The following is a 144,179-nucleotide window of genomic DNA, read 5'->3' as shown; positions in this document are numbered from 1 at the left end:
ATGCTCAATTCCAGGAGATGATGCTGAGCTTATCCAAGGGGCAGGAAGAACTGAAGGCTCTCTTGCTCGAGAAGAAGAAAGACCCGAAACCTGTGAGTTACATTAACCCGGGAAGAAGGCTTAAAAGACAGGCCGCGAGAGTCAAGTTTGGAATTCCGAATGGTCCAGAAGAGGAGACGGAGAATGATTCGGAGGAGGAGAATGTTGATTCCACCAACCCTGAGGATGACGATGAAGATTATGAAAATGAACAGTACTCTCCAAGAGATGATAAGTACAAATTGCTGGAAGAACGTATGCTAGCCATGGAGGGTCAGAAGGCGCCCGGTCTGGATTTCGAAAGTTTGGGTCTGGTCTCCGATGTGACCATTCCTTGCAAATTCAAAATCCCCACTTTCACTAAGTACGATGGTGCGTCCTGTCCTCAGATGCATCTGAGGTCTTATGTGAGAAAGATTCAGCCGTATACCACTGATAGGAAGCTATGGATCCATTTCTTCCAAGAAAGTCTGTCTGGCACTCAGTTGGAATGGTATTATCAGCTCGAAAGTTCTAACATCCGCACCTGGACTGATTTAGCGACGTCTTTCTACAAGCACTACCAGTATAATTCTGAACTAGCACCTACTCGGCTACAGTTGCAGAATATGACTATGGGATCTAAAGAAAGCTTCAAAGAATATGCTCAGAAATGGAGAGATTTGGATGGCAGAGTCAAACCCCCTATGACTGACCGAGAATTAGTAGACATGTTCATGGGTACACTGACTGGCCCATTCTACAGCCATCTACTGGGAAGTTCTTCATCAGGTTTCACTGAACTTATACTGACAGGTGAACGGGTGGAGAGCGGCATTCGAAGTGGAAAGATACAGGCGGCTACCTCTGCAAGCAGCAAAAGGTCATATCAGGGGAAGAATGAATCGAATGCTGTGTACGGTCAAAGGAATCGTAATAAGAAAAATAGTGACCATGCCGTTGGAGCAGTTACAATTGCAGCCCCGCCAGCTCAAAACTTCCAGCCCAGACAAGACAAGCCAAGAAGGCAGTTTACCAAGATCAATATGACTTTAGCACAAGCACTGCAAAGTATGCTAAAGGCAAACTTAATCACTCTCAGAGGTCCTCCTGCAAATGTCAACACTACTTCGCCTCGTTATAATCCCAATGCCAGGTGTGCATATCACTCTGATAGCCCCGGGCATGATACAAACGATTGTTGGTTGTTGAAGAACAAAATTCAGGATATGATCGACGCTGGGGAAATTGAATTCGAGCCTCCGGAGACTCCTAATGTCATCACTGCACCTATGCCTAATCATGACAAGGCTGTTAATGCTGTCGATGACGATTCTCTCATCACTACTGTAGCGGACTTAACATCTCCTCTCCTGGCCATCAAGAAGAAGTTGTTGCAAACTGGTTTATTTCCAGGTTGTGCTGAAAATTGCGATCTCTGCATATCCCGACCCAAGGATTGCTTGAAGTTGAGAATTGGTATTCAACGGCTGATAGATGATCGTACAATTCTCTTTGAAAGGATTCCTAAGGTGGGAAACACTGTTGAAGAAATATCTGTGATTGCAAGGTCCAAAGTTCCGGTGAGGATTACTACTCCCAGAGTACCTGTGAAGATTACTGCTGAGCCCAAGGTAGCTCCCCTGATCATTACTGCACCTGGCCCAATACCGTATTCCTCAAGCAAAGCCATTCCGTGGAATTATGGAGGTGATGTTTACATCCATGGTGTAAAGCAAGTTGGTAATTCTGCTAATCCTAATGACATTGTTGGGACTAGTAAAGTTACTCGAAGCGGAAGGATCTTCTATCCAGAGATCTCACCTCCAGTTCCCGAAAACCGAGGAAAGGAACCAGTCAACCCTTCTCAGTCAGAAACACCGGTCGAAGTTACTACTGAGGATGTTGCCAAACAAGAAATGGAAGAAGTGCTGAAGATCATCCGCAAGAGTGATTTTGATGTGGTAGAACAGTTGGGGCATACCCCGTCTAAGATCTCGATGTTGTCCTTGTTGTTATCTTCTGAATCTCATGCCAATGCCTTGATAAAATTCTTGAAGACTGCTCATGTACCTCAGGAGACCTCCGTCGATCAGTTCGAGAACTATGTTGCTAACCTGACTGTTGACGATGGCCTAGGTTTTTCCAATGCTGACCTGACACCAGCAGGGAAGAATCACAATAAAGCTCTGCATATCTCCATTGAGTGTAAGGGGATCACCTTGTCTCATGTGTTGATCGATAATGGCTCTTCTTTGAATGTGCTGCCGAAAGCCGTGCTCGATAAACTTGACTGCAAAAGCATTGAACTGAAGCCTAGTGACATTGTGGTGCGTGCTTACGATGGTGCGAAGAGTGTTGTCCATGGTGAAGTGGTTCTCCCTATCAAGATAGGACCTCAAGTCTTCGACACTACCTTTCACATAATGAACATTCGTCCTGCCTATTCCTGCTTGCTGGGGCGCCCTTGGATTCATGGGGCAAGTGTTGTAGCTTCGTCTCTCCATCAAAAGCTGAGATATCCAATAGAGGGTAAGATCGTCACTGTGTGTGGGGAAAAAGAGTACATTGTCAGTAGTGTGCATACCTTCAGATACGTCGAGATGGATGGTGAATTCTTTGAGACTCCGTCTCAGTCATTTGAAGTAGTTCCTCCGGCTAATCCTGTCCTTAAGCCAACTTCCTGTGCGCCCGAGGTTATTCGAGCTCCTCCTGCCATGATTTCTCTGAAAGATGCTCAAGCTGTGGTCGAAAATGGTGGTCGTACTGGTTGGGGTCAACTGATCAACGTACCCTACAAGTCTGATAAATCTGGTCTGGGATTTAACCCTGAAAAGATGGTCAAGGATCAAATCAATGCTGTAGAGGATGCTGATAGCGATTGCGACCTGGATAGCTGGATTTACCCAACAATTGGTAACGGACCCAATAATTGGAAGGCTGAAGACACTATCCCGATTTCCTTTAGTCAGGAGTAATTGTTATTGTCTATTTAGTGTTGCAGATTTTTTTAGTTTTTCAATTGAACTTCTTAAAGCATTGTGTCTATGCCCGGGGCGCAATAGCTAATTTGTTAAGGGTTTGACATTTCATAAGCATATTTCATTCAATAAATCAATGGACATTTTGCATTCAAACATTGCGCTCTTTATCTTTCCTGTCATCTTCCAAACAAGCTATGATTTCTTACACACACTCACGTCACAAATTGCAGATCCGTATCCACTCTGGATCCTATTGATAATAATTCTGCTACTGTTCATTATGACTTTGAAAATCCGATCCACCAAGCCGAGGATGGAAGTGAGGAAGATTGTGAAGTCCCTGGAGAACTTGCCAGACTGGTATTGCAAGAAGAAAGGACTATACAGCCGCACGAGGAGACAATCGAAATTGTAAATCTGGGTACTGAAGTAGACAAGAAAGAAGTCAAAATAGGAGCAGGCTTGGAAAACAGTATCAAAGAAAGATTGATTCAGATGTTACACGACTATGTAGAGATTTTTGCTTGGTCTTATGAAGACATGCCAGGATTGGATACTGACATAGTAGTGCATCGTCTGCCAATGAAAGAAGACTGTCGTCCTGTTAAGCAAAAGGTTCGCCGCATGCGTCCTGAAATGTCTGAGAAAATCAAAGCCGAAGTTATGAAACAATTCAATGCCGGTTTTCTAGCCGTTACTTCTTATCCTCAATGGGTTGCTAATGTGGTACCAGTGCCGAAGAAGGATGGTAAGGTGCGAATGTGCGTAGATTACAGAGATTTGAATAAAGCGAGTCCCAAAGATGACTTTCCACTCCCGCACATCGATGTTCTGGTAGATAACACCGCTCAACACAAAGTATTCTCCTTCATGGATGGATTCTCAGGATATAATCAGATTAAAATGGCACCTGAGGACATGGAGAAAACTACGTTTGTGACGCAATGGGGCACTTTCTGTTACAAAGTAATGCCATTCGGTTTAAAGAACGCCGGGGCAACGTACCAGCGCGCTATGGTGGTTTTGTTCCATGATATGATCCATCATGAGATAGAAGTATATGTGGATGACATGATAGCCAGATCTCATACTGAAGAAGAACATCTCGATCATTTATACAAACTGTTTGAGAGGTTGAAGAAGTACAAGTTGAGATTGAATCCGAACAAATGCACCTTCGGAGTAAGGTCCGGTAAACTCTTGGGCTTTATTGTCAGTGATAAAGGGATTGAGGTTGACCCGGCCAAGGTGAGAGCTATTCAAGAAATGCCGGTTCCTCGTACGGATAAAGAAGTCAGAGGTTTCTTGGGACGGTTGAATTACATTGCCCGATTTATCTCCCATTTAACTGCTACCTGCAAACCCATCTTCAAACTACTGAGGAAGAATCAAGAGATGATATGGAATGATGAATGTCAAGAGGCTTTTGATAAAATCAAGAAGTATCTCCAGGAACCTCCGATCCTGATACCACCAGTCGAAGGAAGACCTCTAATCATGTATTTGACCGTGTTAGATAATTCAATGGGGTGTGTGTTGGGGCAACATGACGAGTCTGGTCGAAAAGAGCATGCCATATACTACCTTAGCAAAAAGTTTACCGACTGTGAAACAAGATACTCACTGCTCGAGAGAACTTGCTGTGCTTTGGCCTGGGCTGCTCGCCGACTAAGACAGTATATGTTGAATCATACCACTTTGTTGATTTCTAAGATGGATCCCATCAAATACATATTCGAGAAACCTGCTCTCTCCGGAAGAATAGCAAGATGGCAGATGATTTTAACAGAATATGATATCTAGTACACTACCCAGAAAGCAATCAAAGGAAGCGTGCTAGCTGATCATTTAGCTCATCAGGCGGTGGATGATTACCAATCTATGAATTTTGAGTTCCCAGATGAGGATGTCATGCTTGTTACCGATTATGAAAAACCTGGACCGGATGAAGGACCTGAACTGGGATCCCGATGGACTATGGTTTTTGATGGATCTTCTAATGCATTGGGCAATGGCGTTGGTGTGGTAATCATTTCTCCCAGGGGTTACCATACACCTCTCACTGCTAGACTATGTTTTCATTGTACCAATAATATGGCTGAGTATGAAGCATGTATTTTGGGACTCAAGGCTGCTATAGACCTGCGAATTAAGTTTTTGAGCGTGTACGGGGACTCAGCATTGGTAATCAGTCAGATCAAAGGAGAATGGGACACTAAACATCCGAATGTCATCCCTTATCGAGAGCGGGTGTTGACGTTAATCCCATACTTTGAAGAGATTACATTCGAACATATTCCACGAGAAGAGAACCAATTGGCAGACGCATTGGCTACCATGTCATCTATGTTCAGAGTCAGATGGGACGGTGAAGCTCCCAGGATCGCTATTGAACGATTAGATGAACCAGCATATTGTCATGAACTTAACACTGAGGGAGCACAGGAGAAACCTTGGTTCCACGAAGTAAAAAGATATTTAGAAGCTCAGGAATACCCTAAAGGGGCATCCATCAATGACAGGAAATTCCTGAGGAAGTTCTCCGCTAAATTCTTTCTGAGTAATGGAGTATTATACAAACGTAATCATGATTCGACTCTGCTTCGCTGTATGGATAAAAAGGAAGCAGAAAAGATTATGGAAGACATGCATGACGATATTTTTGGGACTCATTCTAGTGGACATACGATGGCTAAGAAGATTCTGAGATCAGGGTATTATTGGTCTACCATGGAAGCTGATTGCCACCATCACTCCAGAACCTGTCACAAGTGCCAGATCTATGCGGATAAAGTACATGTGCCTCCTGCTCCATTAAACGTGTTGACAGCCCCTTGGCCCTTTGCAATGTGGGGCATTGATGTGATTGGGGAGATTAAACCTACTGCTTCTAATGGACATCGTTTCATCCTCGTTGCTATTGATTACTTTACAAAGTGGGTAGAAGCAGCCTCATTCGCTTCTGTCACCAAGAATGTGGTGGCACGGTTCATCAAGAATAGTCTTATTTGTCGATATGGCATCCCTGAAAGAATTATCACTGACAATGGTACTAACTTGAACAACAAGATGATTACTGAACTCTGCACGCAGTTCAAAATAAAACACCATAACTCGTCTCCGTACCGGCCAAAGATGAACGGCACCGTGGAGGCTGCTAATAAGAATATCAAGAAGATCATACAAAAGATGACAGTAACGTACAAAGACTGGCACGAGATGTTACCGTTTGCTCTCCATGGTTATCGCAGTTCAGTACGCACTTCGACAGGGGCAACCCCCTTCTCTTTAGTCTACGGAATGGAAGCCGTTTTACCAGTGGAAATTCAGATTCCCTCTCTAAGAATCATGAAAGAGGCGGACTTAGATGAGGATGAATGGATTCAGACTCGACTCGATCAGATAAATTTGATTGATGAGAAGAGACTTGCGGCTGTTTATCATGGGCAGATATATCAGAAGCGCATGACCCAGGCATTTAACAAAAAGGTCAAGAGACAGGTGTACCAAATTGGCGACTTGGTGATCAAGCGTATTGTTCTACCACAAGGTGATCCCAGAGGCAAATGGACCCCCACATACGAAGGGCCATTTGTAGTTAAGAAAGTATTCTCTGGTGGAGCCATGATACTTGCTACAATGGACGGCGAAGACTTCCCGCATCCTGTGAACGCGGACATAGTTAAAAAATACTACGCATAAAAGAGACCCGCTAGGTCGACGTATCTAGGCAAAAGTAAGGGCATCCCGGCGAACCAAAAGGGTTCGGGCAAAAATTAGGGATAAACATATAAAGACGTACACCCGGCAAGTCGAAAACCTGAAAAGGCGGCTTGGGCAAAAAAGGGTATCTTGGTGGACTGAAAACCTGAAAAGGCGGCCCAGGAAAAAATTAGGGATTAAAAGCGTATGGCTATGTCCCGTTCTCAGTCAGCCTTCACCCAAGTCAAAGGGACTGAACAAGCTAATCACTTCCATCCGACAGCATGGGATGAGACGCTTGAAGACATAATGATAGTAGTGGAATTAAAATCAACAGGACTTTTTCCTCATAGCTTTCTCTTTGTTTTCCTGACGATTTCCTCTTACTAGGATTTCTGTCTCCCTGTACACAAATTGCCTGTTTATAGGCCCTCTTTCAAAATCAATACAATTTCAAAAAGATGCTTTTGTTTTTACTTTTTCTATTTTGTTTGCGTAAACGTCCACTGATTTAACTTGAATTGATATATGCATTGGAATATGATCAATGTTTATCAAAATACATGCATAAAATAGCGATGGCAGTTACTAAAAGACTTCAGGATCGAGGATAAGGTCTAACCAGGCTTTCCAACAAGTCCGGTTACAAATCCATTCCCCAGCAAAACCAGCTATTTCCCAGGAGAGGTCGGCATCACCAGACAGACGGGCCATCGCTTCTATCCCCAGCCAGGCTCTGTCGAATGTTTCTACTATCAGACAGAAATCAAATACCCCCAGCTGAGACCGGGTCATCAATACAAATATCTCCGACCAGAAGACTAGATTTATTTCCTCAGTAGAGTCCCCTGGAAGAAAGTTTCAGACGCATAGTGCATCCATTACATCATTTCACATCACATACCTGCATACAATGTTCACATTTATTTCATTCCGCATCATATACATTACATCGTTTCATAGCATGCACATGCATACCATGTTCGCAGACATAAGACATCTCATGCACCATGACATTGCATGAAACTAACTTGATCTTTCAGGTTAATTATCCTCCTGATACAATCAAAACAAAGGTCCATTCAGACGGACATCCTTATCAATTACATTCAGGACTCAACTACATCTTTCAGATATACTCCATGTCAACATTCATCCTGACATTCTCCTAATGATGGCATCTCTAAGCCCATCCCAGACATTTATTGCAAATATAACATATACAAATACTATCAGATATAGCCTAGCGCACGGTTCATTCTGATTCAGCTCAACATATGACTCCTTCAACTCAGATGCGATCTAACGTACGGTCCATTCTGACCTTCAACAACTCCAATACGGTCCAACGTACGACTCAGTTAGACCTTCAAGTCCTCAGATGCTACCTAGTGTACGGTACATTTCTGAAGTGTAGTATAGCATACGACTACCCCTTTTTCGTCATCAGATCCAGCCTAACGGACGGCTCGTTCTACTCAGAGACGGTCTAATGTACGACCCAGTTAGACCTTCATTCCCTCAGATGCTACCTAGTGTACGATACATTTCTGAAGTGTAGTCTAGCATACGATTACCCCTTTTTCGTCATATCCAGCCTAACGGACGGCTCGTTCAACTCCAATGCGGCCTAACATGCGACCCCTTTGGATCTTCAACTCGGATACGATCTAGCGTACGATCCATTCTGACCTTTATATCTCAGACACAGCCTAACAGACGGCTCATTCTGCAACTCAGATACGATCTGGCATACGATCCATTCTGATCTCTCATTCCCAGTGGAGTCACCCGCCTAACAGACGGCTCATTCTGCAACTCAGATACGATCTGGCATACGATCCACTCTGATCTTTCATCCCCAGTGAAGTCATCTGCCTAATGAACAACTCACTCTGCTATTCAGATGCGGTCTAGCGTATGATCCATTCTGATCCCTTATCCCCCAGCAGTATATAACACACTCCGACTCCCCGGCGAAGTCGACAGCCTAATGGGCGACTCACTATACGGTCTAACGTACGACCCGGTATGACACCCATGACACAATCTGAAGCTCTCATCATCAAACTTCCGGGATGGCATCTTTAAGCCCATCTCCATCAAGACTAACCTTTGGTTAACAAGTGCAAATTTTTGGGGCATTCTAGTGTTCAATAATCTTCCACCTCCAGACCACGGACGACATACTTGCCATCCTAACTCTCTCGGTTCAAGAATATTGAACAGGGGCAGCTGTCATACCCCAAAATTTGCCCATTAATATTACGAGGCATTTTTCAAGATACTCCGACTTATTTTGCAAGGCCCTGACATTAAAGGAACAAAAGCCCAGCTCACAACAGGCCCAATCCAGAAAATGGCCCAAACTAGCTTGCTCGCTAGGCGAGCAATTCCTTCGCCTAGCGAACCCTTCGTTATGACACTCGCCCCAGCGAAGCACCAGATCCAGTAAAAGCCCAAACCAGCTTGCTCGCTAGGCGAGCAACTCCTTCGCCTAGCGAAGCTTGCGAATATCAGAATTTCTGGGCTTCATTCTGAGCCCATTAGGTCACAACCAGAGCACTATAAATAGCCAAGCTTCAGTCACGAAAAGACAGAGAAAGACGGACGGAAACCCTGGCAGAGAAACCCTGAAGATCGACTTAGAGAATTCCGAGTAGAGAAACCCTGAAGGCCGCTCTGCCGCACCAAAGTTACCGCCACCCAACTCCATCCGATACCAAGTTCAGTTACAAACAGGTTTGCGTATCACTAATGCTTTATGCTTTTAATCGATAATCTTTACATATGCAAGGCATCATGATTAAGTTTTCGGATATGTAATTTGATTTCATTTAAGTATGCCTGAATATCCTGAATACTTGTCCATGTTGTTCCTATAATTAAATGCCATGAAGTTCAGGGTTCCGGAAATCATGCTGCTGTCAAACTCAAAATCTGTCGCCGCTCGCTAGCACATCGATAAGCGAGCCTGGAGCGAGCCCTCGCTAGGCGAAACAGGGGCGAATGGGACAGTGGCTGTTTCACTTCCTTGCTGTTCTATCTTATGTGTGTCTAATCATGATTTATTATAATTCTGCATCATTTGGCCTGAGTTCATGACTGTTGTGTTTATTTTATGGTGCAACTTTCAATTATACTTTATCTCGATGCTCTAATCTGTGTGTTGAATTGTGTAAAGGCTTACATATTCTCGAAGAAACGGCCGGCTAGGTATTCCACCTTATGTGTGGGATACCCTTATGGAGATTCACTCTGAATTACTCAATTGATTTTAATGTATTAATTCTATGGCGAAGATCCACCCTAATGGCTTAATTGTTCTTAATGTATTGGTTTTAATATGGACCTAATTACCTACTTGATTACGGCTACCTAATTAATTGTAAAACTTTGTCTTTAAATAAGTGATCTCGGACCTCTCTTTGTTACCCTACGATTACTGTATTATGGTCATGTCCCGCGAATGTGGGGATGCACTTAGCAAAGACCCTTCAGTTTAAATCATCATAGTCCCTTGAATGTTGCCTTTGTCCCTCGATGACCCTTCGGTGTAGCCTACGGTTAAATGATGATAGTCCCTTCGAATGCTAAGGTATCCTCACAGCTGTTGCCTTCAATGACCAATCTATGACCCTACGACGACCCTTTTACATCCAAAGGATAAAACTACTTACTTCTCAATAGTAAGGACAGTTTTACCCTCATAAGGATAGGAAATGCCCGGAAAGGCCTCGGACAGGTATAACCCTTAATTGCTCATTCATAACCTAAAACTACTTTTCACACCTTACACCTTTCAAAATCTCCATTAGAAAATCACCACTTAGCATACATCCGCACTAGGATCATTGCCGAGTTATATTTTTCTAACAATTTTCAAAACTAAACGAGATAACCACTTTGTATACATTCATACAAGAATCATTACAAAGTTAAATTCTCCTTTTCAAAACATTTCCTACACATTTCTCAAACACTTTTTCAAAAACATAAATGATTGAGCAATTAAGAGCCCATGGATAACCATGGATACAAAGGGTGCTAACACCTTCCCTTTGTATAATGTACCTCCCGAACCCAAAAATCTAAATTAAGCTCTTTCCTGTTCTTTTCCACATTTCCTTATTGGATAAAAGAAAAGTCGGTGGCGACTCTTGCTGACCGCGACATTTGCTTTCCAAAGCAAAACACCTAAAGTCAGTTCACCGTATGACAATATCTCTTGCGAATATACACAGAAGCGGGGAAGTACTTATTCAAAAATGTTGTCTCCATTTGTTGCCAAGCTGTTATGCTTCCCGCGGGTAAAGAGTAAAACCACTTTTTGGCATCTTTCGACAGTGTAAACGGAAACATTACCAACTTTTTAGCTTCCTTTGAGTGTCCCTCAATTTTTAACGATGTCGTCATGGTCATAAATCTTTGTCAATGCTTGTTGGCATCTTCATTGATTTTTCCGGAAAACGGTCTTCTTTCGAGTTGACGAATCGTTGAAGGGTGTAGCTGAAAGTGATCAACATTTACCGGTTGGTTCACAATTGTTAACCTTCTAGTAGGAGCATTTGCACCTCCATAGTCACCTAGAAGTCTTTCTGCAAGAGGTGGTGGAGCTTCAGCCATTGGTTCAGAAACGGCTTCGGAGTCTTGCGAATGAACTAAAACAACTTCTTCTTTTTCAGACTAAGAAACAATAGGGGTTGCTTCTGAAAGTTCCAGCCTAGCTTTTCATCGTCTTGCACGCAATAATCTTTCTGGTTCTACGTTAAAAATAAATTCAGCTGAGGCCTTACCTCGCATACATAGATTAGACAATTATTAGAATAAACAATAATACCGAAATTTTTTAGCTGCAGAGCAACAAAATTCCAATTGAATTATTTTTCAACTTATACTTTGGCAGTCCCCAGCAACGGCGCCAAAAACTTGATCGATAAAATAACAAGTGTACTATTTGCACCAATGTAGTAATAAAAAGGGAGTTATCCTGAGTATCGATCTCGAGGACTGCGTAGTAAGTATCAATATTTATAATAATTCAATTGAACAAAAGATCATATGGGGTTTGATGATTGTTTTCAAAAATTATAAGAACGAGAAATAAAAATATTAAGCGTGTAAAAACTGTTTAACCGATATTAGAAAGCATGCTATGGTCAAATGTATGAATTGCTTTGTAAAACACTTCTTCCATATCATATAACACCTATGTTGTAATAATTCAAAACCGTTTCTCAAGAATTGTTTTCTCTAATTCCTTAGCCGAAAACCATTAACAGTCAATTTCGATCCTAATTCCTTAGTTATTCAAATTGCTGTTAAGAAATATGTGATTTATCAAGAATTAACGGTACCTACAGTTTAATCCTCATTCCTAAGTGATTAAACGTGGGTTTTATTATACAACAAGCGATAAGGCGGTTTGTCCGACCTAAACCTTAACTAGAGATCAAAATTTCATTTGTCCGATAAAATAAAGCATTAAGAACGTTGTATAATAATTTGAATTAAGAAAACATCGAAGATTATAAGAACATAGATAAAGTATTCATACAGTAGAAATTTAGGGACATCCCCTAGCATTGGGGGGTTTAGCTCCTCATAATATTCAAAGACAGTAAATTACAAATTAAAGACATTACAATTTGCTGTTGATGAATATTGATATTCAATCTCTTCCGATCTTGAAGATCTCTTATCCTCTAAACACTTTGCAAGCTCGCTTCTTCTTTCAGTCTCTTTTCTTTTACGATCAAAAAGTCATTTTCTCTATGCCAAAGTTCAGACTAAATAGCTTCCAAACAACTAAAAACATTGCGAAATACCCAAACTGCCCTCCGGACGTATAAAGGGGTTAAAACATGAAAAATCAGCAAATTGGGCGAACTAGCCAACACGGGCCGTGTCAGGTGACACGGCTGCCCATGTTGGCCTCACTGTAAGTCCAAACTTCATCCCTTGCTGACACGAGCCGTGTCAGCTGACATGGGCACCCGTGCCAGCCCCCTGTTTACTGGGTTCCCTCAACTTGGTTCTGCACATGCTGACACAGGCCGTGTCAGCCCCCTGTTTTCGTTTATTTTTCGCTTTGCATGATGTCTTTGAGCTTCATTCTTCCGATACGTATCTTTCGGACTTGTTATGTGACCTGGAAACCAAACAATACTACACAGAAACGCATAAAATGCGACAAAAAGAGGAGAACTACTAATGCAACATAAAACAAGCGGAAATTCATAAAATGCAATAAACTAAAGAAATCACTAAAATAAAGAGCAAAATGTTACCGATTCTTGAAGATTCAATGTTGGATGAATGATGAAAACTAAGTGTAAATGGTGATCGATCAAGGTTCTTCTATGTTATAGACTTCTATTTTTTTGTTCAGTAGGTTCCGAAAATACATTTTAGGAAACTTTTCAGAAATACATTTCCGAAATAAGTTTATTCATAAAATTGGGATGTGGCTTAAAAACGAATAAAGTGTGTTTGGAGTGCGTCAGGAGATACATCTCCAAAATCTAGAGGGCATTTTAGTATTTTCGTGTGGTGCCTAAGAAACATATATGATGCATTAAGAAATCCTCCAAAGTATTAATATAAAGGGTGGCAAAACGGGTCGTGGCCCGCCAGGCCGGCCCGCACACCCGCCAAAAAATGACGGTTGGGTTGGAATTTTGTCACTGTCTACCCGTTTAGTCCGCCCCACCTTAAGCCTGCCAAAAAAGGGGTGGATTGGTCCTCCAACCCGCCAACCTAGTTATCAAGCACTTAAAATATTTATTTTGCTTGGTTTAAGGTGAATAATTGAACTATAATTTTGGAATTCTTGTTAATGGTTTTATTTTAGGTGAAATTTCTTGATGGCTTTAGACTTTTAGTTGTCATTTTATGCTTTCTAATTGTTGGTTTGATTCTTTCTAATTGAAATATAAAAAAAAATTAATCTATTCAAAAATAAATAAAAACTAGGCAGACGACCCATCATCTTGGCGGAGCGGGCTAGATTTTTAAGCCATTTGCCCCGCTCTTTTTTTGACGGGTTTAAGACGAGGCGGGATAGGCGGTCCGTTTTGTAACCTCAAGTACAAGTAGTTCATCATTTTCCTTTTGTTTTCAATGGAAACATCATAGATGATTTCAAACGTGTCTCACTTCTTTAACAATTTTAGAGTTATAAACATAATTGTACTCTCTAGTGCTTAACACATTTATCATTAAATATTTAACTTTAAAACTTTGTTGCCCTTTTTCTTTATCTTCTAAAGTTCATGAATTTTTTTTTGTCTGTGTACTATTTCATTATTAATATAATGAGTAAGAATTAATTGACTATTTTGAACATAATCACACAAATCAAAATCAACCACATTTAAGAACATTTTCATTTTTTCTTTTCATATGGTAAATTTTTCACCATTAAGCGATGAAAGTTTGTTCATAAAATTTCTTTTGTTAAAAGAAATATTTGAAGTCATTATACTACCTTATGAGATGATTAATCTTATAACATGAATTAGACACCGACACCATTTATTGATTAAGTGACTCCAAACACAATAAGGGGAGAGTGAGTTGTGATGATCGAATTTCCCAAAAATTTGATTTATAATTTTTTTGATATTACAAGATTTATTTTAGAAGAAATAATAAAAAAACAAAGATGAAGCAACAGAAAGATAGAAAAGGTAAAAGATAGAGAAGAAAGCGGGAAAATACTTATAGAAATAAGAAAATAAATAAGCACTGAAAAATAAACAACAAAAATAATGGAGATAATGGATAAAAATATCACACCGAATAAGTATCCTGATTTGACTTGGACCACTTGGCTTACTCCAGTTCTCAAGAGTTTCCCTTTGAGATTTCCATTAAGATCAAATTTTAACTTTTCATATGTTCAAACCAAACAATCCTTCAAAACAACTTGAATTTTTTCACATGATAAACTCAAAAAACTTATACAAACAAACATAGAATTTACACGACCTTAACTCAAAACCTAAACCATAGTTTTTCACAAGTTTAACTCAATAGCCTGCACTATAACTTTTACATATGTTCATCTCAATAACCTACACCTAAGTTTTTAACAGATTAAGCTCAATAACCTTCATCAAAGCTTTTACACAAATTCATCTCAATAACTTACACCCAATATTTTCACAGGTTAAGCTTGTAACCTACACAATTATTACAAAGAAATCACAAAGGATTTATGCCCTTGAATAAACATTTTCAGCATAACACTAGTACAACAATTCTTAGATGAAACTTTTCACTCTTTTGCCACTAAGACAATTCTAATGGAATTTTTTTATAAAAGAATAAGAGAAAGAAAGATAAAATAAGGTTTATATTCAGAAACTAATGTGTTATGAAATGAGGAGAAATGTCTTTTATATAATAATAAAAAATGGCTAAAAAAGGAAATAATATATGTCATTTTGATGAGTTAATCGATTAAGCATATGTACTAATCAATTAACCAAGATAAAATAGAAAAGTTTGAAATTGTATGTCACTTGATTGGTTATTAGCCTTCTTAATCAATTAGGATGCATAACACTTTGATTTAATCAATTAGGTGAACCTCTTATTTTATTGGACAATGTATTTTACCTTCTTAATTGATTAAACAAGCTTTTAATCAATTTAATTAAGAGTTTGTCCTGATATATTTTAAGAAGTTTAATCAAAAGAGAAGAGGTTTGAAAACATTTGTGTGTGTGTGTGAATTGTCTTAGTACCTCAAAAATTACTCTTGTTTATTTTACAGTTAATTTGATCAAAACTAGAAAAAAAACCTAAACATGAGATCAGACGAACTTTCGCACTTTCACATCTTCGAGTCCACAACTTCAAGACTTCAAGATTTCACATCTCTAAATATTACAACTTTAATATCCTTTGCTTGATTCAATATTGAATAGCTCTTTTAATTTGATCTTGACACATTTGACTAATGAGACTTTTAATATCTCTTTCTTGTTTAGATGTCATCATTAGAAACCCTTGGAAAAGTTATTGTGATTAAAACTTTTTGACACATATCACCAACACATCTATTTGACTATTATCATCAACGCATCCATTTGACAATTGTTATAAACACTTGACAATTGTCATACATGTACAACACATAAAACCACGTGCTCTAAAATAAAATAAAAATAAAAAGACAAGTTCTAAATAATAAATTTAGAAAAATGATCAAACAAATGAATCTTAATTGTAAATTCTTTATATTAAGAAGTGTTATTTTTGGTTGTAAATCAATCAATTACTTTATTGTATAACAAAGTTTCTAAAATTTATACGTAATGAGAGTTTCAATCTTTAGATAAATTTGTATTCAATTAACAATAAATTCTAAATTTTATATTAACTTTTTTAAGGTGTGTTTATATAAACTTATAACACTCATTTCCTTAACATGGAAAGTGCTATAAATATTAAATGACAACAAAATATATAATAGTACAATATGATAAGATTGAGACATGAAAAAATTTTAAACTATCAAAATAATTCAAATGTTCATTTATTTTGTGGGGGTTGATCATTACATCCTTAGTGTTTCTCGTAAATCGTGTGAATTTTTAAACACAACCAATATAGTGACTAGTAGGGGTGTTCGCGGTGCGGTTTGGGCGGTTTTGACCATAAAAATCATCCGAACCGCAAGAGAAAAAAGCATGCGGTTTGGTTTGGTTCAGTTGGCTTTTAGAAATAAAACCAAACCAAATCAATGCGGTTTGGATTGGTTCGGTTGGTTCGGTTTTTTACAATATTTTTATTTAGCCATACATACACCTATAGAGAACAACATAACTTTGTGTTTAGCCATTCATACATTAGTAAATAACATCAAAACTCATCATATTTAGAGAAAAACTTCTCATTCAATATACAAAAAATTAGATTAGAAAAAAGTGGAATAAAAAATATATATATAAAATAGTAGCATAAAATAATATCAAAAACATTATAATAAAACACAAAAAATATATGAGAAGAGAGATTAGAGAAGATGAAAAAAAAACATAAGAGATGCGAGATTGAGAAGAAATGTGCGATAAAAATGTAATTAGAAGATAAAACAATAATATAAAATATGAAAAAGAAAGAATATAAGAGAGAACATATTCGAGTAGAAAAGGTGAAATGTACATGGCAAAGAAGACGAAAAGAATGTGCGGTACTACTAGGAGAGATTTAAGAAGATTGAAATTGAAACCCTAAGTGTGAGTAAGAGAAAATCGTTTGTAATTGTAAGGTTAAGACATACTAGGTTTGAGTTTTGGATTGGATGTGGGATAAGTGAAGTTTAGATGGTAACATAATGCGGTTTGGTTTGGTTTAGTTCGGTTTGCAAAATACAAACCGCAAACCAAACCAAACCGTGCGATTTTGTTAAAAAATGACTCAAACGCATCCGAACCAAATGCGGTTTTTTGCGGTTTCGGTTTGGTTTGGTTTGCGGTTTTCTATTGGGTTGGTTTGGTTTTGAACACCCCTAGTGACTAGTGATTTTCATATAGACTCCACCGCAAAATGACTAAATGAGTATGTTTGGTTTTTAATATTCAGACACGCCATCTGGACAGTATAAAAAAGATCTCATAATCTATGGCTCATTGATGATTTATATTCCATATTTACCCTATTAATAAATCACTTGTCTAGCTGATGTGGGACTTAGAGTACTATTGAATTATTACAAAACTTGTTTTATAAAATTGTGAGACTTAGAGTATAAAACTTGCATAACTATATATTAAGTCATCAACTTCACAAGAGACAAACAAAACAAAGATTTGAAAAGCATTTAAGTATAAAAATAAGTTAACCAAAAGCAATTGTGGGGTATATGACTACAAACTACTATCTCATTCATTATGTGTCTATCCATGTATTAATCACAAATAAATTCAATCTCAAACCTTTGTTGAAAACAAATGTTTTGGTGACTTGGCTACTAGCCCACAATATTGAGACCAACTTGACCAATAATTTAACATATGTTGGATTTCCAAAGAAAGGGGAACTCGTGGTTAAAATATGGTGATTGGAATACCTACTCCATATTAAAATTTGATTAGACGAGGAAAAGTATGACGATTAATTGGGAAAAAGTCCCTAAAGCTTATGCGAATCAGAGACAATGATGGGGTCTTAGAGTACATTGCCCCTTCTAAAACTATATAACCATCTTCCCAACAACATTAACTAGATTCCCATTAACAAGTTTGTCTACAACTAGGGACTTCAAACTTGGAAGATTTTGATTTGGAGATACTTGATCCTCTTTCAACATAAGTCATGCTTAAACTCATCTTTAAAAATATGATGCTTTAAAGGATGTCAACCGAAGTAGCCTCCCTTGAAAATCACTTGGCTAACTCCAGAATTCTAGTTCCTCCGGGGTTATTTGGTGATGATAATGTTGGAAACAAAGAGTAGTTATCCTGATGTATTTGTTTTTTTTTCCGGTTTTTCTCCTTCATTTTGTAACCTCTGTTTTTTAATATATGAATTTTATTTTATTGTCCATCTATTTGCTCAAATGTAACATATGTGGTGTATGTGTTGTTTATCTGATTTAGTTGTCGATTTATTTATCCTTTTTCTTCTTGTTCTTTCGCATATTTTGATAATGATAAAAAGGGAGATGTATAGTCTAAAAGGGAGTAAAGTATACTCTTTTTATTTGTGAAATGGAATGAGCTAATCCATTCTTTTCATTTATTGTTTTATGTTCACCATCTCCCCTGAGAGATGCACTGTCAGCATAAAAAATGGTAGTATATGGTTATATGTAATGTGTAGGTTAAAGCTTTATGAGGTTTTGATGATGGCAAAAAAACAAGTAAAAGTTATTCATAAGCATCATTTGACAAAAATCTATCAAAAAACGAAGTTGATCAAGTTCCAATTTTGAGAGCAAAACAAGACAAATAAATTTCAAAGATCAACATTGAAAGGATTTCCAGATGTGAGAGCTCGTCTGGTTTTGCGCTGAAGTGTTTTAGTCTTCTAGTTTTTTTAACGTAAAATAAGTAAGAATAAGTCTTAAAGTACTAAGGCGATGCACACATGCACTAAAACCTATTTAGTCTCTTCGTCTATTTTTCATTTCTTATAAATACCAATCATGGCAAGTGCTTAATCGATTAATAAGTAATCATGACCAATTAGGAAAGCTTAACTTGTTTTATAGTATATTAGAGCTTTCTTCTGATTGATTAAGGAACAATTTCATCTCCTAATCGATTACGGAGCAAACCTGAATTAGGGTTTCCTTTTTTGACTTAGTTAATTGATTATCTTGGCATTTCAAATAGATTAGATAGCGGTTTGGCTCATGGAGTATTGCCTTTCAAAGCTAAATTTTGTCCTATATAAAGGAGTGATGTTATCACTTATAAAGCATGAATTTTCTGAAGTGTCTGCTTTCCTATCTCACACATTATCCTTCTAAAAACAATTTGATTCACTACTGAAGCTAGCGGAAATATACCCGAGTGCATCGCATGCTCGAACATACGATAGAGTCGTCATCGAACTTTATTTATTCCCGAAGAAAAGGGAAAACATCGATAAAACCCAGGGGAAAGAGAATATGGGTAAGGAAGACGGTTATGCAAGGGGAAGGTATTAGCACCCCTAACATCCATGGTACTCCATGGGAACCATTTTGATTGTTCTTGCTCGAATATGTGTGATATCTAAGGTTACTCGCAAAAGAATAATGGAAAAGTAGAGAAATAGATTAAAGTGCTCGGTGAGGATTATAGCCCTCATGCCTACGTATCCTTATAGTGTAATAAGGAATTCTGAGCTCTGTAGTTCATAGAACTAATGGTGGGAGGTGAAAAGAAGTTGTGATAATGGTATGGTATGAACCAAAGAATTATATGATTTAAACTCCAACAAGGGAAGAATTCTAAACCCAAGAGTAAAATTGGCATTGACCAATATGTGAACTAGTCGGAAGCCTCTGCCACGATATGGTATAACCGAAAACAAAGAGAATTAAGTGTTTAGTTTCACAGCACAAACAACTCTTGGTTCACAAGGAGATGCAAGATGGAGCTCAAAGAGATAATGTATTTGACTCAAAGATAGAATTGTATCACATGAAGTGATTGAAGGTAGTAGTATTATGAATGCATTACGGAGATGGATGGGGAGAAATAAATAAATATGTTCACGGAGGATTTGAACCCTCGTGCCTATGTACTCTCATCGTGCAATGAGAAAGTCAGAGCATTTGTAGTTCGTGGAACCATGGGAACAAGGAAAAGATTGATTGGGTTGCCCAGAGGCAAGGCATATTGCTTAACAAGCAAGGATGTGACACTAACCAATGACGGTAATCAACCACATGGTATTAATGAAAGTATGGTTTGAACCAAAGGTGCTACCAGAGTTTATGACTCTACAAGGTAGGAAAGGATATTGCCAAGGTCTGCACCCCACAGGGCAGAATGAGATATAGCCAGAGTTTGAACTTCATAGGGAAAGATAGATGAATGCCGTAGTCTAAACTAAATATCAGGGCAAGGAATAGATTTCTAGAGTTTGTACTCAATAAGGGCAAAGGAATAAGATGCCAAATTCTAAACTTCGAAACAATATCAAAGGTTGCTAGAGTCTGCACTCCATGGGATGGATGAATGAATCCCAAAGTCTGAACTGTAAGGCAAAAGAATATGTCAAAGTATGTAACTGTATAGACAAAATCAGGATGCCCAGAGTATGAACTCAATATGGCAAGGTAACTAAGGTTTGTACCTTATAGGCAAAGAACAAAACGAGAGTTTGTACTCCATAGGCTGAAAGAAGTTGCCAAGGTCTGCACCTTATGGGCAAGAAACAAAGCCAGAGTTTGTACTCCATGGGCTGAATGCCAAGGTCTGTACCTTAAAGGAAGAGAATAAAGATGCCACAATCTGAACTGTATGGGCAAGATGCCAAGGTTTGCACCTTATAGGAAAAGAATAAAGGATACCACAGTCTGAACTATGTGGGCGAGATGCCATGGTCTGTACCTCATAGGTAAAGAATAAAGTCGGAGTTTGTACTTCATAGGTTGAAGGAATTTGCCAAAGTCTGAACTTTATGGGCAAGCAATAAAGTATGACATAGTCTGAGCTGATAGGCAATGCATGAAGCAATTGATTGAGGAATGAGTGTGTAACCCTAAGATGATGATCCCAAAAGATGTATGAACATCAAGGAGGAAATTCTGGTACTTAATCCAAGAGGAGAGTAATTGTGTTTCACTATTGAAGGAGGATTGATGTGCAATGGTGCTTCACTATTGAAGTATTGAATGATTGATGTTTGAAGAAGACTTATCAATTGTATGATTTAAATTGCACTAAAGTCTATGAACAAGGACGAATGCTTTGAATAGCTAGGGCCTACGCCCCGTACACAAAGTCACTTTAGACAAGGGTAGGAGAAACTCCGTCTCATCCTTTCTTATTACTTAAGGCTCATAGTGTGTAAACCTTATCATGATCGACAAATGTTGTTAGGGGATTCTGATTATTGATCTTTATCATGCAATGTTGTTTGTTGTGTTGAGAAGACTTGACAATTATTTGATTTGAATTGTGCTGAAGTCAATGAACAAGGAGAAATGCTTTGAATAGCTAGGGCCTACACCCCGTACACAAAGTCATTCTAGAGAAGGATAGGAGAAACTCCATATCATCATTCCTCATTACTTAAGGCTCATGGCTTACAATTTTAATCACACTTGCCAAGTGTTGATACCTTAGTTGTGCTTAAGAAAAGTCCATTTTTTTAGTTGTGCTTGATTGATGTTGACTTTGAAGTCTTGATCTTGCATTTGAACCTTGAGGTCTTGAGCTATTGAGATTCAACATATCCAAAATAGATTAAGCACAATGGACTTGCCATATTAAGTGATCAAGGGTCTTTTGATCACTTGAATAGGCTTGGGGAGTTACAGCACAATACAAATGACTTGGTTGACCAAAGTGACCTTCGGGGCTAGGGGGTGTAGCGCATGCTAATGGGAGTATGAGCAAAAATGTGTTTGGGCCTTAAGCCCAAATGAAATCCACACTGCTGCATCCAAGGAAATTGGATTTATCCCCAAAGAAATCGAGTCCACGGGAGACACTCACACCGATTCCACTTCGATACTTCATTCGGAGCTTTCTCAAGAAACTCTCGACTTATGCTAAAGATCCCGATCAAGTCGTACATCCTTCACCTACATCTCACCTCGTCGTTCACAGAAGTAAAGACAATGGAGTCTCTTCCGATGCTAACAAACTAGATCTCCCACTCTCATATTGATGTTCTTTCCTTCATCAATGAGGCCTTTTCTGATTCACCGTATTCACGCACAAAGATGGAGAGTAAAATGAGAAGAAAGGCGTTGCCAGAAACAGAGCTTCGGGGCGATGGTTCTGGCGATGTTGCTGACTTCGCAAGCACTTCCTTCTTCTTTGTTGATGCGCTGCAGAGGATGAGAGCCCTCAGGTGGAAGAGGATGCAATCTCAGGCTGAAGGATCTGGAAATCTCCGGTTGTAGGATCTGAAATCAGGTTGAGGATCCCCAATCTCAAGTTGCTGGTAATGCTTTTCCCTTCTTATTCTTCGATCTGAACACTTCTTCTTCTTCGTTCTTCTTCTCTTCTGTATTATGGTTTGATAGGGAAAAGATGGAGAATGTAGAGAGAGAGAGAGAGAATAGAGAGTAGAGATAGGAAGGGAGAATTTCATTTATTCAATAATAGCATACATGGAATGGTTAGTTTCTAACTATTTATAACTGTCAAAAACAGTTATAACAACCCAAACTAACTATATATAACTGTCTAAGCAGTTATAACTAATATATGCATCATATCCCGCCCCTTAAAATCTTCCTTGTCCTCAAGGAACAGCTGTAACATCAAAATAAGGAAACTGGAGTTTGAGTTTGTATAGCAACTCCCAAGTAGCCTCTTCCATAGCCTCTCCTTTCCACTGAATCAAAACCTCAGTAACCGCCCTATTGTGCCTCTGAATGGAGCGCCTCTTCAAAATCTTAAATGGTTCCTTAGGATCATCCAAACTGCCCCACTCCTCAGGAAGTGCAACCACGGGAATGTTCTCATCAGGACACGGTTTCAAAAGAGATACATGGAACGTAGGATGAATCCGCGAAGTAGATGGAAGAATCAAGGTGTATGCAACTTTTCCCACCCTATGCAGCACCTGATAAGGACCATAAAACCGAGGAGAAAGCTTTTCGGAAGCACGATATTGAGCAGAAGCTTGTCTATAGGGCTGTAACTTTAGGAAAACCCAATCTCCTTCCTTAAATTCCCGATCACTGTGATGTTTATCAGCCTGCCGCTTCATACGTGCTTGAGCCCGGACCAAATTACCCTGTAATTTTTGGATCATTTCTTCCTTTACAATGAAGCTTCGATCGACCGCCTCGACCTTGGTACTTTGAGGGTAATAAGGAAGATGCAGTGGTGGTGCTTGGCCATACACAATCTCATAAGGGGTAGCTTGAATAGCGGAATGGTAAGTGGTATTGTACCACCACTCAGCCAACGGTAACCAATTGACCCATTCCTTAGGCCACTGCCATGTCATAGCCCGCAAGTAATGTTCTAAGCAACGGTTCAAGACTTCGCTTTGACCGTCCGATTGAGGATGATAAGTTGTCGTTAAGCTCTGTGAAATGCCCAACTGACCAAGAAAAGAACCCCAAAATTTACTCGTAAATAAGGGATCTCTGTCACTCACGATGTTGGCGGGTGCACCATGTAACTTGTAGATTTCAGCAATGAAAATTTCAGCTAATTTGGATGCAGTAAAAGGGTGAGCAATAGGGATAAAATGGGCATATTTGCTCAGCCTATCGATAACTACCCAAATCGTGTCTTTACCATGAGATTTTTAGGAAGCTTTTCAATGAAGTCCATGGCTATACTTTGCCACACTCCCTCTGGGACTGGCAGGGGTTGAAGTAAACCCGCAACAGCTCTCGGTTCATACTTGCATCGAAGGCAAGTCTCACATTGCTGGATGAACTTTGTGACATCCTTGGCAAGGCCTTTCCAATAAAACATGCTCTTTATCCTTGCTATAGAAGCCCTGATGCCTGAGTGGCCTCCTTGATGTGAAGAATGAAGCCATTGTAGAATCACTAGCCGCACTTGTCCATCATTAGGAATGACCAACTTCTGTTTTCTATATAGCAAATTGTCCAAAACAGAAAAATGGGGATGCAAGGCTGGATTAGAGAGAACCTACAGCTTGAGGCCCTGTAAAGCGGAATCATGCTCATAGCTCTTAAGAAGAGAATCCCATAACTCAGAAGAAATAGAAGAAACAGTCAGTTGTAAAACTTCACCGTGAGAGGCTCTAGATAATGCATCTGCAGCCACATTATCCTTACCCTTCTTATACAGAATTTCATAAGAAAGACCCATGAGCTTAGTGACCCATCTATATTGGGCTGGAGTAGATAGACGTTGCTCCAATAAGTACTTCAAACTGTGCTGGTCAGTAAGGATAGTAAATGTGTTCAGGGAGAGGTATTGGTGCCACTTAGAGACTGCATGAACCAATGCCAATAATTCCCTGTCATAAACTGACAAAAGCCTATTTTTAGGAGATAAAACCTTGCTAATAAAAGCCACAGGGTGCCTGTCTTGCATTAGCACAGCACCAATTCCAGTGCTTGAAGCATCTGTTTCAACCACAAATGGCTTTTGCATATCAGGGATGGCCAACACCGGGGAATTACTCAAAGCATCTTTCAATGTAGTGAAGGCGGTGTGTGCCTCTTCGGGCCAATGGAAAGAATCCCGCTTGAGTAAATCAGTAAGAGGAGAGGAAATAGTACTGTAACCTTTAATGAACCGCCTGTAGTAACCCGTCAATCCCAAAAATCCCCTCAATTGCTTAACTGTTTGAGGTGTCGGCCAAGCTCTCACAGCTTGAACTTTAATTGGATCAGTAGTGACTCCTGTAGGTGTAATGAAATGACCTAAGTATTCGATCCGTGTAGTGAAGAATGCACACTTACTTTTCTTAACATAGAAAGTGTGAGCTTTGAGGATCTGAAACACTTGCCGGAGATGATCCACATGTGCCTCCAAAGATGGGCTGTACACTAATATATCATCAAAGAAAATAAGAACACACTTCCTCAATAATCCCGAAAAAATAGTGTTCATTGTGCCCTGAAAAGTAGCTGGTGCGTTGGACAATCCAAAAGGCATCACCACATATTCATACTGCCCCCCATGCGTTTGAAAAGCTGTCTTAGGTACGTCCTCACTTTTCATCCTTATTTGGTGATATCCAGCCCTAAGATCCAGTTTCGAAAACACCACTGCACCACCTAATTCATCCAATAAATCCTCCACCAAGGGAATTGGAAATTTAGCCTTCACCGTCATTTCATTCAACCTCCTATAATCCACACACATTCGCCAACTCCCATCTTTCTTTTTGACTAACACAACTGGAGAAGCAAAAGGGGAAGAACTTGGTTGAATTACTCCGGAATCCAAGAGCTCCCTAACCATACCATCAATGATATCCTTCTGAGCTGGTGGATATCTATAAGGTCTTAAACTAACTGGGTTAGAACCCTCCTTTAGCACAATTTGATGATCATGAATACCCCTAAAGGGTGGCAGCTCAGTAGGTGTTTCAAAGACCTCCTGGAACTCCTGTAAAACAGATTCTCTATGCGCCGTCATCACCGGATCCTCTAGCTCCTTAGTGGTCACAGAACAACACACTGCCTCTGCTGAACAAGGTAGTAGCTGTAGCATGTAACAGAAGCTATCTTCCACCACTAATTGATGCAATTTAGAAGCAGAAACCACCTTACTTTTATTTTCTTTAACAACCTGCAACTTCACATTCATACCATTCATAGAGAATTCCATAGCCATATTGGTGAAATCCCATTGTATGACACCCCATTGCCTTAACCATTGCATGCCCAATATAACATCACAACTAGACAATGGTATAGCAATAGCATCAGTAAGAAAGTCATACCCTTGAAGCTTTAACCTGATGCCTTCACACCGTCCTGCACCATGTATAAGCCCGCCATCAGCTACAGTTATCCGCAAGGGATGCATCGGTTGTAGAATATTAAGCCCCTCCTTACATAATTTCTGGATAATGAAATTATGAGTGCTGCCAGTGTCTATGAGTACATGAACTCTCTTTTTGCCCAACCAACCAATCAATCTCATCATAGGATGAGAAGAGTCTCCCTGAATGGCATTAAGAGAAACAGTAGGATCAACACTTTGAATAGGCTCATTAGACACTTCCTCAGAAACAGAATCAACTTCAATTGAGTCTAATTGATTTTCCTCCCCAACCTCCATAAGGAAAACTTGCATTTTTTTCCTCTGGGGACAATCATGTCCAGGAAAGAATTTGTCATGACAGAAAAAACACAAGTTTTGAGCCCTATGTTCATCCATTTCTTTAGGGGAAAGTTTCTTCTGAAACGTATATGCCGGCTTTCCCAAAATTCTCTTCTGAGAACCTTCGACAATCCCTTTCTTCTCCTGAGGCATCACTTTCTTGTCAAAGGTGTTAGAAACTGTATTCTTCTTCTCACTCCAAGAACTTTGGGTTCGATTTGCCGGCACCAACCGTTTCTGCAACAAATCCAAGCTCCGTTCTTGCAACTTTGCAATACGAGTAGCTTCCAACACCGTACGCGGGGCGAACATCTTCACACCATTACACAATTCCTGTTGAAGGCCTCCCAAATAGCACTGGAGCTTTTGAGATTCTGTCAGCGCTGTTCTACCCACCAGATTGTCGAACGATTCCTGATATGCTTCCAGCGAACCAGTTTGCACCAATTTCTTGAGTTCTTCCATAGGTGAATCGAACTCGAGGCTAAATCGCATCTTCAATGCCTCGGTGAAATTCGGCCATGTCAATCAACCATTCGATCCCTGTTCTAGACTTTGGAACCAACGAAAAGAGTTATCATCAAGAGCGATACTCGCAACCGAGACCTTGTCCCCTTCTTGCGTTCCATCCAACGAAAAAAAAACGTTCGCATTTCGCGATCCAAGATTCCACATCGTCTCGAGTGAATTTTGGAAAATCCAGACGCGTTAATCGCGTTGCTGGTCGAGTTGCACCGTCGCCGGCGCCGCCATGGCGACGCGCCGCCGTTAACTCCGACATCTGCAATCCAATTCCGCGCATGGCTTCTTGCACATTGGTGAATTGAGTTTCGAAACGATTCTCCAATTCACGAATTTGCCTCGTGATACATGGCTCCATTGTCGCCATGATGCGTTCCTCCGCCTCACGAATGGCGTTCTGCAGTCGCGTCGCTTCTGCCATGAATGGTGTGGCCGAGGTCGACAGGCTCTAGATACCAATGATAGGGAAAAGATGGAGAATGTAGAGAGAGAGAGAGAGAATAGAGAGTAGAGATAGGAAGGGAGAATTTCATTTATTCAATAATAACATACATGGAATGGTTAGTTTCTAACTATTTATAACTGTCAAAAACAGTTATAACAACCCAAACTAACTATATATAACTGTCTAAGCAGTTATAACTAATATATGCATCATGGTTCTTCTCTAATTCTGTGACCTATTTGCATTCCCTGTGAGTTTCGGTGCGTGTGTAAAAATGTGATGAAGAATCATTTTATGGTGTATGCTCTGTGATTTTCGTTCGTCGTGATTTTGTGGAATGGTGAAGAGTGAATGTGATGTGATGGATAATGATTTATTTTCTGCAGAATGATGATGAGCAGTGATGTAAGTAGAAGAATGAGTTTAATAGTGTGAGGGATCTGTTAGATTGGATAGTGCAAGTTAATTACAGATCCAAAACTCTGATAGATGCTCAATTATAGTTAGTTGGTTATGTTATTTTTCTGTTAGTTAATTAGTTATGATGCTCTGTTAAAAATGATTTAAGTTAGTTATATGTTAGTTATACATTGGTCACTCAGTGTAGGATTCATGTTAGGTTAGTCCGTTAGTCAATCGCAATCTAGTTGATTTGCTTCCTGTTAAATTGTTGGTGCGGGTAGCTGGCGTATGCGACTTTTGAGAATGGTATGTGCAAGGACTTTATGGTAACAACTTTCTAATGAAGAAACATGTGTTTTTCAAAATAGTCATTGAGCCATACTGAACTGTTGCACTGCCATGTCAATGGAATTTCCAGCAAGTGAGTCCAATTTTTGTTAAAGGTTAACTAGGTTTAAGTTAGTTGAAATGCTTGTCAATAATTTCCTGTTTGTGCCAAATTATTCACTCCCTGCCATATGGAAAAGATTGTAATCATATTATATGTTAAGCTTAATGAATTGTTTTGTTAGTTGTTAATGGTTCAGACTTGTAAGTCATGTTGGTCCTGTCGCACATTGCTTGGCCTGCTGCCGATTTTGCTGTCATTGTTGTTGATTGCAGAATCTGAGCATTGTTATTGCTTTATTTCAAACGATTCAGAGCCCGTTGGTGTTGTTAGCCATCTAAAAATTAATGTGCACTTTTAGGGATATCAATATGTCATGCATGTAAGAGTGTCATGTGACTTTAATGTGTTTTTTTGGAAGATTGTATGCTAATGATTGTGTGATGTATTTGATGAATGCATGGTTTCCTTTGGAAATTCCCTCAAAGTGAAGCAATGTGCACTTTCATGGAGATGCAAATCATGGTTTAGTTAAAATAAGAGCTTGAGCAATGAGGGACCAAGATGTAACATTAGGGTTGATTGATGATGATGTTCAAGTGAAATGCAATGCTCTTGGAGGCGCACCATGAGGATGGTGATTGCTGCCAATGTAGTAAAATAAACCAAATTTTCCTTTTCAATACTGTGTTTCGATGTAGATGCCAAAAGCCATAATAATGTGATGTAATAGAACTTATATTGTATGTTCAAATGTAATGCAACTTTTGTATCTATTTTGGTAAAAACTCTTGGTTGTCTTGCCAAAATATGTATGAGAGTTCCAAGGATGCAAATTGCGAAAAAGCACAAAGTTTCCATTGATCCTTAAAATGAGAACCTTTGCAAATCCAAGGTTGATAAACCAAACATGAATGACCAATTATCATGTGTGACATATAAATGAAATGAATTAGCATGGTAGATTAATGTTTAGACTTAGGATGGCCAAAGTTGGTCGGTTGACTTTGGTCAACTGGTTGGCTAAAAAGTCAATAGTTAACTGAAAGTCAACTTAGGCAAAAATACAATGAACATGTTATTGAATGGATGTTGCATGTTGAATACTGTTTGAATGAAACATAAGCCTAAATGCCAATGATGAATTTGAATGGATGTACTATGAATGTATGAACAAATAACCAAACAATCAAAGTAAAACCAATCAAGGCTTAAACAAGTACAACCAATATAATGAATAAGACACGGCCTTCCAGCAAGAGATAGAGCATGATGCAATCCAAGCATGGTATACCTCTTGGATTATGGCTTGGGATCAAGGCCTTAGGGTTTGCAAGCTTGCATGGTCAAAATATGACCAGATGATTCACAATGCCTTAAATAAAGGATCACAACAAAATTAGGGTCTTCTATGATCAAGGTGAAGAGTGGGGTGAACAAGGACTAAGGCTTAAGAAACAAGCTCATATCACTTGCCTCTAGCATTAGGGTTTTGAGCCCAAAGCAAGGTCAACAAATGAATCACCCACGATGAGCACCCACAATTAGGGTTTTATGGATCAAAATATTCATCTAGGACAAAAGCCAAGTACATTAGGGTTTAAGCATGAAAAATCAAGACGCAATCCCCCAAGATCGGGCAAGACCACATTATGTTATTCACAGGCTTTAAATTTATGATGTTCGTGAGAATGCATGCATGATGCACATTGTCATACGGTGAACTGGACTTTATCGGATTTGTAATCGCAATGTCGCGGTTAGCAAGAGTCGCCACCGACTTTTCTTTTATCCCCATAAGGAAAGGTGGAAAAGAACAGGAAAGACCTTAATTTTAAATTCTTAGGTTCGGGAGGTACTTTATACGAAGGGAAGGTGTTAGGCACCCTTCGTATCCATGGTTATCCATGGGCTCTTAATTGCTCAATCATTTATGTTTTCTAGGTTTGAAAAAGTGGTTGAGAAATGTGTGAAAAATGTTTTGAAAATGAGAATTTAACTTTGTAATGATTCTTGCATGAATGTATACAAAGTGGTTATCCCTCTTAATTTTGAAAATGGTTTAGAAAAATATAACTTGGCAATGATCCTAGTACGGATGTATGCTAAGTGGTGATTTTCTAAAAAAAGGAATGTTTGAAAGGTGTAAGGTGGGAAAAGTATTTTTTATTATGAATGAGCAATTAAGGTTGCACCTATCCGAGGTCTTTCCGGGCATTTCCCATCCTTATGAGGGTAAAACTGTCCTTACTATTGAGAAGTAAGTAATTTTATCCTTGGGATGTTGAAGGGTCATCGTAGGGTCATCGATCGGTCATTGAAGGCAACAGTTGTGAGGATACCTTAGCATTCGAAGGGACTATCATCATTTAACCGTAGGCTACGCCGAAGGGACATCGAGGGACAAAATCGTATTTTCGAAGGCAACATCCGAGGGACCATGATTTATTTTATGATGATTTAACCGAAGGGTCTTTGCTAAGGGTATCCCCATATTCGCGGGACATGACCGTTTTATACCGTAGTACCGTAAGGCCGCAAAAAGAGGTCCAAGATCACTTATTTAAAGGTCATATTTTAAAGTCAATTAAGTAATTAAGTCCATACTAAAATCAATACATTAAAATTAATACATTGAAATTAAGACATTAAAATTAACACATTAAAATTAATTAGGCCACTTAGGGTGAGTCTCCACAAGGGTATCCCACAAATAAAGTGGAAGACCTAAACAGCAATCTTTTCCTGGGACATATGAACCTTTGCAAAATTCAGCAAACGGGTTAGAATACCAAATCGGGGTGTAATCGAAGATTACACCAAAACAGTAATAGTATCAGGTAAGCAAAGCATAGTTATAGTAAAACAGGTCAGGTGGGCAAGGATCAAAACAGAGCGAAGAAATAGCGGCATCCATTATAACAATTCAAAGTATCCAGGCATACTTAAGTCCACATGCAAACCTCAAATATATTTATGAGTTAAATTATGATATCACACGCGAGTTAAGAACATAAAGCGATATCGCATGCAAATTGAGAAAATGAAGCTGTAATAATAATGCAAACCTGTTTGCAATCGAATTGCACCCTTGAGTTGGCGAGCCGGATTGAATTGGACGGTGGTAGCTTTGCGGCCGCCGGCTTTTCCTTCAGGGTTTCCTTTAGGGTTACCCGGGGTAAGTTAAACAGTAGTCTTGTAAAACACAATGCCTAAGCTGTTGGAAAAGTAAATGCGCAAAAGCGAAAACGGCCACGGAAAAAGGAATGTGAAAAAGTCCCCTTTTTAGGTTTTCAAGGTGGCTATTTATATTAGTGTCATTAGGTCATGCATGCTGCCCAAAAAAAGTCTTCAACGTGCGCATGGATATAGTGGATGCAGGGCCCAACATTCCTCAACGGATCTTCAAGTCTCCGAAGCGTTACCTGCGCCTACAAAGTAGGGGAATGGTGTGACGTTCATCACACCATGTGTGACGCCCGTCACAGGGGTGTGTTGCGTGACGCTCGTCACGCCTTTTGTGACGCCCGTCACAAGGCTGTGTTGCGTGACGCTCGTCACGCCCTCTGTGACGTCCGTCACAGGCACAACATTTGTGTCTTGCGCTTTGGGCTGGGCTTTGCTGTTTGGTTCGTTTTATTTTCTTTTTGCACCCCTTTTCCTCCGCTTCCAAATAAACCACTTTCATATTATCACTGGGTGAGCGTGTAGGCCAGTTTGGGTCATACGCGAGCTGGGCCTTTGTTCCTTTAAGTGTCATAAAATGAGTCGGAGTGCCCTGAAATGTCTTGAAATATTAATGGGCAAATTTTGGGGTATGACAGCTGCCCCTGTTCAATATTCTTGAACCGAGAGAGTAGAATGGTATGTGCCGTTCGTGGTCTGGAGGTGAAAGATTATTGAACACTAGAATGCCCCGAAAATTTGCGCTTGCCAATTGGTCTTGGTGGAGATGGGCTTAAAGATGCCATCCAGGAAATTTGATGAGGGGAGCTTCAGACTGTGTCGTACGTTAGGCCAATTTGAAGACATGGGTGCCACACTGGGTCGTACATTAGACCGAATAATGAGTCATCCATTAGGCTGCCGACTTCGCTGGGGAGTCGGAGTGTGTCATATGCTGTTGGGGATAAAGGATCAGAATGGGTCATACACTGGACCGTATCTGAATACCAGAGTGAGCTGTTCGTTAGGCAGGTGACTTTGATGGGGATGAAAGATCAGAACGGATCGTACGCCAGATCGGTTCTGAGTTGCAGAATGAGCCGTCCGTTAGGCTGAATCTGCTTGAAGAGGGAGTAGTCGTATACTAGACTACCATTCAGGAATGTGCCTGTCCGAAGGTAGCACCTGAGAAAGGGAGTAGTCGTATACTCGACTACCATTCAGGAATGTACCTGTCCAAAGGTAGCACCTGAGAAAGGGAGTAGCCGTATACCAGACTACCATTCAGGAATGTACCTGTCCGAAGGTAGCACCTGAGTAAGGGAGTAGCCGTATACCAGACTACCATTCAGGAATGTACCTGTCCGAAGGTAGCACCTGAGTAAGGGAGTAGCTGTATACCAGACTACCATTCAGGAATGTACCTGTCCGAAGGTAGCACCTGAGTAAGGGAGTAGCCGTATACCAGACTACCATTCAGGAATGTACCTGTCCGAAGGTAGCACCTGAGTAAGGGAGTAGTCGTATACCAGACTACCATTCAGGAATGTACCTGTCCGAAGGTAGCACCTGAGTAAGGGAGTAGCCGTATACCAGACTACCATTCAGGAATGTACCTGTCCGAAGGTAGCACCTGAGTAAGGGAGTAGCCGTATACCAGACTACCATTCAGGAATGTACCTGTCCGAAGGTAGCACCTGAGTAAGGGAGTAGCCGTATACCAGACTACCATTCAGGAATGTACCTGTCCGAAGGTAGCACCTGAGTAAGGGAGTAGCCGTATACCAGACTACCATTCAGGAATGTACCTGTCCGAAGGTAGCACCTGAGCAAGGGGAGTAGCCGTATACCAGACTACCATTCAGGAATGTACCTGTCCGAAGGTAGCACCTGGGAAGATGAAGGTTTAACTTGGTCGTGCATTAGACTGTCTTTGAGTTATTGAAGGTCAGACTGGATCGTACGTTAGATCGTATCTGAGTTGAAAGAGTCATATGTTGAGCTGAATCAGAATGAACCGTATGTTAGGCTGTATCTGTATACGTTGTACTTGCAATAAATGTCTGGGATGGGCTTAAAGATGCCATCGCTAGGAGGATATCGAAGTGTTGTCAGAATGAATGTTCCCATGAATTGCATCTGGAATATGTATCTGAATTTTGTCTGTGATTGATAAAGGCGTCTGCCTGAATGAGCCTTTTACTTTGGCTATATCAGGAGGATAATTAATCTGCAAAGAAAGGTTAGCGCTATGCTATGTCATGATGCGTGAGATGTTTTATGCTTTCGAAAATAAATGCGAATGTTGTATGCATGCGTATGTTGTGAAACGATGTAATGAATGAGTTATGCGTATGAGAAGTTCTGCTTGGGGACTCTACTGGGGAAAATAAATCCCCATCTACTGATTGGAGATATTCGTGTTGAGGACCCTCTCTCGGCTGGGGGTTCTGATTGATGGTAGAGATATTCAACAGAGCCTGGCTGGGGGTGGATGAGATGATCAATCTGTCTGATGATGCCGACCTCTGTTGGGGAATACTGCCAACTTCTTCTGGGGAAAAACAGGCTTGCTGGGGGAAGAGAATTGGTAGTGGATTCATTGGAAGCATGATTAGACCTTTTCCTTGATCCTGAAGTAGGGTAGTAATTGCTATTGCTATTCTATGCATGTATTTTGGTAAACATTGGTCATATTCAAATGCACATATTAATTCAAATTAAATCAATGGACATTTACGCAACCAAAACAGAAAAGTAAAAAACAAAAGCATCTTTTTTTGAAAGAGGGTTGTATTGATTTTTGAAAGAAGGCCTATAAACAGGCAAATTGTGTACAAGGAGACAGAAATCCTAGTAAGAGGAAATTGTCAAAAACAAAGAGAAAGCTATGCAGAAAAAGTCCTATTGATTTTAAGTCTACTACTGCCATTATGTCTTCAAGCATCTCATCCCCTGCTATCGGATAGAAGTGATTGGCTTGTTCAGTCCCTGGAACCGGGTTGAAGGGGCAGAGAACGAGACATAGTCATACGCTTTAATCCCTAATTTTTACCTGGACCGCCTTTTCAGGTTTTCAGTCCACCGGGATACCCCTTTTTGCCCAAGCCGCCTTTTCAGGTTTTCGACTTGCCGGGTATACGTCTTTATATATTTATCCCTAACTTTTGCCCGAACCCTTTTGGCTCGCCGGGATGCCCTTACTTTTGCCCAGGTACGTCGACCTAGCGGGTCTCTTTTATGCGTAGTATTTTTTAACTATGTCCGCGTTCACAGGATGCGGGAAGTCTTCGCCATCCATTGTAGCAAGTATCATGGCTCCACCAGAAAATACCTTCTTAACCACAAATGGCCCTTCGTATGTGGGGGTCCATTTGCCTCTGGGGTCAGTTTGTGGTAGGATGATGCGTTTGATTACCAAGTCGCCAATTTGATACACTTGTCTTTTGACCTTTTTGTTGAATGCCCTGGTCATGCGCTTCTGATATATCTGCCCGTGACATACAGCCGCAAGTCTCTTCTCATCCATCAAATTTATCTGATCGAGTCGAGTCTGAATCCATTCGTCCTCGTCTAAGCCCGCCTCTTTCATGATTCTTAGAGAGGGAATCTGGACTTCCACTGGTAAAACAGCTTCTGCTCCGTAGACTAAAGAGAAAGGAGTTGCCCCTGTCGAAGTGCGTACTGAGGTGCGATAACCATGGAGAGCAAATGGTAACATCTCATGCCAGTCTTTGTATGTTACTGTCATCTTTTGTATGATCTTCTTGATGTTCTTATTGGCAGCCTCCACGGCGCCATTCATCTTTGGCCGGTACGGAGAAGAATTATGATGCTTTATTTTGAACTGCGTGCAGAGTTCAGTAATCATCTTGTTGTTCAAATTAGTACCATTGTCAGTGATAATTCTTTCGGGGATGCCATACCGACAAATAAGACCATTCTTGATGAACCGTGCCACCACATTCTTAGTAACAGAAGCGAAGGAGGCTGCCTCCACCCACTTCGTGAAGTAATCAATAGCGACGAGAATGAAGCGATGTCCATTAGAAGCCGTAGGTTTAATCTCTCCAATCATATCGATGCCCCACATTGCAAAGGGCCAAGGCGCTGTTAGCACGTTCAATGGAGCAGGAGGTACATGTACTTTATCCGCGTAAATCTGACACTTGTGGCAGGTTCTGGAGTGATGGTGGCAATCAGCTTCCATGGTAGACCAATAATACCCTGATCTCAGAATCTTCTTGGCCATTGTATGTCCATTAGAATGAGTCCCAAAAATGCCGTCATGCATGTCTCCCATAATTCTTTCTGCTTCCTTTCTATCCACGCAGCGAAGCAGAGTCGAATCATGATTGCGTTTGTATAACACTCCATTACTCAGAAAGAATTTAGCGGAGAACTTCCTCAGGAATTTTCTGTCCTTGATGGATGCCCCTTCAGGGTATTCCTGAGTTTCTAAATATCTTCTTACGTCGTGGAACCAAGGTTTCTCCTGTACCTCCTCAGTGTCAAGTTCATAGCAGTGTGCTGGTTCATCTAATCGTCCAATGGTAATCATGGGAGCTTCGCTACCCCATCTGACTCTGAACATAGATGACATGGTAGCTAATGCGTCTGCCAACTGATTCTCCTCTCGTGGAATATGTTCAAATGTAATCTTCTCAAAGTATGGGATCAATGTCATCACCCGCTCTCGATAAGGGATGAGATTTGGATGTTTAGTCTCCCAATCTCCGTTGATCTGACTGATTACCAAGGCCGAATCCCCGTACACACTCAAAAACTTGATTCGCCAATCTATAGCAGCTTTGAGTCCAAAGATACATGCTTCATACTCAGCCATATTATTGGTACAATGAAAACATAGTCTAGCAGTGAGAGGCGTATGGTAACCTCCAGGAGAAATGAGTACGACCCCAACACCATGGCCCAATGCATTAGAAGATCCATCAAAGACCATAGTCCATCGGGATCCCCATTCGGGTCCTTCATCTGGTTTAGGTTTTTCATTATCAGTAACAAACATGACATCCTCATCTGGGAACTCAAAATTCATGGATTGGTAATCATCCACCGCTTGATGAGCCAAATGATCAGCCAACACGCTTCCTTTGATTGCTTTCTGGGTAGTATACTGGATATCGTACTCTGTCAAGATCATCTGCCACCTTGCTATTCTTCCGGAGAGGGCAGGCTTTTCGAACATGTATTTGATGGGATCCATCCTAGAAATCAACAAAGTGGTATGGTTCAACATATACTGTCTTAGTCGGCGAGCAGCCCAGGCCAAAGCACAGCAAGTTCTCTCGAGCAGTGAGTATCTTGTTTCACAGTCGGTAAACTTTTTGCTCAGGTAGTATATGGCATGCTCTTTTCGACCAGACTCGTCATGTTGCCCCAATACGCACCCCATTGAATTTTCTAACACGGTCAAATACATGATTAGAGGTCTTCCTTCCACTGGGGGTATCAGAATCGGAGGTTCCTGGAGGTAGTTCTTGATTTTGTCAAAAGCTTCTTGGCATTCGTCATTCCACATCATCTCTTGATTTTTCCTCAGTAATTTGAAGATGGGTTTGCAGGTAGCGGTCAAGTGGGAGATAAATCGAGCAATGTAGTTCAAGCGTCCCAAGAAACCTCTGACCTCTTTCTCCGTACGGGGAACTGGCATTTCCTGAATAGCTCTCACTTTAGCCGGGTCAACCTCAATTCCTTTACCACTGACAATAAAGCCCAAGAGTTTACCGGATCTTACTCCAAAAGTGCATTTATTCGGATTCAATCTCAACTTGTACTTCTTCAACCTCTCGAACAGTTTGTATAAGTGATCGAGATGTTCTTCTTCAGTATGAGATCTAGCTATCATGTCATCCACATATACTTCTATCTCATGATGAATCATATCATGGAACAAAACCACCATAGCACGCTGGTACGTTGCCCCGGCGTTCTTTAGACCGAATGGCATTACTCTGTAACAGAAAGTGCCCCATTGCGTCACAAACGTAGTTTTCTCCATGTCCTCAGGTGCCATCTTAATTTGATTGTAACCTGAGAAACCATCCATGAAGGAGAATACTTTGTGTTGAGCGGTGTTATCTACCAGAACATCAATGTGCGGGAGTGGAAAGTCATCTTTGGGACTCGCTTTATTCAAATCTCTGTAATCTACGCACATTCGCACCTTACCATCTTTCTTTGGCACTGGCACCACATTAGCAACCCATTGCGGATAAGAAGTAACAGCTAAGAAACCGGCATTGAATTGTTTCATAACCTCGGCTTTGATTTTCTCGGACATTTCAGGACGCATGCGGCGAACCTTTTGCTTAACGGGACGACAGTCTTCCTTCATGGGCAGCCGATGCACCACTATATCAGTATCCAACCCGGGCATGTCTTCGTAAGACCAGGCAAAAACCTCTACATAGTCATGTAACATCCGAATCAATCTTTCTTTGACACTGTTTTCCAATCCTGCTCCTATTCTGACTTCTTTTCTTTCCACTTCAGTACCTAGATTTACGACTTCGAGTAACTCTTCATGCGGCCGTATAGTCCTTTCCTCTTGCAGTAACAGTCTGGCAAGCTCTCCAGGGACTTCACAATCTTCCTCACTTCCATCTTCGGCTTGGTAGATCGGATTTTCAAAGTCATAATGAACAGTAGCGGAATTATTGTCAATAGGATCCAGAGTGGATACGGATCTGCGATTTATGACGTGAGTGTGTGTAAGAATGCATAGCTTGTTTGAAAGACGACAGGAAAAATAAAGAGCGCAATATTTGAATGCGGAAAAGTCCATTGATTTATTGAATATGAATATGCTTATGAAATGACAAAACCCTTAACAAATTAGCTATTGTGCCCCGGGCGTAGACACAATGCTTTAAGAGGTTCAATTGAAAAAATAAAGATTTGCAATAATAACAATTACTCCTGACTAAAGGAAATCGGGATAGTGTCTTCAGCCTTCCAATTATTGAGTCCGTCGCCAATTGTTGGGTAGATCCAGCTATCCAGGTCGCAATCATCGTCAGCATCTTCTACAGCATTGATTTGATCTTTGACCATCCTTTCAGAGCTAAATCCCAGACCAGCTTTGTCAGACTTGTACGGTACGTTGATCAGTTGACCCCAGCCAGTACAGCCACCATCTTCGACCACAGCTTGAGCATCTTTCAGAGAAATCATAGCAGGAGGAGCACGAATAACCTTGGGCACACAGGGAGTTGGCTTAAGGACAGGATCGGGCGGAGAAACCACTTCAAATGACTGAGTTGGAGTCTCGAAGAATTCACCATCCATCTCAACGTATCTGAAGGTATGCACACTACTGACAATGTATTCTTCTTCCCCACACACAGTGACAATCTTTCCCTCTATTGGATATCTCAGCTTTTGATGGAGAGACGAAGCTACAGCACCTGCCCCATGAATCCAGGGGCGTCCCAGCAAGCAGGAATAGGCGGGGCGAATGTTCATTACATGAAAGGTAGTGTTGAAGACTTGAGGTCCTATCTTGATAGGGAGAACAACTTCACCGTGGACAACACTCTTTGCACCATCGTAAGCCCGCACCACAATGTCACTAGGCTTCAGTTCAACGCTCTTGCAGTCAAGTTTCTCGAGCACGGTTTTTGGTAACACATTCAAAGAAGAGCCATTATCGATCAGCACATGAGACAGGGTGATCCCTTTACACTCAATGGAGATATGCAGAGCTTTATTGTGGTCTTTTCCTGCTGGTGTCAGGTCAGCATTGGAAAAACCTAGGCCGTCGTCAACAGTCAGGTTAGCAACATAGTTTTCGAACTGATCGACGGAGGTCTCCTGAGGTACATGGGCAGCCTTCAGGAATTTCATCAAAGCATGGGCATGAGATTCAGAGGATAACAACAAGGACAACATCGAGATTTTGGAAGGAGTATGCCCCAACTGTTCTACCACATCGAAATCACTCTTGCGGATGATTTTCAGCATTTCTTCCATTTCTCGTTTGGCAACATCTCCAGTAGTAGCTTTGATCGGTGTCTCTGACTGAGAAGGGTTGACTGGTTCTTTTCCTCGGTTTTCGGGAACCGGAGGTGAGATTTCTGGAGAGAAGATCCTTCCGCTTCGAGTAACTTTACTAGTCCCAACAATATCATTAGGATTAGCAGAATTGCCAACTTGCTTTACACCATGGATGTAAACATCACCTCCATAATTCCACGGAATGGCTTTGCTCGAGGAATATGGTACTGGGCCAGGTGTAGTAATGATCAGGGGAGCTACTCTGGGCTCAGCAATAATCTTCACAGGTATTCTGGGAGCAGTTATCTTCACTGGAATCTTGGACCTCGCAATCACAGATACTTCTTCAATAGGGTTTTCTGCCTTAGAAACCCTTTCAAAGAGGATTGTACGATCGTCCATCAGTCGTTGGATACCATTCTTCAATTCCAAACAGTCTTCGGGCCGGAGCATGCAGAGATTGCAATCTTCAGTACAACCTGGAAATAAACCAGCTTGCAATAAATTCCTCTTTATAATCGGGAGAGGAGATGTTAAATCTGCTACAGTAGTGATGAGAGGATTGTCATCGAGAGCATTAACAACCTTGTCATGATTAGGCATAGGAGCAGTGATGACATTAGGAGTCTCCGGAGGCTCGAACTCAATTTCCCCCGCGTCGATCATATCCTGAATTTTATTTTTTAACAGCCAACAATCGTTTGTATCATGTCCGGGGCTATCAGAGTGATATGCACACCTGGCATTGGGATTATACCGAGGCGAAGCAGTGTTGATATTTGCTGGAGGACCTCTGAGAGTGATTAAGTTTACCTTTAGCATACTTTGCAGTGCTTGTGCTAAGGTCATATTGAGTTTGGTAAACTGCCTTCTTGGTCTGTCTTGTCTTTGCTGGAAGTTTTGAGCTGGCGGGGCTGCGATTGTCACTGCTCCAACGGCGTGGTCACCATTTTTCTTATTATGATTCTTCTGACCATACACAGCATTCGATTCATTCTTCCCATGATAGGACTTCTTACTGCTTGTAGAAGTAGCTGCCTGTAACTTTCCACTTCGAATGCCGCTCTCTACCCGTTCACCTGTCAGTATAAGTTCAGTGAAGCCTGATGAAGAACTCCCCAGTAGGTGGCTGTAGAATGGGCCAGTCAGGGTACCCATGAACAGGTCTACTAATTCTCGGTCAGTCATAGGGGGTTTGACTCTGCCAGCCAAATCTCTCCATTTCTGAGCATACTCTTTGAAGCTTTCTTTAGATCCCATGGCCATGTTTTGCAACTGTAGCCGAGTAGGTGCTAATTCAGAATTGTACTGGTACTGCTTATAGAAAGCCGTTGCTAAATCAGTCCAGGTGCGGATGTCAGAGCTCTCGAGCTGATAATACCATTCCAACTGAGTGCCAGACAGACTTTCTTGGAAGAAGTGGATCCACAGTTTCTTATCAGTGGTATGCGGCTGAATCTTTCTCACATAAGCCCTTAAATGCATCTGAGGACAAGACGCACCATCATACTTAGTGAAAGTGGGGATTTTGAATTTGCGGGGAATGGTCACATCGGAGACCAGACCCAAACTTTCGAAATCCAGACCAGGTGTCTTCTGACCCTCCATGGCTAGCATGCGTTCTTCCAGCAGTTTGTACTTATCATCTCTCGGAGAGTACTGTTCATCTTCATACTCTTCATCTTCATCCTCAGGGTTAGAGAAATCAGGATTCTCCTCCTCTGAATCAATTTCCGCCCCCTCTTCTGGACCATTCGGGATTCCAAATTTGATTCCCGTAGCCTGTCCTTTACGCCTTCTGCCCGGGTTAATGAAGCTCACAGCTTTCTTGTCCTTCTTCTTTTCGGCCAAAAGAGCTTTCAGTTCCTCCTGCCCCTTGGATAAGCTTAGCATCATCTCCTTGAACTGAGCATTCTGAGTCTGGAGATCTTTGACAGTTTGTTCGAGATCCATTTTTCTGTTTAAGAGGCAGACCGTGAGAATATGGTCCTTTAGAACACCTGTTATGCAATGTTATGTTATGCGATGCAATGCATGAAATGTTTTCAAGGACTTTTGGGAATTTAACTTTGCGTAAATCATCTAATAAGAGAGAAATGTTTATTGCTAACTTTTTTCATTACAAAAGGAACAATAATAAAATATAATGAAAGCTCAAATCTCCCAGGGGCGACTTCTTTTTGGGCGAAGATATGCATTGAGCCTTCGTTCCTCGTTAAGCTGACCGGTGAGCTCTAGTACTTTCTTCCTTTCTGCATTGAACTGAGCTTCGAAAGTATCTCTCTCCTCCCTCAACTGGGTCCAGGATCTTTTCAATTCTTCATCATCAGTAGGCATATCTGGATAAGGAATGATCTGGGAAGTACCTCCTTCGACCTCGGATTCAACAATCAATGGTCCGACTGCAAGATATGGCATGACAAGTTCGCGAGCTCTGGCGCGTACCCATCTGAGATAAGGCTCCATAGGAATAGAATTCTTCTTTCCTAAATTGCTTCTTTTCACCATGCCCCAAGCTCGTACAAACCTTTGGCGGAGACCTTGAGAGTCATTGTCATAGTCAAACACTATACCTTGAATAATCATTTCATGTGGACCATCTCTTCGAGCATGCCCAAACTGACGTAGGGCTAAGGCAGGATTATAAGTAATACCTCCCCTTATCCCCATGAGTGGTACATTAGGGAATTCCCCACAACGGTCGATGATGATAACATTTTCTCTGAGGCTAGAACACCACCGGATGTCTGAATGGGAGAGTGCCATTATCCTTTGAGACCACTTCAGATTTTGATTACTCTTCAAGACTGATTGAGGAAGGTGCGAAATAAACCACCTAGACAATAAAGGTATGCAGCCCATGAGAGTCCCTTGCCTTTTCGTAGTACGGGTGTGAAGGGAATGCAAGATGTCTCCAAGCAAGGTAGGCACAGGGTTATGAGTGAGGAATATCTTAATAGCATTCACGTCTATGAATTGGTCCGGATTAGGGAATAGCACCAAACCATAGATTAGCAATGCTAAAACATCTTCAAAAGCATGGACATTCATAACTTTTAGGAATTCTCGGGCCTTACTTATCAGAAATTTGGCAAGTAAACCTTTAATTCCACTTCTTGTTACCCAATTAGTTTCAATGTCGGACTTTGTCATGTGTAAAACTGCGGCAACTTCTTCGGCCTTTGGCATCTTTTCTAAACCACTGAAAGGTATTTGATCCAGGATAGGTATCCCAAGCAGCTTGGAAAACTCTTCCAATGTGGGTACCAACTGATAATCTGGGAAAGTGAAGCAATGATGCTTAGGATCGAAGAACTGGAATAGGACTCTCATCATATCTTCTTTGAAACCAGTGGTAACCAAATTGAGGAGATGACCATGTTTCTTGCTGAACTGAGCATGATCAGGGAGTTCTGACACCAAATCCTTGAGTTGAGGAGAGATTGCTACAAGATTGATCCGGATAGTCTTCCTGGAAGCCATAACCTGTTTAACAGAGCAAAGCTAAATTCCTAAGTCCTTGAAATGGTTAGTATGATGATGTTATGATGTTATGATGTTATGATGTTATGTAAGCACAAGCATGTCACCCAACAATTATTCCTAGATTTTAAGGCTTGCATGAGTTCCATAGGTAAGTACCCTCCCCACTGAAGTTTGGTTGGTTCAACCTGTCCTAGAATAGTAACCGGGTTCTAGAAGGATCTCAGATCATCGACCTTTCTTTAGGTCCACTTCAGTGCAACACCAAGTGGTTGACCGAAGCTTTCCTAAAGTCCAATCTCAAAGAGTGTAGTATCGAGTATCAACCAACCTCAGTCGGAACCGAAGTCAGTTATCTCACTACTTTCTAATGGCTAGGATGAGTCAATTAGGGTTCTAAAGGTCTGGTTAATGCTTTGAAGACACCACGCGGAAGCCAAATTTTTCCTCAAGTAACATGAGGAACATCAGGACAACCAAAGTGTCGCATTAACCGTAGCTATCATTTTAACCATTCCAGTATACGCCGGATAGTCGCGATGATCTATTGCTACTTACCTAAGGTACACTAGATCCGGGTGTAGGATCTTTCACTCAAAGCCCCCCTTAAAAGAAGGAAAACATAAATGATATTTTTTTTTTTTAAGATGGACCTCTCTTTTTAATCCCCAGCAGAGTCGCCAGTTCTGTCATACGGTGAACTGGACTTTATCGGATTTGTAATCGCAATGTCGCGGTTAGCAAGAGTCGCCACCGACTTTTCTTTTATCCCCATAAGGAAAGGTGGAAAAGAACAGGAAAGACCTTAATTTTAAATTCTTAGGTTCGGGAGGTACTTTATACGAAGGGAAGGTGTTAGGCACCCTTCGTATCCATGGTTATCCATGGGCTCTTAATTGCTCAATCATTTATGTTTTCTAGGTTTGAAAAAGTGGTTGAGAAATGTGTGAAAAATGTTTTGAAAATGAGAATTTAACTTTGTAATGATTCTTGCATGAATGTATACAAAATGGTTATCCCTCTTAATTTTGAAAATGGTTTAGAAAAATATAACTTGGCAATGATCCTAGTACGGATGTATGCTAAGTGGTGATTTTCTAAAAAAAGGAATGTTTGAAAGGTGTAAGGTGGGAAAAGTATTTTTTATTATGAATGAGCAATTAAGGTTGCACCTATCCGAGGTCTTTCCGGGCATTTCCCATCCTTATGAGGGTAAAACTGTCCTTACTATTGAGAAGTAAGTAATTTTATCCTTGGGATGTTGAAGGGTCATCGTAGGGTCATCGATCGGTCATTGAAGGCAACAGTTGTGAGGATACCTTAGCATTCGAAGGGACTATCATCATTTAACCGTAGGCTACGCCGAAGGGACATCGAGGGACAAAATCGTATTTTCGAAGGCAACATCCGAGGGACCATGATTTATTTTATGATGATTTAACCGAAGGGTCTTTGCTAAGGGTATCCCCATATTCGCGGGACATGACCGTTTTATACCGTAGTACCGTAAGGCCGCAAAAAGAGGTCCAAGATCACTTATTTAAAGGTCATATTTTAAAGTCAATTAAGTAATTAAGTCCATACTAAAATCAATACATTAAAATTAATACATTGAAATTAAGACATTAAAATTAACACATTAAAATTAATTAGGCCACTTAGGGTGAGTCTCCACAAGGGTATCCCACAAATAAAGTGGAAGACCTAAACAGCAATCTTTTCCTGGGACATATGAACCTTTGCAAAATTCAGCAAACGGGTTAGAATACCAAATCGGGGTGTAATCGAAGATTACACCAAAACAGTAATAGTATCAGGTAAGCAAAGCATAGTTATAGTAAAACAGGTCAGGTGGGCAAGGATCAAAACAGAGCGAAGAAATAGCGGCATCCATTATAACAATTCAAAGTATCCAGGCATACTTAAGTCCACATGCAAACCTCAAATATATTTATGAGTTAAATTATGATATCACACGCGAGTTAAGAACATAAAGCGATATCGCATGCAAATTGAGAAAATGAAGCTGTAATAATAATGCAAACCTGTTTGCAATCGAATTGCACCCTTGAGTTGGCGAGCCGGATTGAATTGGACGGTGGTAGCTTTGCGGCCGCCGGCTTTTCCTTCAGGGTTTCCTTTAGAGTTACCCGGGGTAAGTTAAACAGTAGTCTTGTAAAACACAATGCCTAAGCTGTTGGAAAAGTAAATGCGCAAAAGCGAAAACGGCCACGGAAAAAGGAATGTGAAAAAGTCCCCTTTTTAGGTTTTCAAGGTGGCTATTTATATTAGTGTCATTAGGTCATGCATGCTGCCCAAAAAAAGTCTTCAACGTGCGCATGGATATAGTGGATGCAGGGCCCAACATTCCTCAACGGATCTTCAAGTCTCCGAAGCGTTACCTGCGCCTACAAAGTAGGGGAATGGTGTGACGTTCATCACACCATGTGTGACGCCCGTCACAGGGGTGTGTTGCGTGACGCTCGTCACGCCTTTTGTGACGCCCGTCACAAGGCTGTGTTGCGTGACGCTCGTCACGCCCTCTGTGACGTCCGTCACAGGCACAACATTTGTGTCTTGCGCTTTGGGCTGGGCTTTGCTGTTTGGTTCGTTTTATTTTCTTTTTGCACCCCTTTTCCTCCGCTTCCAAATAAACCACTTTCATATTATCACTGGGTGAGCGTGTAGGCCAGTTTGGGTCATACGCGAGCTGGGCCTTTGTTCCTTTAAGTGTCATAAAATGAGTCGGAGTGCCCTGAAATGTCTTGAAATATTAATGGGCAAATTTTGGGGTATGACATACATGAATGCAAATGAATCTCAAGTCATAGGTTGGATGAAATATAAAAAGAGGAGTGCACATTTTGGGGTACAACAACTGCTCTTATTTAATCTACTTAAACCTGAATGGTTGAACTGCGGGAGCTTTTTGGATATTCAAGGTATGAATGGATTAAATACCAAAGTATCCAAAAAAATCCCATTGAAAAATGGTTATCAGGTGATATAGGTAGGTGGTTTGACTTTTACAGGTTCATCTGCTGGGATTTATTGATGTATTGTGGGGATATTAATGGCAAATAAGAGTTATGATATGCATGATATATGTATGTTTTATTACTTTTATGACACACAAAGCCATGTATGCTAAATAGAAATATTGAAGATATGGTATGGGCCTGGTATGGGAACAGAGAGCCCATAAGTTTAAGCATGAAAGTTCTAGAACATCCTTCCCGACAAGGGGTTTCAAAAAATGAATTCTCATTTCAAGAATTGGGAACAAGGTCAACCACAGAGGTTTTGAAAAAGAAATGTCATCAACCCTGAAGGTTGGAAAAAATTCATCAATCCTGAAGACTAAAAAAAGGTTCATCAACCTCGAAGGTTGGAAAAAGATCCAAAAAAAATCCCATTGAAAAATGGTTATCAGGTGATATATGTAGGTGGTTTGACTTTTACAGGTTCATCTGCTGGGATTTATTGATGTATTGTGGGGATATTAATGGCAAATAAGAGTTATGATATGCATGATATATGTATGTTTTATTACTTTTATGACACACAAAGCCATGTATGCTAAATAGAAATATTAAAGATATGGTATGGGCCTGGTATGGGAACAGAGAGCCCATAAGTTTAAGCATGAAAGTTCTAGAACATCCTTCCCGACAAGGGGTTTCAAAAAATGAATTCTCATTTCAAGAATTGGGAACAAGGTCAACCACAGAGGTTTTGAAAAAGAAATGTCATCAACCCTGAAGGTTGGAAAAAATTCATCAATCCTGAAGACTAAAAAAAGGTTCATCAACCTCGAAGGTTGGAAAAAGATCCATCAACCATGAAGGTTGGATACAAAGGATTACCAACCCCGAGGATTGGAAAAAGGGTCATCAACCATGAAGGTTGGAAACAAAAAGGTTTGTCAACCATGAAGGTGTGAGATAAAAAGTTATCTACCATGAAGGTTGAAAAAGTTTCATCAACCATAAAGGTTGGAAACAAAAGATTATCAACCATGAAGGTTTGAAAAAGGATTCAACAACCACAGAGGTTGAAAAAAAAAGATTATCAACCCTAAAGTTTGGGAAAAGATACCAATCAAACTAGGCTTTTAAAATATGCCAAGCAAGTTGGGTTTAGAAGGTGCCAATAAAATATTGGGCTTTGATTTTTCTGATTTGCACACACGGTTTCATGCTATGCTAGATGAATGATATGCATGAGTGAAGTGACGTGATTAATACATGATGATGATTTATGCAATGGTTAAGCCAAATGCTCATATAGAGGGATGTGGACACCTACTTTAAGTTGAACAATTGTTATCACACCTCTGAACATGATATGAAACATGGAGAGAGCTTGTATCTGTGTAGCCTACCTCTACCCCAATATACTGGGTATTTGCACCAATTGCCCCAGTCACAAGTTATGGAGTAGTCTCATCATTTGAAGATTTCAAAGTGGCTTGCCCCAGCATCTTGAAATTGTATTCTCTTGATTAATCATTACCAGATTGACATACCCCAGTATAAGCCTTGAAGTAACTTTACCCATGTCTGGCTGATTCAGAGAGATTTGTAGGATCTCGATGTGGTTGCCCCAGATTGACTGACTCTTGAAGAGATCTGAGCTATGGGATATTAGAAGAGCTGCTCAATCTCCCCATTATGTAAACTTTCTTGATGTCAAGTGCCTGTTCACAAGTAAAAATGCTCATTTTGAAAATGATAATTGTAATTTCACGCTCATGAAAGTTTTGAAACTCAAGTATGTTCACTAAGATTATGACATATAGTGAATGAATCACTGATTACAATTCCATACCAGTATCAATATAATTGACAAGCAAATCTTTAGGAGTCAGCTTTGACGCGATCTTACCATAGTATGCTTTCGAAATAAATCCTACTTCAATTAGGTCTTTTGAGGGTTGTAACGTGGTCTGGTTCACGGTTTCAAAAAGAAAGGATATAAGGCTCAAAACCTATTCTAACCTACCCATTCTTCAGGATGTTCTCCAGTCCTACGTTCAATTAGCTCAAAACAAGCGTTCATCCTTCAGAAAAGGATTTTGAATATCAGTAATTATGGTTTTGGAACCCACTGAGAGTTTGGAGCGACAATCACTCACCTTCTTCTTTTGTTTGCAGTCATAGAGATTTGCTTTTGCTGAGGATTTTGATATTGATCCTCTTGTTCTTTTGTTTTGCTTTCCCTTATTTTTGCTTGGGCTGATCCTTTGGGTCTGCAACCCACCAGGATGCCCTAACTTTTGCCTAAGACAATCTTGTTTTCAAGCTTTTGACTTAGCAGACTTTTGATTTGCTTTTTATTTTTTTTATTTTTCATTTTCTTTTGTATTAGAGCAAATCCTGTGGTACTTTTGCTTCCTTGATTGGGATTTATTGCAAGGTTTGTGACTGTCTCACTCCTTTTGTAGGTAAGGGATAACCATTTTGAGTTTGTGATTCCATCCTCTTGAAAGGGATATGATATGATTGATCACTTGACGAGATATTATCTTTCTGAAATTTGAATGCAAGGTCAAACTAACGAAGACTACCCTGCCCCTGATTAAACATGAGGGTTTTATGTGTTAAGAAAGAAACTCTTACTTCAAGACCCAAAGAGGTTGACTAGGGATTAACTTCCTTATATCTTTGGTGTTTAGGGATTTGAACAATGCCTTACATCATCATCACGGTCTTATTCAAAAGCATACGGATAATAATCTTGCGCATTTTATTTCATCATTCTCGTTTGATTTTGCTTGAGCAACAGTTTGATACTGATAAATAAAATATGAGTGAACACGAATGGATTTAATCAAAACATGCATGTTTATTTCATTATTATTATCATTTGAAAACCAGACAAGTTTTACAAATGAACAACAATTAAAAAATAAGAAAAGATTACAAATGAGACATGATTGAACAATATGATATTGCTAGCCTTGATACTCTGAAGAGGTAACTGAATTTTAGCAATCTTCATCACTAACTGCATTCACTATCTGCCCATAGTAATTTGGCAATGGGTTGGTTATGACGTTAGGCCCTGCCTCAAAGAAGGACAAGATCTTCTGATCAATCAACTCTTGTACCCTGGCCTTGAAGACCATGCAATCCTATGTAGAATGTCCTATGTATCCGGCGTGGAACGTGCAAGACACATTAGGGTTATACTTGTGATTGTAAGGAAGAGTCACATGCAGAATCTCCTTCGAAAAAATTGCCCTTTACTGGACAAGATACGGTAGCAACTAAGTGTGTGATGCATGGATCTAGTCACGCTGAGGATGCTTCTTATCATAACGTCTTCCCTGACCCTGATTCTGGTTCTTATTATTCTGCAAAGATTGCTGATTCTGGGAACCTGGAACCTATGGAGGCTACTATTATTGAGGTTGGTATGCAGGCGGCTGATATTGGGCAACGACAATGTATGGACAAGGGTAATATGACACAAGAGCCATATGAGCTTGAACTTGAGGGTAGACACTTGCTATCACAACACTAGCCTCAGCCTTTTCTTCTTAGCAAAACCCTGAGATTTCTTGACCATTGTCTGGTTATCAGCACTAGCAATCTTTCCTATTTTCAGCATATTCTCAATTTGTTCTCCAATGGTTACTATGTCGGCAAAGTTGGACGACAAACTACCAACCATCTTCTTATAGTACATACCTTGAAGATTTCTCATGAAGATATCAACCAATTCAACATCTATCAGCGCAGGTCTAACTCGGGAAGCCATTTCATGCCACCTCTAAGCGTATTCATTGAATGTCTCGCTGCTTTTGCATGCTTGATTTTGCAGTTGTAACCTGGTGAGAGCCATGTCCAGGTTATAGTTGTATTGCTTGAGAAAGGCTTCAGACAAGTCCTTCCAAGATCTGACTTTACTACGCTTCAAGCTCATGTACCAGTCTAAGGATGCCCCAGATAAGCTATCTTAAAAGCAATAGATAAGAAGCTCATCATTATCAATATAGGATGTCATCTTCCTACAATACATAATGACATGTATTCTCAGACAACTTAAACCCTTGAATTTTGGTAGGTCTGGCGCTTTGAATTTAAGAGGAAGCACCACATTAGGAACTGAGCATAAATCCTTAGCATCCATACTATAAGTGGAGAAACGTTTAATGGCTTTTATCTTCTCATCTAGTAACCAACAGTCTACCTATTTATTCTGATCTGAACCAAAAGCAATATGATTAGCATAATGAGGATTAATTTGATGATTGGGAAGTTGAACAACGTGAGAGGTTTTCTGAATAATGCCTGGAGGAGAAACAAACTAGGGATACCCTTGAGGATGCATCCATCCTGGATTAACCATCTGACTAATAGTCTGACCATACTGACCCTGATGTGGAGCGTAGGGTGCCCCATGATGCACAAATGGAAGGGCAACAACAGAAGGTGCCCCCGGGTAAGGAGGAGGTATCTGAACACTTTAATTCAAATTCTGAACGGTAGGTTGAGTAGCTCGAGGAGGAAGACGAAAATGAAGGCTAGGGCCTATGTATTCATCTTCGTTATCATTAGGAGTTTCAACAATAACTGGTGCAAAAATTTGAAGAGCCTGTTCTGGGTTGATCTCACGGTTGTCAGTACTAACCATCTAAGGAGAGTGAGTGGTCATGCCCCAAGGATGGGCAATATAGTTATCATTGGCAGGATGTGCAACAAACGGTTGATAAGGCACAAAAGCATTCCCATTAGCAACTTGGGGAGTAAAGTTCAGAGGCAACCCCCATAAATAGGCAACAACATACCTACTAGGACCCGGATGACAAATCGAGTGGCTCATCATAGGTTGAATTACAGTGTCAACAACATCATCAACAAAAGAGGTGACAACAACAACATCCGTGACCATGGTAGTAGCGGGATTGGTAGAAGTAGTAGATGTAGTATCCTTCTAAGATTGAAGATACTCCATTATGGTGTTCATGTTACCTTGGAAGGTATCCATTTTGCCTTGGAACTGAGCCAAGGTTTCCCTATAGGTATCATTCTATTGTTCCATATATGCCATAATTCCGGATTTGTTAGATCTCGTGAAGTACTGGCGTCTAAGAGTCGTCGTCTTTCTGTGTGGGAAAAGGACAATGTGAGCTCTTTCTGGTTGATGGGCATGAGATGCAAATGCATGAATACATATGTTGGGGATGGAATGCAAATGATTATGCAACATCCATAGATTCAAAGCATTGACGGTATAATAACTTGGGTTCAAAATTACGGCATATATACAACAATGCAAAAATGTTTATGCAATAATATATGTTAACAACACAAAATAATATGGATAATCTGCGTATATTGCCTGATGCGGGATCAAAGGTCCGACGTCTGTAAGAATAAAGGTATGTAGAGTCTAGGGTTTCCTGCAGAAAAACCCATATCCTCTCACGTGTAGATTTTATCCTTCAAAGGCAACCTAAAAAGGTTCCTAGAGTCGGGGACTCATTTTGAGATACCATTGCCTTGGATGACTGACCTGTCGGACAATGATGCTCTCAAAAGGATCTACTCTAGGTGTGACGTAACGTGTCAACCATGATTACAAAATAGCTCCATGGAGGTCAAACACGACTCTAGTCACATTATTATCATGTGTCTGTACTCAAGCTCGAGTATAGAGCTTCTCTCTCATGTAACCTAGTTCAACCCAACAGAGAGTATAACATATAATATCCAGTATAAACAATATTTAAAGCAATAAATAATGCGATAAATAAAGCGACTAAAGCATAAAGGTAAACACCCAAACAACTAAGAAGCAATCAAAACTAGGCTCGACTCATTTTAGAGAATAGTAAATACTCCAAGTAAAAGAGCATCTCCAGCAGAGTCGCCAGCTGAAGCTGGGGATTCTCAAGAAAAGATCCCCAACTACAAGCAAACTCCCCACCAGAGTCGCCCGCTGAAGCTGGCAGAAATATACCCGAACACATCGCACACTCGAACATACAACAGAGTCGCCATCAAACTTTATTTATTCCTGAAGGAAAGGGAAAACATCGATAAAACCCGGGGGAAAGAGAATTCAGGTAAGGAAGTCGGTTATGCAATGGGAAGGTATCAGAACGCCTAACATCCATGATACTCCTTGGGAACCATTTTAATTGTTCTTGCTCAAATGGGTGTGATATCTAAGGTTACTCATAAAAGAATGAGAGAAAAGAAGAGAAATAGATAAAGTGCTTAGTGAGGATTAAGGCCCTCATGCCTATGTATCCTTATAGTGCAATAAGGAATTCAAAGCTCCTTAGTTCATAGAACTAATGGTGGGAGGTGAAAAGAAGTTATGATAACTATATGGTTTGAACTAAAGAATTGCATTATTTGAACTCCAACAAGGGAAGAAATTTGAACCCAAGAGTAAAATTGGCGTTGACCAATATGTGAAATAGTCAAAAGCGTCTGCCACGATATGGTATAGCCGAAAACAAAGAGAATTATGTGTTTGGTTTCACAACATAAACAAATCTTGGTTCACAAAGAGATACAAGATGAAGCTCAAAGAGATAGTGTATTTGGCTAAAAGAAAGAAGTGTATCACATGAAGTGAATGAAGGTAGTATTATGAATGTATCATTGAGATGGATGGGGAGAAATAAATGAATATGCTCGCGGAGGATTCGAACCCCCGTGCCTACGTATTCTCATCATGCAATGAGAAAGTAAGAGCATTCATAGTTTGTGGAACCACGATAACAAGGAAAAGATTGATTGGGTTGCCCAGAGGCAAGGCATATTGTTTAACAAGCAAGGACGTGGCACTAACCAATGATGGTAATCAACCACAGGGTATTAATAAAGGCATGATCTAAACCAAAGGTGCTACCATATTTTATGGCTCTACAAGGTAGAAAAGGATATTGATAGGGTCTACACCCTATCGCACCTCGAAAATGATAATGCGATCCCTCGCGATGGAACGCGGAAATATGTTAGCTCGAACAGAGTCGCCACCGAACTTTATTTATCCCAATGAAGGAATAGGAAAATATCGAGAAAACCTTTAGAAATAATAATAATGGTCGTCGCAACCATATTCGGGTTCGGGAGTCGATTACGCAAGGGGAAGGTATTAGCACCCCTCACGCCCGTTGTACTCAACGGGAACCTTTTAGTCTAATTTGCTACTTGAATGTTAATTGACTGTTATTCGCTTGCTTCGAGTAATTAGAATTGATAATAGATATGGATGAAGACTTCATGATAGGAAAAGGGAGGTTTTTTATTAGTGTGCTCGCGAAGATACAACAATCTCCTGCCTACGTATCCTTATGGTGCAATAAGGAAATCAGAGCATTCATAGTTCGGGCTACTACGAATATTTGGTGTGTTTTGTTTTGATGAACGACTGTGTAGGTCGGCGTTCTAACGGCTAAACGCTGACTTGTCTACTCTCGGTGGAGGCTCTAGCACTGGTTTGTTATGCGCATTAGAAAGGATTAACTGGGTTCTTTTTGAGAGAAGGGTTTTGGGCACGCGGGGGTGACAAGTTGAATTGATGTGTTTGGGTGTTTTGGTTTGGTTACGATCGCGCGGGGGCGAGAAGTTAGTTTGATTTGTTGGAGATGTTTTTGAAGAACGACGAAAGATTGAGCAATGTGGTGCACACCAATCGTTCCATTCTTTCGAGGAATAATAAGGCGACCGCCTTCTACTCCTTTTTTCGTTCGAGTTATTTTTGAAAGTTTGTTTGCGGATGTCGAATATGCACGGTAGTGAGGCGTACGCCTCCTACTTGCTTATTCAAAGAATAATGAGGCGTGTGCCACTTATTCCTTTACCCAATATTTATTTAAAGTATTTTAATCGGAAGTCGATAATTTGAGCAATATGGCAAACACTAATTATTCAAATAATCGAGAGATGGTGAGGCGAACGCCTCCTATATCTTATCGTCCGGAGTTTAATTTTTAAAAGATACGTTTTTAGATGTTGTATTTGATATAGGAAAATAATTTGAATTTTGAATTGGTGGGTTTTGAAAAGTCGATGATTTGAGCAATGTGGCATACGCCAATTATTCAAATAATCAAGGAACGGTGAGGCGAACGCCTCCCATTTGCTTCATTTGAAGTTTAATTTGTAAAGTTTGTTTTTGTGAATTTGTGTTTGATCTAAGAGGTGATTTGAATTTACTTGATTGCGTTTGAATTTGACGACGATAATTCGATCAATATGACGTACGCCAATTATTCGAATAATCGAAGGATAGTGAGGCGAACGCCTCCTATCCTTAATTTTTGGAAATCTAGAATTAAAAGAATTTGGAATTTGTAGTTGATTTAAAAGGAATGATTTGAAATGTTATGGTTTGAAAATAATTTGAATTTAGAAATTATAGTTGATTTTGAAAAGTGATTTGAATTTGTTTGATTGTGGTCTTATTTGACGACGAAGATTCGAGCAATGTGGCGTACACCAATTATTCGAATAATCGAAAGATAGTGAGGCGAACGCCTCCCATCCTTAATTATCGGGAATAATTAAAAGAATTTGGGAATTTGTAGTTGATTTGAAATGTTATGGTTTGGTGTTTTAATTAAATGACGAAAATTCGACCAATGTGGCGTACGCAAATTATTCGAATGATCGGAAGATAATGAGGCGAACGCCTCCTATCCTTTTATTATCTGAAAATTTAGAATTAAGTGGTTGTAGAATTTATAGTTAATTTAAAAGAAATGATTTGAACTTGTATAATTATGGTTTTAAAATAATTTGAATTTAGAACTTAGATTTGATTTGAAAAAGTAATTTGAAATTGTATGATTAAGGTTTTAAAATAATTTGAAATTATTTGATTTGGAAAAATAACTAGAATTGGTATTTGGTTAAAGTTTTAATTGGGTGGCAAATATTTGAGCAATATGGCGTACGCCAATCGTTCGAGTAATTGAGAAATAGTGAAGTGAACGCTTCCTATATCCTTTTCATCCAAGTTTAAATTATGAAAGAATGTGAAAAAATAATTTGAATCTGAATCGATGTGAATTTAGTTGAGTTCTACATGGATCACCTAAGGTTTTGTTTATGATAAAGATTCGAAAGAATTTAGTTTGAAAGTGAATTGTGAAATGTTTTGACTTGGTTTCAAAAATGATTTGAAGATTATTGAATCAATGATAAAAAGAAATATTTACTTAATTATGGACAAAAAATAACAGCAAGAAAATTGATCAATGTTTAATAATTTAATCAAACTAATAACTATAATTAAAATAAAACATAAATTATAAAAAAGAGGGGTGCAAGTAAGCACATGGGGTATGGTGAGATAGAAAAAATGACTTTTTATGCATAATCCATTAACACACCCTAATTTGACGAAAGTGAAACAAAGTTGAGAACCAAATAATGCCAGATAATGGTATTAATCACGTTTGACTTTTCAAATGCAAACTTTTCAATTAAAAACAAAATAGAAACATTAAAGCAACGTGATAATAATAATGATGAAGCTGGTAGCGTGAATCTCCTCTTTCCTTCTCTTTATTTGAGATAACACAAAACCAATAACCAAATTAAAACAACTGATGGAGATCCAATTGAAAAAAGAAATCCAAGCCAATATATTGGAGCCGAAATACAGAGAATCTAAGGGAAGAATAGGTCCAACATATTCTCAATTCTCTTACTCAATCAACTAAAATCAACACACATCCAAAAGGTAAAATGGTTCCGAATGATTTAAGATGTTCCTAGAAATTTTCTGCGTTCAGCTTTTGAAAATTAATACACAGAGCTCAGCAAAAAATCAAATTATGTTGTTACCGCAATGCTGAATTAAATCCCAGGTATTGCTTTAATCTCTTCAACACATCTAGAATCACATAAACAAATAACTAATCTTTCTATGCTTAAACAAAATTTCAAAGAAACAATCTGAACCAGAAATGTTACAGCTACAACTTGCGATTAAAACAACATTTTACACAAAGTAGATGGACATCAAAATGCAAAGATGACAAGAGTTTGGCAAAAATGGGTTCGGGATAAAACCCGAACAGAAACCGACAGAGGAGATCCAAATGCCGAAAGAAAAATTTACCGCAAGCTGAGCTGGGTGAACTCGTCGACGGATGATACGAGTTGTTTGTCGAAGTTCGAAATTTCCTTCGTTATCCAGTCCGAATCCACTTCTGCTAAAACCTAGTTGAATCAATTTAAATGGCCTTCGTGTCATTTACCCATGGCAGTGAATTCGAGTCGCTTCTCCGCCGGCGGTCATATGAAGTATGGTTGTTGAAGACCTGTTGAATTTGTGTTGAAAATCAATTCCAACCAGATATGAGTAGGTCACGGTGTTAGATCGGCGGAGGTTGTGAGACCGGGGTGGTTGAGGTTCCGTTGGTGAAGCTCGTTGGCGAGAAGGCAACGGCGGTGGTTGTTACGACGGTGTGGGTCGGTTGGTGGTTTGGCGGTGAATGAAGGGGGGTTGTTGGTGCGGCCGATGGTGGGTTTGGTTAGGGAGAGAGGACAAAGGGTGGTTAGGCGTCGCCGGCGGAAATGGACGGTTCCGAGGGAGCTTTTGAAACGGTGGAGACGAAGGGTTTTGATGGTGGTTTTCGTGAGAGTTTGGTTAGGGAGAGAGGACGAAGGGTGGTTAGGCGTGTTAGGAAGGTGATGAGATTCTGCGGTGTTTGGAAGATGAAGAGGAAGGCGGAGGGGAGTGAAAAAGGTGGATCGCGAACGAAGGTGTGGTAGTTGTGCTTGCGGCGAGGACGGCGGCGATGGGATGTGCGAGATGAAGGGTCTGTGTGGTGGTGAGTGGTTGTTTTGGTGGTTGGGTTTCGGAATGGAAGAGGAGGAGGGTGGCGTTTCCGGTGTGTGGAAGAGGTAGTGAAGGTGGATGTGTGGCTGAGGGAAGAGTTTTTTGTGTGAGGGTGGAGAGTGGTTAGCTGGAACGTGAGAGAGTAGAGAGAGGGTATTCAGGTGGGTCTGAGGGAAATGGAGTGAGGTGAGTATTAATGATGAGAGTGACACGTGTGAGAGAAAGGGAGACGCGTGTGGGAAAGAGAAGAGAGAGAGAGTCTGATTGCAATAAATGAGTGGGTAGCAACTTTTGAGTGGATGGCATTTTTATTTTTCTCTTTTGTTTATTTCCATTGTATCTTACCGTTAGAGGAGAATGTGGAGAGTTTGTTGTGAGGACTGTGAGTGAGTGACACGTGAGTGGAGAAAGAGACGTTGAGAGATTGGAAACGGTATTGTGTTGAGCTGTAAAAAAAAAGGAGAATCCAATGCCACTTTATTTTATCATTATTATTTTGAAATATAATGTTATTCATTTTTAACTAAAATATGATTATCACAAATAAAAAATCTTAATTATTTAATTTGATATTTTGAATAAAGAAATAAAATGACCTGACTAAAAATAGAAATTGGATATAAATTTACTCGAAAAATTAAATCGGACACATTAAAATGATCAACATAAAATATACTTATTGAAAAAATACAACATTTCTTCAAATTATGAAATAAGTTTGCACCGGTTAAAAGGCTCAGGCGAGTCGAAATGCAACCGAAAGAGCCGCTGAAAAATACAACGAGCAAACCAGATTAAACTACGTGAATCGTAGATTAATAATACTGGTGTCTGTGTTTTTAATTTTGAAACTTTTTTACCCGCTGATTTGTGCATGTTCTTGAGAAACAATTTAACCAATATGTCTGTATTCTCAATAAATTTATCTTGACTGATATTTTAGGTATTTATTCATGATGAAATGTATGTCATGCTATGCATATGATGCAAAAATAAAAATGAAATTAATGCTATGAAAATTTAAATATGCCCGGACAAAATTGGGGTATGACAGTTGCCCATATTTAATTAACTTGAACTAGAAGGTAAGAATGACAACAGTCTTCATACATTCATGGTGGAAGGTAATTAAATACGAATAGATCCAAATTTTGTCCTTTGAAATGCAATGGAGAAATGCAGAAAGAAAATGCAATGAGTTCTAATAGCACCAAGGTGTTGGGTTTAGGACGTCAGATCAATGCCAACCCTCGAGTCGACACTCAAATTTTCGCAAAGGTTGTTACTGATGTGAGGACCATGATAAGACTAAAACTGAACAGGTGTTCTAGCATCAAAAGGATGATTGTGGAGTTAATTGTTATCACCAAAAGGATGATAGAAATTCACCATGATTTCCAGGATCGTCATCACCAAAAAGATGATGGATAATCCAAGCTTCAAAGGTAGTCATCATCAAAAGGATGATGGTTACAGTGGCTACAACAAAGATCGCCATCACCAAAAGGATGATGGTAAGATCAATAATAAGTCTCACTATCACCAAAAGGACGAAAGCTAGACACAACCCAAATATTTCCATTACTAAAAGGATGATGCCGTCACCCCAAAAGGATAATGGATATTCTGATAAAGTTTCCCATTACAGAGAGTATAATATCAAGGATATCACCAAAAGGATGATAGTTGACTCATCAACTTCAAAGATCACCGTCACCAAAAGGATGAAGGTAAGATCCAACAACAAAACTTGTTATCACCAAAGGATGATAATAAGTCAAATAACTTCAATGATCACCGTCACCAAAAGGATGAAGGTAAGACCAATAACAAAACTTGTTACCAACAAAAGGATGATAATAAGTCACGACAACTTAAACGATAACCATCACCAAAAGGATGAAGGTAAGAACAAAATTTTAAAACTTGTTATCACCAAAAGGATGACAATAAGCACACAACTCAAACGATCACCATCACCAAAAGGATGAAGGTCAAATAAAAGACGAAACTTGTTACCACCAAAAGGATGATAATAAGTCAACCACTCGAATGGTCACCGTCACCAAAAGGATGAAGGTAGGGTCAAACAACAAAACTCGTTACCATCAAAAGGATGATAATAAGTCAATAACCTTAAATATCACTAACACCAAAAGGATGACAGTAAGATCCAACAAACCGAACTTGTTATCACCAAAAGGATGATAATAAGGACAAAACTTCCAAAACTTGTTATCACCAAAAGGATGATAATAAGCCGAAACAAATTTAATGATCGCCATCACCAAAAGGATGAGGGTAAGATCAAAACGAAACCCGTTATCACCAAAAGGATGATAATGAGTCCATAACTCACATGGTCACCGTCACCAAAAGGATTAAGGTAGGATTAAACAACAAAACTTGTTTTCACCAAAAGGATGAGAATAAGGACAGAACTTCACCACTTGTTATCACCAAAAGGATGATAATAAGCCGAAACAAACTTAATGATCGCCGTCACCCAAAGGATGAGGGTAAGATCAAAACAAAACCCGTTATCACCAAAAGGATGATAATGAGTCCATAACTCAAATGGTCACCGTCACCAAAAGGATGAAGGTAGGATTAAACAACAAAACTCGTTATCACCAAAAGGATGATAATAAGTCGTCAGTCACCATCACCAAAAGGATGAAGGTACTACAGACAACCGAACTCGTTATCACCAAAAGGATGATAATGAATCAACAATCACTATCACCAAAAGGATGAAGGTGAGATCATAACTTCGAAACTTGTTACCACCAAAAGGATGACAATAAGTTATAATAACTTCAAATATTGCTGACACCAAAAGGATGACAATGAGGTTGGACTTTTCAAATGTCACAATCACCAAAAGGATGATAACTTAAACCAAACTCCATAATCTCTATCACCAAAAGGATGATATTTTAGATTGAACTGGGCATCATCACCAAAAGGATGATAGTTGAACCAAAATGACAAGAATTACCGACACCACAAGGATTGCGGCAGGCTGTAATAATTATAGAGGTCGCCATTCACCAAAAGGATGAAGGTTGAACCAAAACTTCAAGGATCTTTGACACCAAAAGGATGACAGTAAGATCACAAATGTCAAGGATTTACCATTACCAAAAGGATAACGGTTATCATAAACAGGGTGATGATTAATATTATTCCTCAATAGACTTTCACCAAAAGGCGATAGTGAGAAAAATATTGGAAAATAAGGCTACTGACAAAGTTCAGTAAACCCGACTTGTAGCATTGGGACGTTGCTGGGTAAGACTTGCTTGGGGTATCAACAACAAAAGGTTGCAAAACCAATATTCTCTGGGGAGGTGTAGTTTCTATCAACAAAAGGTTATAGGAAACGACTCATTGAGAGACGTTCAACGTGAAACAAGGTAAGTGTTTAAAGAAACAATGTTTGACTTAGCTGAGGATAACATCTTATCAACAAAAAGTTGAAGGATGTAACTCAATGGGGAACGCCCGATAGTAGGGTAGGAACTTACTTAGAGGAAGTGACAATGACTCAACTAAGGGTTGGCCTGGATGCCTACGACTAAACCTTGGATCTTGATTTGTGCTATATGCATAAATGTTATGTATGCGTTATGTATGAGGCAATGCATGTGATTCATGTGATGCGTGTTTGTATGCAAAGGCTGATTGGCTTGTTTGGGATTGGCCCCCCTTTCAAAGGCAATGTGTTTTCTGGAAACCAGTGTTGGTTGTATTTGGTTTTATGTGGAGGTGCCAATGAGGTGGGCTTTGGTTTTTTCTGGTAATTGTCAATGTGGATTGGACTGTTGGTTGGTGGGAGGATCTGACTTCCCGAGACTCGGTAGTTGATGATGCGATGAACATACAATGGATGTGGATACTCTTGGTGCCCCGAGTTTGTTCTCTTGCTGATATGTTGTGTATTTGTCTTCAAGAAGATCTTGATTCTTCTTCTGAAGTGTCCGGCCAGCCTGTGACTGAGCATAGCAACGTGATTAACGCATGATGATTATGCCTTTGACGTGACCTAAGGATTCTTGTCAAGGTATGATGTTGTACTGGTATGAACTTTTGACGTTTTTGTTGTGAATTCAAGCAGTTTCCAGCGACTGACGCAATCTGCTTGACTGACTTGAAGATATGGAGGGAACTTGCCCCTTGCAACTTGTATTGCCCCTGTCTGTAGGGTGTTCAAAGGAATTCCCTTTGAAAGGAAACTTTTAGAAGTGATTATCCCATGACATGGTCTGAGTCCGTTTCCCCAAATGTCTGACTCTTGCAATGGCCTGCCCCTGATTAGCCTTTGAGGGACTTGCCTCAGACGTACTGAGTATTGAAGTGTTTTTCCTCCCTGATCAACCGATGCTTGGAGATTTGTCTTATACTTACTACTTCTTAGGTCAATATAATCAAAAGATGCCATGCCCCTGATCCGTAGGATTATGAGGTGGTCTTGATTCGCGTCAGCACCAATGATCAAGTGCCTCTTGAATTTCTCATTGTTGAAATTTTCTCGATGCCAAGTACTGGCTGACAATTAAGAATTGTTATTCAAGAAATGGTGATTTTAATGCAACAATTATGCAAGTTTTGAAAAACAATCATTCATTTGGAGTGTTGTGGTAGTGTGTGGCGAGTGGATCATGTGTCCAATCACGGTGCTTGTTTTAGCTAGTGTGTGAGTGATATGGTGAGAATAGAATATTAGCAAATCTCTAGGAGTCAGTTTACGCAACCTTGTTGTAGTATGCTTTCAGAATAAACCCTACTTCAATTAGGTCTTTTGAAGGTTGTAACATGGCTTGGTTCATGGTTATTGAAATAAAAGGATATAAGGCTCAAAGTTTATTTTAACCCACCCCTCCTTCATGATGATCTCCAATCCTACGTTCAGTTAATTCACACACATTCGTCTTTTGCAGGTGTAAGGATAAAGATGGTGATTCAAGGTCTCTTGGAATGGCAGCCACCTTATTTCATTTTTTGGATGTCGGTGACCCTTTGATTTTGGTATGGTGGTCACTGAATCTTGTTTTGTTTTGTTGGAGACTTTCATTGTCTCTTTCGATTTTTGTTTTGATCCCTAACTTTTGCATGAACCACTTTGTTTGAAGCTTTAATCCATCGGGATTGCCCCTGTTTTTGCCTAAGTCTCCTTTCAGGGTATTGGACTTAGCGGGCTTTTTCTTTGACTTTTTTTTGGAAATTGTGACTGCCAAGTTGGTGGTCATCGAAGAACAACCGACATAAATTTTGGATTTGTATGGTTCCTTCGATACTTCAGGATATGTGCGAAGAATATCATGTGATTGATCCTTGTATGGGATATTTCATCTTGTAATTCGAAAGTGTAGTTAGATTAACTGAACACTACCCTGCCCCAGGTTAAGCGTAAGGGTTTGTAGATCCGAAAGAAACTTCTACTTCTAGGCTCGAAGTGGTTGACTAGGGATTAACTCCTTATCTCTCCAGTATTTGGGGATTTGAAACAATGCCTGTACATCATTAGCAGGATTTTATCCGAAAGCATACAATCAGCAACTATGAGTATCTCGTTTTCGTTATCCTCCTTCCAACATTTGCTAACAATGGTGTGATAAAGAAGGAGAAGTGAAAAAGTATGTGTTTGTGATTTTGCAAATGTGATAGATGAGTGAATATGAAAGATTGATTCAAAGCATGCATAATCATCCCGTTAGCAAAACCAAATACAAATAACAATGGTTAAAGCATACAGTACTTAAACAATCAAGAACAAATTACAAAAGTGCGAAATGGTAAGAATGGCATAATGATCGCCTTCATTCAAAGCAACATACTTCATCTCTTGATTCTTCGTTGGGATTTGTTCTGCCTGCTTAGGCTGGTGGGAAGCTTTATCTTCGAGCTTCACTCGACTCTGCATGCGCCGGCATGGGATTTGTTGTAACATTTGGCCTAACTGGCGTGAAAGTAACTGCCTTACTATCAATCAGATCTTGGACCTTATGTTTGAAGGCCTTACAATTCTCTACTGTGTGCCCTGGGGCACCCATGTGATACTCACAGTGAGCATTGACGTCATAGCCTGATGGATAAGGTGGAGTTGCAGGTGTTAGCACCTTCAAAACAATTGATCCATCCTTTAGCATTTAGGGAAGGATCTTGCTGTATGGTACTGGAAAAGGATCGAAATATCTTTCTGGCCTCCTTTCCCTCTGCTGATTAGGTTGACGTGGTTGTGGAGCATGTTGCTATTGATTTTGATGCGACTAAGCTGGTTGTTGATACGGCTGCTGATATTGTTGTTGATATTGTTGTTGGTATAGTTGTTGATACGGTGGCTGATACGGTGTTGGGATGACCGCGACAACCTGATGATAAGGCATATGAGCATACGGACGTGTCCTATATCCTCCCTCTCTCATTATGGCATTGGTCTGACCTTCTGGCTTCTTTGGGAGATAAGGTTTCTTCATCCCACCTGAAGCATTGGCAGCGCAAGGTAGCTTTCCCTTCCCGATCTGGCTCTCAATCCGTTCTCCCACGGAGACGACCTCAGCAAAAGTTGGGAAACTGGATCATACCATCTTCTCCATGTATTGGGTATGCAGAGTTCCCATAAACATATCAATTAGTTCTTTGTCAAGAAGAGGAGGTTGGAAACGAGTTGCTAGCTCTCTCCACCGTTGGGCGTAGTCCTTGAATGACTCATTGTTGCGTTGAGTCATGTCTTGCAGCTGGGTGCGATTGGGTGCTAGATCAGTGTTGTACTGATAATGCCTTAGGAAGGCTTCAGCCAGATCTCTCCATGATTGGACCTGACCTCTCTCTAGTTGCATGTACCACTCCAAGGATGCCCCACTGAGGCTATCTTGGAAGTAATGAATCAAGAGTTGATCATTACTAATGTGGGCAACCATTTTGCGACAGTAGGCTCTGAGGTGAGTTCTCGGGAAATTGATCCCTTTGTACTTGTCAAAGTCCGAGACTTTGAATTTTTGCGGAATCACCAAACCTGGCACCAGGCACATATCAACGGCGTCCAAACCGGGAGTAACGTGAACCTCCAATGACTTGAATTTCTCCTCCAGAGCATGGAGTCTCTCAACAGTTGGGTCTGGGAGACCTCCAATATCAGGTTTGACGGGTTGTGGCATGAAGAAGACGTCATATGGATCCTCATCACCCATCATGGATCCATGTCGAGCAGATGTAGCAGAATGCTCATGAGGGTTTACATTGACCATTGAGATCAAAATAGGGATCGGTCCTCCTCTAGGCTGGGCGGGGTTACCATCAAGTTCAGTTACTCCAGGGATACTAAGTGATGGCGATCCAAACTGGGCAGCAACTTTTCTGGCTTCGGCACTGGTCTTTGCATCCTTTTCATTATGGGCTAAGAGTAACATGGTTTCCAGCAAGCGATCCATCTTTTCCTGCATGGAGTCAATGTCTGTCCTCATCGAAACCTGGTTTGCTTCCAGCTGTTCAAGTGTCATCTTGTAGTTGCGGCGTGTCTCGTACCGGTGTCGAGTAGTCAGCGTTACTGGACAAAGAGTAGAATATAGTGTAAGTTTTTGTTTCTGGGAGATGATATGCAATGCATGTTTATGATATGCAAATGCATGAAATTTTGCCATGTTTGCAAAGGAATACAGATACTCAAGATCATTCATACGTCGGGTACGTCGGGATAACAGGAAGAAGTACGGGTTTCTCTGATTACTAGAAATTCCCAAAGGTAGGTTCTACAGTTATGTTTTCGAGGAAGGAACTTAGACCCATGGACCAGGTTCAAAACTTCCTCGCAATGGTGGGCTAGCCACATCGTGATGGGAGTTCTGAAATGATCTAATCAAAGTGGGATTCTCGTATTGTTCGAACAGGGTGTAGACCCTTCGGTTCAATACTACATAATCGCCAATCATGAAAACAGAACTTGGGTTTAAGGCGAGGTCCCTAGAGTCACGGATCGTATTTAGAACCTCCCCACAATAATGGGCTAGCCATATTGTGATGGAAACTCTAAACAGATCTACTCTAGGTGGAGTCTTCGTATTGTTCCAATGAGGTGTACACCCCTCGGTTCAATACTACACAACTCCGGGTTCTAAGTTCTTCTCAAAGCTCGGGTATGAAGCTTATCTCACAACATACATCAAGTCCCATATCAAAGTATCAACATATTACATACAACACAAGTAGTCAGAATAAAATACAGAGAGATAAACATGGAAAGAAAGAATATCTTCCAACAGTCATAGCAAAATCAGACTAAGTTAGGCTAGACTCTCTCTTGCTTAGAGCAGGGTCCCCAGCAGAGTCGCCAGTCTGTCGCACCTCGAAAATGATAATGTGATCCCTCGCGATGGAACGCGGAAAAATGTTAGCTCGAAAAGAGTCGCCACCGAACTTTATTTATCCCAATGAAGGAATAGGAAAATATCGAGAAAACCTTTAGAAATAAGAATAATGGTCGTCGCAACCATATTCGGGTTCGGGAGCCAATTACGCAAGGGGAAGGTATTAGCACCCCTCACGTCCGTTGTACTCAAAGGGAACCTTTTAGTCTAATTTGCTACTTAAATGTTAATTGACTGTTATTCGCTTGCTTCGAGTAATTAGAATTGATAATAGATATGGATGAAGACCTCATGATGGTAAAATGGAGGTTTTTTATTAGTATGCTCGCGAAAATACAGCAATCTCCTGCCTACGTATCCTTATGGTGCAATAAGGAAATCAGAGCATTCGTAGTTCGGGCTACTATGAATATTTGGTGTGTTTTGTTTTGATGAACGACTGTGTAGGTCGGCGTTCTAACGGCTAAACGCTGGCTTGTCTACTCTCGGTGGAGGCTCTAGCACTGGTTTGTTGTGCGCATTAGAAAGGATTAACAGTGTTTTTTTTAGAGAAGGGTTTTGGTCACGCGGGGGTGACAAGTTGAATTGATGTGTTTGGGTGTTTTGGTTTGGTTACGATCGCGCGGGGGCGAGAAGTTAGTTTGATTTGTTGGAGATGTTTTTGAAGAACGACGAAAGATTGAGCAATGTGGTGCACACCAATCGTTCAATTCTTTCGAGGAATAATAAGGCGACCGCCTTCTACTCCTTTTTTCGTTCGAGTTATTTTTGAAAGTTTGTTTGCGGATGTCGAATATGCACGGTAGTGAGGCGTACGCCTCCTACTTGATTATTCAAAGAATAATGAGGCGTGTGCCACTTATTCCTTTACCCAATATTTATTTAAAGTATTTTAATCGGAAGTCGATAATTTGAGCAATATGGCGAACGCCATTTATTCAAATAATCGAGAGATGGTGAGGCGAACGCCTCCCATCTCTTATCGTTCGGAGTTTAATTTTTAAAAGATACGTTTTTAGATGTTGTATTTGATATAGGAAAATAATTTGAATTTTGAATTGGTGGGTTTTGAAAAGTCGATGATTTGAGCAATGTGGCATACGCCAATTATTCAAATAATCAAGGAATGGTGAGGCGAACGCCTCCCATTTGCTTCATTTGAAGTTTAATTTGTAAAGTTTGTTTTTGTGAATTTGTGTTTGATCTAAGAGGTGATTTGAATTTACTTGATTGCGTTTGAATTTGATGACGATAATTCGATCAATATGGCGTACGCCAATTATTCGAATAATCGAAGGATATTGAGGCGAACGCCTCCTATCCTTAATTATCGGAAATCTAGAATTAAAAGAATTTGGAATTTGTAGTTGATTTAAAAGGAATGATTTGAAATGTTATGGTTTGAAAATAATTTGAATTTAGAAATTATATTTGATTTTGAAAAGTGATTTGAATTTGTTTGATTGTGGTCTTAATTTGACGACGAAGATTCGAGCAATGTAGCGTACGCCAATTATTCGAATAATCGAAAGATAGTGAGACGAACGCCTCCCATCCTTAATTGTCGGGAATAATTAAAAGAATTTGGAATTTGTAGTTGATTTGAAAGAAATGATTTGAAATGTTATGGTTTGATGTTTTAATTAAATGACGAAAATTCGACCAATGTGGCGTACGCAAATTATTCGAATGATCGGAAGATAATGAGGCGAACGCCTCCTATCCTTTTATTATCTGAAAATTTAGAATTAAGTGGTCGTAGAATTTATAGTTAATTTAAAAGAAATGATTTGAACTTGTATAATTATGGTTTTAAAATAATTTGAATTTAGAACTTATATTTGATTTGAAATTGTATGATTAAGGTTTTAAAAAAATTTGAAATTATTTGATTTGGGAAAATAACTAGAATTGGTATTTGGTTAAAGTTTTAATTGGGTGGCAAATATTCGAGCAATATGGCGTACGCCAATCGTTCGAGTAATTAAGAAATAGTGAAGCGTACGCTTCCTATATCCTTTTCATCCAAGTTTAAATTATGAAAGAATGTGCAAAAATAATTTGAATCTGAATCGATGTGAATTTAGTTGAGTTCTACATGGATCACCTAAGGTTTTGTTTATGATAAAGATTCGAAAGAATTTAGTTTGAAAGTGAATTGTGAAATGTTTTGACTTGGTTTCAAAAATGATTTGAAGATTATTGAATCAATGATAAAAAGAAATATTTACTTAATTATGGACAAAAAATAACAGCAAGAAAATTGATAATTTAATCAAACTAATAACTATAATTAAAATAAAACATAAATTATAAAAAAGAGGGGTGCAAGTAAGCACATGGGGTATGGTGAGATAGAAAAAATGACTTTTTATGCATAATCCATTAACACACCCTAATTTGACGAAAGGGAAACAAACTTGAGAACCAAATAAAGCCAGATAATGATATTAATCACGTTTGACTTTTCAAATGCAAACTTTTCAATTAAAAACAAAATAGAAACATTCAAGCAACGTGATAATAATAATGATGAAGCTGGTAGCGTGAATCTCCTCTTTCCTTCTCTTTATTTGAGATAACACAAAACCAATAACGAAATTAAAACAACTGATGGAGATCCAATTGAAAAAAGAAATCCAAGCCAATATATTGGAGCCGAAATACAGAGAATCTAAGGGAAGAATAGGTCCAACATATTATCACTTCTCTTACTCAATCAACTAAAATCAACACACATCCAAAAGGTAAAATGGTTCCGAATGATTTAAGACGTTCCTAGAAATTTTCTGCGTTCAGCTTTTAAAAATTAATACACAGAGCTCAGTAAAAAATCAAATTATGTCGTTACCGCAATGCTGAATTGAATCCCAGGTATTGCTTTAATCGCTTCAACGCATCTAGAATCACATAAACAAATAACTAATCTTTCTATGCTTAAACAAAATTTCAAAGAAACAATCTGAACCAGAAATGTTACCAGCTACAACTTGCGAATAAAACAACATTTTACACAAAGTAGATGGACATCAAAATGCAAAGATGACAAGAGTTTGGCAAAAATGGGTTCGGGATAAAACCCGAACAGAAACCGACAGAGGAGATTCAAATGCCGAAAGAAAAATTTACCGCAAGCTGAGCTGGGTGAACTCGTTGACGGATGATACGAGTTGTTTTCCGAAGTTCGAAATTTCCTTCGTTATCCAGTCCGAATCCGCTTCTGCTAAAACCGGGTTGAATCAATTTAAATGGCCTTCGTGTCATTTACCCATGGCAGTGAATTCGAGTCGCTTCTTCGTCGGCGGTCATATGAAGGATGGTTGTTGAAGACCTGTTGGATTTGTGTCGAAAATCAATTCCAACCAGATATGAGTAGGTCACGGTGTTAGATTGGCGGAGGTTGTGAGACCGAGGCGGTAGAGGTTCCGTTGGTGAAGCTCGTCGGTGAGAAGGTAACAACGGTGGTTGTTACGATGGTGTGGGTCGGTTGGTGGTTTGGAGGTGAAGGAAGGGGGGTCGTTGGTGCGGACGATGGTGGGTTTGGTTAGGGAGAGAGGACGAAGGGTGGTTAGGCGTCGCCGGCGGAAATGGACTGTTCCGAGGGAGCTTTTGAAACAGTGGAGACGAAGGGTTTTGATGGTGGTTTTCGTGAGAGTTTGGTTAGGGAGAGAGGACGAAGGTTGGTTAGGCGTGTTAGGAAGGTGATGAGATTCAGCGGTGTTTGGAAGATGAAGAGGAAGGCGGAGGGGAGTGAAAAAGGTGGATCACGAACGGAGGTATGGTAGTTGTGCTTGTGGCGAGGACGACGGCGATGGGAAGTGCGAGATGAAGGGTTTGTGTGGTGGTGAGTGGTTGTTTTGGTGGTTGGGTTTCAGAATGGAAGAGGAGGAGGGTGGCGTTTTTGGTGTGTGGAAGAGGTAGTGAAAGTGGGTGTGTGGCTGGGGGAAGAGTTTTTTTGTGAGGGTGGAGAGTGGTTAGCTGGAACGTGAGAGAGTAGAGAGAGGGTATTCAGGTGGGTCTGAGAGAAATGGAGTGAGGTGAGTATTAATGATGAGAGTGACACGTGTGAGAGAAAGGGAGACGCGTGTGGGAAAGAGAAGAGAGAGAGAGTCTGATTGCAATAAATGAGTGGGTAGCAACTTTTGAGTGGATGGCATTTTTATTTTCCTCTTTTGTTTATTTCCATTGTATCTTACCGTTAGAGGAGAATGTGGAGAGTTTGTTGTGAGGATTGTGAGTGAGTGACACGTGAGCAGAGAAAGAGACGTTGAGAGATTGGAAACGGTATTGTGCTGAGCTGTAAAAAAAGAAGGAGAATACAATGCCACTTTATTTTAACATTATTATTTGGAAATATAATGTTATTCATTTTTAACTAAAATATGATTATCACAAATAAAAAATCTTAATTATTTAATTTGATATTTTGAATAAAGAAATAAAATGACCTGACTAAAAATAGAAATTGGATATAAATTTACTCGAAAAATTAAATCAGACACATTAGAATGATCAGCACAAAATATACTTATTGAAAAAATACAGCATTTCTTCAAATTATGAAATAAGTTTGCACCGGTTAAAAGGCTCAGGCGAGTCAAAATGCAACCGAAACAACCGCTGAAAAATACAACGAGCACACCAGGTTAAACTACGTGAACCGTAGATTAATAATACTGGTGTCTGTGTTTTTAATTTTGAAACTTTTTTACCCGCTGATTTGTGCATGTTCTTGAGAAACGATTTAACCAATATGTCTGTATTCTCAATAAATTTATTTTGACTGATATTTTAGGTATTTATTCATGATGAAATGTATGGCATGTTATGCATATGATGCAAAAATAAAAATGAAATTAATGCTATGAAAATTTAAATATGCGCGGACAAAATTGAGGTATGACACACCCCACAAGGCAGAATGAGATATAGCCATAGTCTAAACTCCATAGGGTAAGATAAATGAATGCCATAGTCTGAATTAAATACAAGGGCAAGGAACAGATTTACAGAGTTTGTACTCAATAAGGGCAAAGGAATAAGATGCCAAAGTACGAACTGGGAAACAATATCAAAGGTTGCCAAAGTCTGCACTCCATGGGCAAGATGTATGAGCATGACATAGTCTGGACTATACAAGGCAAAGGAAATGATTTGAATGCCAAAGTATGAACTCAATAAAGGCAAAGGAGTATGAGGCCATAGTCTGAACTGTAAGGTCATGAAAGAGGTAGCCAGAGTCTGAACTCCATAGGCTGGATGAATGAATGTCAAAGTGTGAACTGTAAGGCAGAAAAATATGTCAAAGTTTGTAACTTTAGAGACAAAATCAGGATGGCCAGAGTCTGAACTCAATGGGGGTAAGGATGACAAGGTTTGTACATAATATGCAAAGAATAAAGCAATGGTATGTACTCCATAGGCTGAAAGAAGTTGCCAAGGTCTGCACCTTTTAAGCAAGATATAAAGCCAGAGTCTGTACTCTATGGGCTGAATGCCAAGGCATGTACCTTATAGGTAGAGAATAAAGATGCCACAGTCTTAACTATATGGGCAAGATGCCAAGGTCTGCACCTTATGGGCAAAGAATAAAGGATACCATAGCCTGAACTATGTGGGCGATATACCAAGGTCTGTGCCTCATAGGCAAAGAATAAAGCCGGAGTCTGTACTCCATAGGATGAAGGAAGTTGCCAAAGTCTAAACTTTACGGGAAAGCAACAAAGTATGCCATAGTCTGAACTGATAGGTAATGCATGAAGCAATTGATTGATAACTGGGTATGTAACTCTAAGATGATGATCCTAAAAGATGTATGAACATCGAGGACGAAATTCTGGTACCAAATCTAAGAGGAGAGTAAGGGTGCTTCACTGTTGAAGGAGGATTGATGTGCAATGATACTTCATTGTTGAAGTATTGAATTATAGATGCTTGAAGAAGACTTGTCAGTTGTATGACTCAAGTTGCACTAAAGTCTATGAATAAGGACGAATGCTTTGAATAGCTAAGGCTTGTGCCCCGTATGAAAAGTCACTCTAGACAAGGGTAGGAGAAACTTCGTCTCATCATTCCTCATTACTTAAGGCTCATATCGAGTAACCCTTATCATGATTATCAAGTGTTGTTAGGGGTTCTGATTATTGATCTTGATGATGCCATGTTGCTTGTTGTGTTGAGAAAACTTGACAATTATTTGATTTGAATTGTGCTGAAGTCTATGAACAAGGACAAATGCTTTGAATAGCTAGGGCCCACGCCTTGTACGTAAAGTCATTCTAGAAAAGGGTAGGAGAAACTTCATCTCATCATTCCTTATTACTTAAGGCTCATGGCTTACAATTCGAATCACACTTGCCAAGTGTTGATACCTTAGTTGTGCTTGAGAAATAGTCCACTTTGTTGGTTGTGCTTGATTGATGTTGACTTTGAAGCCTTGATCTTGCATTTGAACCCTGAGGTCTTAAGCTCCTGAGATTCAGCATATCCCAAATAGCTTTAGCACAATGAACTTGCCATGTTTAGTGATCAAGGGTCTTTTCATCACTTGAATAGACTTGGGGAATTACAACACAATACAAAGGATTTGGTTGACCAAGGTGACCTTTGATCAACACTAATCAATGGGATTGCAAATATTAGTTGAACTATGTACAATAATAAACCTATTGAATTGATCAACTAAATAAAATCGGACAATTCTAATTAAAACCCTAAACTAAGGGAACATTTATAAAAATTAAGATTTCCAAGTCCTAAGGACAAAATGGTCATTATGTACAAATTGATTAAATGGAAATAATGATCAATATTATTTGTAATTAATTAAAACCAATTAATCAATACATGAATATATGATGAAAAAAATTAAACTAAGTTTATTTACTTAAACTTAGAACTCCTAAAGATTCCAATTAATCGATTAATTAACAATTTAAATCACATTAATCATAACTCAATGAATTAATCTAGTGACCAAAATCATATAAATCTTAATTATACATTAATTTAAACATTGGAAATTAGACAATTAATCAAGAGTTAATTATTTAAATTATGACTAATCATGATCAATAATAAAAACCAATGAAGCAAGAGGGGTGGAGGCCTCAAATTCGGAGTGCAATGAAGGATTCAGGATGGGCCTCAAGGAAGAGGCGCATCATGCTTGTTCAGCTGAGACCCATACGGTCTAGGGGGTGTAACACCTGCTAATGGGAGTATGAGAAAAAATGTGTTTAGGCCTTAAGCCCAAATGAAATCCACACTGTTGCAGCCAAGGAAATTGGATCTATCCATAAAGAAACTAAGTCTACGTGAGACGATCACACCAATTACACTTCGATACTTCATTCGGTGCTTTCTCAAGAAACTCTCGACTTGTGCTAAAGATCCTGATCAAATCGTTCATCCTTCACCTACATCTCACATCGTTGTGCATAGAAGAAAAGACGATGGAGTCTCTTCTGATGCTAACGAACTAGATCTACATGCAACATCGTGAACCATGAATGCTTCAGATTAAAACAAAATCGAATTTTAACGTTGATCTCCCACTCTCATATCGATGCTTTTTCCTTCATCAATGAGGCATTTTCTGATTCACTATATTCACGAACAAAGACGAAGAGTAAAAGGAGAAGAAGTGACTTACCAGAAATAGAGCTATGGAGAGATGGTTTTGGTGATGTTGTTGACTTTGCAAACACCTTATTCTTCTTTGTTGATGTGATGCAGGGGATGAGAGCCCTCCGTTTGTAAAGGATGCAATCTTAGGTTGAAGGATCTGGAATATCCGGTTTTAGGATCTGAACTCAGGTTTAGGATCCCCAATCTCAAGGTGCAGGTAATGTTTTTCCCTTCTTCTTCCTCGTTCTGAACACTTCTTCTTCTTCGTTCTTCTTCTCTTCTATAATATGGTTCTTCTATAATTATGTGACCTATTTACGTTCCTTATGAGTTTTGGTGCATGTGTATGTGTCATACCCCAAAACTTGCCTTCCCCTTTTGCTTTTTTGAGGTTCATTTATACTCATTCCTGCCTCATTCACGTGCATCATTCATTCATGATTAACACTTGCTAACAAGCCTCATAGATTCGATGCTTATGGTTGATAAAAACAAGGGATTTTCTTGAAGATTATGGTATTGCACACTGTAAGACCCCAATTTTGACCCTAAGATCCCTCATGTTATTCTCATCATATGCATTAGCATTAGGATCACACCTTGGCATCCTTCTTACCCCTCATTCATTGGGTTTGCATTGGGAGAGATCACCAAGCACTTTTGATTGTATCAAACTTCATTTTTCTTTATTTACTAACCAAAATACCAAAAATATGCCATTGTATAGTTTAACTCTTTTGTAGGTAGTGTGTATCAAGCTCATATCTAGGGTTCAAGACCATCAATGCAAGGAGGTCAATCAAGAATGATCTACAATGGCTCTAGGAATCATATATGAATCCCCATGATCTTCACATGTTATTTTGAGCAAGAAATCATCAAGATTTTGGAGTTTGCTTACCTTGGAAACCCTAATTCATCTGGGTATCTTATGTGACTTCTTCAACAAGGGATACTTCACATTTCATCATATTATTAATATGTTATCCTTCATGAGTCCCAAAAGTCAAGAGAATTGCAAGCTAGCAAGTTGGTTGATGGTGGTTGACCAGAGGAATTCATCTGATCAAAATCGGGGTTCCCTAGACCCCATCTCCTACACTTTTTGTCATATGAAAATGATTTCAAGAGAAACTTTACTCTAAACAACATTACAAACAACTTTCATGTTTAGGTCTAGAGCTATTTTTGCTTGGAAAGTCATTTTTTGTGATTAAAGATTATAGGTTATTTTGTCTAAACCCTAATTTGGAGGTCAACTTCCCAAGGCCATAACTTGCTCAATTTTTATGAGATGAAAGATTTCCAAGTTTCACAATAAAATTCAAGATATCTACTTCAACTTTGATGTTTGGAGTAAGATCTAATTCAACTTTTATGAGCATGTGATATGAGGATACATTATAGGTCATTTTGGACCAATGCCATTGAACAAGTGATTTTCCTCAACTTCAAAAATGCATAACTCCTTCATATTAAATCCAAATGAGGTAAAATTTGTGACCATTTTGAAGGACTTTGAGAGAGATACAAATTTGATGAATGAACTTTTCTCATTTGAAGCTGACATAAAACACTAGCCAAGGTGGAATAAGTGAACATATGGCTTGACACTTAGAATTTTTTTTGACATGTTTGATTTTCCAAATTCCACCTCAAAATTAATCATGATCCAAGTTTCAAATGAAAAAGTGTCCAACGTGAAAGTTGTTCCTCTTGATCTAACCTTTCCAAAAAGTCCAATTTCATCCATTTTGGACAAGATTTGAATGGGTTTCACATGGCTTGAACATTGCATCATCATTTGGCAAGATTGAACTTCAAACTCCCACACACCAATGCATGATATTCCAACATAATCTCAGACTTGTTTGTATTCAATTATGGACCAAATGACATGATTTCATGGTCCTGTACATGCCTATGCACCCATGCATCACTCATTGCTACTTTTGGAAGTTCACTTCATGTGTGCAAATATCAATTGAATTGGCTATAAATAGAGGCTCTATGCATTAGAAATGAGGACCCTACACGCCAACTTAGATCCCAAGCATCCAAAACTTTCCATTTGAGAGGATAAACCTGAGAATTTCCATTGGAAATTGAGTTTGAATCTCACTGTTTTGAGATTCAAATCTCCAGGGATCCAAAGCCTTTTGATCATTCTAATCTACTCATTCAAGCATTCCGAAATAGATCAAGCACAAGCAAGAGCAAGAATAATTGAATCTAGACCTACATTGAAGGTATTTTTTAGAAAATTTCATCTCTTCGATTCTCACTCAGTTCTTCATAATTCTCTTGGATCTTTGGTTGTCTGAAGTCCTACCAATGTAGGCAACAAGATTGAGTTACTTTGAGGTCCAATTGAAGTAACTGAGATCGTGCACCTCAAATTTCAACTCCTTGTATCTCTCAATATACTTGGAGTTAGGATGAATTGAGGTCAGATTCGAGCTCAGTGCCATTTTTACTTAAAATCATGTCCTTCTTTTTAATTTTGGTGATGGTTGTGACTAAACCAATCCGGTGAAGCTAATCAGAGAAGGAGACCGAAGTTGTAGCTCCGGTGGTCAGTTGGCAGGTTCAGAACCATAAGATCCTTTTGAAATGAAATAATCTTACGTGTTGGTTTGAATTACCACAGTTGTGGCGCGCTGACTAAAGACGACCGTGGATTGCGCGCTTGTGACCACTTGATCTGCCACCTCAATTAATGAGGGAGATCAAGTGGTCCACATTTTTTCTGATTATTTGATTTTCATTTTATTTGTTCTTTTTTCATTAATTCATATTAATTTTAATATTGATCCAAAAAAATGTGAGAGTTTTACCAAATTTTTTTAAATAAATTCCTCTTTCATTTTCTGAATTAAAATTATTTTTTGGATCATTATTAATATTTTTCATGATTTAATTGATTTTGTGAATATTTTTAATTGTTTAAAAATAGTTTTAAGTTTCCAAAAATGTTGAAATTTTTTCTCCAAGGTCCTTTGACCTTGTTTGACCTATGATAAATCTCATGGCCATTTCTTTGGTGTTTTGATGAGATTTTAGGAATTTGACAAACCATAATTTAATTTAATGCATATTTTAACTGGTTTTAATTGTTTAATTGCAAAATAAATTGTGTTGAGCATTTGATATTGACTTGTGTTGTTGGGCCTTGGTCAATGTTGATTTCACTTTGTTGAGTTAAGATTATTGGATTTAGGGGATTGATGAAATATACATCATCTCCCAAAATGAAAGAATGATCTTAATTTGGTAAAAATCCTCCTTTGACCAATTTGTGTTGATTCCATTTCCCCTCCCTTTTCATCTCATTCCCCTTCTTTATTCATTCATGTCATGGACCTATGATATCTCCATATCCTAAGGCTAGTTGATTGAAAAATCAACATGAGTGTGGATGATATTAGGTGCATCCTTTTGCATATTCTTTTTAAGCGTGGTATGTTTTAGGAGCACGGTTCATAGTACCATGTCTCTAACATGCATTAACACTAAAATTTCTATTGCCCGACCTCAAATAATTGTGACTTCTACATAAGTCCAATTACGATTGCTTAATATATCGCTAAATTTGTGACACAAAAGGCATAACATTCTAGTAAGTGAGATTGTAAGTCTCCCCTCTTTCATGGTATTGTGTGGAAACTTGGACTTTTTTCATTCCTTTGGAATATATCTTGGTTCAAGGATCCATACTTGTGAATAGTGGGTTGAGTGTTCTCCAAAGAATGACTCAAACAAAACCAAAGCAAAAGTAATACTAACTTCTAATCAATTAACAACTAACATTTAATTTCAAGCCATTTACTTTTATGCACTTTAATATCAAGTCTTTATTCATTTTCCATTATTCATACCATTCAATTTGTTTATTTTAATGTCATTTTCACTTTGCTCATTTGATCCATACTTTGTGAATATATTGTGTTAGTGGTCTTTTGACCTTAATGTACATAATAAGAACAAAAATCCTAAAAGACATTTTGTATGGGGTGTTGGTTTTCTCTGAGACATTGGACTTAGAATTAGGCAACACTCCCTATGCAAAGAACTTGGCCAATGCCAACTTTCATGAAACTAAGTGCTTGTGAAGTGAACTTTCATCTGATACAATATTGAAGATCCATTGGAGTTTATCTGCAACATGATCATATTGAAGCTGTGTCTAATGCATATCTTTGAAGTCATCTGATACATGGGCATTATGAAGAAGATCATGGAGTTGTTAAGCTTAGATATGGCTATCTTTATTTGATGCCTTGCTCTTCATCTTGCTATTTGTGTATTAACGTTGCTCGATTCTAAAGTCCAAGGGAAATTTGGGTTTCTATATGACATTCTTGTCTATTGGATTGCATCCCATTGGTCAGATCTTTTCAACTCCCAACTTTTAAATTTGTGCTTAGGATTAGTCTCTTCATCTCCTCCCCATTTCTTTAATTTCAAAATCTCTCCCTCTTTAAAAATCTCTTTGCTTGTGTTTTCTAAACTTTAACCATATTGCAAATTAGAAACTCTGGCCTTATGCCATTGCATTTTCAAACTCTTTTTCTTAAGCAAACTTGTAAATGAACTTAACCATACTTGACTTAAAATTTCAAAAGACAAAAAGAACTAACACTCATTCAAACCTTTTAGGCATTTGGTGCCTTTGTTAAACTGAAAATTTTGTTAAAAACAACCCATTCACTTTGAAATTTATATCTCGAACTACGAGGTTTTGATCCCTCACTTTATGTTGGTACGTAGGCACAAGTCCGAAGGTCTTGTCAAACACAAAAATATAATTAATGAATTCTTTTCCCATCCTTACACTCTATTTATTCCAAACATCATTTTATACAAAAACACACATGCACACAAAAAAGGGCTCCCTAGGAGTACCTAGGACACTTTGGGTGCTAACACCTTCCCTCTGTGTAACCAATCCCCTTACCTGTAATCTCTGGCATTTTATTAGTTTTGATTTGAAAACTTCTTATCTCTTTGGTTTTGTTCGTACTTTTCCATTTTCCCTTGGAAACAATAAAAGCACGGTGGCGACTCTGGTTTTATTAACGTCTAGCTTATCCATAGCTTGATGGTCATGAATTTACCGCTATAGAAATTAAGTGGCAACTCTGCTGGGGATTAGTCTCCAGTGGGTTTAGCCTACTTTTTGTGTGTATATAATTATATATTTGATGTATGTATATTTGTTTATGTGATATAATCTGCTTGTTGTGCTTGGTGATCTCTTAGTGGTGAGATAAGTTCTAACCCGAACTTGAGTGTAATTAAGATAGGAGGATGGTATAGTCATGTTCGACTTGTGTGGAGTAGTCCTTAACAAGTTGGCTTGAGACCCATCTACTCAGTGGAGACCCTTTTGGAGTCAGGAGTGTCATACAAGTCATTTGTGGTTAGGCATTATTATCTCTAATTTAGGGTCCGAGAAGCTGAGGATCGTAGAACATTTAACCCATCTTGGCCTATTTAGGACGTAGTGCGGAGACTGTTCAAGTGTAGACTTGATAACAATTGTTACACGATATTACACTCAGACGAGTTTCTCTTGAGAATATTATGGGTTGATGAGTCAGTCATCCTAACCTGTAATATCCGATAGATGGAATTAGGACTCTGGGAACTTTTTAGAACATGATCTATAGGTTTTTATCCTTAGTTCACTGCTTTGGGATTGTTCTTAACCCAGACTCCATGCTCGTGACTCACAACAAACCCTTGATTCTTGGTTGATCCAATCAAGTCTTGTCAATATCAATGGAACTTGGGTGTTGATAAGGTGAAAGCCATAATCCACCAAAATGGATGATTGATCTTGACAATGACATGATTCATCCCTTGACCTTTGTTTGTTTGCCTTGTGTGTAATCCCTTATTTGTGATCGTTGCATTCATGCATTAATGCGCATCATAACATTCATCACACAAAAATTTCAAGGAACTGAGGTCTTATTTGCAAATATTTTCAGACTATGGATTATGGACGAAGGAACACTAAGAAGTATAGTTTCAGATGTCCTGATTTGAAAGAGCTAAGGAAGCTATCATCTTTTGTATTAGATCCCTTGGACTTCAAGCAACGTCATGGGAAGCTTTTGTCTATTTTGTCTGCTGATGTGGTTGAAGGACTTCTGAGTGTGTTGGTTCAGTTTTATGACCCTCTCTACCGTCACTTCACTTTTCCTGATTATCAGCTTGTGTCTACGTTAGAGGAGTATGCCCATCTCTTGGGAATACCTGTTTCTAACAAAGTGCCTTTTAGTGGATTGGAGGAGATTCCCAAATCTCATATTATAGTTGAAGCTCTTCACTTGTAGAAGTCTGAGATTGAGGCTCATTGGATGAAGAAAGAAGGATTATTTGGGTTGACTTCTGAATTCCTCATCAAGGAAGATACTGCCTTTGCTCAAGCTGGTAGTGTGGATGCTTTTGAAGTTATCTTTGTATTGCTCATCTATGGGTTGGCTTTGTTCCCTAACATTGACGGTTTTGTTGATGTTAACGCCATTAGAATCTTCTTGATTGGGAATCTTGTGCCTACATTGTTAGGAGATATGTACTTCTCTTTGCATTTGAGGAATTATAAAGGTGGCGGAATGATTGTGTGTTGTGTTCCTCTTATGTACAAGTGATTTATTTCGCACTTGCCTCAGACGCCTACTTTTGTGGAGAACAAACAATGTCTACGGTAGTCTCAGAGACTTATGTCTCTCACCAATGATGATATAATTTGGTATGACTCTTCATTGAGTTGCTTGGATATTATTGATTGTTGTGGTGAATTCTCTAATGTGCATCTCATTGGTACACAAGGAGGAATCAACTACAACCCCTTCTTTGGCTTGTCGTCAACTTGGGTTCCCCTTGAGAGACAATCCTAATAACACTCAGTTAGAAGGTCTTTTCTATCAAGAGGGTAAAGATATTGTGCATGCTTGGCATAATGTTCATAGGAAATAAAGATCTGAGCTTGGTCCATGCAACTGTGTAGCTTTGGAAGCTTACACTATTTGGGTGAAGAGAGATTTAGAATTGAAGATGTCGTATGCTTGTAAGAGACCTACGTTTATGGTCGTGGATAAGCCATCAACTCTCCTTAACCAAGATGTAGAGGAGTTAGAAGACTCACTCGCCAATATGAAACAAGAGAAGGATATGTGGGAAGAGCGATTCCATGCTTTGAGCAGAAAGCATGAGGAGTTGCAGTTTGAGTCTAAGGACAGAGATGCACTTGTCGAGCTTCTTGAAGACCGAGTAACGAAGAGAAAGAGAGAACCATCATATTCCTCTAGTATGCCTCAGTCTTTTGTCGCTTGGAAGAAGATTGTTGATCAGCTTGTCCTTGAGAAGACTCAGATGAAGACTTCTTTTGAGTCCTAGATTCGATGCATCCGAAGGAAGTACGCTCCTCCAGCTAGATCTTCTGACATTGTTATTAGGGATCCTTAGGATAACTAGTCTCCTTTTCTCTTGTATTTTGTATTTTTGGTTTCTAAAATTATACTCAGTGTAATCCTTCTAATTATATAAATAAAAGAGATTTTATGGTCATATCAAATTGTTGCAATTGTTGTTAGAAATATATATGTGCAAATAAAATAGTAAATTCCTTGAAAATAAAAAAAATCAAGCATTGAATTTCATGCATCATTTGCATAATAAGTTTCTCTTTTGCCAGATGTCTTATTGGTATTTCTTTTGTGCTTCAGCCAAGCTGACTCATCGATATAATACCCATGGCAATCACTCAAGAATCATGGAGCATCTAGAGCAAGAGAACAGAGACTTGAAGGACGAGATCGCTCGACTGACTGCCATGATGGAGTCAGTATTAGCTGCTCATAGCCAATCTTCTCCAATGCCTGCAACTCGTCCTCCTCAGAGGAATGTTATTTCAGAGGTTGCTACCTCTACCATTCCAGTTGTTGTCGCTTATTTTGGACCTGCCATGCCTGCCGGATTCCCGTGGGGAATACCGCCCAACTTTGTGCCTGAAGGGTTTGCGCCTACTTTTGCTTCCATGCCGATATCTAGCCCGGTCATGTCTGTGCCACCACCAGTTGTGCATACTTTGCCCTGTGTTGAAGACATCATCTATCATTCTGAGCCGTCTGAGGGTCCAGATGTTTATGAGAAGATGGACGAAATGAAAGACCAATTCCTTGAGCTGCGAAAGCAGTTGAAGACCTTGAGGGGAAGGATCTGTTCGGTAAGAGTGTTGCGGAACTTTGCTTGGTTCCTAATGTGAAAATCCCGATGAAGTTCAAAGTCCCGGACTTTGAAAAGTATAAGGGGAATACCTGTCTGCTCAGTCATCTCATCATGTATGCTAGAAAGATGTCGAAGCAAACTGATAATGATCAGTTACTGATTCATTATTTCCAAGACAGTCTAACGGGTGCCGCTCTGAGGTGGTACATGGGTTTGGATAGTGCGAGTATCCGTATATTTAATGATTTGGGTGAAGCATTCGTGAAGCAGTACAAGTATAATATGGATATGGCGCCGGATAGGGACCAGTTAAGATCATTGTCTAAGAAGGATAAGGATACATTCAAAGAATATGCTCAACGATGGAGAGAGCTTGCCGCTCGTATTACCCCTCATTTAGAAGAAAAGGAGATGACCAAGATTTTCCTCAAAACCCTAAACTCATTTTACTATGAGCGGATGATTGCCAGTGCCCCCAGTGATTTTACCGAAATGGTAAACATGGGGATGAGATTAGAAGAAAGTGTCTGAGAAGGACGATTATCTAAAGAGGAGGTTTCGTCTAGCAAGAAATATGGCAGCGGGTTTGTCAAGAAAAAAGAGAATGGGACCAATGCAGTATCTGTCTGGAGGCAGAGGAAGCCTCATGTAAGAAGAAGTCAACAACCCCGTCAACACCATCATCAAGTATCATTTGTGATTCCAGTATTTTCAAATAATCAATCAACACCAATTCAACAACAACATCAACAACAGCCACAACAATGAACAAACACTTACAACAATAACAACAACAACAATCATCAACAACCACAAAATTTTGAGAGGAAAAAGGTCTCTTTCGACCCGATTCCTATGACTTATGCCGAATTGTATCCATCATTGGTTCTCAAGAACCTTTTGCAACCAAGAAACTCCCCTCAAATCCCTGAACCACTTCCATGGTGGTACAAACTGGAACTTCGTTGTGCCTTTCACCAAGGAGCTCCCGATCACGATATTGAGAATTGTCACCCCCTGGAGTATGAAGTCCAAAAGCTGGTAAAGAGTGGGATGATGTCCTTTGAGGACCGTGCCCATAATGTCAAAGTTAATCCACTACCTCCTCATGGTTACCCTTATGTCGATATGGTAGATGGTTGTCCTGGGGAGTTCAAGGTATTTGATGTCTGCTTTATTAGAAGCTCCTTGGTGACGATGCACAAGGATATCTATTTGGTAAGCAATTGTGAGCATGGCCATGATGGTTGTGCAATTTGCAGTGTCAATCCTAGAGGTTGTATGGTTGTGAAGAGAGACATCCAGAGGTTAATGGATGAAGGTATGATTCAGATTCTCCAGTCCCGTCATGTGGATAACGATGTTAATGTTATTGTTCCAGTATTCAAGACACCATAGAGAATGGTAATCTAGTTCAATAGCAACAGTAGTAACCGTGTCAGCAACAGATCAGTATCGTCGTTGGTTATACGGTTAGCGTGCCCCGTCCCGTATGCATCCGATAAGGCTGTCCCATATCATTACAATTCTACCATGTTAGAGAATGGTCAAGAGGTTCCTTTGCCTATGACCAGTTCTGTTGTGAGCATAGTTGATGTTACTAAGGTGACCCGTAGTGGTCGTGTCTTTGGGCCGGTGTTCCCAAAGAAAGCAGAAGATTGTTTAGTTGGTAAGAAGGTAGAAGTGCCTGCAGTTGATCCAATTAGCCCTCCGAAGTGTCAGTTTGGTGAATCCAGCGGTTTGAAGCCTAATGATGATGATGAGGTACTCCGTTTGATTAAGAAAAGTGAATTCAATGTAGTGGAGCAGTTGTTCCAAACCCCCTCCAAGATTTCAGTGTTGTGTCTGCTTATGAATTCTGAAGCGCACATAGAAGCACTACAGAAGGTGTTAGAGCAAGCTTATGTGGAACATGATGTTACGGTGGATCAGTTTGATCATATTATGGCTAACATCACTTCCTACAACAATCTTAGCTTCTATGATGAAGAACTCCCCAAGGAGGTTAGAAATCACAACCTAGCTCTGCACATTTCGATGAATTGCAATGAGGATGCTCTGTCAAATGTTTTGGTCGACACTGGCTCTTCATTGAATGTACTTCCCAAATTAACCTTGTCAAAATTGTCATATCAAGGATCTCCTATGAGATATAGTGGCGTGATCGTTAAAGCATTTGACAGTTCTCGCAAAACTGTGATAGGTGAAGTGGACCTTCCTGTGAAGATAGGTCCGACTTGAAGGTGAGAAAAACAAGAAAGGGGGGGTTTGAATTGTTAGGGAAAATAAGCGTTGTTTTAAAATAAAGACCACACAAGGAATTTATACTGGTTCGCTTATAACACAAAGCTACTCCAGTCCACCCGGCCAAGGTGATTTCGCCTTCAACAAGGACTTAATCCACTAATCTTGAAAGATTGTTTACAACCAACGTCTAAGAGAAGGATCTCTTAGTCCTCTCAAGTATACAGACTGCACAGAGTCACTTGAGGAAATAAAACAATGGATAAAGAACTATGTAATCTAGAGTGCTTCTAGGATAAGCAAAAATTACAACAGTAAGAATAAAAGTGTTTCACGTTCTAAGCAAAAGCTTTGTGAAAATATTGAGAGAGCGAATTTTTCAGTGTATGCTTGTTCTTGTTCGTCCTGCTTTTTAATGTTGATTGCTGTCCTTTATATATGAGTGAAAGGACCGTTGAAAAAGATGGATTTGTGTCGAATAGGAATTAATGCCATAACATTTGTTGTTTCTTGCCAAAACAACTTTTTCTCCTCGAAAAACTTCTTTCCAAAAATAGTTTCTTTCCATTTGAATTTGAAGTTAACGTTACTCTTTCTGTATCAGGAAATCCATTACCACATTGAATTTGAAGTTAACGTTACTCTTTCTGTATTAGGAAATCCATTACCAAAGTATGCGTGACTCTGGGAATCTTGGAATCTTGCTGTGATGATTCGGAGCTTCTGATGATGTCTTCAGATGACGCTGATAGCTTCTGGAATGATATTCCGTTGTTCAGAGTCAGAACTTCTAGAGTGCACTTCTTCTTCAGATGCTTCTGATGTTCTGCTGTTTTGCTCAGAGTTAGAATTTCTTGAGCGTGTTTCTACTTCAGATGCTTCTGATGTTCTGCTGATTTATATCTGATATTATTCTGTATCTGATAACGACATTAGATCTCTTCCTTCTTTCCTTAGAACTCTGCACACTTAGAAACTTTTCATTAGGGTGCCATCTTTGGTTTCATCCTTTGTTATCATCAAAATCATGGAATCTGTTGTAGAACAATTTTTGTTCTTACACGACTGATTTCCAAATTACTTTCCAGGTAATGGATATCCACCCGTCCTATAACTTCTTATTAGGAAGTCCATGGATACATGAGGTTGGAGCTGTTACGTCAACATTGCATCAAAAATTGAAGTTTATCAAAAATGGTAAGTTGATTATCATCAGTGGGGAGAAGACTTTAATGGTAAGCCATATGTCGTCTTTCTCTTATGTAGAAGCTGAGGATGAGATTGGAACTCCGTTCCAAGCCTTATCTATTGCTGAGGAAAAGAGAGTTGGGGCACCTATGTCCTCATTCAAAGATGCGCAGAACGTTGTTGAAGATGGTAATTCTGATCAGTGGGGCCAGATGGTAGAGGTCGCCAACAACAAAAGCAGAGCTGGTTTGGGATTCTAACGAGGTTCATCTGTGTTTAGAGCTGAAGATGTGCAACCCAGTTTCCGTAGTGGAGGGTTCATTCATGGTAATGGATAACACTTAACTGCTATGATCGAGGGTGATGAAGATGAAGACTGCACCAATTTTGTGACGCATGGAAAAGTTTGCAACAATTGGACTGCTGTTGATGTTCCTATTATTATGCATCGATCTAAGTAATTACTTTTATTTGTTTTTGAAAATCCTTCTCCTATGTCTAAGGGAGAAGTGAACATTGTTTGGGCATTTTCAAATTTGATCATCAATAAAATATAATTATATTCATCCACATCTATGATGTTTTGTTTTTGCTTTTTGCTTTATTCTGAAAATGGTAATCACAAAAAACATAAATAAATAAATAAATAACTTGTCCATCTGCACAATATTTGGTCACCAAATCACTTCTCTAAAATCAAAATATCAAATCATTATGCAGGTTGGTTTTCTAAACCCATTGAATACAATGATCCTACTCCTTCAAACTTTGAATTCCCTGTGTTTGAGGCTGAGGAGAAAAGTGATGAAGAAGTATCTGATGAATTGTCTCGTCTTCTTAAGCATGAAGGAAAAGCCATTCAGCCATTCAAAGAGCAGATTGAGTTAGTCAACTTGGGTTTCGAGGATGATGTGAAAGAAGTCAAGGTTGGGTCTCGACTATGTCCAGAAGTGAAGAAGGGGTTGATTGATCTTCTCTAAGAGTATTCAGATACGTTTGCTTGGTCCTATCAAGACATGCCTGGTTTGGATTCTGAGATTGTGGAGCATAAATTGTCGTTGAAGCCTAAATGTTCGCCAGTCAAAGAGGAGTTGAGGAGGACTCATCTTGATATGGCAATGAAGATCAAAGAAGAAGTGCAGAAGCAGATTGATGTTGGTTTCCTTGTTACTATTGAGTATCCACAGTGGGTGGCTAATATTGTGCCTGTTCCGAAGAAGGATGGAAAAGTCTGTATGTGCATTGATTATAGATATTTGAATAAAGTCAGTCCGAAAGATGATTTCCCTCTGCCACACATTGATATGTTGGTAGACAATACAACTAAATTCAAAGTCTTTTCGTTTATGGACGGATTTTCCGGATATAATCAGATCAATATGACACCCGAAGATATGGAGAAGACCATGTTCATTACATCCTGGGGAACATTTTGTTATAGAGTGATGCCTTTCGGTTTAAAGAATGCTGGTGCAACTTACCAGAGAGCAATGACTACTCTTTTTCATGATATAATGCATAAAGAGATCGAAGTCTATGTTGATGATATGATTGCTAAATCCATTGATGAAAAGGGACATGTTGAGCATTTGTTGAAGCTATTCCTGCGTTTGAGGAAGTACAAACTCTGCTTAAATTCCAATAAATGTACGTTTGGTGTTCGTTCTGGTAAGTTGTTGGGCTTTATTGTCAGTGAGAAGGGTTTTGAAGTTGAACCTGTCAAGATCAAAGCAATACAAGAAATGCCTGCGCCCAAAACTGAGAAGCAAGTCAGAGGTTTTCTCGGCCACTTGAATTATATCTCAAGATTCATTTTGCATATAACTGCCACATGTGCGCCTATATTCAAGCTTTTTCGGAAAGATCAATCTTGTGATTGGACCGAAGATTTCCAGAACACGTTTGACAGTATCAAAGAATATTTGCTTGAGCCTCCGGTTCTGTCTCCACCTGTGGAAGGAAGACAATTGATCATGTATTTGACCGTGCTTGATGAAAGTATGGGTTGTGTTCTAGGTCAGCAAGATGAAACTGGAAAGAAAGAATATGCAATTTACTACCTCAGTAAGAAGTTCATCGATTGTGAGACTCGGTATTCTATGCTTGAGAAGACTTATTGTGCATTGGCTTGGGCTGCTAAGCGTCTGTGTCAATATATGCTAAATCATACCACTTGGTTGATATCCAAAATGGATCCAATCAAGTATATTTTTGAGAAACCTGCTTTAACTGGGAGGATTTCCCGTTGGCAGATGTTGTTATTAGAGTATGATATTGAATACCGATATCAGAAAGCGACCAAAGGTAATGTCTTGGCTGACCATTTGGCTCACCAACCGATTGAAGATTACCAGTCAGTGCAGTATGATTTCCCTGATGAAGAGATCTTGTACTTGAAAATGAAATATTGTGATGAACCATTGCTTGAAGAAGGGCCAGAACCTAGTTCCCGTTGGGGCATGGTATTTGATGGAGCTGTTATCAGTATGGTAATGGCATTAGGGCAGTGATTATTACTCCTCAAGGCACACATTTTCCATTTATAGCTAGATTTACTTTCAAGTCTACAAATAATATGGCTGAGTATGAAGCTTGCATTATGGGGCTTGAAGAGGCCATTGATCTCAGAATCAAGTACTTAGACATCTATGGAGATTCAACTTTGGTTGTGAATCAAATCAAAGGTGAATGGGAGACTAACCAACCCGGTTTGATACCATATAGAGATTATACGAGGAGGATTTCAACTTTCTTTACAAAGGTTAAGTTTCATCATATCCCTCGAGATGAAAACCGGATGGCAGATTCTCTTGCAACGTTGGCTTCAATGATTGTGGTGAAATATTGGAATGAAGTTCCCAATCTGACTATGATGCATCTTGATAGGCCAACTCATGTGTTTACTGTTGAAGAAGTCAAAGATGAGAAGCCATGGTATTTTGATATAAAGTGTTTCCTCCAAAGTCAGATTTACCCGTCTGGGGAATCTTTGAAAGATAAGAAGACTTTGAGAAGATTAGCCGACAACTTCTACATGAATGGTGATGTGCTTTATAAGAGAAATTTCGATATGGTTCTGCTCAGATGTGTGGATAGACACGAAGCAGACCTATTGATGACTGAAGTCCATGAAGGTTCCTTTGGCACTCATTCTAATGGACATGCAATGGCAAAGAAGATGTTGCGAGCAGGTTACTATTGGCTGACAATGGAGTCTGACTGTTGCAAGTTTGTGAAGAAATGCCACAAGTGTCAAATTTATGCAGATAAGGTTCATATTCCCCCTACACTGTTGAACGTCATTTCCTCCCCATGAACCTTCTCCATGTGGGGAATTTATATGATTGGGCCCAAAGCAACAAAGGAACACCGTCTCATTTTGGTGGCTATTGACTACTTCACAAAGTGGGTTGAAGCGACATCGTATGCGAATGTAACCAAGCAAGTTGTTGTGAGGTTTATCAAGAATCAAATCATATGCCGTTATGGTGTGCCAAGTAAGATCATTATTGATAATGGTTCGAACTTGAATAATAATATGGTGGAAGCTCTTTGCAAAGACTTCAATATTGCACTCCATAATTCTTCTCCCTACAGACCTAAGATGAATGGGGCTCTTGAAGCTGCAAACAAGAACATCAAGAGGATCATCCAGAAGATGGCTGTGACATACAAGGATTGACATGAGATTCTCCCATTTGCTTTGCACGAGTATCGTACATCCATCCGCACTTCAACAGGGGCAACTCCTTTCTCACTTGTTTATGGCATGGAAGTTGTGCTCCTAGTAGAGGTGGAGATCCCATCAATGTGTGTCTTGATGGAAGCCAAGTTAACCGAGGCTGGAATGGTGTCAGACCAGGTATGATCAGCTGAATTTGATAGAAGAGAAGAGATTGACTGCCATGTGTCATGGTCCGTTATATCAGCAGAGAATGAAGAGAGCTTTTGATAAGAAGGTCAGGCCTCGTGTGTTCAGAGAAGGTGACCTTGTGCTCAAGAAGATTCTATCTTCCAAACCAAATTCTAGGGGAAAATGGGTTCCTAATTATGAAGGCTCATATGTTGTCAAGAGAGCCTTTTCAGGCGAAGCTTTGACTCTTACAACTATGGATGGTGAAGAGTTCACTCGTCTTGTGAACGCAGACGCAGTTAAGAAATACTTCGCGTAAAAAGAAAAGAACAACTCGCTAAGTTGAAAATCCGAAAGGGAGGCTTAGGCAAAAATGAATGTCTCGGTGGATTGAAAACACGAAAGGGCGATCCAGGCAAAATTTTGAGACATAAAACAGAAAGAGTTATCCTGATAAATTGAGTACCCCACCTTGGGGAAATTTATGCAAAAATTGGGGATTATGGCAAGTAACTGCATCCTGCTAATCTTCAGTTTTGAAGACTTTCTCGACTACAACGGTCAAGTCTGATTCATCATCCCGAGTAGAGCGGCCAAGACCACAGTGGATATCAAGAGTTGGTAGAAGGATTAGTGATCATTGTATTCAATGTAGCCCTTTTCCGTGTAAATTACCAGTTTTCAAACTTTTGTAAAGATCTATGGAGTCTTGTCATTTACAGACTACCATTATATTAAATAAAATTGAACTTTTATCCAATTGTTTCTACTCTTGTTTAATTCAGCCAAATAGATTTAAATTTTATTATGATCATTTTTGAAATTAATTTTTTTAATCAAAATCATATTTTTCTTAAACATATAAAAGCAGTAACTTTAAGGAATCGATTTCATTAAAAGAATATCAACAGTGGGTTGAAAGCGGTAAGCCCTAAATGTGGAGCATTATTGGTTCTCCCCAAGCAGTTGGTGTGATTCTGTGTTTCATCCCCGACAGCGTGTCAGCACCCGATGTTTGTTGATTTCCCCATCCGATTTGTTCGTCTTCTCCAGCTGAGTTTGTGATTGTCCTCCCTCGGGTTGTAGGCATTTCATTACAATGGTTTGCATGGTTTCGGCAGAACTTTGTATCCCCACAAGTCGCCATCAGATTCGTCCCCAGTCAGGGTTACTCCCTTTTTCTGAGCAGCTATTTGTGTTTATCCCCTGCAGGGTTATCTCCCATTTGATATAGTGTTGACCTAATATTCCCCGCAAAGTTGATAATAATTTCCTCAGCAGATCTTCTCCTTTCTTCCCCAACTAGGATTGAACCTTTAAGATGTGTGATCTCTTCCCAGCAGTTGTTTCCCTCTTTTATGGATTGACTAGGAATTGTATCGATGATTCGAACCAACGATATTTTGTATCTTTTATGATTGTTTTATCAGCATAATCATCATATATGCATATACGTATACATATACACTCATACAGTTTCCATTATCGCATTATTGCATTTTTTTAATCCTCTGTTATGATGGTAATTTACCTCCATGCAAGTTCGGTGTGTCTGTCCTCTTTCAATTGTAGAGTGTCAGCCCCTTAAGCAGAAAGACTTTAACCTTTCTCCCTTCCCCATTGAGTTATTTCCTCGTGGATTATTATTATTTCAGTTTCCTTCCCAGTTGATTATCTGGATGGAACCACTCCCCTTGAGTTATATCCTCATCGGGTTGAGTCTTTGATTGACCGTCTCTTTCTAGATTTTGCCTAGATATATGTCCTTGATCCCCTGAGAGTCTATTACCCAGTAACTGGTAGTATTCTTCTTAGTTTGCAGTTTGTTACTTCTTGCCCAATACTCGACAAGAGTAACCCTTTTTCTCCCCAGCGTATTTCATTTTTACGTTTCCCAGGAAGTATATCCTTGATATGTTCATCGTAATCGATGACAGGTATTTTCTTCCCCTAGCTTTGAGTTTATCCTTGATATGTTCATCTTAACCGGTGACGGATATTCTCTTTCTAGTATTCTACCCAGTAAAAAGGTAGTTGTAATCCCTATTTTTGTGTTCCCCAAAGAGTTAATCCTTGACATGCTCATCCTAACCAATGACTAGTTTCCTTCTCTTTGCGGTCTTCTGCCCAGTATCTGGTAGTTGTAAATCCTGCTTTTCTCCCCTTTGCAGAGTTTATCCTTGATATGTTCACCCTAATCGGTGACGGGTATCCTCTTTGTGGTTTTCTATTCAGTAACTGATAGATATAATTCCTATTCTTCCCCTTAGAGTCTATCCTTGATATGTTCATCCTAACTGGTGACAGATATTCTCTTTCTAGTATTCTATCCAACATTCGATAGATGTAATTCCTACTTTGTTCAGGCAGTTTATCCTTGATATGTTCATCTTAACCGATGACGGATATCCTCATTGAACATCCCCAAGCAAGTCTATCCTTGATATGTTCATCTTAGCCGATGACGAATTTTATTTCCTTTGAGTTTATCCTTGATATGTTCACTTTAATCAGTGAAGGATATTCTCTCCTTTTGGTCTTCTGCCCGGTAACTGATATTTGTAAATCCTATTTTGGCTTTTCCCAACAGTTTATTCTTACCCAGTAACCGGGAATGAATACGCCTCCTGAATGCCCTCAGCGAGTCATCCTTGATATGTTTACCCTAACCGGTAATAGATGTTCTCCCTGTCAGATTTTGTTATCCCCTTACCCCGTAACCAGTAATGGATAATATACTTTTGTTACTCATGTGTCGAAGATCATTTCTTCCCCAGTTGAGTGTGAGTGCGCATTTCCTTAGTGAAATCTCCATTTTCCTGCTTGGCTCAAGTATTTCACCTTTTGCTCTGATCTACCCGTTTTCCCCTGCAGATGTCCTTCTATTTCCCGGATGAGTCTTTCCATTGATTTATTTTTCATGGAATCCCTCGTAGTCCCCCAGCAGTTTTAAGTCGTAGCTTGTCTTACGCACAACCTTTTTATCCCCTCAGAGTCTCTGTCTCCCCAGTGAGTTTTCCTTATGGAATGCATTACGCTTCTGCAGACTTTCGGTCTCTCCAGATTCTTTTCCTTTGTGGCAACATTTCCCCACAAAGATTTATTTTAACATTCATATCATATGCATCATGAGGTCTCTTAGGGACCAAAATTTGTTTCTATATGTTGTTATTTAAGTCCATTCTACTGAGCAGATACGAAGATTTTAACCTTCACCTTCTCAACCAGAACGTCCTTAAATAGGGGCAGCTGTAAGAATCCAATTTTGATCCTAAGATCCTGTAAGACCCTAATTTTGACTCTAAGATCCCTCATGGCATCATATCATTGCACAAGTGCATTACCTAAAGGATCATAGCATGTTTGGCTCCTTAACCCTAGGGTTGGGATTTATGTGAGTGTTTTGAGACCATCAAGCATGCTTGTATTGTATATTATTGTTTTTCTTACTTTGATTACTAACCAAAATCACAAAAATACGTCACTAACTCTTTTTGTTTTGAAGCTCAAGTGATCATGTGCTCCAATGCTCATAGGAGGCTCCTAAGCCCAATGAAATGGCTAGATGAAGATGAGAAAAAGCATGACAATGGTCCACAAAGTTCCTAATCATCATATATGTCTCCCAAGTATCTCAATTTGCCAATTTGATCAAGATAACCCAAAGGGCTTGAGGATTATTTCCCAAGGAAACCCTAATTCAATTATGCTTTAACTGTGCCTTGCTCATGAAGCAATCTCAACCTATGATAAAATTTAATCAAGGGAAGTTATTTAATTCATTATTTTATGCATATATGAGCTTATTTGAGGCCCCTCAATCATTTATTCATCAAGATTGGAAGTTTGGCCTTGAAAAGTGGACCAATCAAATCATCTGACTAAACTGAGGATCACTGAAATATAACTTTTGATGTGTTTGTCAAATGAAGATGACCCCAAGAGAAAAACTATTCTTAAGAACCATATGAACAACTTTCATGTTTATCAAAAATCCATTTGACACTTGTAAGGTCATCATTCATGTCAATAAATTATAGGTCATTTTGACTGAAACCCTAATTTTGGGTCAACCTGCCAAGGGCATAACTTCCTTAATTTTTATGATTTTTAGGTGAGACCAAATGAATTGGAAATATTAAGATGTATAATTCAAATGTTATGTTTGAAAAAATTTCATAATCATAAAAGAAATACATGTGATAATACAAAACATTATAGGTCACATTGGACCTAATCCATTGAATTTGAAAAAGTACCCAACTTCAAATGCCCATAAATTTGTCATGAAAAATCCAATTGATGCAAAATTTAAGTCTAAATTGATCATCTTGAAAATATCTGCAACGTTTATGTTGTAGGTTTTTCCATTTGAAGCTTTCATCATGAAAACAGAGGGGCTTGAATAGGCTTGCTTTTGGTGAAAATTTTCAAAGGTGACTTAAACATGTTTTGTACCCAAATTTTCACAGCCAGTTTTCATTAATTTTCAAATGCCAAATGAATTTTTGGCCAACATGACTTTTGTTCCTTATTTCAAGGGCTTTCCAACCATTACTCACATTACTTTTTTGGACTTAACATTATTGAGTTTCGAAGAGCTCTTCATTTAGGTACAATTTGGCATTTCATGATGAAACTTAATGTGCAAGCCAGTTCCCTCCAAATTACACGTCCAATTCCATTTCAAATGAACTCAGCATGGTTTTGCACCCATCATTGGGCCTCAAATGCGCCTGTACAGGCCCATGCATCCAATTTCCATTTGCCATGCACACGAGTGAAGCATGACGCACAACCAATTTCAACTATAAATAAGCACTCCATCTCATTCATTTGGCAACCTTTTGGAGATCTGAAACGCTGCAGCACTGAAATCCTAACCAATACCAAAGGAATTTTCCAGAATTTTTCTCACTTTCAAGCTTGAAATACAACATCATTAGTTGATTTTCAAAGCTCAATTCCTTAGCCTATCATCTCCACTGCATCCCTAGAGTAAAGAGGAGTCAAGATCTTGAAGTTTGCGTGGCTTAAAGAGCTTCAAATCAGAGGTAGAACTTCAATCTTTTTGGATCTAGAACTTGCAATTCAATGTAGTATTCTCTTGTTTGTCTGGTTTTCTGAAGTCCTCACACTTGAGGCAAGCCAATGGTGGTTTCAATTTTCCATTTCATGCACTTTCAGCTTGAACACCATGATCTTCCACTTCACATTCCTCTCAATATATATAGGAAGAGTGAGGAAAACCTATGGATATATTGTTGATCTCCATCACAAAAGCTTCATTTCCATGGTATTGTTTTTACTTTTCATGAAGTTTTTATTTCCTGCAACTGGTGGTCGGATTCTGGTAACTCGCCGGAGAAGATGGTGGTTTCCACCACCACCACCATGTGTATACCTTCATGGCCCTTGGATCATGCTTCCACGTTTTAATCTGGATCCTCCATTGTGTTTACTTGTTTTAATTCACTTTGCCACGCGTTTGACTTGGTCACACCATGCGCCCTCACATCTGCGCATCTTTCTATTATTTTTATTTTCTTTTAATTTCAGTTAATTCCTTTTATTTTCAAAAATTCATAAAAAATTTATTTGAATTCACAAAAATATGAGACCAATGCCGATTTTTTTCTTGAAAAATCTAGTTTCATATTTTGATTTTTAATTATTTTTGTGACTTCATTTAATATTTTTTGTGAATTATTTGGTTTTTAATAGTTTTAATTCATTTTAAAATACCTCCTGATATTTAAAAAATCCAAAAATATTTTCCTAGCATTTATGGATCATGATAAGTCAATGAAAAATAGTCTCATCAATTTCTTATTTGATTTGAGATTTATTTGAGATTTTAATCCATTTTGTGCTATTTTTAATTGCTTTCTGATTTAAAAAATTATTGAGAAAATTAGTCAAAGCTTGTTTGACCATGTTAGACCTATGAGAATTTAATTGGACTTGTTGAAGTTGATTTGAATTGAATTTGAGATTTGACCTTATTTGATTATTTTTATTTTGCATTTTATTTTAATTCAAAAAAAAAATACAAAAAATATTGTTGACTTGTAATCTTCATTTCTTTTCTGTTTGGTATTGGTTGATGATGATTTGATTCATATTTGATCAATTGGACTTGGTACCTGTCTTATTTTCCATTCCCTTTCATCTTCATCCCATTCTTTCCATCAATGGCCAATGAGTTAAGTTCTTATGGTTGGTCTTGACAAATGAGAAGTTTAACCTTCTTTGATCCAAACCAAACTCAATTTGATCCATGATCAAGTGAGTTGTTTTGTGTCCAAGATAAGTTGCTTCTTGGTCAAGCAAAAAACCTAAAGACAATACAAGGCCCTCCCCCTTTTGTTTTGGCATGACAAGTTTGTGGAGGTTGGCTTACTAGTCATGACCTCTAACTTGTGTTTATTTGCCTACATTTTTATTGACCGGCCTCAAATAGGTGTGACTACTACATTAGTCCACTTACGATTGCTTAACATAGCGCTACATCGTCTTATGACAAGCTAACGTAACCTCCACTAATTACTAACTTTAATTTGAGCATTTAATTTCTTGCCCTTTACTTTTAATGCCATTTATTTCTTGCTCATTTATTCATATTGCTTTTCATTTTTTGCTCACTTAAGCACATATTTTATGTTTATGTCATTTTTCTTTTGCTCATTTGAGCTCATTATTGTATATAAATATATTGTTATCTTGTGTTTGTTTTGTGATAACCATTGCAAAAGGAGAAAGGACTTAGAATTAGGACTTACCTATGCTTAAAAGAGTTCAAGAGCAACTAGGCCTCATGCCTTTAGAATGCTAAATTGTTGAAGAGCAACTAGGACTTATGCCTTTCGAATGCTAAAAATCAAAAGTTGATCTTAAAGGACTTCTCATCCAAACTTATTCTTTGTCCATTCCCCTTATTGTGTTGTGAACTTTTTGATGTTTGCTCTTGTGTGATAGGGATCCTACCTTGAGATTGTGAAAAGAGGACCATTGTCATGAGTAGCCAAGTTAAGAGACAAGCCAAATGGAGATCCTAGAAGCTTGAATTCAATTTGTTTGATTGCTTGATTGTGTGCTAAGTCCAAAGGAAAGAAGCATCTTTAATCATCTCTATGATTTCAAGAAAATGAACTCCAAGGGTTTATCTTTCCCCTCTTATCTTTGTTTGCTTTAGGACTAACCCTTCTCTTCTTCTCTCCACTCTAACCAAGCCAAAATCTTTTCTTCAAACTTTGACTTTGTTTTAAATTAGAAACCTAGGCCTTAAGCCTTTGACTTTTCGAAAATCATTTTCATCAATACTCATTGTAAATAAGTCTTAATCCAACTTTGACTTCATTTTGTAAATAACTCTAACTTGTAAATATAACTCACTTCAAGTTGTTTTGTGGTTCCAATGGCCACCTCATTAAAACCTTTTCAAAAACATTAATCATAGGTTTGAGTTATCATAATGGTTGATGTAAATTTCACCTCATCCTTAGTGATTGGATTATAAGCATTCCATACTTGTTATAGGGTTAACCCCTCACTAGTATGATGAAGTGAAATTCTGGTATAGTCAGAGTTCAGATGTTCTACACGAAGTCATGACATCTGATCCAACAGTATTACTAATACAATAAGGTATTTATACAAATTAAATTCCAGTACTGATATGCACACATTCACAGATGTCACGACATCTGCTACTATATCACCATAGTATGGAAGAACACCCAGTTCTGTCCATCTGGTACAAAGACACAACAGAGATCAACCATAACACTTACTTCTGTTGAGCCTGCACAGTTATCAGCATGATGTCTCAACATTGATTTGAACATCACCTATTACAGCATTACAGGTTTACCTTATTTTATAACAGACAGAATTATAACGTGGAGAAGGTAAAAACACAGGTAATTGTTAACCCAAATCGGTGCAACATCACCTACTCTGGGGGCATACCAAGCCAGGAAGAAGATCCACTATCAGCAGTATTAATTCAGAGTTAAACTCCCCCGTTTACAACTCTTCACTTAATCCCTACCCAATGCAATCTATACCTAGGAACTCCTAGATAGAAACCTCCAGTTTCCATTCCTATCACTACAATTACCATGTAATGCTTAGACAACTTGAACATGCTTCACAGCTTCGTTCAAGAACATAACAACTCTTGCCTACAGGCTTTGAGTTACAAATAATCTCATGCTTTCAAGCACTGAGAAACACTTGGTAACCTTCCCACAGGTTGGAAGGTTTACCTCACACACACCCCTAAGTTTTACATTGTTTGAGGCTTACAAAAACTAGGTTACAATATGCTATTTATAACCTAATCACCCAATTGGATTTGGGCCTTCAGAAATCGCAGCAAACTTCTTCTTTGCTGTTACAAAGTCAGCAGAAAACTTCTGCTATAATCAAGGTCTTCAATCTTTTAGTTCCTAAAATATCTCCATATTTAGTTCCTAAAATATCTCCATATTTAGTTCCTAAAATATATCCATATTTAGTTCCTAAAATATCTCCATATTTAGAAACTGTTTATTTTGATTGAGTCTTCAAGACCTCCACAAATAACGCCACATAGGATTCTAACTAATCACAGAATAACAGAGTTAACTAATTCAGTTTTATACACAGGCGCTCCTAAAATTAAGGTTAAGCAAGTTAACCTAATTTCCACATATTAGGGTGCTAACAAATAGGCTATTTGTTAGGTTCATTAATTGTAGCTCAGTTGTTAGTTTCCTGGATTTTAGATCAGCTGTTGGATTCCTGAAGAATAGCCTGAGAAAAATCCTGAAACAGAAAAACTAACCATCCTACAATTTAGCATATGCTGTCAGGAATGAATGTCACAACATTCAGTTTGACATCCAGAACATAGACCATATGCTAAGTCTGTTATTTTCTTGAAAACGGACTGTGCTAAATGCTATACTGTAAAAGACCAACCAGTCTATACTTCAGTATCAGCTTACAGTAATAAATGTCAAGACATCCAGTTTGACATTTTCACAATGGGCCTTATGCCAGGTCTGTTATCCTCCTGAAGAACATACTGAATTAAATACTGAACTGAAGCAGAAAAACCAACCTGCCTATTATTCAGTATATGCTGTCACTGATGAATGTCACAACATCCAGTTTGACATTCAGACAGTAGGCCTTATTCCAGGTCTGTTATTCCCTTGATAAACAGACTGAACTACATACTGAGTTATAACAGCCAACCAGCTATTCTATACCTCAGTATCTGCTGTTAGGGATGAATGTCATACTATCCAGGTTGACATTCAGTAAATCCTGTATTAGCTAAACCTGCAGCATACTACTCAAGTATGTCATGACATCAGTCAAGACATCAGAGTACAGTTAGTGTTTTAGCACAACATGCAGCCAATCAAACATCTACAAAGCATGTCATGACATCAGTCAAGACATTAGACTCCAGTTAGTGTTTTAACATAAAATACAGCCAATCAAACATCTACAAACTCCCCCTTTGGCAAATTTTTGGCTAAAACACCTTGACATCACAACAGAGTTCACAGCAGCGGAAAACACACATCCTAGGAGAGTAATACCATAGCTAATGCATACACTCAGAACAGCAGCACACTCAGCACACATACAGAAGTTAAATAAAAACTTCTAACAGCAGCACAACCTCTGGATTAGAGGATCTTCAATATCTGTTCAAGCACATAGCAAATAATCTGTTGTCCTGGGGCATCACAGGTGTTACTCCCCCTTTTTGTCAAAAATGTTGCCAAAGCAACACTTTAAATTACAGACCAAAATAAACAGAATTACACACAAATGACAGAACCACACACTTGATTTTACTTCACAGTTTCAATCAAGAATACACACTCTTGATCTTGCTTTACAGCTTTGATCAAGACTACACCCACATGATCTTGCTTCACAGCTTTGATCAAGTAGACACACACTCTTGCTTCACAGCAGGTACATCCATATCAGATTCCATGACTTTGAGTCTGACATCTTGAACCACTCCTGCATGAACACTTTCTTGAACTCCAGCAGGCACATAGGCTGTATCATGTTAGGATATCCCCTTAACATCTTGTTACCACACTTGCAGCAAGTAACATACAGGCTCATCATAATGAGATACACCACATCCATATTTCCTTATGACTGTAAGTTTCAGAAGGAAATAACAATATTGTCCTAGGCAATGTCATGACATCCGGTCAAACATTCTTCTGCTCACTCAGCCTTGACACACACCACATCATCCCAATTACTAACAAGGTGCCATACCTTGTTATCTGAGAACACATAGACCACAAGCTTGATGATTACTTGCGGCACAAAGACATAACTCCCCCTGTCATGAACAACCAACTCTCCTCTTGAAACTTGGAGATCACACGTAAACATATCCAACACCCCAAAGTTGGACCTTCACATACTTCCTGATTCAAAGAGAACCAAGACCACTTGATGAATGGAAAACATAAGACGCATCTTCATGTCTTCAAGAGCACACCCTCTGTTCAACCCTCTTGGCTGAACACATCCACACTCTGTGTCAATCTCTCTTCTAACCAGAACAGAAAACCACTTCACAAAATGTTCTAACATTAGTTAGGACATCCTCACAACATAACAAAGAACACCATCTGATAATCTTCAGATATCACTGAGTCACCAGCTTGATCCAAAAGAAACCAGACACAAATTGGGACATATACATTCTCATCCCATTACAAGAGATAATCTTCCATAGATAGCTTAGAACTCCTACCACAAGCTCCAAGAGATGAATAGAAAACACCTCCTTTTGTCTTCAACTTACTACTTTTCTGCTCAAAAGTAATTTGTCTCAGACTTTCCTCAAGAATAATCAGCTGCCATATGTTGATTATCTTGATTCTTCGAACTCACTTCTGAGATAGACCAAATGCCACTGGTTGATTACCTCCTTCATGAATCCTCATATGAAAAAGTCAAATGCCACTTTTTGACCTCCCCAAGTTTATCAGACTTCTCCCAAAGATATTCTGACCTTCCAAGTGAGACTTGAACTTCAAGCTACATGTTAAACAAAACTTAGATTCTCTAAGACATGAACATGTAACATCTTCTCCATCCAGCAACTCCAAAGAACTGCAATGAGAACGATCTTTTTGAAGTACCCAATCTACAACTCTGTAGACCCTTCTATCTTAAGTTGATGTGCCACTTCACCAACTAAGATTCTGATGTTGAACCAAATGTCACCATATTGTGTTTAAACATCTAGCTGTTGAATTCAGCTCCTTCTTCTGCCACTTGAAAGAACTTCCTCCCTACACAGAACAAGAGTTCAACGCTCTCATAGACTTGATTGTGGAACCAAGTTTGAGTAAACAACCTCCATCCTGCAGGTTTGCAGTTAAGTCATCCAAGCTCACACCTTGATGAATTCCTGCTTCTTCTCCAAAGACATCAGACACTCTGATGCATGAGTCTTCAGAAGGACCAGTTAGAGACTAAACCTTCAGCTATACCAAGGATTCCACTTCCTAAAGCAAGGCTGTTTCCATGATGTCAAGAATGTTGCCACTTGTTCTTAACTCCACAGTGTGCATTAGCCAATGCACTTCCTTACCTAGATCAGAAATAAACTGATCCAAGTAACCACCATCAAGACTATGATGTCTTCTTCTTCTTGTACACACCAAGGCTGAACATGTTTCTTGCCAGGAAACCTTTTCAGAGATCATATGGTCTTGCTGCCACCAAAGAGATAGATCATAAACCAATGTACTATCCTTCTTGTGATTCTGCACAGGATCTTGAAGATGAGATGTTCCAACATCTTTAAGAACATCAGTTATCTGGAGCTCCAAGGATAATTAATTAAATACTTGTACTTGGCACAAGTAGACATTGATCTTAAATCCTTTCCCAATTATCCTTTCAGATACTTCCACCATAAGAATACTTTGAAAATACTCTTCTTGTGTCAACATCTTCTGCTTGGAAGCACCTCAATAGTTTTGAGAATCTTTCCAGATTAGATTCACCCTTAGGAATGAGAGAGATGAATCCTTCCTTGCAAATGTGTTACACAACAACCAGAACCCATGTGACACAGGTCAACAGCCAACCAGACCCTAGGCTGACCAAACGTGAGAAGGTTAACCAAAACTCCCCCTCAAATTAACACTCATGGAAACTCCACACCAATATCCATGCATTGTACACAAATGTCTCAACATGACATACACCATCCCTACCAGTAGCAACTAACTCTATGAGTTATACCTATACATACTTCAATCACACCAATCAGACTCCAACTGACCATAAGTACTAGTGACAACAAAACAACACCAGTTAATAGTAGATATGCATTGCCAGAGCATACTACCTCAACCAACCACTGAATCTTCATATTCTCACTCCTTGAAAGAACTGCCACTTCTGAGCGTGGTGTTTGAATAACAAGATTCATGGTCCCAATCCTCTTAAATGAAATAGCAGTCAGGTTACCCCATTATTGACTTCTAAAATCCAGGGGACTTGTCTTCCAACACAACATAGTACTTCAGGGAACAACTATCCAACCCTGATCAATCTACAGGAATAAGGCACACAGCAGGGATTGCACAATGTCACATCTCAACCAGCTCCACTTCTAGAGATCAGACTTCTAAAAGCGACCTTCTTGAGCATACACACAGTTGACCCTACCCTTGTCAACTTAGCACACACAAATGTCTCCTCTTCCAGGTCAGGAGTAGGTTCCAAACAAAAGTATCTCTTTGTTTGACGCCTAAAAACATCTGCTCTTCAACCAGTAGGTGCATACTTGTTGAACAACATGTTCTAACATCACATAGAACATTAGTTCCACCTGCTTGGAACAAACCCTCCTTGAAAGTCTTCAAGGTCTTCATATGCACTACCCCAGAGAGTAAAAGAATCAGTGATCAGGTGATTCTTACCATGATGAGTGGACTTGAGGAGACTTAAGTATCTTTGACATCTTTAGTAGATTATGATGAAATCTTGAATACAACAACCTTTCATCCACATGAGGGGAAACTACATCAGAGTTTGAGTTTTGCCAGGTATTATGCAGCGGAAATCATAATACAACTCAACCTATGAACACACACTTCACCAGATCAGCCTCCAAGAACATACCAAGTTTGAATATAATTCAATACTAGCACAGCTGTCCCACACAAAGGCCAATTGCCAATCTCCAGAGACAGGTACACACAGTTCCTGTCATGAATAGTCCATCCACCTAATTCAAGGGACCATTCAGGTACATCACATAACCTTCCACATGTTCCAACATCAGTACTAACATAACTCCTTGCAAGATACCAGAAAGTATCACCCATGGATCTCATCCAGAAGCAGAACAGGATGCCTGCTCTGATACCAATTGAAATTCTGGTATAGTCAGAGTTCAGATGTTCTACACGAAGTCATGACATCTGATCCAACAATATTACTAATACAACAAGGTATTTATACAAATTAAATTCCATTACTGATATGCACACATTCACAGATGTCACGACATCTGCTACTATATCACCATAGTATGGAAGAACACCCAGTTCTGTCCATCTGGTACAAAGACACAGCAGAGATCAACCACAACACTTACTTCTGTTGAGCTTGCACAGTTATCAGCATGATGTCTCAACATTGATTTGAACATCACCTGTTACAGCATTACAGGTTTACCTTATTTTATAACAGACAGAATTATAACGTGCAAAAGGTAAAAACACAGGTAATTGTTAACCCAGTTCGGTGCAACATCACCTACTATGGGGGCATACCAAGCCAGGAAGAAGATCCACTATCAGCAGTATTAATTCAGAGTTAAACTCCCCCGTTTACAACTCTTCACTTAATCCCTACCCAATGCAATCTATACCTAGGAACTCCTAGATAGAAACCTCCAGTTTCCATTCCTATCACTACAATTACCATGTAATGCTTAGACAACTTGAACATGCTTCACAGCTTCGTTCAAGAACATAACAACTCTTGCCTACAGGCTTTGAGTTACAAATAATCTCATGCTTTCAAGCACTGAGAAACACTTGGTAACCTTCCCACAGGTTGGGAGGTTTACCTCACACACACCCCTAAGTTTTACATTGTTTGAGGCTTACAAAAACTAGGTTACAATATGCTATTTATAACCTAATCACCTAACTGGATTTGGGCCTTCAGAAATCGCAGCAAACTTCTTCTTTGCTGTTACAAAGTCAGTAGAAAACTTCTGCTACAATCAAGGTCTTCAATCTTTTAGTTCCTAAAATATCTCCATATTTAGTTCCTAAAATATCTCCATATTTAGTTCCTAAAATATCTCCATATTTAGTTCCTAAAATATCTCCATATTTAGAAACTGTTTATTTTGATTGAGTCTTCAAGACCTCCACAAATAACGCCACATAGGATTCTAACTAATCACAGAATAACAGAATTAACTAATTCAGTTTTATACACAAACGCTCCTAAAATTAAGGTTAAGCAAGTTAACCTAATTTCCACATATTAGGGTGCTAACAAATAGGCTATTTGTTAGGTTCATTAATTGTAGCTCAATTGTTAGTTTCCTGGATTTTAGATCAGCTGTTGGATTTCTGAAGAATAGCCTGAGAAAAATCCTGAAACAGAAAAACTAACCATCCTACAATTTAGCATATGCTGTCAGGAATAAATGTCACAACATTCAGTTTGACATCCAGAACATAGACCATATGCTAAGTCTGTTATTTTCCTGAAAACAGACTGTGCTAAATGCTGTACTGTAAAAGACCAACCAGTCTATACTTCAGTATCAACTTACAGTAATAAATGTCAAGACATCCAGTTTGACATTTTCACAATGGGCCTTATGCCAGGTCTGTTATCCTTCTGAAGAACAGACTGAATTAAATACTGAACTGAAGCAGAAAAACCAACCTGCCTATTATTCAGTATATGCTGTCACTGATGAATGTCACAACATCCAGTTTGACATTCAGACAGTAGGCCTTATGCCAGGTCTGTTATTCCCTTGATAAACAGACTGAACTGCATACTGAGTTATAACAGCCAACCAGCTATTCTATACCTCAGTATCTGCTGTCAGGGATGAATGTCATACTATCCAGGTTGACATTCAGTAAATCTTGTATTAGCTAAACCTGCAGCATACTACTCAAGTATGTCATGACATCAGTCAAGACATCAGAGTACAGTTAGTGTTTTAGCATAACATGCAGCCAATCAAACATCTACAAAGCATGTCATGACATCAGTCAAGACATTAGACTCCAGTTAGTGTTTTAACATAAAATGCAACCAATCAAACATCTACATGAAGCCTTCCTCACATGGTGGATTGTTGGTTTAGGTTGAGTTCTCTCCCTTTGATAACAAAAGACCTTAAGGCTTTTGATCAAATTAACTCACCAATCTTTATGACTTTTACCTCGAACTACGAGGTTTTGATCCTCCTTTGTGATGGTACGTAGGCAATGGGTTTATCCATTCAAACAACAAAATTTGTAAATATAATATATTCTCTTCTCATCCCCCCAATCTTTTGTACAAATATTTTCACAAATACCAACCTACAACACATATTTGCAAAAAGGGTTCCCTTAGAGTACTAAGGATTTTTTGGGTGCGTAAAACCTTCCCATTTCATAACCAACCCCCTTACTCGGATCTCTGACATTTTTATTAGTTTTTGATTTGAAAAACTTCTTACCTCAGCTTTTGTTCGCTTTTTAGCCTTTCCTTTGGACAAATAAAAGTGCGGTGGCGACTCAAATTATATGTTTACTTTTGGTTTAGTCAATAAACCTAAAGGTAACGAAAACTCCGCTACAGAAAAGTAGACATCTTGCCTCTGCTGAAACTATATATATATATATATATATATATATATATATATATATATATATATATATATATATATATATATATATATATATTATATATATATATATATATATATATATATATATATATATATATATTGCATGCTAGTTGTTGTTACTACTTTGTATCATCATCAATATTATGTTTAAGTCTTTAGTTTTCATAAATACTAATTATAACATGAGTATTATGAAAAATATGTCTGGCTCAACCATTTACAATCCATAATATAATGACCGTCATTTTGACGGTACTCACATCTAAGTTGGAAACTATTGATTAAATTAGGATTTGTTGTAAGACTGATTTTTATACTATTTTAAATTAAAATTATTTACCACGAAAGCGTCAAACTTAGAGATATTAGTTCCATTTCAAAAGACAGGAACCAATATCTTAGATGAAATAATTAAAATCAAATGTTAAAGTAAATCAAGAGCGAGAACAAAGGTCATTTTAAATTGCAAAAATAATCATTTTCAAAAATAGAGTGTATAAGAACCGATGTGCTGCGACAACAAACATTTATAAGTTTGAACTCTAGTGCTAAGCGAGCGACAACCGATATCACCTTTAAATCCGCTTTTCACCTAAAACGGATTTTTAATTAATTAGAAGTTCTTAATTTTTAAAAATATAAGTTTTATACTTTAATAGGCTAAACCGCGACAACCCTAGTGTAGAATTTAGCGAACGCAAACAGTTCATTTAAATTAAGTTTCTTCCTATTAAAGAAAAGAATTGTCCCAATTTTATCTAATTAATTCGACTTAGCTATGGGTACTATTGATCGACGCAAGACATTTTCCAATCTCGCTTCTATTAATTATTTTTATAAACAAACTTGCTCTATTTTCCATTTTAATTCTCGTTCTCATCCTTAACCTGATTTGCCTTAAATTTACATAACAACAGTAGATAACGGTAAAGTTGATTATAATTCCATGTGGATTCATCAACCTTTTATACTCCGATATATTCCGTGAACTTGCGGAAAGGATCTAAGAGAAGGAAAACATAAATCACACATCACTAATACCTCCCCATTGCATAACCGACTTCCTTATCTGTTTCTCTTTCCCCGAGATTTATCAATATTTTCCCTTTACTTTTGGAATAAATAAAGTCCGGTGGCGACTATGTTGTATCTTCGAGTGTGCGAAGCGCTCAGGTATTTTTCGCGATGCGAAAAGCCTATTATGCTTGCTAGCTTGGAACAAATCACTTAACTTGTAGGAGAATGGATGACCATATCTTTCAGCTTCTCAATTGAGGAAACCACATGTATCTCTATGGACATTGCTTCATATTCTTTATGGTCATTCTCTAAGGCCTTGTAGATCCTCTTTGCTTCAGAAATATCAACGTTAATTGTGGCTTGTTCGTCGTGCATGTTGTGGTACTTCAGTTTGAGGTGGACATGGGAAACCATTGTATCCAATGTTGCCGCAAAGGGTTAGCCTAAGATGCAGTTGTAAAAACTTTTGCAAGGAATAACCAATAATTCGGAATCGATGGTTCTCGTCTCTCTCCCCTCATCCAAGGTGACCATTAGCTCCATGCACCTATGAGGGCGGGTTACTATGTCGTTAAAGGCATGTAAATCAAATCCCTTATATGACCCCAACTTGTCCTTGTTTAGTATCATCTTATTGAAGAGGTCCGAGTACAAGATGTCACGGGAGCTGTTGTCATTAATCAAAATCCTAGAAACATCGAAGTTGGAGATAGAAGCCATTATCACAAAGAGAAAAATCCTGTTCGGGATTCCCTAGACTTTCTCGCTGTTGTGGAATCCGGGAATCAGCCTTTTCGGATTCGCGACCAAAGTGCTTCCTTATTTTTTAATGATGGGCATAAGCTCTACAATCTTTATCATCATGATGCTCTTGGAAGGGATGCTCGACATAGTGAAACATCCTGTTATGAAAGTGATATATTGGCACTTCCCCCTATGCCCTTTGCCTTATTCGCTGCTCGCCCGTTTTCCCTTTCCCCCCAATCACAACTTCAATAGTCTTCTTAAGAGTTTGCTTCTTCTTGGGAGACCCCTCTTAGACCGTTTGTCATCTTTGATGTACTCAAGATAAAATTTGGGTGCCACACTCTTTATATGAATAAGAAAGTATGATAAGCCTAAATGAAGATCACCACAAGAAATATGGTTTCTTGATAAGATCAAAGCATGGTCAAAATAAAGATTTAAAATTCATGTGGAACATATATCACCGATACGAAATAAAGGGTCTGATCGAGATGGATGCAAAACTTTTCAGATATGTCTACAATATTACCAAGGTGTTGAAATATCATGAATCATTTAGAAGTGTTTAAGTTATGTTCATGTTATTTTCATGTTGAGTTATGTTAAAGAATTTTCATGTTAAGTTATGTTCATCTCGTAGTAATGTAATGTTAATTTTCATCTAATGAAATGTTAAACTAAGTGTAAAAAATATACAAATAATTTAGTATAAATCCAAAATAATGTCAACAACAGTAAATAATGAAAAAACAAAAAAAATCTACACAGGTCCACCAAAATGTACGTAGATTTTATTAGCACACATTGCCTTTGGTCGATCTTAACCACCTTTCTGTTGTCAATATGAAGCACAAGATTATCCAGTTTAGATTTCAAAACAGTAAAACAGATGTCCTTGTGAGCCTAAAATCAACTGAAAGTTTCATGTCGTTGAAGTACACAAACATGTGATACCAATATTGAGATTCTGATATGTTTTTTTTAACAACAAATCATGCATGTTTATACGAGTTTGTAATCAATATGGACCACACAATTTTTTTGGTGCAATCACATTCCTATAAAAGTGTCGGCAAAATCCTAATCGTTAAAATTTAACACTACCATAATTTTCAATGTTATGTGACAAATCCAGTAATCATAGAAGGTTTTTAAAAATTGGTAATCTAAGAAGTTTTTTTTTGTTGAAAAAATTGGAAAAATAACACTACCAAAATTTTTAGATTTGGAAAAAATCCATCATCGGTAGTTTTTGAAATACACCGATAATTTTTTTTTGTTTACTAGGTTTATTTTTACGATTTTTATCGATAAATAATATTATTATTAAAGTTAAATATGTTTGTGGTTATCATAAATATCTCATATTTCATTTTAGCCACTAATTTTTTTTTTTTAAAATGATCCTCATAAAATTTCCATCCACAACTTTGATCTCTCTTGCAATTTAATGACATAAATAACAACTATTTTAATGATGATTTATTATTTAGCCACATAATTAGTGACAATTTAAGAGGAACCAAAGTATGAATGTAAATTTTTAGAAAGATTATTTTTTTAAAATTAAAAATAAAATATGAGATATTTATGATAAGCACAAACATATTTAAATCTTATCATTATTCGAACAAATGGGAGGGGTCAGATCAAATCTAAAGCGTGCGAGGTAAAATTCTTCCGTTGGTTCGGTGTAGCCCAACAAGTTCCAGCCCATTTCACATCCTTTCGCATTTCCCAAACACACGCGCTGACCAGTCGCGTCTCTATCCACTTCAAATTTCTCCCTCACTTCTCAATCAATTTAATTTCACTACTACGCTCCCAAAATTATTGAAAAAAAGAAAAAAGAAAAAAAGAAAAACCTGAACAAATCTTTCAAATCCTTCTTCTTCAGATCTAAAGATAACAGTGAATAAAACACCCTCTTTGATTCTGTTTCTAATTCTTCTTTCATTCGCAGCATTTTCATTTTCCCCTAATTTTTCCCCCAATTGAAACCGGTTATTGGAAATCCCGATGTCGGCTTCCACCGTGTCAATCACGGCGGCGAACCCGGGGACGCGTCGACGACCTGTGGTCATCACCGAGAAGAAAACCACCAGTAATATCGAACTCCTCGCTAACGACGTCACGGCTTCTCCAAATGCCATCGCTTCTGCCACCGGTGACGGCAAGACTCCGTCTACCCTCGGTAACGGTCGAGACTTGAGCCATCACTCGATCCGCGGCGAGGCTGTTCTTTCCAAGGATTTGACGCCAGCATCAAAGAGGATTACTGGCGGGGATTCTGCTGCCGTTACGCCGCGGCGGTTGCGGAAGACCGTTGGAAAATCCGACAAACAGCGGTGGGTTACCGTGGCCAGGATCTTTGCGAAGAATTTTGTGCTATTGGCGATGCTTGCTGGTTTGGTTCAGTTGATTAGGTGGTTTGCGTTGAAATCCGGTGAAGGAGTTGTCGGTGGGTACACTGGGTTGTCGGAATATGAGGACCGGATTTCGGAAATGGAGGGTTTGTTAAAGAAGACGACGAAGATGATTCAGGTACAGGTGGATGTGGTGGATACGAAGGTTGGAGGGTTAAGGAAGGAAATGGATGCGAAAATTGAGCAACAAGGTGCATTCTTGGAGAATGAGTTGAAGAAATTGGTGACAAAGAGTGAGAAATTGGAGAGATATTTGGATGAGTTGAAAGTAGAGGATTTGTTAACAAAGGAGGAGTTTGAGAAATTTGTTGAGGGTTTGAGCAAGGGGAAGGGGAATAGTTATGAAGGTGCTGGTTTGGATGAGATAAGGGAATATGCAAGAGGTGTGGTTGAGACGGAGATTGAGAAGCATGCTGCAGATGGGCTTGGGAGAGTGGATTATGCCCTTGCAAACGGTGGAGCCGCAGTTGTGAGGCATTCGGATCCCTATGATATGCGGAGGGGAAAACTGTTCTCGTTGTCTCCTGGAAATGGTGTTCATCCCAATGCTGATAAGATGTTGAAGCCGAGTTTTGGGGAGCCCGGACAGTGTTTTCCGTTGAAAGGCAGCAGCGGGTTTGTTCAGATTAAGTTGCGAGCTGAAATTATTCCTGAGGCTATTACCTTGGAACATGTAGCAAAGGTGATGCGTTGCATATTCTCTTTAACTATAAACAGTTTTAACTCTCTTGTCTTGCCATGATTCCAATGAGTTAGTAGTATAATCTTTGACTTGCTGTTAATGTTTTTGTACTTCATTGTTTATGAAAATTTGGAGTGGTTGAGACGGTGTTATGAGGAATTTGATGACTCACATGCATATATATACTTACTTGCATTCTCATTATGATAAACATGGTTTGAGAATCTGCATGATGTGACTGGTTTATCCATCCATGCCTTTGGGTAAATTATGATGGTAGGAGAAACAATTAAAAGGCTCTGTTATATGTGAAAGTATGAAGTTTACTGTATTTATCTTCTTATTATTCAAACATGGCAATGATTCTGTGGTCTTTTCTTAATATACTTTTATTGTGTGTTAATGATATTGTACTATATATCATTGAGTCTCCAAAACCTTTCTTGAATCTTCAGTCTTATATATTTGTCTAATTGGTTTTCATTTTTCATTACCATTTCTTTATGTGTATCCTGTTAATTTAATTTTTGTAGTCACGTGTCTTATATGATATTGTGCTCTGTGTTTGAGGATATATGTGTTAATCAAAAAGACCAATAAATTCTCTCATAAGGAGAGAGCACAATACGGACAACAGAGATTAAAGTCCGTTTGATAATTCATATTGACACTAGAAATAAAATAATTTGAAGGACTTTGTTTCACATTGAAAGAATTTAGCTCATGTAGTTTGAACTTTTGACTTCTGATTAAGAAAACAAATAATTGCTTTTGTATAACATATTAACATGGTGGTTCAACCCATTCCCACTGATATACCAATATGAATCAACAAAGAAGTCATTGTTAAAGTTAATATTTGCTTCTAGTTAAAAAAGCTCAATATACTATGTACATCTTATTGTGCTGTACATATTTTCTTTCTGTCCATTTATGTTATTATGTTATGATTGGGATATGCTCAATGTTGTTATCATTATGTTTTTCAAGAGACTTCACTAATTACTGTTCTAGTTCTAGATTGTAAATGAGGAGTTTCGCCTTAGACAGGGTTAATTGGGATGAATTTCACAATGTTAGTTTTTGGAAGTCCTATGTTTTGATGCAATACCATACCTATTGCTGAGACGGTTGGCATATGTGAAGTATGCATCTGTTACTGTCAACTGTATGATTTAGATGCCTTTAGATTTTTGGTGTATTAGATGCCTTTAGATTTTTGGTGTATTCTGTCATATTTGGTGAGTTGCGTGGGTTTTTATGGCTTATTTTCTATCAAACCTGCAGTTTTTGTTGTCACTCCTAATTGCTCCACAGCTAGTCTATTTAAGTTTGCAACTTTCTTTGGAGAGGGCTATTCTCTACTGTAATGCTGAATACAATGGGGTTTTAATAGTAATTTTTTATGTGTTTGGATACATTTAAAAAAATATATTTATTTAACAATAATAGCATGCCTCGTCTATATCATAGAAGTTTCAAAAGTAACACTCATTATACAATGAGTTCAGTACACTATCTCATTTTTTTGTAACTATTATTGTTGCATTCCCTTGAGTATTATGTATCAGATAGGAAACCCATACCTATGTGCTTACATCAACAGTCCAAAGTAAATCTGATTGATTCATAAATTTTCTTGGGGGGCCCCAAAATTTTGAAACAATCCTGTGGGTTATTGAAATATTGGTAGAGCTGGTTGCCTTGTTGCTGTGGCAGGGTTAGTGTCTTGGTTTTGATTGGATTCAACATTTCCCTGGATTCTTCTTAATGGCGTTGAAGCCCTTTGCTTATATAATATTCTCTACGTTTATTTTTCTAGATATTGTTGTAATTGATCACACCATTGTCGTAGTTTAAACCATTACAAATCACATTTTGCTTCATGCACTGATAGTAGTTCCCTTTATGTTTGTGTTGATGTATGATTGAAGTACTTTACTGTCTTCCATAACAGAACTTCTTTTGGGCAGTTTGAGAAGTTGAAAAAAAACATAGTTTCTGTGTATATTTTGTTAGAAAGTCATTTTATGGATTGTGAATATTTTTGGCTTATGTGACACATGTGGTTTTCTTGTACATGAACCCCTGAGCTCCCCATTATTTATATTATTTAAAATTGGTTACATGTAAACTTTAACTGTTTTTCTGATGAAATCTCATGCTTTTACTCGTGTTTAGACTATATCTTCTGCCAGAACTCTACTGATTTCCTGTGTAATTTATGCAGAATCTTTTTAGTCGGCTGATCTTGTGCTCTGGTTGTCACAATTATTTATACTATTATCATTTAACAATTATATTTATAGGGTTATACACTGCATGACTTGTCTTTGTTGAGGGTTCTTTTATGTTCGTATAGTTTTTTTTTTCTAATCTTGATGTAAAGTGTTTATGCTTTTCTATTTAGTCAGTCAGTCATTCTTTCTTTGAATATTGTTACTTGTACTGATATACTTTTTCTTCAACAGAGTGTTGCATATGATAGATCTAGTGCTCCTAAGGACTGTAGGATCTCTGGTTGGCTGCAGGGGCGAAATACTGATTCTCTAATTGATACTGAAAAGATGTTTCTTCTGGCAGAGTTTACATATGATCTTGAGAAGAGCAATGCTCAAACTTTTAATGTGTTGAGTTCAGCAGGTTCTGGAGTTATTGACACAATAAGGTTTGATTTCACGTCAAATCATGGAAGTCCTTCACACACCTGTATATATCGCTTGAGAGTTCACGGTCACGAATCTGACTCAGTTTCTATGATGGCAATTGAGTCATAAATGTATCATTTGTTTGTTTGAAAGTAATTCATCTGTGTAATTGTTCAGTATTATTTGTTTAGATGTAGGTAGGAATCCATGGACTAAATATACTAGATGCAGTCAGTAATGTCGTTGTTTGTGTATTTAACTTCTTATTGCTGCTTCAAATGGATTATGTATTTAGTGTATGATTTCTGAATTAGGAAGATGATAGATTTCACACTTTTGGGTTACACAGTTTTGCTAATTTCTCTTCTTTATTGATTTTATTAGAATTAAACTATATTTTTAGTCCTTATAGATCTTTTGTTTAAGTAGTATAATCTTTCATTTTGTGATTTCAGGAATATAATAAGAGAAAATTTATAGGATTAAATGTATAACAAATTATACAGTAATAAATTGATTATCTTAAACCATTTTTCTAGTGAACAATCACCCAAAACCATTATGCCACATGTTGAGGGCTCTGCATTGATGATGGCATATAGTCAATGACATTGATTAATGAATGAAGGATTGGAATTAGTGGATGATGGGAAATACGAAAGAGAAGGCAAAAGACGATTTCCATAGACGATCTATTTCCCACCTTGTGATCAAGTCATTGACTTCAATTGCATAATTCTTTTTATTAATCAATACACAACTACAATTATTATTCTATGTAACAGGAGTACATGCTTATTCAGGGTTGGAATGGGTGGAAGTTTTTCCAAATAACCATTTCCGAACACTTAATACCAATATATCCATCTCTCAAATGCTTATTCAGGGTTGGAATGGGTGGAAGTTTTTCCAAATAACCATTTTCCGAACACTTAATACCAATATATCCATCTCTCAATTATAATTTTCAATATATTACTCTCTCTGTCTCATATTTGAACAATTCACATAGTGATTGGATAAAATGAAAATTAATAAATAGGGATATGATAGTAAAAAAATAATAATAAATATTACATTGATATTATAAAAGAAACAATTATTTTAAGACAAAAAAAAGGATAAATAAAATACTTTTATAAGACATAGTGAATAATATTTTAAAGAAAATGGGTTAGTTAGAGCAATTTGCGTTTGTCCCTATATTTAAATATATTCAAATAGAGGGTGCTGACATTTTATATTACTTTTTTGTTTTTTATATATAGATTTTATGTTTTTTTTTTATTTATCTGTAGCGTTTTGTGTACGGAAATAAAATTTAGAAAAATTCGCAGGCAATGTAAAATTTTATAATTTTTTTTTAGAAAACATAAATAAAATTAACAAAATAATTATACTATCTTCCATTTTAAACCAATATAATCATTTAACTATATTGATATTAAGTGTTGAAAAAATGGTTATTTGAAAAATAATAGAATGAGTGTCTCATTTAATATAATTATTTTGTCAAAGAAAGTACTACATTTTTTAGAAAATGTTAAAACTCTAAAAGATGTTTATGAGACTTTTTTTTACCATGCTACTCCATATTTGAAATTTTAATTCCAAACTACCATAATTTTAAAAAAAAATTCTAGAATGTCCTATTTCTAGAATACACTCATCCTATGAATGAACGAGTCCATGAAGAAAGATTTTTAAATGTAGGAACTCGGCCAATGGATGGCCGAATGGTTGAAGTACTTTTATTTTTATTTTTATTTATTTTAAAGTTTTAATTAATTACTATGAGGACAATAAATGATAGGTATAATTTAATTAATTATTATTTAAAAGTATTGATGTTATCTATAATTTTCTACGAGGACAATAAAATGCATTCAATGAATTTGAGTATTTTAATGCATTAATGTGATGGTAAATAGTAAATAGTAAATAGCACCGATGTGATGATAAATAGTAAATAGTAGGAGAATAAATATTAATTAATTAAAGCTTTTAAAATATATATATATATTTTTTTAAAAAGGGCTTTAACCACTCGACTATCCATTGGCCGGGTTCCTACACTAAAAAATATATTTTCATGGACTCGTCCATTCATTGGGCGAGTGCATTCTAGAAGTAGGGCATTATGAGAATTTTTTTCAAACTAGGATAATTTGGGATTAAATTTTCAAATATGGGACAACATGGTAAAAAAGTCGTCCTATGAAGCCTTTATCAAAACTTTGTAATAAAAAAAAAGTAAATGGGATAGATACACTGCCAAGGCCCAGTTGAACAAATCTTGAAAAGGGATGCTCAATACATTCTTATTATTTCTTTTAAATTCAAAAGTTTATTTTCGGACACATCTTGTATATATTGTCTAATACACATCAAATGTTCAAATGAGTGGGTCAGGATATTAATACCCCAATATTAAAATTCAGAGAAATATGTAATATATCATATAATTTATTTTCCTTCTCCATTTAGTAAGATTTAAAAACAATAAATCAAATACTCCAACTCCCCTTTTTCGTAAGCATTATTACCATTTAGTCAAAATATCAATTCATACTCTTACTCGTTCAAACTAACTTCGTTAATCAATAAGTTAACTTGCATCAAAACTATTGTGGGACTGTAAGACCCCAATTTTGACCCTAAGATCCCTCATGCTATCTCATCATATGCATTGACATTGGGATCACATCTTGGTATCCTCCTTACCTCTCATTCATTGGATTTGCATTGGGAGAGATCACCAAGCACCATTTGATGGTATCATACTTTTTATTTCAACATCTTTACTAACAAAAATACCAAAAATATGCCTTTGTATATATCTAACTCTCTTGTAGGTAGGGCACATGCTCACCTTTGATATATCAAGTTCATATATAGGGTTCAAGACCCTCATTGCTAAGAGCTCAATCAAGAATGGTCTACAATGGATCTAGACATCATATATGGATCCCCATGATCTCCACATGTTATTTTGATCAAGAAATCATCAAGAGTTTGGAGATGGTTTGCCTTGGAAACCCTAGTTCATCTGGGTATCTTGTGTAACTTCTTCAACAAGCTTCTTCAACAATTGATCAAATAATTCAAGGGATACTTCAAATTTCATCATCTTATGCATATATGATCTCCCATGAGTCCCAAAAGTCAAGAGAATTGCAAGCTAGCAAGTTGGTTGATGGTGGTTGACTAGAGGAATTCATCTGATCAAATCTGGGGTCCCCTAGACCCTATCTCCTACAATTTTTGTCATATGAAAATGATTCCAAGAGAAAAGTTACTCTAAATGAAATTCAATACAAATTTCATGTTGAGGTCTAGAGTTAGTTTTTCTTGGAAAGTCATTTTTTATGGTGAAAGATTATAGGTCATTTTGTCTAAACCCTAATTTGGAGGTCAACTTCCCAAGGCCATAACTTGCTCAATTTTTATGAGATGAAAGATTTCCAAGTTGCACAATAAAATTAAAGATGCCTAATTCAACATTTATGTTTGGAGGAAGAGCTAATTCAACTTTTATGAGCATGTGATATGAGGATACATTATAGGTCATTTTGGACCAATACCATTGAACAAGTGATTTTCTTTAACTTCAAAAATGCATAAATCCTTCATATTAAATCCAAATGAGGTCAAATTTGTGACCATTTTTAAGGATTTTGATAGAGCTACAACTTTTATAAAGGAACTTTTCTCATTTTAAGCTCACACAAAAAGTTAGCCAAGGTGGAATAAGTGAACATATGACTTGACACTTAGATTTTTTTTTTGATATGTTTAATTTTCCAAACTTCCACCTCAAAATTCATCATGATACAAGCTTCAAATGAAAAAGTGTCCAACATGAAAGTTATTCCTTTTGATCTAGCCTTTCCAAAAAGTCCAATTTCATCCATTTTGGACAATATTTGAATGGACTGCGCATGGCTTGAACATTGCATCATCATTTGGCAAGATTGAACTTCAAACTTCCATGCATATTTTACTAGCATTCCAACATGATCTCAGACTTGTGTACACTCAATTATGAACCAAAAGGAATGATTTCTTGGGCCTGTACACGCCCATGCACCCATGCATCACACATTGCTAAATTTGGAAGTTCACTTCAAAGGTGCAAATATCATTTGAATTAGATATAAATAGAGACCCTATGCATCAGAAATGAGGATCCCTTGGCGCCAGCTGTGATCCCAAACACCAAACCTTTTCATTTGAGAGGATAAACCTGAGAATTTCCATTAGAAATTGAGTTTGAATCTCACTGTTTTGAGATTCAAATCTCCAGGGATCCAAAGCCTTTTGATCATTCTAATCTACTCCTGCAAGCATTCTGAGCAAGATCAAGCACGGATCAAAGCAAGAACAATTGAATTTAGACCTGCATTGAAGGTATTTTCCAGAAAATTTCATCTCTTCGATTCTCACTCAATTCTCCATAATTCTCTTGGATCCTTGGTTATCTGAAGTCCTACCAATGTATGCAACAAGATTGAGTTGTTTTGAGGTTAAATAGAAGCAACTCAGACCGTGCACCTCAAATTTCAACTCCTTGTATCTCTTAATATACTTGGAGTTAGGATGAACTGATGCCAGATTTAAGCTCAGTGTCATTTTTACTTTAAAATCATGTCCTTCTTTTTAATTTTGGTGATGGTTATGACTGAACCAGTCCGGTGAGGCTCGCCTGAGAAAGAGACTGGAGTTGTAGCTCCGGTGGTGAGTTGGCGTGTTCAGAGCCACATGATCCATTTGAAATGATTTAATCATAAGCGTTGGTTTGAATTACCAAGTTTGTGGCACGCTGACTAGAGTCCATCGTGGATTGCGCGCTTGTGACCACTTGATCTGCCACCTCAATTAATGAGGGAGATCAAGTGGTCCATGTTTTTTCTGATTATTTGATTTTCATTTTATTTGTTTTATTTTCATTAATTCATATTAATTTTAATCTTGATCCAAAAAATATGAGAGTTTCACCAAAAAATTTAAATAAATTCCTCTTTCATTTTCTGAATTAAAATTATTTTTTGGATCATTATTAATATTTTTCATGATTTAAATAATTTTGTGAATATTTGTAATTGTTTAAAAATAATTTTAAGTTTCCAAAAATGATGAAATTTTTTCTCCAAGGTCCTTTGACCTTGTTTGACATATGATAAATCTCATGACCATCTCTTTGGTGTTTTGATGAGGTTTTAGGAATTCGACAAACCATTATTTTGATTTAATGCATATTTTAGTTGATTTTAATTATTTAAATGCCAAATAGATTGTGTTGAGCTTCTAATTTTGACTTGTTGAGTTTGACTTGTGTTGTTGGGTCTTGGTCAAGGTTGATTTAACTTTGTTGAGTTAAGACCATTGGATTTAGGGGATTGATGAAATGTACATTTCATCTCCCAAAATGAATGAATGATCTTAATTTGGTAAAAGTCATCCTTTGACCAATTTGTGTTGATTCCATTCCCCTGCCTCTTCATCTCATTCCCCTTCTTTATTCATTCATGTCATGGACTTATGATATCTCCATATCCTAAGGCTAGTTGATTGAAAAATCAACATGAGTTTGGATGACATTAGGTCCACCCTTTTGCATATTCTTTTTATGTATGGTATGTTTTATGAGCATAGTCCATTATACTATGTCTCTAACATGCATTAACACCAAAATATCTATTGCCCGACCTCAAATAGTTGTGACTTTTACATAAGTCCAATTACGATTGCTTAACATAGCGCTAAATTTGTGACACAAAAGGCATATCATTCTAGTAAGTGAGATTGTAAGTGTCCCCTCTTTCATGGTATTGTGTGGAAACTTTGCCTTTTTTACTTCCTTTGGAAGATGTCTTGGTTCAAGGATCCATGCTTGTGATAAGTGGGTTGAGTGTTCTCCAAACAATGACTTAAACAAAACAAAAGCAAAACAATACTAACTTCTAATCAACTAACAATTAACATTTAATTTCAAGCCATTTACTTTTATGCACTTTAATTTCAAGCCTTTATTCATTTGCCATTATTCATACCATTCATTTTATTTACTTTAATGCCATTTTCACTTTGCTCATTTGAGCCTTTATCTTGTGATATATTATGTTTGTATATACTTGTTTGTATTTGTGGTCTTTTGACCTTACTGAACATAATAAGAACAAAAACCCTAAAAAACATTTTGTGTGGACTGTTGGATTGATCTGAGATATTGGACTTAGACTTAGGCAACACTCCCTGTGCAAAGGGACTTGGCCAATGCCAACTTTCATGAAACCAAGTGCTTGTAAAGTGAACTTTCATCTGATACAATTATTGAAGATCCATCTGAGTTCATCTGCAACATGATCATATTGAAGCTGTTATTTTGAACCTGTGTCTAATGCCATCTTTGGAGTCATCTGATACATGGGGAATCATGAAGAAGATCATGGAGTTGCTAAGCTTGGATGTGGCTATATTTATTTGATTCCTTGCTATTTATCTTGCTATTTGTATATTGATATTGCTTGATTCTAAAGTCCAAGGGAAATTTGGGTTTCTATATGACATTCTTGTCTATTGGATTGCAGCCCATTGGTCAGATCTTTTCAACTCTCAACTTTTAAATTTTTGCTTAGGATTAGTCTCTTCATCTCTTCCCTATTTCTTTAATTTCAAAAATCTCTCCCTCCTTTTAAAATCTTCTTTGCTTGTGATTTATAAACTTTGACCATATTGCAAATTAGAAATTTGGCCTTATGCCATTGAATTTTTAAACTCTTTTCTTAATCAAACTTGTAAATGAACTTAATTATACTTGACTTAAAATTTCAAAAGCCAAAAAAATTAACACCCATCCAAACCATTTTAGGCCCTTTGTGCCTTTGTTAAACTTAAAATTTTGTTAAAAGCAATTCACTCACTTTGAAATTGATACCACGAACTACGAGGTTTTGATCCCTCATTTTATGTTGGTACGTAGGCACAAGTTCGAAGGTCTTGTCAAACACAAAAATATAATTAATGAATTCTTTTCTCATCCCTCCACTCTATTTATTGCAAACATCATTTTGTACAAAAACACATATGCACACAAGAAAGGGCTCCCTAGGAGTACCTAGGACACTTTGGGTGCTAACACCTTCCCTCTGTGTAACCAACCCCCTTACCTGTAATCTCTGGCATTTTATTAGTTTTGATTTGAAAACTTCTTATTTTTTGGGTTTTGTTCGTACTTTTCCATTTTTCCATGGAAACAATAAAAGCGCGGTGGCGTCTCTGGTTTTATTGACGTCTAGCTTATCCATAGCTTGATGGTCATGAATTTTTCGCTACAGAAATTAACTGGCGACTCTGCTGGGGAGTAGTCTCCAGTGGGTTTAGCCTACTTTTTTGTGTGTACATAATTGTATATTTGATGTTTGTATATTTGTTTTGTATGATATAATCTGCTTGTTGTGCTTGGTGATCTCTGAGTGGTGAGATAAGTTCTAACCCGAACTTGAGTGCAATTAAGATAAGAGGATGGTATTGTCATGTTCGACTTGTGTGGAGTAGGCCTTAACAAGTTGGCTTGAGACCCATCTACTCAGTGGAGACCCTTTTGGAGTTATGAATGTCACACAAGTCATTTGTGGTTAGGCATTGCTGACTCTGATTTGGGGTCCGAGAAGCTGAGGACCGTAGAACATTTAACCCATTTTGGCCTATTTAGGACGTAGTGCATAGACTTTTCAAGTGTAGACATGATAACAGTTGTTAGGCGATACTACACTCAGACGAGTTTCTCTTGAGAATGTTATGGGTTGATGAGTCAGTCATCCTAACCTGTAATATACGATAGATGGAATTATGACTCTGGGAACTTTTTAGAACATGATCTATAGGTTTTTATCTTAGTTCACTCCTTTGGGATGGTTCTTACCCAGACTTCATGCTCGTGACTCACAACAAACCCTTGTTTCTTGGTTGATCCAATCAAGTCTTGTCAATATCAATGGAACTTGGGTGTTGATAAGGTGAAAACCATAATCCACCAAAATGCATGATTGATCTTGACAATGACTCGATTCATCCCTTGACCTTTGTTTATTTTCCTTGTGTGTGATCCCTTATTTGTGATTGTTGCATTCATGCATTCGTGTGCATCATAACATTCACCATACCAAAAATAATTTCAAGGAACTGAGGTCTTATTTGCAAATATTTTCAAACCATGGATTGTGGACGAAGGAACACTAAGAAGTACAGTTTCAGATGTCCCGACTTGAAAGAGTTAAGGAAGCTATCATATTTTATATTAGATCCCTTAGACTTCAAGCAACATCATGGGAAGCTTCTATCTATTCTGTCTGCTGATGTGGTTGAAGGACTCTTGAGCGTGTTGGTTCAGTTCTATGATCCTCTCCATCGTTGCTTCACTTTTCCTGATTATCAGCTTGTGCCTACGTTGGAGGAGTATGCCCATCTCTTGGGAATACCTGCTTCTAGCAAAGTGCCTTTTAGTGGATTGGAGGAGATTCCCAGATCTCATATTATAGCTGAAGCTCTTCACTTGAAGAAGTCTGAGATAGAGGCTCATTGGGTGAAGAAAGGAGGATTGTTTGGGTTGACTTCTGAGTTCCTCATCAAGGAAGCTACTGCCTTTGCTCAAGCCGGTAGTGTGGATGCTTTTGAAGCTATCTTTGTGTTACTCATCTATGAGTTAACTTTGTTCCCTAACATTGACGGTTTTGTTGATGTTAACGCCATTAGAATTTTCTTGATTGGGAATCATGTGCCTACTCTGTTAGGAGATATGTATTTCTCTTTGCATCTAAGGAATTCTAAAGGTGGTGGAACTATCGTCTGTTGTGCTCCTCTTCTGTACAAGTGGTTTATTTTGCACTTGCCTCAGACGCCTACTTTTATGGAGAACAAACAATGTCTAAGGTGGTATCAAAGACTTATGTCTCTCACTAATGATGATATAGTTTGGTATGATTCTTCATTGGGTAGCTTGAAGATTATTGATTGTTGTGGTGAATTCTCTAATGTTCCCCTCATTGGTACACAAGGAGGAATTAACTACAACCCTGCTTTGGCTCGTCGTCAACTTGGGTTCCCCTTGAGAGACAAACCTAATAACAATTTGTTAGAAGGTCTTTTCTATCAAGAGGGTAAAGATCCCTAACATTTGAAGCGGAAGATGATACATGCTTGGCATAATGTACATAGGAAAGGGAGACCCGAGCTTGGTCCGTGCAATTGTGTAGCTTTGGAAGCTTACACTCTTTGGGTGAAGAAGAGAGGTTTGGAATTGAAGATGCCTTATGCTTGTGAGAGACCTATGTCTTTGGTTGTGGCTGAGCCATTAACTCTTCCTAACCAAGATGTAGAGGAGTTGGAAGACGCGCTCGCCAAGATGAAGCAAGAAAGAGATATGTGGGAAAAGCGTTTTCATTCTAATTTACTCCTGCAAGCATTTTGAGCAAGATCAAGCATGAATCAAAGTAAGAACAGTTGAATTTAGACCTGCATTGAAGGTATTTTCCAGAAAATTTCATCTCTTCGATTCTCACTCAATTCTCCATAATTCTCTTGGATCATTGGTTGTCTGAAGTCCTACCAATGTAGGCAACAAGGTTGAGTTGCTTTGAGGTCAAATCGAAGTAACTCAGATCGTGCACCTCAAGTTTTAATCCTTGTATCTCTTAATATACTTGGAGTTAGGATGAATTGATGCCAGATTCGAGCTCAGTGCCATTTTTACTTTAAAATCATGTCCTTCTTTTTAATTTTGGTGATGGTAATGACTGAACCAGTCCGGTGAGGCTCGCCTGAGAAGGAGACCGGAGCTGTAGCTCCGGTAGTGAGTTGGCGTGTTCAGAGCCACATGATCCATTTGAAATGATTTAATCATAAGCATTGGTTTGAATTACCAAGTTTGTGGTGCGCTGACTAGAGTCCATCGTGGATTGCACGCTTGTGACCATTTGATTTGCCTCCTCAATTAATGAGGGAGATCAAGTGGTCCACGTTTTTTCTGATGATTTGATTTTCATTTTATTTGTTTTATTTTCATTAATTCATATTAATTTTAATATTGATCCAAAAAATATGAGAGTTTCACCAAAAAAATTTAAATAAATTCCTCTTTCATTTTCCGAATTAAAATTATTTTTTGAATCATCATTAATATTTTTCATGATTTAATTGATTTTGTGAATATTTTTAATTGTTTAAAAATAATTTTAAGTTTTCAAAAATGATGAAATTTTTTCTCCAAGGTCCTTTGACCTTGTTTGACCTATGATAAATCTCATGGTCATTTCTTTGGTATTTTGCTGAGGTTTTAGGAATTTGACAAACCATAATTTAATTTAATGCATATTTTAGTTGATTTTAATTATTTAAATGCCAAATAAATTGTGTTGAGCTTCTAATTTTGACTTGTTGAGTTTGACTTGTATTATTGGGCCTTGGTCAAGGTTGATTTGACTTTGTTGAGTTAAGATCATTGGATTTAGGGGATTGATGAAATGTACATTTCATCTCCCAAAACGAATGAATGATCTTAATTTGGTAAAAGTACTCCTTTGATCAATTTCTGTTGATTCCATTCCCCTCCCTCTTCATCTGATTCCCCTCTTTATTCATTCATGTCATGGACCTATGATATCTCCATATCCTAAGGCTAGTTGATTGAAAAATCAACATTTGTATGGATGAGATTAGGTCCACCCTTTTGCATATTCTTTTTGTGTGTGGTATATTTTATGAGCATAGTCCATTATACTATGTCTCTAACATGCATTAACATTAAATATCTATTGCCCAACCTCAAATAGTTGTGACTTCTACATAAGTCCAATTACGATTGCTTAACATAGCGCTAAATTTATGACACAAAAGGCATAACATTCTAGTAAATGAGATTGTAAGTCTCCCCTCTTTCATGGTATTGTATGGAAACTTGGCCTTTTTTTCCTTCCTTTGGAAGATGTCTTGGTTCAAGGATCCATGCTTGTGATAAGTGGGTTGAGTGTTCTCCAAAGAATGACTTAAACAAAATAAAAGCAAAGCAATACTAACTTCTAATCAACTAACAATTAACATTTAATTTCAAGCCATTTACTTTTATGCACTTTAATTTCAAGCCTTTATTCATACCATTCATTTTATTTACTTTAATTACATTTTCACTTTGCTCATTTGAGCCTTTATCTTGTGATATATTGTATTTGTATATACTTATTTGTATTTGTGGTCTTTTGACTTTAATGAACATAATAAGAACAAAAACCCTAAAAAAAAATTGTGTGGACTGTTGGATTAATCTGAGACATTGGACTTAGACTTAAGCAACGCTCCCTATGCAAAAGGACTTGGCCAATGCCAACTTTCATGAAACCAAGTGCTTGAAAAGTGAACTTTCATCTGATACAATTATTGAAGATCCATCCGAGTTCATCTGCAACATGATCATATTGAAGCTGTTATTTTGAACCTGTGTCTATTGCCGTCTTTGGAGTCATATGATACATGGGGAATCATGAAGAAGATCACGGAGTTTCTAAGCTTGGATGTGGCTATCTTTATTTGATGCCTTTCTCTTCATCTTGCTATTTGTATATTGATATTGCTTGATTCTAAAGTCCAAGGGAAATTTGGGTTTCTATATGACATTCTTGTCTATTGGATTGCAGCCCATTGGTCAAATCTTTTTAACTCTCAACTTTTAAATTTTTGCTTAGGATTAGTCTCTTCATCTCTTCCCTTTTTCTTTAATTTCAAAAGTCTCTCCCTCCTATTAAAATCTTCTTTGCTTGTGATTTCTAAACTTTGACCATATTGCAAATTAGAAAGTTTGGCCTTATGCTATTGAATTTTTAAACTCTTTTCTTAATCAAATTTGTAAATGAACTTAATTATACTTGACTTAAAATTTCAAAAGCCAAAAAAACTAACACCCATCCAAACCATTTTTAGGCCCTTTGTGCCTTTGTTAAACTTAAAATTTTGTTAAAAGCAAGTCACTCACTTTGAAATTGGTACCACGAACTACGAGGTTTTGATCCCTCATTTTATGTTGGTACATAGGCACAAGTCCGAAGGTCTTGTCAAACACAAAAATATAATTAATGAATTCTTTCTCATCCCTCCACTCTATTTATTGCAAACACCATTTTGTACAAAAACACATATGCAAACAAGAAAGGGATCCCTAGGAGTACCAAGGACACTTTGGGTGCTAACACCTTCCCTCTGTGTAACCAACCCCCTTACCTGTAATCTCTGGAATTTTATTACTTTTGATTTGAAAACTTATTATTTTTTGGGTTTTGTTCGTACTTTTCCATTTTCCCTTGGAAACAATAAAAGCGCGGTGGCGACTCTGGTTTTATTAACGTCTAGCTTATCCATAGCTTGATGGTCATGAATTTACCGCTATAGGGACATTCACAAGGTCCGAGACGAAAACTCCAGAGGCAAGAATGAAGGAAGCGAATGTGAGAAAAATATGTTCCCCCATTTTCACATCACTTTGATTCTCTCACTAACTTGGGCACTGGAGTGCTAACATTGCAGGTCCACTCCCGCACCGCCGTACCGGAAGTCCAATGCACCTTTCATGATCCATCTCACAATTTCAACAACAATTTTGGTTCCAGATTGGAACAAGGACACCTTTTGTGAGAATCAACTGCTAATTCCTATGAATTCTCACAAAACCACTATCTTTTCCTCAGATATTCAGATCTTAGATTCTCATTGTTGTAACCAATCTACTTCTCTGAAACTCGATAAAACACTCTTTAAGACTATGGTAACATCAAGAAACAATCGATTTTCAAAAGTTGTTGCGACTACTACTACCACCATAACCAAACCACTTCCTTAAGAGGTTAAAGATCTAATCCTCGTGACTTCTCCATCTAATCCAACGTCGCAAGATCAGGCTCATACGAGAATCCTCTAAGGAGAAATCTAGGGAGAGCCATCAAACATGCTTCCAACCCAATGTTACATAATCAAAGCAAACGATAAACTAAGAAGTAACTCCAGGAGATAACTTCCACTTACTTCTGAGAGATCTACTTCTGAGTATCAACATGATGCCCATGTAAAGGAAACATTCAAACATAAGGGATGAGAACTCATTTCAATAATAAATGGTATAAAATTAAGAAAAAAGTACCACATATACACAATTATCCACAAAAACATATCACATTCTCACACCCAATCACCATCAACACTATACACGACAACATCTCAATTAACATCAATGTCATACGCAACAGCATCTCAGTTATCATTAACATCATATACAATAACATCTCAATCATCATTAATGTCATACACAACAATAACTTAATTATCATTAACATTATACGTAACAACATCGCGATTCTCATCAACATCATATGCAACAACAATTAATACAAATGCAACACTTATGCAATGTACTCAACACTGACTCGACATGTATGTGGTACCAAATATGAACACTCAGGTTCATTTCACTCCCGATCCCCACCATAGGATCATATTCTCTTTTGGAACTGGAGCACACCAAATCGCTACCATCACCATAGATAACACTTCACTAACCCCCCAAAATATGAATTAGCTAATCGCACTCGATCCATCACCATAAGGTTGAGGCTCACAAAAACTCGTTACCACCATCATAGGTAACACTTCACTAATCCCCCATAATAGGAATTAGCTACTCGTACCCGATACATTACCATAGGATTGAGGCTCACCAAAAATGGACCGAAACACGTAAGCCATAATGCACGACTCTCAAATATCATGTAATAACATAATAAGGTTCACTAAAAGGATCCTCATACACATCTCACCATTTATGCATCACATAATTCATCATGCAACAATATATTCATGTTACAACGTCAATAAAATCAACAAACCTCAATAACTCATCAACACCTTTACAAAATTATCATAACATCATCGACACAACAACATCATTATCCCACAACGGTATTACAACAATGCGACGATTCATCAATCGAACATATAAACCAATACATTTATCAACACATTAGGCATGTGAATAATATTAAAACTGAAGGAGAAGGGCGATCCATAACGCAACGGAATTTAAAATTTCTCCTTTAATGATCCTTACGAGTGGGTACGACCAGTGATAAAATCGTTACCTCTTGTGCCGATTGTAACCTTTGATGCAGATCTACGGAGCGATCACAAATGTTGAACGATGAGAACGCCTATACTCAGTCCACACGAACGGATTCCTTTAATCTCAGTGCTAGCTGCTACGAATGAAGGATTTGCGTGAGAGAGAGAGAGAAACGAAATTACAACTGCACTCATGCTTCTACATAAGGGTTCTATTTATAGAACCATTTGTGTGGGTTGCAAGCTAAAAAACCCACTCAAGTGTATATGGCCCATATCTTATAATATGCCAAAATCACTTGAGCGCGTGGTACCTTACCATATTTCGTATTCTACTTAAGTACACCGTACCTTAGGATGTTCTACAATTCACTTAAGGGCACCGTACATTACAGTATTCCTTAGTTACTCTATCTCTCATCAATCCGTCCTTTGTGTGTGACCCTGTAGGTTTTCGCGGCATTGACAATTATATTAAATCACGTATTTAACATAATAAACAGTGAGCGGTATCTAGCAACACATCACTGCTACCCAAGACACGAAAATGTCATGTGATCTGACAAATCCTTTTGTGATAATAATTATGTGTATAATTACCCTTTTGCCCTTATGTTTATATTGAACACAAGGCATAGACCGTGTCATCCTTGTCCAGTTCAATATTGGGCCCATAGACATTTATCCTGTTACGCAGGATGGGCCATTCTATCTATGTCACTCATGTCCCTTAGCATGCTTCGTGGAGTACCCATCAACTGTCTTTATGGTCATCCAGTTACGGACAACCTTTGATCAGCAATAAGGCACTCGACTCTACATCTAGGGTCCATAGTGGTTTCAGGTCGAAGGGTGGTATACACCATTATCACCATGAGAATAACTTATGACACTTTGCATAACATTCTATATAGTATTCTCATAGCGGGTCAATCCAGTATAAATATTACTCTTAATATTCATACCTATGTTTAAGACTTGATAACTCCTTATCCATGATCCATGAGATGTGATCATCAGTCTATATACATAATATTCTTAATGCTTTAATGTTATCCCACTTCACAATAAAGCTCGACTACAGATACTTTAAGAATAATGTCCTTATGTTTAATGTGATCTCATGATTAAGTCACACTTGATACATTAAACGGACTATCTATTCTAGGGACTTTATTAGACAAACATAATAAAGAAAAAGCTTTTTATTATTAATAAATAATTCGATACAAGTACCAAAAGCATTGGCCTATAGGGCTTACACCAACAATCTCCCACTAGCACTAGAGCCAATCAGGCATACCCCTAATGCCCATAGATCTAGTATGGCCATCATGCTTCTGTTGCGCAAGAGGCTTTGTCAGTGGGTCAACAATATTGTTAAGTGTAGGTACTCTGCATATTTTCACATCTCCTCTATCTATTATCTCTCGAATGAGGTGATAACGCCTAAGTATGTGTTTGGATCGTTGGTGAGATCTAGGCTCCTTAGCTTGTGCGATAGCACCATTGTTATCACAATAGAGACCAATGGGATCCACAATGCTAGGAACTAAGCCAAGTTCACTAATGAACTTTTTGATCCAAACAACTTCCTTTGCTGCACTTGAGGCAACAATATACTTGGCCTCGATTGTAGAATCAGCAACTGTATCTTGCTTTGAACTTTTCCAGCTCACAGCGCTACCGTTTAAGCAAAACACATAACCAGATTGCGATCTAAAGTCATCCTTATCTGTCTAGAAGCTAGCATCGGTGTATCCAATTACATCCAACTCTTCTTGACCTCCATATATCAAGAATGAGTCCTTAGTCCTTCTCAAATACTTAAGGATATTCTTGACAGCTACCCAGTGAGCATCACCAGGATCAGATTGGTACCTACTCGTTGCACTTAAAGCATACGAGATATCTGGTCGAGTACATAACATGTCATACATGATATATCCTATTGCAGATGCATATGAAATCTTATTCATGCGATCCCTTTCTTCCTTAGTTGAAGGGTATTGTGTTTTTGGTAGACACATGCCATGTTGCATAGGTATGAATCCTTTCTTGGAATCATGCATATTAAAGCATCTCAGCACTTTGTCTATGTACGTACTTTAACTTAGGCCAAGCAGTTTTTGTGATCTATCTGTATAGATTCTGATTCCTAATATATAGGCTGCTTCACCTAGGTCCTTCATAGAAAAGCATTTCCCCAACCAAGAATTTACTTGTTGTAGGGTAGGGATATTGTTTCCAATGAGTAATATGTCATCTACATATAATACCAGAAAAACGATCATGCTCCCACTAACCTTCTTGTAGACACAAGGCTCATCTTCGTTATTGATGAATCCATATTGTTTTACTGTTTCATCAAAACGAAGATTCCAGCTTCTGGAAGTTTGCTTCAATCCATAGATTGATCTTTGTAACTTACATATCTTTTGGGCTTTCTTCAGGTATGTCAAATCCTTCAGGTTGTGTCATGTACACATCCTTAAGAAGATTCCCATTAAGGAAAGCAATTTTGACATCCATCTGCCATATTTCATAATCATGATATGCAACGATAGCAAGTAAAATCCGAACAGACTTAAGCATTACAACTAGTGAAAAGGTTTCATCATAGTCAACCCCATGAATTTGTTTATATCCTTTTGCAACCAGTCTTGCCTTATAGGTATGTACCTTACCATCCATGTCAGTCTTCCTTTTGAAGACCCACTTGCATCCTATAGGGTTAACTCCTACAGGAGGCTCTACCAAGGTCCAAACCTAGTTTGTGTACATGGAACCATTTCAGATTTCATGGCTTCTAGCCATTTCTCAGACTTGGGACCAGTTATGGCCTCTTGGTAGGTCACAAGCTCATCCTAATCCATGAGTAATACATCACCTTTATCAGTTATGAGATATCCATACCTCTCAGGTAGGTGACGTATCCTGCTTGACCTACACTGGTCTTGTTCTACTTGAGCAGGTTGCTCTTCCACAACTACTTGTGTTTCCTGCTCTAATTCCTCCATAGGTGTATCAATGGTTTGTGATTCTTGAATTTCTTCAAGCTCTACTTTCCTCCCACTGATTCCTTTGGAAATAAAATCCTTTTCTAGGAAAACTCTAGTTCGAGTGACAAACACTTTGCCCTCAGAAGGATTGTAGAAGTAATACCCTCTTGTTTCTTTAGGATACCCCACAAATAAGCATTTGTCAGATTTGGGCTCAAGCTTAGTTGAAATTTGTCGTTTCACATAAACTTCGCAACCCCAAATCTTCATGTAAGACATATGTGGTTTCTTACCACTCCATATCTCATATGGTGTCTTCTCAACCTTTTTGGATGGAACACGGTTAAGTGTGTAAGCTACTGTCAGTAGTGCATGTCCCCAAAAGGATTTTGGAAGATCGACGTGACTCATCATGGATCGGACCATGTCTAACAGGGTTCGATTTCTTCTCTCAGATACACCATTCCATTGGGGTGTTCCAGGAGGAGTAAGTTGGGATAGGATCCCACACTCTTTCAAATGTTCATCAAACTCTAGGCTTAAATACTCACCACCTCAATCTGATCGAAGAGTTTTAATATTCTTACCTAGTTGGTTTTGTACTAGGCAGAGTTAGTCGGGGTCCGTTGTCCGGTCACACAAAAAAATAGAGAATACATACTCTGTGAATGTGACGACCGTCACAAAGCATGTTACGACCGTCACGTCCAGGTTGTTACGACCGTCACAGGCCCATGATGAACGTCATGCAGCCAAAATCAGCGCTTTGAACCAGTTAACAGACGTGATCCAACAAGCCCTCAATTCACAACCCTTTGACAGCACAACCCTTGTGCCGTCACTAACCCTAATGCACCAATTTCAGACCGTCAAACACGCCTCAATTGTTGATTCAGTATGAGTGATCAACAGGTCATTGCTTCACCATACTAATGTCGGATTCCGAAGCAAACGACCATTGATCGCTAAAAGGAAAATAACCATTAAGTGTTTGAATGAACGAAACAGAAACAATATATCATATATACAGTATTTTGCATTAGGATTACTTATATCATATATAACTTGATCAATCTCAATTGTGTAACCTATGGACGATCGATGTATCGCTGCTTCACCATACAAATGTCGGTTCCGAAGCATGGTCAACATCAATCATCCAAATCATACACACATGATGCCAAATTTAATTACTCGTTTATTCTTTGATTCATTCTGTCTTTTAATCATATTAATACAGAAAATAAATAGCTATCAGATGCATGGTTTCATAACCAGGCTCTGATACCACTGAAGGAGAATAGCGATCCAAAACGCAGCGGAATTTAAAATTTTCTCCTTTAGTGATCCTTACGAATGGGCATGATCAGTGATAGAATCGTTACCTCTTGTGACGATTGAAACCTTTGATGCAGATCTACAGAGTGATCACGAATGTTGAACAATGACAACGCCTCTACTCAGTCCACACGAACGGATTCCTTCAATCTCAGTGCTAGCTGTTACGAATGAAGGCTTTGAGTGAGAGATAGAGAGAAACGAAATTGCAACTGCACAAATGCTTCTGCACAAGGGTTCTATTTATAGAACCACTTGTATGGGCTATAAGCTAAAAAGCCCACTTAAGTGTATGTGGCCCATATCTTACAATATGCCAAAATCACTTAAGCGCATGGTACCTTACCATATTTCGTATTCTACTTAAGTACACCATACCTTACGATGTTCTACAATTCACTTAAGTGCATTGTACCTTACCATGTTCCTTAGTTACTCTATCTCTCATCAATCCGTCCTTTTGTGTGTGACCCTTTAGGTTTTCGCGACATTGACGATTATATAAAATCATGCATTTAACATGATAAACAGTGAGCGGTATCTAACAACACATCACTACTACCCAAGACACGAAAATGTCATGTGATCTGACAAATCTGTTTGTGATAATACTTATGTGTATAATTACCCTTTTACCCTTATGTCTATATTGAACACAAGGCATAGACCGTGTCATCCTTGTCCAGTTCAATATTGGGCCCATAGACATTTATCCTGTTACGCAGGATGGGCAAATTCCATCTAGGTCACTCATGTCCCTTAGCATGCTTCGTGGAGTACCCATCAACTGTCTTTATGGTCATCCAGTTATGGACAACGTTTGATCAACAACAACGCACTCGACTCTACATCTAGGGTCCATAGTGGTTTCAGGTCGAAGGGTGGTATACACCATTATCACCATGAGAATAACTTATGACACTTTGCATAACATTCTATATAGTATTCTCATAGCGGGTTAATCCAGTATAAATATTACTCTTAATATTCATACCTATGTTTAAGACTTGATAACTCCTTATCCATGATCCATGAGATATGATCATCAGTCTATATACATAATAGTCTTAATGCTTTAATGTTATCCCACTTCACAATAAAGCTCGACTACGGATACTTTAAGAATAGTGTCCTTGTGTTTAATGTGATATCATGATTAAGTCACACTTGATACATTAAACGGACTAGCTATTCTAGGGACTTTATTAAACAAACATAATAAAGAAAAAGCCTTTTATTATTAATAAATAATTCGATACAATTACTAAAAGTATTGGCCTCTAGGGCTTACACCAACAGGTAGTGCCTCCAAATCTTAAACATGAATACCACTGCTGCCAACTCAAGATCATGCGTAGGGTAATTCCTTTCATGAACTCTCAACTGTCTCGAAGCATAAGCCATAACTTGACCATTATGCATCAACACACCTCTCAGCCCCATCTTTGAAACATCACAATATACAACAAATGACTCACTTGGATTCGAAAAAAATTAAAATTGGAGCAGACACCAACCTCTTCTTCACTAACAACACCGATACACCCCACAATGAAACACTCGAACGAACAAACTTCTTCTCAAGCAAATCTTTCAATTGCTTTTTCAATTCACATAACTCTCAAGAAGACACCCTATAAGGATCCATCGACACCGGGCTAGTACTAGGTACTAAGTCTATAAAAAACTCCATTTCGCGCTTTGGTGATAAATCACTGATATCGTCTGGAAACACTTCTGGAAAATCACTCACCATAGGTAGCTCGTCCAACATAACTTTAGTCTCTGCCTTCATAGATGCTAATATCATAAACACTGTAACGCCTTCCTTCACAAACTCATTCACTTGCTTAGCAGATACAAATTTCAACTATTCACCTCCATCGAACTCAGATTCACGCTCTGGAGGCAAGTCACATATATCTTCAGGAAAACATCAGGAATTACACACCACTGACCTAACATTAGCCGTCACATTTCTCTCTATTCTCCGAGAAGAAAACATCAACAATTACTGATCGTTCTCCCTAAAGACATCCTAACTTAATCGGCAGACATGAACCTCGAATCCACAACATCTTCAGTGTCGGGAACAACACAACTTCGATATCGCCTGAGCTCTTACAATCAACAAAACATTGCACCAACTTATCAAAACAAACGGTAAACACTTAGTTTAACTCCAACTAATTCACTCCAAGAATAAAATCAACTTATTCCAACAAAAGGTAAACTGTGCCCATTCTTAGGAAACACGTCAGGATACTCAACACACCACTGGCTCATCTCTAGCCAAAACATCGCCTTCCCCTCACAAGGAAGCAAATAACGAGAACACCTAACCATCTTCCTTCAAGGATCACACATTTACTAACCGACACCATCCTTGAATCCGACCTCTCTTTGGGTTCAGGAAAAGCACAACATTCTCAAAATAGTTGAACTAGCCAACACTACACTCTCGCTTGTAGCAACCTAAGATCCAAGCTCTCTACAGTTGGAATATCCAAGAGAAGCAAATGCTTCTCCCCCACTTGTTTCATTCCCAACCTACAAATGGAAAACAAAACAAGCATCAACAATGTTTTCATACACATGTCGCATACTAGGGAACAAACATAATGAAACGACCTGGCCGGATGGACCGACCTGCTTTGATACCACTAATGTAACACCTTAAACTCCGCATAAATTTTTTATGCATAATTATAATAAAATTACGATCACATAGGGTGTCACACACATCAAAATAAAATCCTGCTCCGTAAAACAGGTTACCAATTATCACATAAAACCTGTCATTGCATGCTCACTTTCACTTAGGGTATCATCGTAGCGAAATCATTATCAAATCAATAATAATATAATAATTAACACTATAAAAAGATTTGTATAAATAAGCTCAATAGCTACATCAGTTGTAACACTTTAACATAAACATGACATAAGAAACTAAACAAGCGTTCCCAACCCAATGTTACATAAACAAAGTAAGACACTCATAAATTAAAAGTAAACTAAGAAGTAACTCCAAGAGCTAGCTTCCACATACTCCCGTGAGATCTACTCATGAGTATCTGCATGATGCCCATGTAAAGGCAATATTCAAACAAAAGGGATGATAATTCATCAACATCATATGTAACAACAATAAATACAAATGCAACACTTATATAATGTACTGAACACCGACTCGACATGTATGTGGCACCAAATATGAACACTTAGGTTCATTTCTCTCCCTGATCCCCACCATAGGATCAGATTCCCTCTTGGAACCAGAGCACACCAAATCGTCACCATCACCATAGGTAACGCTTCACTAATCCCCATTAAAGTAATTAGCTACTCGCACGCGATCCATCACCATGGGATCGAGGCTCACCAAAACTCGTTACGATCACCATATGTAACGTTTCTAATCCCCCATAATAGGAATTAGCTAATCGCACCCGATCTATCACCATAGGATCGAGGCTCACCAAAACTGGACCAATGCCCGTACACCATGATACATGACTCTTAAATAACATACATTAACACAACAAGGTTCACCAAAAAGATCCACATACACATCTCACGATTTATGCATCACATCATTCATCATGCAACAATAAATTCATGTTAAAATGTCAATCAAATAAACAAACATCAACAAATAATCAACACCTTAACAATATTATCATAACATCATTGACACAACAACATCATTATCACACAATGATATTACAAGAATGCGACGATTCATCAACCAATACATTTATCAACATAGTAGGCACGTGAATAATATTAAAACATCTGACCAATCACTACCAAGTTATATATTTTAGTGTTAGATTACTAACACTTCAAACAATATTAAAATCGAACTTACGAAATGAAAGTTATGACCAAAATCGTTGGGATATGTCAACAATTTATTAACCAAACATATGAACAAAAACTTCACCAACACAGTAGGCATGAGAATAATACTAAAAAATTAAACTTTCACTCTCATGTTATAGATCTGAGCGTTAACTTTCTAACGCTTCAAACGAAACGTCATTTGGACATACGGGTCAAAAGTTATGGCAAAATTCGTCGAACAATGCAAAACAACTTTCTGGCAGTTATGTGTCGACACATGACTCGTATAGGCCAACTCATGACCTTTACAGGCTCACGACCTTTTCCGGTCGACACATGACCTTTCCAGATCGGCACATACTGTGAAAGTTTCCTAAAAATCAGTTTTTAAACCATTCAAACACTACCTCATGTGCTAAAAACTTATGCTACAAAAATCCATCAAATAAATCCAATTTCTCATGGTTATAGCTTCCTAATTCATCATTTACTCCATAGTTTTCATGAATCAACATCATATTACAACATATCATCATACTCATCATCACTAAATCACCAATAACACAATCAAGATTAAAAACTTCAAACATTAATCAATGGCATAACATCATCAACAACATCAAAACAAAACACGAGCATACATAGGGTACACGAATTTCACACTAATTTTATCATACAATCAACAATTATAACACAAATATCATAATTGAGATTATAACACCCAATCCTAAGGAGGTTAAGGCTTCCTCCATTCTATCCTTCCATCACACCCCTTATTATTGAAACATTTTCCCACCCTTACCTGATTTCCAACAAAAGCCCTTTGATCCTTAGAATTCTTCTTCAACCTCAAGCCTTTGCTCTCCCTCTTTGCCTTTTTTGCTCTAACTCTCCAAAATACGTACTAACACTCTCAGTTTCTCCAAATCCCTATTTTATTCCAAGACCTATTTCCTTCCAAATAGACTCTTCCCCTTTTACCCTCCAACTTGTCCTTCTATCCCTTTCATATCCTCCATCTTTTCCTTAATTCCATCTTCGCCCTCACTTTCTCTACACATAGTATTTCCTTATTATAATTAAATCAATCAAATGAATTATTATTATTTAAATATATAAAAGACTAATATTCTAAATTTAATCTAGTTTTCTCCTTACACTCCATGATACTTACCATACACCCTCAATCACATATTTATTTAGTTAAACTATAATAACTAAATAATTTGCACGCAATTACAATTAAATAAAACACCCAAAAATCATCATAAATTACCACTAATACAAAATAAAATAATTAATAAAATTGGGGTGTTACAACTCTCCTCCACTTAAAGAATTTCTGCCCTCGAAATTTTCCTAAAGGGAACATATTCAAATGCGAATCCCTAATCTGGCTCTTCGGGCTCCCAAATTATGTTTCCACCAGCTGGTCCCCCTAAGCTACCTTCACCAAGGTAGTATCTTTACCATGCAACTTATTCACTTCCCAATCCTCTATCTGTATGAGTGATGCCTTAATAGTCAGACTATCTCTCACCTATATATCATCCACTTGGATCACATGAGACAAATCCAGAATGTACCTCCTCGACTGAGACACATAAAACACATCATGAAGATTAACAAGTGGTGGGAATACTTCAAGGCTCGACCAACACCGGTTACTAGGGTAAATATAAAAAACACGTGACTTCCACCTGGAACTCAAGTGCTTTACTCCTCTTGGATCATCTTGATTTTCTCAGTTGTCTGCTGAACAATCTCAGTTCCGAGCACAACACCCTCACCTGACTCATACCAACACAAAAGAGTCCTACACCCCTATGATACAACACCTCATTCAGAGCTATAACGATGTTAACATGGAAACTATTGCTATAGGTACACTCAATCAACGACAAATATCTAATCCAATCACCTCCTTATTCTAACACATAAGCCATCGACAAATCCTCTAAAGACTGGATAGTCCTCTCTATTTGACAGTCCGCCTGCAAATGATAAGAGAAACTCAACTCCAGATTAGTTCCAAACGCAACTTGCAACTCTCCCAGAATCTTGATGTGAATCTCAGATCTCTATCCGACACAATACTAAAAGGTACACCATGCGGCCTCACAAAGTCCATACAAATTCTATCCCATTTCCACTCTGGAATATTCAACAATTACATCAAACCTAACAACTTATGATGTTAAACCTTTGACTTAAGTTAAGTCAAACACGAATAAACAAACTTAACAACATCTTTCTTCATTCCTGGCCACCAAAACAACCTTTTTAAATCTTGATACATCTTTGTAACACCAGGATGAATACTTTATCCACTTCTGTAACCCTCCTCAAGAATACTCTTCTTAAGCTCGGGTACACCAGGAACACAAACTCTATCTCTGAACCTCATCACACCATTCTCATCGACTCGGAAATCACCTCTATTACTGTTAGATGCCCAAAAGTGCTTATTTGAGCTATCAAATGTGGGCATCTTTCACTCCTTTTTGTCGTTAAAGTGTTCGAAACCGCCTTTGCCTTTGATGATTTGCAATACAATGTTAAATGATCTTGGTACCCTTAATTTGTGTGTTATTGTGCAGAAATTAGCCATGAAAGAATAGAAAACAAAGGCACGTGAATGATGGCAAAGGGACCAAGAAAGGAAGTATTCATCAGCAAGCTCACTAGGCGAGTGCTGTAGCGAAGTGCTCACTAGGCGAGTATCCAGCGAGCTTCCAGCGAACATCCCTAGAATTTTACAGTAGCAAAGTCAGCAAACTCGCTAGGCGAGCACCCAGTGAAGGAGGTAGCGAACACTCCCAGACTTGGGCAAATTCACAGCTAGCACTTACTCGTTAGGCGAGCCACTAGCGAGCTCCCAACGAGCAATTCCAGTAGCAAAACACCAAAACTCGCTGGAGCGAAGGTGGAAGCGTGGGCTTCGCCTAGAGAAGGTTTCTTCGCCTAGCGAACATGTAATCTGGACTTGGAAGATTCTTCTGGCGCAGGTGCCTCAGGTGGCCTATTTTGGGCCTCGCTAGGCGAACCATTCTGCTCGCCTAGCGAGCATGACAGCTCAGACAGCAGTACTATAAGTAGTAGGGGCTACTTTTTGGAAGATTACTTAGCATTTTTAGATATTTTCTGCATTTTTCTGGGGATCACATTTTGTAACCTAGAAACCCATTTTCTTCATTTTTCTTCATCTCTTAACAATATTCTACAAAAAGAATGTGGATTCCCATCCAATCTCGATTCTTCGACTCGGATGTTGATCAACCTTCGACCGAAACTTGTTGACCATGCTACCATGAAAATGAGTAGCTAAGTCCTTCATTTTGTCAAGGTTAGATGTAGATGATCATAGCTTTGTGTGTATATGGGATGATCTTCATTTGTAAACTCTTTAATGATGAATATATGGTGAAAACTTTGTTTTATTGATAACTCTTTGTGTTGGTTTATGATCGAGAGATGTTTACCAACTCTTTACCTAGGTTTTCATCCAATCTTGTTTGTTAGCTAGAGATAGTAATGAATGATTTTGTTCACCATAAGGTTGAACCAAAAAGTTGTCATTTTGATAGATTGTGTGAGAGATCAACAATGGATCAAAATGGGAAAACCCACAATGTGTGTTAGAGATAAACACATTGGGAGGACTTTGTGAAATAGTTTATCATCTAAAGGAGTTTATGAGTTTTGTTGATCGAACATATGCATGCAAAGTGATCGTCGAACCCTAACTTTGACAATCTTTCTCAAATAGAAAAACCAAAACTTTTACCGCATTTTCTTACACTTTTATGCAAGCTACCGTGACTAAAACCAAAACCCACCTTGTTACTACGAGTTAAGAATTAAAACAACTGTCGAACGACGGCGATATCTCACAATCCCTGTGGAGACGATAACAAAAACCCGACATACCAACCCTACACCTACAATTACCTTTGTTGATTAACATGAGATGATCTATCAAACTCAAATTAGATCTCTGACCCTCTTTGATCTCTTCAAGGATACCACTCGTCTGCTTGAACATACCCAACTTCACACTGTTAGGAGTTTCTTCACACATTAAACTTATATCTCTTAATTTCTCAATAAGTTCTAACTCTCGAACCATAAACATCGACATGTGTAAAGACTACCTACTCATCGCATCAACTACAACATTAGCTTTACCCGAATGGTAACTCAAACCAAAATCCTAATCCTTCAGAAGTTCAATCCATCTCCTCTGCCTCATATTCAACTCTTCTGATCAAATAAATATTTCAAACTCTTGTGATTACTGAACAATTCGAATTTAGAGCTACAAAGGTAGTGCCTCTAAATCTTCAACACGAATACCACTACTGCCAACTTAAGATCATGCGTCAGGTAATTCCTTTCATGAACTCTTAACTGTATCGAAGCATAAACCATAACTTGACCATTATACATAAACACATCTCCTAGACCCATCTTTGAAGCATCCCAATATACAATAGAGGACTCACTTGGATTCGGCAAAATCAAAACTGGAGTAGACGTCAACTTCTTCTTCACTAACAGCACCGACGCATTCCACGACGAAACAGTCAGACAAACATACTTCTTCTCAAGCATATCTTCTAGTTGCATCTTAAAGTCACCCAACTCTGAAGCAAACATCCTATAAGGATCCATCAACATCGGACTAGGACCAGGTACTAAGTCTATAGAAAACTCCACTTCACGCTCTGGCGATAAATCACTGATATCATCTAGAAACACTTATGGAAAATCACCCACCATAGGTAGTTCATCCAACACAACTTTAGTCTTTGCCTTCATAGAAGCTAATATCATAAACACTACAACATTGTCCTTCACTAACTCATTAACTTGCTTAGAAGATAAAAACATTAACTCTTCACCTTCATCGAACTCAGATTCATGCTCTAGAGGCAAGTCACAAATATCTTCAGGAAAACATCAGGAATTACACACCACTAGCATAACACTAGTCTTCACATTGCTCTTTACTCTCCGAGAAGAAAACAGCAATAATACCTGATTGTTCTCCCTAAAGACATCCCAACTTAACCAGCAAAGAGGAATCTCGAATCCACATCATCTTTAGTGTCGGGAACAACACAGCTTTGGCATCGCCCGAGCTCTTGCAATCAACAAGACATTGCACCAACTTATCAAAATAATTGGTAAACACTTGGTTTAACTCCAACCAATTCATTTCAAGAATAAAATCAAGTTATTCCAACAAAAGGAAAACAGTGTCCATCCTTAGGAAACACGTTAGGATATTCAACGCACCACTAGCTCATCTCTAACCAAAACGTCGCCTTTCCCCTCACAAGGAAGCGAACAACGAGAACACCTGACCGTCTTCCTTCAAGGATCACACCGTTTACTAAACGACTCCATCCTTGAATCCAACCTCTCTTTAGGTTCAAGAAAATCACAACATTCTCAAAATATTTGAACTAGCCAACACCGCACTCTCATTTGCAGCAACCCGAGATCCAATCTCTCTACAGTTGAAACACCCAAGAGAAGCAGACGCTTCTACCCCATTTGTTTTATTCCCAACCTACAAATAGAAAACAAAATAATCATCGACGATGTTTTCACATACATGTCGCATACTAGGGAACAAACATAATTAAACGACCTGGCCGGATGGGTCGACCTTCTCCGATACCACTAATATAACACCCTAAACCCCACATAAACTTTTAACGCATAGTTATAATAAAATTACAAGCACATAGAGTGTCACACACATCAAAATAAAATCATGTTCTGTAACACGGGTTACCAATTATCACATAACACCTGTCATCACATGCTCACATTCACTTAGGGTATTATCGTAGCTTAATCATTATCAAATTAATTAAAATATAATAATTTCAACTTTCATAAAATAACAAAAAAAGTTGTTTAAATCAACCTAACAACCACATCAGTTGTAAAACTTCAACATAAACATGACATAAAAAGCTAAACAAGCGTTCCCAAACCAATGTTACATAATCATAGCAAGATACTTCTAATTAAATGATAAACTAAGAAATAACTCCAGGAGCTAGCTTCCACTTACTTCCGTAAGATCTACTTCTGAGTATCTGCATGACACCCATGTAAAGGAAATATTCAAACAATAGGGATGAGAATTCATTTCAAGAATAAACGATATAGAATGAAGAATATAGTACCACATATACACAATCATGCATAATAACATATCACATTATCACACCTAAATCATCATCAACATTATACATAGCAACATCTCAATTATCATCAACAGCATACACAACCACATCTCAATTATCATTAACGTCATATGCAACAACATCTCAATTATCATTAACATCATACGCAACAACATCTCAATCATCATTAACATAATATGCAACAATATCTCAATTATCATTATAATCATACTCAATAACATCTTGATTCTCATCAACGTCATATGCAACAATAATCAATACAAATGTAACACTTATGCAATATACTCAACACCGACTCGACATGCATATGGTACCAAATATGAACACTCAGGTTTATTTCGCTCCCCTGTCCCCACCATAGGATTAGATTCCCCCTTAGAACCGGAGTACACCAAATCTCTACCATCACCATAGGTAACACTTCACTAATCCCCCATAACAGGAATTAGTTACCCACACCCGATCCATCACCATGGGATCGAGGCTCACGAAATAATTAGTTAGCATCACCATAAATAGTGCTTCAATAATCCCCCATAATAGTAGTTAGCTACTCGCTCCCGATCCATTACAATAGGATTGAGGTTCACCAAAACTGGACCGAAGCCCGTACACCATGATGCATGACTCTCAAATAACATCCAATAACACAACAAGGTTCACCAAAAGGATCCCCATACACATATCACCATTTATGCATCACATTATTCGTCATGCAACAATCAATTCATGTTACTGAAGGAGAATTGTGATCCAAAACGCAGCAGAAATTAAAATTTTCTCCTTTAGAGATCCTTACGAATGGTCATGATCAGTGATAGAATATTTACCTCTTGTGACGATTGAAACCTTTGGTGCAGATCTCTTGTGACGATCAAAACCTTTGATGCAGATCCATGGAGCGATCACGAACGTTGAACGATGACAACGTCTCTACTCAGTCCACACGAACAGATTCCTTCAATCTCAGTGCTAGCTGGTATGAATGAAGGCTTTGAGTGAGAGAGAGAGATAGATAGATAGAGAGAGAGAGAGAGAGAGAAAGAAAACGAAAATAATGCAACCGCAATGAATGCTTCTGCACAAGGGTTCTATTTATAAAACCACTTGTGTGGGCTTCAAGCTAAAAAGCCCACTTAAGTGTATTTTGGCCCATATCTTATAATATGCCCAAAATCACTTAAGCCCATGGTACCTTACCATATTTCGTATTCTACTTAAGTACACTGTACCTTACGATGTTCTACAACTCACTTAAGTGCACCGTACCTTACGATGTTCCTTAGTTACTCTATCTCTCATCAATTCGTCCTTTGTGTGTGACCCTGTAGGTTTTCGCGGCATTGGCAATTATACTAAATCATGTATTTAACATAATAAACAATGAGCGGTATCTAGCAACACATCACTGCTACCCAAGACACGAAAATGTCATGTGATCTGACAAATCCTTCTGTGATAATACTTATGTGTATAATTACCCTTTTGCCCTTATGTCTATATTGAACACAAGGCATAGACCGTGTCATCCTTGTCCAGTTCAATATTTGGCCCATAGACATTTATCCTGTTACGCAGGATGGGCAAATTCCATCTAGGTCACTTATGTCCCTCAGCATGCTTCGTGGAGTACCCATCAACTGTCTTTATGGTTATCCAGTTACGGACAATGTTTGATCAGCAATAAAGCACTCGACTCTACATCTAGGGTCCATAGTGGTTTCAGGTCGAAGAGTGGTAGACACCATTATCACCATGAGAATAACTTATGACACTTTGCATAACTTTCTATGTAGTATTCTCATAGCGGGTCAATCCGATATAAATATTACTCTTAATATTCATACCTATGTTTAAGACTTGATAACTCCTTATCCATGATCCATGAGATGTGATCATCAGTGTATATACATAATAGTCTTAATTCTTTAATGTTATCCCACTTCACAATAAAGCTCGACTACGGATGCTTTAAGAATAGTGTCCTTATGTTTAATGTGATCTCATGATTAAGTCATACTTGATACATTAAACAGTCTGGCTATTCTAGGGACTTTATTAAACAAACGTAATAAAGAAAAAGCCTTTTATTATTAATAAATAATTTGATACAGGTACCAAAAGTATCGGCCTCTAGGGCTTACACCAACAATCTCCCACTAGCACTAGAGCCAATCAGACATTCCCCTAATACCCATAGATCTAGTATGGCCATCATGCTTCTGCTGCACAAGAGGCTTTGTCAGTGGGTCAACAATATTGTCAAGTGTAGGTACTCTGCATATGTTCACATCTCCTCTATCTATTATCTCTCGAATAAGGTGATAACGCCTAAGTATGTGTTTGGATCGTTGGTGAGATCTAGGCTCATTGGCTTGCGCGATAGCACCATTGTTATCACAGTAGTGACCAATGGGATCCACAATGCTAGGAACTATGCCAAGTTCACTAATGAACTTTTTGATCCAAACAGCTTCCTTTGCTGCACTTGAGGCAGCAATATACTCGACCTCTGTTGTAGAATCAACAACTGTATCTTGCTTTGAACTTTTCCAGCTCACGGCGCCACCGTTTAAGCAAAACGCATAACCAGATTGCGATCTAAAGTCATCCTTATCTGTCTGGAAGCTAGGATCGGTGTATCCAATTACAGCCAGCTCTTCCTGACCTCCATATATCAAGAATGAGTCCTTAGTCCTTCTTAAATACTTCAGGATATTCTTGACAGCTACCCAGTGAGCATCACCAGGATCAGATTGGTACCTACTCGTTGCACTTAAAGCATACGAGACATCTGGTCGAGTACATAATATGGCATACATGATAGATCCTATTTCAGATGCATATGGAATCTTATTCATGCGATCCCTTTCTTCCATAGTTGAAGGGTATTGTGTTTTTGATAGACACATGCCATGTTGCATAGGTATGAATCCTTTCTTGGAATCATGCATATTAAAGCATCTCAGCACTTTGTCTATGTACGTACTTTAACTTAGGCCAAGCAGTTTTTGTGATCTATCTCTATAGATTCTGATTCCTAATATATAGGCTGCTTCACCTAGGTCCTTCATAGAAAAGCATTTCCCCAACCAAGACTTTACTTGTTGTAGGGTAGGGATATCGTTTCCAATGAGTAATATGTCATCTACATATAATACCAGAAAAACGATCATGCTCCCACTAACCTTCTTGTAGACACAAGGCTCATCTTCGTTCTTGATGAATCCATATTGTTTTACTGTTTCATCAAAACGAAGATTCCAGCTTCTGGAAGTTTGCTTCAATCCATAGATTGATCTTTGTAACTTACATATCTTTTGGGCTTCTTCTGGTATGTCAAATCCTTCAGGCTGTGTCATGTAAACATCCTCAAGAAGATTCCCATTGAGGAAAGCAGTTTTGACATCCATCTGCCATATTTCATAATCATGATATGCAGCGATAGCAAGTAAAATCCGAACAGATTTAAGCATTGCAACTGGTGAAAAGGTTTCATCATAGTCAACCCCATGAATTTGTTTATATCCTTTTGCAACCAGTCTTGCCTTATAGGTATATACCTTACCATCCATGTCAGTCTTCTTTTTGAAGACCCACTTGCATCCTATAGGGTTAACTCCTAGAGGAGGCTCTATCAAGGTCCAAACTTGGTTTGTGTACATGGAATCCATTTCAGATTTCATGGCTTCTAGCCACTTCTCAGACTCGGGACCAGTTATGGCCTCTTGGTAGGTCACAGGCTCATCTTAATCCATGAGTAATACATCACCTTGATCAGTTATTAGATATCCATATCTCTTAGGTAGGTGACGTATCCTGCCTGACCTACGTTGGTCTTGTTCTACTTGAGCATATTTCTCTTCCATAACTACTTGTGTTTCCTGCTCTAATTCCTCCATAGGTGTATCAATGCTTTCGGATTCTTGAATTTCTTCAAGCTCTACTTTCCTCCCACTGATTCCTTTGGAAATAAAATCCTTTTCTAGGAAAACTCCAGTTCGAGCGACAAACACTTTGCCCTCAGAAGGATTGTAGAAGTAATACCCTCTTGTTTCTTTAGGATACCCCACAAATAAGCATTTGTCAGATTTGGGCTCAAGCTTAGTTGAAATTTGTCGTTTCACATAAACTTTACAACCCCAAATCTTCATGTAAGACATATGTGGTTTCTTACCACTCCATATCTCATATGGTGTCTTCTCAACCTTTTTGGATGGAACACGGT

The 144,179-nt window shown here is 38.3% G+C and overlaps 1 protein-coding gene across 1 annotated transcript; it reads left to right on the top strand.

Moving 5' to 3' along the window:
• The first annotated feature begins 107,425 nt into the window (after positions 1 to 107,425).
• On the top strand, positions 107,426 to 111,725 carry LOC127075533 (SUN domain-containing protein 2). Its single transcript, XM_051016995.1, has 2 exons — positions 107,426 to 108,733; positions 111,205 to 111,725. Exons 1-2 carry the CDS (start codon positions 107,645 to 107,647, stop codon positions 111,508 to 111,510), a joined length of 1,395 nt encoding a protein of 464 aa, XP_050872952.1. The 5' UTR covers positions 107,426 to 107,644; the 3' UTR covers positions 111,511 to 111,725.
• The last annotated feature ends 32,454 nt before the right edge of the window (positions 111,726 to 144,179 follow it).

This window comes from Lathyrus oleraceus, chromosome 4, assembly GCF_024323335.1.
Source record: "Lathyrus oleraceus cultivar Zhongwan6 chromosome 4, CAAS_Psat_ZW6_1.0, whole genome shotgun sequence".
Classification (NCBI taxonomy): Eukaryota; Viridiplantae; Streptophyta; class Magnoliopsida; order Fabales; family Fabaceae; genus Lathyrus; species Lathyrus oleraceus.
The sequence above is the reverse complement of the archived record's forward strand: the minus strand, read 5'-3'. Positions and strand labels throughout refer to the sequence as shown.

What these genes read in the sequence shown, in the direction of transcription:
- LOC127075533 (XM_051016995.1), top strand. Translation starts at nt 107,645, where the DNA reads ATGTCGGCTTCCACCGTGTCAATCACGGCGGCGAACCCGGGGACGCGT. An exon ending in CCTTGGAACATGTAGCAAAG is followed by an intron (nt 108,734 to 111,204) that starts GTGATGCGTTGC and finishes TTTCTTCAACAG; the next exon opens with AGTGTTGCATATGATAGATC.